General features: G+C 45.5%; 2 protein-coding genes across 2 annotated transcripts; both read left to right on the top strand.

The window, feature by feature from the left end:
- The first annotated feature begins 6,215 nt into the window (after window positions 1–6,215).
- On the top strand, window positions 6,216–46,930 carry LOC120916160 (sialoadhesin-like). The gene is made up of 8 exons (XM_040326981.1): window positions 6,216–6,285; window positions 7,281–7,412; window positions 7,696–8,055; window positions 11,708–11,998; window positions 19,365–19,607; window positions 41,815–41,923; window positions 43,563–43,596; window positions 46,847–46,930. Exons 1-8 carry the CDS (start codon window positions 6,216–6,218, stop codon window positions 46,928–46,930), a joined length of 1,323 nt encoding a protein of 440 aa, XP_040182915.1.
- Window positions 46,931–60,653: 13,723 nt separating this feature from the next.
- On the top strand, window positions 60,654–87,179 carry LOC120916159 (B-cell receptor CD22-like). The gene is made up of 12 exons (XM_040326980.1): window positions 60,654–60,855; window positions 62,609–62,699; window positions 62,783–63,130; window positions 69,993–70,283; window positions 71,256–71,516; window positions 71,604–71,846; window positions 73,765–74,055; window positions 77,525–77,767; window positions 79,976–80,063; window positions 83,120–83,153; window positions 85,511–85,561; window positions 86,862–87,179. The coding sequence occupies exons 2-12, from the start codon at window positions 62,657–62,659 to the stop codon at window positions 86,928–86,930; spliced, it is 1,962 nt and encodes a 653-aa protein (XP_040182914.1). The 5' UTR covers window positions 60,654–60,855; window positions 62,609–62,656; the 3' UTR covers window positions 86,931–87,179.
- The last annotated feature ends 14,656 nt before the right edge of the window (window positions 87,180–101,835 follow it).

Below are 101,835 nucleotides of genomic sequence, written 5' to 3'. Positions count from 1 at the left end.
CTGTGCAGCTGCGGGCAGCAGAGAGATTACATCATCTCTCACTGCCTGCCCTCTCTCTGGTGACCCTGATGTAAGGAGTGACTCTCTGGGTACCCTGATGTAAGTGGGCGAGCTCTCTGGGGAGTGGGGACCCTGATGTAAGGGGGGCTCTCTGGGGACCCTGATGTAAGTGGGAGACTCTCTGGGGACCCTGATGTAAGTAGGGGCTCTCTGGGGACCCTAATGTAAGGGGAGGCTCTCTAGGGACCCTGATGTAAGGGGAGGCTCTCTGGGGATCCAAATGTAAGTGGAGGAGGCGCTCTGGGGTCCCTGATGTAAGTGGAGGCTCTCTGGGGACCCTGATGCAAGTGGGAGACTCTCTGGTGATCCTGATGTAAGTAGGGGCTCTCTGGGGACCCTGATGTAAGGGGAGGCTCTCTAGGGACCCTGATGTAAGGGGAGGCTCTCTGGGGATCCGAATGTAAGTGGAGGAGGCGCTCTGGGGACCCTGATGTAAGTGGAGGCTCTCTGGGGACCCTGATGTAAGTGGAGGCTCTCTGGGGACCCTGATGCAAGTGGGAGGCTCTCTGGGGACCCTGATGTAAGGGGAGGCTCTCTGGGGACCCTGATGTAAGGGGAGGCTCTCTGGGGTCCCTGATGTAAGGGGAGGCTATCTGGGGACCCTGATGTAAGGGGAGGCTCTCTGGGGATCCAAATGTAAGTGGAGGAGGCTCTCTGGAGACCCTGATGATCGCCGCCATTAGCAGTAAAAAAAAATATTAATAAAAATGCCATAAAACTATCCCCGATTTTGTAAACGCTATAAATTTTGCGCAAACCAATCGTTAAACGCTTATTGCGATTTTTTTTTACCAAAAATAGGTAGAAGAATACGTATCGGCCTAAACTGAGGGGAAAAAAAAGTTATATCTTTTTTGGGGGATATTTTTTATAAAAAAATATAAAAAATATTGCATTTTTTTCAAAATTGTCGCTCTATTTTTGTTTATAGCGCAAAAAATAAAAACCGCAGAGGTGATCAAATACCACCAAAAGAAAGCTCTATTTGTGGGGAAAAAAAGGGCGTCACGTCGCTCCGACTTAGAAAAAGGTTCTTGCACGACTTCGGGGGCCGGCTCGGGGGGCGACCTGCATTGACTTCTATACAGAAGTCGTTTTGCAGAGTCGCCCCCGAAGTCGTGCCGCGGAAGTGTGAACCGGCTCTGAAGGTCACTCTTTTAAAAGAGGAACTACCCATTTCTCAAGAATCAGTTAATCTGTTTCTCCGAAAGATTCGTAGATATGAAGTTCTAGACTTCCTGAAAATGATGTTACATAGCAGGTGAGGTTGAAAAAAGATACAAGTCCATCAAGTCCAACCTATGTGTGTGATTATATGTCCATATTACGTTGTGTATCCCGGTATGTTGTGGTCGTTCAGGTGCTTATCTAATAGTTTTTTGAAACGATCGATGCCCCCCCGCTGAGACCACCGCCTGTAAAAGGAATTCCCTTCCACAGGCGGTGGTCTCAGTGGGGGGCATTGATCGTTAGAAGAAAAGAGATTTAACCTTAAACTACGTAGAGGGTCCTTTACTGTAAGATCGGCAAGGATGTGGAATTCCCACATCCTTGCCGCTCTTACAGTAAAGGACCCTCTGGCTTGGCGTACGTTATGTTCACGGCGTACGCGGTGATCCGACGTAGCTTAGGCAGTTGTGCCTGCGTGGTTGTGAGTGGGAACAAGGGGGGTGCTGTGTATACGTCAACGTCACGGTGCATGCGCAGTTCGTGATACGTACCTGTCTGGCGCTCGGCCCATCATTTGCATGGGGTCACGCCCACTTCCACCTACACCGGCGTGCGCCTTCGAAACCTACGCCAGCGTTGGGAGCACTGGTTTGCTGAATGCAATGCTTGCCTCTCCGCGCTACATTGGAGTAGCGTACGGTGTTTGCTCTACGGCGGCGTTATGTGCGCCTTGCTCTCTGTCAATCTGGGCCAATGTGCACATAAAGCATCCAAATCTAAAGTGCCACTCAATTTTTTATTTTTTTTTGGTTGAAACCAATGTGCCAACTCTTCCACGTTACACCTGTGCTCCTCCATTCCCCTCCAAAGTGCGCACTCACCGGAAACTAATTGAGCACTTTAACAACAACAACAAATGTTAACGCTGTTTGCTTTTTTGGTAACATTTAAGAACTGGTAGGGGCCATTGTACATTTTTTTTTTTGTGAAAAAGCTTTATTTACATCAATCATCTGCAAAGTAAAATAAGTAGATCAATCCCATGTACTCTTTGTTTGATTGGCTAAAGGTAAATAGGCTGTTCACTGTGCATAGGAAGTTGCACTTTGGAAGGGAATTTGCCCCTGAGCTTTGTGAATGTGGTGAAATTTTACTTTGCAGATAATCTATTTCATGTGCAGGGGACCTTAACCACTTCCCGCCCAATTAATAGTCAATTGACGTCTGGGAAGTGGTTGTGAAAATACTGACTGGACGTCTATTGACGTCCTGCAGGATTACATGCCAGCACGCGCCGATCGGTGATGCAGGGTGTCAGTCTCCGGCGGAGGCTCTTTACCACGTGATCAGACGTGTCCAATCACGGCTGATCACGATGTAAACAGGAAGAGCCGTTGATCGGCGGCTCTCCTGACAGGGGGGGTTCGCGCTGATTGTTTATCAGCGCAGCCCCCCCCTCAGATGCCAACACTGGACCACCAGGGAGTACCCCCTGGTGCTCAATAGAGCAAAAATAGAAAAAAACAAAAAACAATAAAAAAACATTGAACACAATCGATGCCAATCAGTGCCCACAAATGGGCACTGACTGGCAACATGGGCACTGACTGAAATGATGCCAAGCAATGCCATCAGTGCCACTCCTCAGTGTCCATCAGTGCCACCTCTTAGTGTCCATCTATGCCCAGTGCCCACCTATCAGTGCCCATCTGTGCCTCCCATAAGTACCCATCAGTGCCACCCATAAGTGCCGCCCATGAGTGCCCATCAGTGCCGCCAAAGAGTGCCCAGTGCCGCCTATGAGTGCCCATCAGTGCAGCATACCAGCGCCGCCTATCAGTGCCCATCGGCGCCCATCAGTGCCGCCTCATCGGTGCCCATCAGTGCCACCTCATCGGTGCCCATCAGTGCCACCTCATCGGTGCCCATATCGGTGCCCATAATTGAAGAAGAAAACTTACTTTTTTACAAAAAAATTAACAGAAAAAAATAATTGTTTTCAAAAATGTCGGTCTTTTTTTAGTTGTTGGGCAAAAAATAAAAATCGCAAAAAATAAAAATCGCAGAGGTGATCAAATACCACCAAAAGAAAGCTCTATTTGTGGGAACAAAATGATAAAAATGTCATTTGGGTACAGTGTAGCACGACCGCGCAATTGTCATTCAAAGTGCGACAGCGCTGAAAGCTGAAAATTGGCTTGGGCAGGAAGGTGCGTAAGTGCCCGGTATGGAAGTGGTTAGAAGAAAATCAATTTTTGCTTGCACATGATTGGACGATGGAAGTCAGCAGAGCTTCACCTCATTCGCTACGCTCCGGGGCAAATTCCCTTGCAAAGTGAACAGATTTGCCTTTAGTTAATCAACCCCTATGTGGGAAAACAAAACAGGGACTCAAATGGACTCATGTAATAATTGAATTCTCTAGTCTTGATAATAACATACATCCCTACCCACAGCTTTGGTCATGTTCAAGTTTATCTCATCTGACCACTGAGAGTGATGGGGAGAGATTACATCACCACAGGAAGCATGATGAACGCAGGACAGTGAACACTTTGGAAGGGACTTGTCATGAAGATATGTATTCCGCTTTCAGAAATCTTTCATTTTAAGCTGCAGGCAAAGGTAAGACACTGTTACATTTTTTTATTTTTTTATTTTAAGCAGTTGTACATTTGTATCCAAAAATCCATGTTATCATGGGACTGGACACCTCTGTGTTTCTAATTGGCAGTCCAGATGGGCCAGGACCCCTCTGTAACTATATAACAAATGTTTAGGGTCAGGGTGGTGCTGTGAACAAAGCCTGTCTGGATTCCAGCAAACCATTTCATTCAGTTCCACATAATGATGGTTGTACAAACTAGGACTTAACTCTTGGATGGTTCAGTGGATGCACAGTTGGCCACAAGCTAGGACTTACATTAATCATTGGGTGGTCCAGTGGATATTCAGTTGTCTATGAGCTAGGACTTAATCCTTGGGTGGTTCAGTGGATGCACAGTTGGCTATGAGCTAAGAATTAATCCTTGGGTGGTTCAGTGGATACACAGTTGAGCAAGATCCTTGGGTGGTTCAGTGGATACACAGTTGAGCTAGGACTTAATCCTTGGGTGGTTCAGTGGATGCACAGTTGGCTTTGAGCTAGGACTTAATCCTTGGGTGGTTCAGTGGATACACAGTTGGCTATGAGCTAGGACTTAATCATTGGGTGGTTCAGTGGATACACAGTTGAGCTAGAACTTAATCCTTGGGTGGTCCAGTGGATATTCAGTTGTCTATGAGCTAGGACTTAATCCTTGGGTGGTTCAGTGGATGCACAGTAGGCTATGAGCTAAGACTTAATCCTTGGGTGGTTTAGTGGATACACAGTTGAGCTAGGACTTAATCCTTGGGTTGTTCAGTGGATACACAGTTGGCTGCAAGCTAAGACTTAAAGTGGTTGTAAACCCTTACAGACCACTTTAACCTACAGGTAAGCCTAGATTAAGGCTTACCTGTAGGTGCAACAAATATTTTCTAAACCTACACGGTTTAGCAGATATGTGCAGAAAAGGCTGCACCGATGTCTATGGCACATGCATGCCGTAGACAACGGCGCAGGCGCACTGTGCGTGCCGTTAGTGAAGGTGATCATTCCATCACTGATAGCTCCTACGCACATGCGGCTCCGGCCAATCACAGTGCCGAAACCACGATACCCGGAAGTCACTCGGGTATCATGTCGGCGGCGTAGGAGAGGAACGAGAGTCGCTTCGGGGGCTTTGATTTCAGGTAAGTAATTCACAATGAGCTAGTATGCTATGCATACAAGCTCATTATGCTTTTGCCTTGCAGGTTTTTTTTTTAAATAAATGTTTTAGAGGGTTTACTTCCTCTTTAATCCTTGGGTGACTCAGTGGATACACAGTTGGCTACAAGGTAGGATTTAATCCTTGGGTGACTCAGTGGATACACAGTTGGCTATGAAATAGGACTTAATCCTTGGGTGGTTCAGTGGATACACAGTTGACTACAAGCTAAGACTTAATCCTTGGGTGTTTCAGTGGATACACAGTTGACTACAAGCTAAGACTTAATCCTTGGGTGGTTCAGTGGATACACAGTTGACTACAAGCTAAGACATAATCCTTGGGTGGTTCAGTGGATACACAGTTAACTACAAGCTAAGACTAAATCCTTGGGTGGTTCAGTGGATACACAGTTGACTACAAGCTAAGACTTAATCCCTGGGGGGCTCAGTGGATACACAGTTGACTACAAGCTACGACTTAATCCTTGGGTGGTTCAGTGGATACACAGTTGACTACAAGCTAAGACTTAATCATTGGGTGGTTCAGTGGATACACAGTTGACTACAAGCTAAGACTTAATCCTTGGGTGTTTCAGTGGATACAAAGTTGACTACAAGCTAACACTTAATCCTTGGGTGGTTCAGTGGATACACAGTTGACTACAAGCTACGACTTAATCCTTGGGTGGTTCAGTGGATACAAAGTTGACTACAAGCTACGACTTAATCCTTGGGTGGTTCAGTGGATACACAGTTGACTACAAGCTAAGACTAAATCCTTGGGTGGTTCAGTGGATACACAGTTGACTACAAGCTAAGACTTAATTCTTGGGTGGTTCAGTGGATACACAGTTGACTACAAGCTAAGACTTTATCCTTGGGTGGTTCAGTGGATACACAGTTGACTACAAGCTAAGACTTTATCATTGGGTGGTTCAGTGGATACACAGTTGACTACAAGCTAAGACTTAATCCTTGGGTCTACACTATTGGGGGTAGAGTTTGGCCAGAACTATAGAGAAAAATGGATTTAGGGGCTGCTTATTTCGAATGACAGCAACATGAGCGACGAGGGTGGCCAGGCAGTGGGGGGAAGTGGGGCTGTGTGTGTCTATGGAGCCGTGCTATATAGACACACACAGCGCGGCTTGACCCCGCCCTCAGCATTTGATTGCTGCTGCTGTTTGAGTCCATGTGTGAAGAGGAAGAGAAGGCGAGAGGAGATCCAGCCGGGCACCTCACTGGATCGCTTGAGGACCCAGGTCAGTAGGTAGGGAGGTGGGGGAGGCAGCAAGCTTTAAAATGCTTTGAACCTTAATGCAGGGAATGTGTTAAGGTTAAACATCTTTTGGCTTTAGAGCCACTTTAAACTTGCTTTGGACAAACCTAGATCTATAATCACATAAAAAGGTAATATAAAACAAGCAAAAACATCCCCAAAATTCAAAAAAGAGCAAACTCGATGGAGCACTATCTTTTTATATTGGGAACAATGGGCCAGATTCACAGAAGAGATACGACGGCGTTTCTCTGATACGCCGTCGTATCTCTCAGAGTATCTATGCGACTGATTCATAGAATCAGTTACGCATAGATAGCCCTAAGATCCGACACGTGCAATTGTCTTACACCGTTGGATCTTAGGATGCAGTACCGCGGCCGCCGCTGGGGGGAGTTCGCGATGTATTCCAGCGTCGGGTATGCAAATTAGTTTTTTTTACGGCGATCCACGGCGGTTTTTCGTGTTCGTTACGTCGTTGCTAGTCTAGTTTCCCGTTGCAAAGTTAGTTGTCGTTTTACCTGCCCTAACTTTACACAGCCCATGTTAAAGTATGGCCGTCGTTCCCGCGTCGAATTTAAAAAAAAAAATTCTTGCGTAAGACGTCCGGGAATACGAAAGTATGCTACGCACGTCGCCGTTCGAAAAAACGACGTCACTTCGCGCAAAGCACGGCGGGAATTTCAAAACGGAGCATGCGCAGTAATTTAAATGGCACACGCCCCTTTGAATTACGCGGGCTTACGCCGGAGGCGTAAGTTTTCACGCAAGTGCTTGGTGAATCAGGCACTTGCGATGAAAACTTGCGGCGGTGTAACGTATATACGATACGTTACGCCGCCGCGATTCTATGTGAATCTGGCCCAGGATCCCTCTGTGTTTCTAAAGCAGAGATCAAAAAGATTTAATATAGAGGGTATATATATATATATTTATTTACTTTTATTTTATTTTTTTCCATTTTCTATCTTTTTACAGATTTTTCTATTTTCATGATTGTGAATACAGCTCTCAACAAGCAGCACAGAGAATGTGGGTTTTCAAAGGGAGTGTCTTCATTGTCCTATTTCAAGGTAGGAGTTTATGTGACTAGGCAAGCCAATTCTACATGTAAAAATCATAATTTTTTTTTGCTCGCAAATTACACATTACATTATGTATGTTTTTTTTTTTTTTTTTCGCACGGTATTTGCGCAGCAATTTTTCAAACGCGTTTAAAAAAAAACAGGATTACGAGCAGCATTCTCCTGGATCGGATTATGCTCCTAATCCGAGGTTCCACTGTACGTTAGAACATTTCTTGCCCTTCAAATTAAGTGCTCATCACACCGACGTAATACTGTAGCTTCCTATAGCTGGTAATGGACATGTATGTATTGGTTCTATTTTCCAGGCTCTCTATCAATATTTTTTGGCAAGGATTGGAAATTTCCCAGCACAATTAATGCTTTGGTGGGCTCCTGCGTGGAGATCCCCTGCACATACCCCCCGCCTAAGGATATGGGAGCTGCCAGTGTTGCTTGGTATCGCCTTCACTTGGATTACATGCATGTTTTTGACAGCAGAGCAAACTCATTGGTGGAAAAGCAATATCAGAAGCGAACCTCATTGGTACCCGGGAAAAACAGCTGTACGCTAAGGATAGACCCGGTGAGGAAAGAAGATAGGACAAGTTACTATCCAGGACTAGCTGAGAGGCCACAGGATAATGCATTCTCACAAGGCCTTCAGATCGTTTGGTTGGGTGTTACAGGTAGACTTTATTTTTTTATTTAGAAAATGTATTTCTGAAAATATAAAAAATGGATTGCATGCCGAAGGGGTTAGCAGGGCTGGACCGGGGCAACAATTTGGCCATGGACTTCATCCAGACTGGCCCACTTTGACAGGTCTCTCCCCCGGCCACCCAAGCCCCCTCTCCCCCTTCACTAGCCACTAGCCGTTCTTCTTTATTAGAGTAGAACGGCTGGTACTGGTACTCTTACAGGCAGTACCAGTGGGGAAGCTAGACATTATTTCACCCGGGGCAAAGAATCAGTTTGGTGCCCCCCCCTTACGGGACAAGATTAGGCAGACGTGAGGAACTCCCAGGCCATAGCTGTTGAGTCAGCTGTCTGTCCCCTCCCCCATGCTCCTCTGTCGTCCCCCCTGCTCCTCTGGTCCTCCCCCTGCTTCTCTGTTCCCCCCAGGTGAGCGCTGCGGGGAGGGAGAGGAGGTGAGCGCTGTGGGAGGGGAGAGACAGAGGAGCGGAGGGAGCGGCAGTCCGCTGTCACTGAAGCCGGCCCACTGAGCCATCGGCCCACCGGGAAACTCCCTGTAGTCCCAATGGCCAGTCCATCCCTGGGGGTTAGCGTTAGTGTAAGGTCTTTGTGGCAAGTCCTCACTAGAAAGATTTACGTAAATGTTCTGTACTGGTAATAAGTTGTCACCAAAATCGGAAATCAGGGCCTGGTCTCTGTTACAAGGGCTAAAAGCGGAGTTCCACCCAAAAGTGGAACCTTTACTTATTTGCTTCTTCCCTTTTAGGGGGGAGCGGGTGACAGGGACCTGTTTTTTGACAGGTCCATGTCCCCACTTCCGTGGCACCGTCCCTTGAAAGGTCGCCCCCCCCTCCTCCTTCCTCTGCCAGGAACCACCTTTAAAGCCGAAAGACTTCACAGCCAGTTTTCCGTAGTGAAGATGGCGGCGGCAGCACCAAAAATCGGCTAAGGTGCCGACATCTCGGGCCAGGCCCGGACTGGCCAAAGGGCAAACCGGGCATATGCCGGTGGGCCGCGGCGGCCCACGGGCCGGTTGCGGCCCGCGAACGGCCCTCGGCGGGCCGCATGTCACATCTCCCCAGGGGTGTAACAAGGGGTTGCAGGCTGAGAGGGGACGCCCAGTTTACCTGATAGCAGAGATCCCCCACCCCCCGTCACCAACACAGCGCCCCCCTCCTCTCGTCCTCTCCTCATGTGTCTGCCCCGCCCACTCTCCCCGACAGACACTGTTCTGCTGCCTAAGGGATGTGGGCGGGAATATTCAAGATAAAGCCAAACAGAAAAGAAAGATGGAGTCTGATATCCATCTAGTCAGTCCCTCCTGCCTCTGAGTGAGTACTGTAAACTGATGTAAGGATGCCCTTCATTCCCTTCTTTCTCTCTCTCTCTCTCTTCACGTTTCTTTCTTTTTCACTCCCTATTATCTATCTATCTTTATCTATCTATCTTCCTTCCCTTCTTTCTTTCTATCTGTATCTATCTTCCTATCTATCTATCTATCTATCTATCTATCTATCTATCTATCTATCTATCTATCTATCTATCTATCTATCTATCCACCTTCCTTTCTTTCTATCTTTATCTTTCTTTGTATCTATCTTTCTCTTTCTTTCTTTCTTTCTTTCTTTCTTTCTTTCTTTCTTTCTTTCTTTCTTTCTTTCTTTCTTTCTTTCTGCTGATGAGGCGGCACTGATGGACACTGACTGGCTGCACTGGTGAGGCTGCACTGATGGGCACTGATAAGGCGGCATTTATGGGCACTGATGACAAGGCACTAAAATGCTGCACTTATGGGCAGTGATATGTGGCACTGATGAACACTGATATGCGGCACTAATGGGTGACACTGGTGGGCGGTGAGAGGTGGCACTGATAGGCATTGATAGGCGGCACTGGTGGGGACTGATAGGCAGAACTGATGGGCAGCACCGATGAGCGGCACTGATGGGCATCACTGATAGGTGGCAATGAAAGCCAGCACTGACTGGCATTTCTAATGGGCACTGATTTCTGGCACTCGTGGCACTCTTTTGTAATCAAGGCACTGATGATCAATGCCCTGATAACATCTCTTGCTATCCCCTGCAAGGAGATACCGCCGGAACTCCGATTTGGCGCTAACTTCTTCTTTTGTTTAAAGGATAAGTTTACCTTAGGGAACATGTTCCACCCGTTTCCCTATACTAGCTGTCACTTTTTAAAATCAGCGGTGCTCCCCCCACAGGGCTCTGTGTGTGAATGAACTACAAGCCCGGGAACCTTTGCGCCCGTTGGCTTATCATTCTCAATGAACTACCATGGCACTGTGGAGCGCTGTGGTAGTTTGTTCATTCTTCCTGTCAGATTGTATCTGATTACCCATAAGGGATGTAAGGGGACACACATACTTTGACAGATCTGCAGAGTCCCCTAAAGCCAGAAGCGGCTCTAGGCTTTGTGAGGCCTTAGGCAAAACTTTCCTCATTCACGCCCATAATGAGAAAAAGTATTACATTTTTAGTGTAAAGTCCTTGCATGAGGAGATTGGTGCCGCACATCCGCAGGCAGTGCCATCATTCTTCCAGATGGTGGGCTCTCCCCTTCCTTCGTCAGGCAAATTAGGCCGCCGTGAGGCCCCTGTAAGCGTGAGGCTTTAGGCTACCGCATTATTTGCCTTATTAAAGAGCCGCCTCTGCCCAATGCTAAAGGAACTGCAGAGATACATAAACGGGGTGGGAAAAAAATGTTCATGGGACTTGGCCATGTACATACCCCATCAGGGCCGATCCTAGGCAGGGTGCACGGGGTGCTCCGCACCCAGGCACCGCAGAGGTGGGGGCGCCGAAGCTCTAAAGTGCTCCCCTCCCTCCTCCTTGTCTGTGTCCAGAGGCAGAGCGTGTGTAGCGGGTGCTGCAGTTCCCCATCCCGCTTGCTCTCTCCGCTGGCAACTGACAAGAGCGCATACCTCCCGCTGTCCCCGGAATCCGGGTTGGGTACCACAGCGGAGCCTATTATTGGAACACGTTTCCACTAATTAATTCTGTCCGGTGTGCATGGAGCAGTCTACTGTCTGCCCCGCCCCCTCTGCGTGTGTCGGCTCTTCTCCCATAGGCGGTGTGTTGAGAGGCTTCTGGGTTGGCCGGAGCTGCTGCCAATCACTCCCAGAAATGTTCTCCGAGTGCCACCATCCAAGTAACCAAAGATGCCACGTATGCCCCGCCCCCTGTAATGTGCTTCTGCTCCCAGCACGCCCAAGCTACAGGGATCTATTGGACAAGTACTGATCTATGGGGACACCTGATGTGGGGGGCTCTGATGGGGACACCTGCTGTGGGGGGGGCTCTGATGGGGGGCAACTGCTGGGGGGGCTCTGATGGGGGACACTAATGAAGACTTCTTAGGGGAGAATCTCTGTATTTGAGTCGTAGCCATAGAAACATGTGTAAAGGGGAGGAGTTGGTAAGATGACCACGCCCATGTGGGGGCGTCTGTGACCCTAGGATCGGCCCTGTACCCCATCACCGTGTTCATGCCATGAAATGACCAGGAAATGTGGTTTGCTATGTAGTTGCACCCAAATATACAGCAACTAAGGGGTGTCAGATATAAGATATTTCTAACAAAATAAACTCTTTTTTTTATTTTTTTAAACCTCCAATTTTTCAGATTCTCCACAACTTCCAACAATTACAATTCCCGAAAATATGACTGTAGGAAGACCTGCCAATGTTGCATGCTCTGCAAATCACACGTGTGGCTCCAGCCCGCCTATCATAACATGGAATAAACCCGGCCAGATCCGCAGGAGGTCGGAGGATCTGTTAGGAGGATACTGGAGAGAAAACTCAGAACTGGTCTATAATCCTACCCTTGAAGACGATGGAACGGATATTCAATGTACGATTATCCATCATAATGGATTCACATTACAACGGGAGTCAAGGCTGGACATCAAGTGTACGTATTATCAGGGCCGTTTGAAGGAATTTGGGGGCCCCAAGCAAAATGGGGGCCCCCAAGCACCCCCCCCCCGCATGCAAAGCCTACGTTATCGCTACACTAAATTTTTTTTCTATTCTTACCTCCCCTTCTTCCCTGTAGGCTGCCGCTGTAGCGTGGCTGAGCTCCTCTTCCCCCTGCCTCTTCCCCAGTCCCCTATCAGATAGTGCACTTCCTGTCAGTCTGGCCGGGAACAGGAAACTGAATCTTCTGTACCAAGCGCGGTACCCGGCCGGTTTGACAGGACTCCAGGTGGAAGGAAGAGGAGCTCGGCTACATCCTGGGAAGGGGAAGTTGGGGGCCCCAGGCCAACTCGGGGCCCCAAGCAATTGTTTGTTTTGCCTGTCCTGTAGCGACGGGCCTGCGTATTATACAGGGACACACCATTTAGGCCTTGTACACACGACCGAGTTTCTCGTCAAAAACCAGCAAGAAACTTGCTGGGATTTTTTTTTTGCCGAGGAAACCGGTCGTGTGTACATTTTTCGACGAGGAAACTGTCGAGGATCCCGTTGAGCCAAAAAGAGAGCATGTCTTCTTTTTCCTCGACGGGAATGGAGAAACTTGCCTTGTCAAGATCCTCAACAGCCTAACAAGGAACTCGACGAGGAAAATGATGTGTTTCGCCCGTCGAGTTCCTCGGTCGTGTGTACGAGGCTTTACACATAGTAGAAGTGATCGTGTGGCTTTGGAGCCACAGGAGTCACTTCTACTGTAGAACCTAAAACCGGTTTCACAACATATGAACTAATAAAATCATTAGTAAGACCTCATCTGGAATATGCAGTTCAGTTTTGGGCTCCAGTTCTCAGAAAGGATATCAGGGAACTGGAGAAAGTGCAGAGAAGGGCAACCAAACTGATAAGAGGCACGGAGGAGCTCAGCTATGAGGAAAGATTAGAGGAACCCAGGGCCAGATCCTCAAAAGAGATACGCCGACTTAACTGCTGTTCAGTCTGTGTGTAACTTTGGAAACGATCCTCAAAAGGATTTTTCCAAAGTTAGGCAGAAGATCCAGCATGTGTAATTGAATTACACTGCCGAATCTTAGGATGCAGTACCGCATCCGCCGCTGGGGGCATTTCGAGTCGAAATGCCGTTTCTAGTATGCAAATTAGCACTTAAGGCGATCCACAAAGCTTTCCAGCTTCCTTTTTGCGCCGTAAGTGTTATTTTGCAAGTGTAAAATTAGGGCTGGTTCTACAAAGTGTAAACTAGTCACACCATGTAAAAGCCCATTCCAGCGACGGCATTTGGTATGCATTCCCGAGGCAGAACTCCACGGCAATTTGTAAAGACAAAACCGGCATGGGTTCCCCCCCAGGAGCATACCAGGCCCTTAGGTCTGGTATGGGTTGTAAGGAGACCCCCCCACGCCGAAAAATTGACGTAGGGGGTCCCCCTACAATCCATACCAGACCCGTATCCAAAGCACGCTACCCGGCCGGTCAGGATGGGAGTGGGGACGAGCGAGCGTCCCCCCCCTCCTGAGCCGTGCCAGGCCGCATGCCCTCAACATGGGGGGGTTGGGTGCTCTGGGGCAGGGGGCGCACTGCGGGCCCCCCCACCTCAGAGCACCCTGTCCCCATGTTGATGAGGACAGGACCTCTTCCCGACAACCCTTGCCATTGGTTGTCGGGGTCTGCGGGCGGGGGCTTATCGGAATCTGGGAGTCCCCTTTAATAAGGGGGCCCCCAGATACCGGCCCCCCACCATAAGTGAATGGATATGGGGTACATCGTACCCCTATCCATTCACCTGTAGGCAAAAAGTTAGTTAGTAAACACACAACACAAGGCTTTTTAAAATATTTTATTATTCTGCTCCGGATGCCCCCCCTGTCTTCGTTATTAGCTCAATTAGCAGGGGGGGCTTCTTCCGCTCTCCGGGGGTCTTCTCCGCTCTCCGGGGGGGGCTTCTCCGGACTCCGGGGGGCTTCTTCCATCTTCTCCCCTCTTCCGCTGTTGACTCGGCGAACCCCGGTTCTTCTGCAGCTCTCCGGTGCCGTCTTCTTCAGCGCTGGCTGCCTGCTATGTTTGTGTGTTAGCTCGATTTCAAACAGGCAGCCAGCGCGGTCTTCTGTGACGTCAGGGTCTTCTCTTCTGTTCTTCTCCCCTCTTCCGATGTTGCCTCGTCGCCTGTTGTCGCTGTAATGATGGAAGCGCGCCTTGCATCCCAATTATATAGGCATCACCGTCCCATCATGCTCCGGCAGGTACCCACGTGGTGGGTGCCTACCCACGTGCACCCACCACGTGGGTACCTACCGGAGCATGATGGGACGGTGATGCCTATATAAATGGGATGCAAGGCGCGCTTCCATCATTACAGCGACAACAGGCGACGAGTCAACATCGGAAGAGGGGAGAAGAACAGAAGAGGAGACCCTGACGTCACAGAAGACCGCGCCGGCTGCCTGTTTGAAATCGAGCTAACACACAAAGATAGCAGGCAGCCAGCGCTGAAGAAGAAGGCACCGGACAGCTGGAGAAGAACCGGGGTTCGCCGAGTCAACAGCGGAAGAGGGGAGAAGATGGAAGAAGCCCCCCCTGCTAATTGAGCTAATAACGAAGACAGGGGGGGCATCCGGAGCAGAATAATAAAATATTTTAAAAAGCCTTGTGTTGTGTGTTTACTAACTAACTTTTTGCCTACAGGTGAATGGATAGGGGTACGATGTACCCCATATCCATTCACTTAGGGTGGGGGGCCGGTATCTGGGGGCCCCCTTATTAAAGGGGACTCCCAGATTCCGATAAGCCCCCGCCCGCAGACCCCGACAACCAATGGCAAGGGTTGTCGGGAAGAGGTCCTGTCCTCATCAACATGGGGACAGGGTGCTCTGAGGTGGGGGGGCCCGCAGTGCGCCCCCCTGCCCCAGAGCACCCAACCCCCCCATGTTGAGGGCATGCGGCCTGGCACGGCTCAGGAGGGGGGGGGTGCTCGCTCGTCCCCACTCCCATCCTGACCGGCCGGGTAGCGTGCTTTGGATACGGGTCTGGTATGGATTGTAGGGGGACCCCCTACGTCAATTTTTCGGCGTGGGGGGGTCTCCTTACAACCCATACCAGACCTAAGGGCCTGGTATGCTCCTGGGGGGGGAACCCATGCCGGTTTTTTCTTTGAAAATTGGCATGGAGTTCTCCCTCAGGAATGCATGCCGCTGTCATTTTTTTTTTTTCCCGACGCAACTTTTTTAAGCCGTCGCGATCCTCAAAACTCGGCGTAACGTAACTTCGCGCATGCGCAGTACGGCCGGCGCGGGAGCGCGCCTCATTTAAATGGGACTCGCCCCATTTGAATAGGAACGCCTTGCGCCGGCGGAATTTTAGTTACACAGCCTGAAATTTCTAGATAAGTGCTTTGTGGATCGGGCACTTAGGTAGAAACTTTAAGGCAGTGTAACTTAAATGGGATTTTTTAAGTTACGCCAGGTTTTTGTGGATCTGGCCCCCAATTTGTATTATAGCAGAACTTCAGTTAACCACTTGCCACCCGCCAATGACATATTGACGTCGGCAAAGTGGTTGCAATATCCTGACTGGACGTCATATGACGTCCTCAGGATATTGAGCCGATGCGCGCCCCCAGGGGCTCGCATCGCGGTGATCGTTGTTGCAGGGTGTCAGTCTGACACCCCGCAACATCGATCTCGGTAAAGAGCCTCTCACGGAGACCCTTTACCACGTGATCAGCCGTGTCCAATCACGGCTGATCACGATGTAAACAGGAAAAGCCGGTAATCGGCTTTTCCTCACTCGCGTCTGTCAGACGCGAGTAGAGGAGAGCCGATCGGCTGCTCCGCTGACAGGGGGGGGGGGGTTTGTGCTGATCGATTATCAGCACAGCCCCCCCGAGGATGCCCACTGGACCACTAGGGATGTAAAACAAAGGTATGCCACCCTAGACCACCAGGGATGACACAAATAATGGATGCTAATCAGTGCCCGCAATGGATGCCAATCAGTGCCCACAATGGGCATCACTGATTGGCAGGCATTGTTTGGCACTGATTGGCATCCATTAGTACAACACATACATGCCGCCCATCAGTGCCTATCTATGCCCATCCATGCCACCTATCAATGCCCATCCATGCCGCCTATCTGTGCCGCCTAAGCGTGCCTATCCATGCCGCCTATCCATGCCCATCCGTGCCGCCTATCCGTGCCCATCCGTGCCACCTATCCGTGCCCATCTCTGCAGCCTATCCGTGCCCATCTGTGCCACCCATCAGTGCCGCATATTAGTGCCCATCAATGCCACCACATCAGTGCCACCTCATCGGTGCCCATCAGTGCCCGTCAGTGCAGTACCATCAGTGCCCATCAGTGAAGGAGAAAACTTACTTTTTTACACTGGGCCAGATTCAAGAAGCAATTGCGCCTGTGTAACCATAGGTTACACAGCGCAATTGCTTACTTGCTCCGGCGTAGCGAATGCTCCTGATTCAGGAACATCGCTACGCCGACTGCAGCCTAAAATCTGCGTGGCATAAGGCTCTTATGCCACGCAGATTTTAGGCTGCATTCTTGCGTTGGCCGCTAGGGGGCGCTCCCATTGTGATCTGTGTATAGTATGCAAATTGCATACTACCACCGATTCACAACGTTGCGCGAGCCCTGCGTACGCAAATTACGTAGTTTGCGTACGTCGGGTTTCGCGTAAGGTTACACATCCTAATAGCAGGCGCAGCCAATGCTATAGGATACCCACGTTCCCGCGTCGCGAGATTTAAAATCTACGTAGTTTGCGTAAGTGAATCGTGAATGGCGCTGGACGCCATTCACGTTCACTTTGAAGCAAATGACATCCTTGCAACGTCATTTGCCGCAATGCACGTCGGGAAAGTTTCCCGACGGAGCATGCGCTCTACGCTCGGCGCGGGAGCGCGCCTAATTTAAATGATTCCCGCCCCCGGCGGGATCATTTACATTGCGCGCGCTTACGCCGGGCAATTTTGCCGGCGCGCCCTCGCAATTTACGGAGCTACTGCTCCGTGAATCGAGGGCAGCGCAAAATATTTGCGGGGGCGCAGGGCAAAATCGTTGCCCTGTGCCTCCGCAAATAAAGCGCAAATGTACCTGAATCTGGGCCATTGTTTTATAACAGAAACAAAAAAAATTACTTTTTTTTTTCAAAATTTTCGGTCATTCAAAGTGCAACAGCACTGAAAGCTGAAAATTGGTCTGGGCGGGAAGGTGTATAAGTGCCCCCCGGTATGGAAGTGGTTAAAAACAGAAGTTCTGCTTTTTCTATTGCTCCCACCTCCTCTGCAAGTAATGGAAACCTTTCTTGAGGGGGAGAACGGGTACCTAGTTTTGACATGTACCCATTCCCACATCAGCTTGGATCACCCAGGCCATCTGAACGGAAGTTGCATCCCCCTTCCTGTCCAGAACCTCCTGGGACACTTTATAGGTCCCTGAAGGCTGCAGGACCATTCCATACCCACTCCCAACATTTTTAGATGGGAATGAGGGACACCTACTTGTGCAAACATATGTAGGCATAGGACACACCCCCATGACACACCCCTTTAACTACTTGAGCCCCGGGCCTTAGTCAAAAGACGGCCTCAAGGTGGCTCAATAAATCCGGGAGGACGTCTTTTGACGTCCTCGGGCCACTCGTGGGCGCGCACGCAACCGGCACGCCCCCGAGATGCCGATGCGCGTGCCTGGCGGTCGCGAGGTACCCGCGATCGGCAATGACAGAGCAGGGACGTGGAGCTCTGTGTATAAACACAGAGCTCCACGTCCTGTCAGGGAGAGGAGACGGATGCTGTGTCCCTTGTACATAGGGACACAGCATCGGTCACCTCCCCCAGTCACCCCCTCCCCCCACAGTTAGGCTGCATTCACACCTTGGCGTACTTAATCGCGATTTGCGGCGACAAAACACCGCGATTGTGAATGCAGCCTAACCCCCAGGTCCACATCTCCTATGCCGAACGCCGAAGCCGCCTGAAAAAAAGGGTCCGGGACTTGTTTTGAGCTTCAGGCGTACGGCGTTTCGGCGTTCGCCGTTGAGATGTGAACCATCTCCATAGAGGGCAATGTAAAATCACCCCTCCAGCGTATTAGGGGCTGCTGCGGCGACGCGCTTCAGGGGTATATACGCCTAGGTGTGAATGGAGCCTCAGAACACACCCAGGATACACATTGAACCCCTTTCTCGCCCCCTAGTGTTAACCCCTTCCCTGCCAGTCACATTTATACAGTAATTAGTGCATTTTTATAGCACTGATCGCAGTATAAATGTGAATGGTCCCAAAAATGTGTCAAAAGTGTCCGATATGTCAGCCGCAATATCGCAGTCCTGACAAAATTCGCAGTTCGCCGTATTACTAGTAAAAAATAATAAAAAAAATGTCAGAATTCTATCCCCTATTTTGTAGCCACTATAACTTTTGCGCAAACCAAAAGTTAACCCCTACAGCGCCCCCTAGTGGTTAACTCCTAAACTGCAATTGTCATTTTCACAGTAATCAGCGCATTTTATAGCACTTTTCGCTGTGAAAATGACAGTGGTCCCAAAAATGTGTCGAAATTGTCCGATGTGTCCGCCATAATGTCGCAGTCCCTAAAAAAAATCGCTGATCGCCGCCATTAGTAGTAAAAAACAAAAATTATTAATAAAAATGCAATAAAACTATCCCCGATTTTGTAAACGCTATAGATTTAGCGCAAACCGATCGATAAACGCTTATTGCGATTTTTTTTTTTTACCAAAAATAGGTAAAAGAATACGTATCGGCCTAAACTGACGGAAAAAAAAGTTTTTTAGATATTTTTGGGGTAATTTTTTATAGCAAAAAGTAAAAAATATTGCATTTTTTTCAAAATTGTCGCTCCATTTTTGTTTATAGCGCAAAAAATAAAAAACGCAGAGGTGATCAAATACCACCAAAAGAAAGCTCTATTTGTGGGAAAAAAAGGACGCCAATTTTGTTTGGGAGCCACGTCGCACCACCGCGCAATTGTCAGTTAAGGCGACGCAGTGCCGAATCGCAAAAAGGGGCAAGGTCCTTAACCTGCATAATGGTCCGGGGGTTAAGTGGTTAAAGCAACATACAGCCGCCTTCACCTATCCATGTGTTTGGGTGGCTGCGCGCAGCAACAGATCATCTGGCTACCAAAATGACACTTTATGGGCTTACGTGTGCAAAGTCTGAATCTGGTTGTTATTTTAATCACTTTGATGTCATCTGCATTTATCTTTTTATTTATGAATGTGTTGAATGTGAATGTGTTTATTTATGAACAAGTACATGCATTATTATTCCCTTCTGTCCATTCATGACTCTGCGTCTGTTCTGTAGATGCCGCTGCTGAAGTTGAAGTTATTAAATCTCACACAACAGAGGGCGCCATCGAGCTGAAATGCTTCTTCCTTAGCAGCAGACCTGCTGTGACTCATTACACTTGGATCAAAGATGGATTCCAATTAAAGGAAAAGAAACGCACCCTTCAGATTGGCAGTCATGGTGACAACTCTGGGGGTTATACTTGTATCGCACACAATGCAGTTGGGAGTTCTACCTCTGTGGAAGTTGTTATTACAGGTGAGTGAGCTTTCTGCTTCCTTAACCACTTTCAGCCCCGGACCATTTTGTTGCTAAAGGACCGGGCCCCTTTTTGCGATTCGGCACTGCGTCGCTTTAACTGACAATTGCGCGGTCGTGCGACGTGGCTCCCAAACAAAATCGGCGTCCTTTTTTCCTCCACAAATAGAGCTTTCTTTTGGTGGTATTTGATCACCTCTGCGGTTTTTATTTTTTTTGCGCTATAAACAAAAATAGAGCAACAATTTAGAAAAAAATTCTATATTTTTTACTTTTTGCTATAATAAATATCCCCCAAAATATATAAAAAAAAATAATTTTTTCCTCAGTTTAGACCGATACGTATTCTTCTACATATTTTTGGTAAAAAAAAATCGCAATAAGCGTTTATTGATTGGTTTGCGCAAAAGTTATAGGGCTAGATTCATCAAGCCCGCCGTAAGTTTGTGCGGGCGTAGCGTATCCTATTTACGCTACGCCTCCGCAACTTAGACAGGCAAGTGCAGTATTCACAAAGCACTTGCTCCGTAAGTTGCGGCGGCATAGCGTAAATCTGCCGGCGTAAGCACGCCGAATTCAAATTTTTAAGAGGTGGGCGTGTTTTATGTAAATAAAACATGACCCCACGTAAATTACGTCTTTAACGAACGGCGCATGCGCCGTTCGTGAAAGAATCCCAGTGCGCATGCTCAAAATTCCGCCGCAAATCGTCAATGCTTTCGACGTGGACGTAATTTACGCAATCCCTATTCGCTAAAGACTTACGCAAACGACGTAAAAAATTAAAATTTCGAAGCGGGAACGACGCCCATACTTAACATTGGCTGCGCCTCCTAATAGCAGGAGTAACCTTACGCCGAAAAAGCCTAACGTAAACAACGTAAAAAAATTGCGCCGGGCGTACGTTTGTGAATCAGCGTATCTAGGTCATTTGCATATTCTACGCCGAAAACAACGGAAGCGCCCCTAGCGGCCAGCGTAAAAATGTACACAATTACACGCCGCAGTATTCAAGTTACGTCGGCGGAGGAAGCCAATTTTTTCAACGTATATGCCTTTGAGAATCGGCGTAAAGATACAACGGCGCAGATTTGAAATTATGGCGGCGTATCTGGAGATACGCCGCTGTATCTTCTTGCTGAATCTAGCCCTTTGCCTCTACAAAATAGGGGATAGATTTATGGCATTTTTATTAATATATTTTTTTTTTACTAGTAATGGCGGCGATCATCGATTTTTATCGTGATTGTGACATTATGGCGGACACATCGGAACACTTTTGACACTATTTTGGGACCATTGTCATTTTTACTGCGATCAGTGCTATAAAAATGCACTAATTACTGTGAAAATTACAAAGGCAGGGGAGGGTTTAACCTGTAGGGGGCGTTGAAGGGGTTAAGTGTGCCCTAAGGCTGCATTCACACTCGTTTTTGGTTGTTTTTTCCTGCGTTTTGTCGCGCGTATTCATGCGTATTTGCGCGTTTGCATACAGCGTCGTCTGACGTTTTTGTACTTTTATTTTAGCCAATAGGAAAAATGATCATCTTTTCATCACTTGTTGCTATGTTGGTAGATTTTTTTATCTTCTGCCTGGGTGAAAAGTTCTATTGATTAAAGCGACAAAACGCCAGTAGAAACGCTCGTTGACGCGCTAGACGCTTGAATCGAGCGTTTCCATTACTTTCTATGGGAAATACAAACGCTCAAAAACGCCCAATTCGTTTGAGCTTCAGGCGTTCGGCGTCAGGCGTTTTGGAGTGGAGATGTGAACCATCTCCATAGGGAATAATGTATTTTTTTCCCCTCTAGCGTTTTGGAGCGTCGCACTTCAGGCGACAAAACGCTCAGGTGTGAATGGGGCCTAAGGGAGTGATTCTAACTGTTAGGGGGCGTGGCTTGGCATGTGACATCACTGATTGTCGTTCCCTATGACAGGGAACAGGCGATCAGTGACAGGCTCACTAGGAAGAACGGGGAAAGGTTTGTTTACACTTACCTCTCCCCGTTCTTCAGCTCTCGCGGGACACCAGCGGCGATCGGGGTCCGCGGGCCCCGAAGCTCAGGACCGCGTCGCGAGCGGGCTCTTAAAGGCGATGGGGGCGGGGGGCCTCTGTGCGGACTCTTGTGATCATGGAAAATCTTAGACTGTTTTCCTCGATCCATCAAGTTCATGGCCAACGCCCTTCGGACAAAAGTCCTGCGCTTTGTCCATGGAAAATCCGATCGTGTGTACCGGGGTTTAGATAGAATTCTGCTTAAAATATTTAGTTATTTTTTCTAAGATTTATTCTTTTTAAAAATGAATTTGGGACTCTACACATATATAGAAAAATAAAAAATAAATCTGCGCTATCAGGGTGACAAGCAGCTACATACAATCCAGTGAAACCAAGGAAAGAAATACAAACAAAATACAAAAAAATGCAGCGCTAAAAATGAATAGTGGGAAGACCGTGATGTCTATGTTCGACATTCACAGGTATCAATGTAAATAAGTGAATCCATAAAATTAAAAGTGGTGTCAATTGTTATAGTGAAAGCACTATGGACCTTATTAACAAGGCAATATCTATATATGCATGAGTCCACAAGAATATACGTGAAAATAAAAGTCCATATGCATAAACGTGGAAAAAATGTAGAAATTATTTTTGTTGAAATCATCAATGAGAGATCATAGTGACAAGACACCCACGGTGATTCTATTGGAATGTGAAGATAGTGATAACGCCCACCACCAAAGGGGAGGCTTACCGGATGCGGTGGACCCAAATGAGCTTATACCCAAAGGGTCAAATAGGCTTGTAGGCAGTACAGATAAGATGGTGCAGGAACACGCCAACGCAAACGGTCAACAAACAGCGATAAGATCTTCGCTTGGTATCAGGTGGAGGGGGTACCTCAGCTAGGAGATGGCTCATACAGTTGGAAGAGCTTGCCCAAATTATGTGGAGGAAAACGAAAGGCACATAGCGTGATACCGTAAAAACAGAAACGTTTATTATCGGTTAAAAACACTTACAGTTTAGTGGATAAAAAAGGACATCAATGTTTGTAAAGTGCATGGCAGCAGTAGAGTCCCGACATGTTTCGCTACAACTAGCATCGTCTGGGGTGAAACCCTACTGGTGCCGCCATGCTTAAATTTAAAATCTGACCTCCTTGGAAACACACCCCTAGGGGATCGTCCAATGGGAATGCACTTCCGGGTCGCCTCAGTAATAATAAATTGTTTAAATATATAATAAACAAAGCATATAGATTCTGTGTTCCAATGAATATTATTGTCATTTGAGGCTAATTTATTATTTAGAATGCACTAACCTGATCCGTTTGTGAAATAAGACAAACAGTCCATAGTGATCTGGTGTGGTGGAATCACATTGTATAATCACATATGACTCCAGGATGGAACTCGGGGCCAATGAGATCAATCAAGGTCACTGTGTGAGGGACGTGGATCAATAGTTGATTCGATCGCTGTTCCGGGTCCAGCCGGCATTTGGGTCACGTGACCGCGCTGAACGAAGGCGCATAAACAAACCGTCATGAGACGCGCCAGTTTGTTCATTCGCTCCGCGTTGCACAACCCGATGGAGTGACATGTGTGATGGGCGTGTTCTCACTGGTACATAGTGCGTACGTGCGTATATGCGTGCGTTGCGCTCCACGTTCGAATGGATCCAGTGCGCTGCGCTCCACTATGCGTTCCGGGATGCGGAAACGAACTCACTGTCCCGGCAGACGCAAATAATATATATTAAATAAAACAGGGGATAAACGTGGAAGTAACGTAAAATTAAACTATCACTAAAACGGTAAAGTGTGGTGGAATAAAAATTTATTTACGTACATAAAAATTGTAAAGGTAACTCATTGATTCCATAATAAGAGTCACATTAAGGGGACAGAATGTATATTGGCTATGAATGTCAATAAGCATCCACATTTATAAAGCATGACTAATGCCCCCTAGAAAGGTAATATAAGCATATAGGGGATATTTTATAAAGGGAGAATTTACCCAATCCATTGGGTCTATGTCCAATTACAAGTATGAGCGTGTGAAACTACAGAGACCAGGAAATGACATTCCCCAGAACGAACCCCTATGCAGGCTATAAATTGAACAATAATATCTATAACCATATTAAAATTAATACGATACATGTTATTATATGTATACATAAAAATCTAAAACAATAATAAAACAGGTGTGAATGAAAGAAAAGAAATAAATGTTGTTTCATAGAAACATACCATATAGAAATAATAATATGTCTCAAATGGAACTGATGTATTAAAAATGTATAGAACAATAAATGGTAGATAGGGACATCTGTGTGTTTCCTAGGATTTATTAATAAAAGAGTTGATGTCCCACTCTACATTAAGGCCCAATGGTGTGTGTGTACCCAATTCATATATCCAGAAGGTTTCGAGTTGAGACACCCCACGGGTTTTTGGGCTACCTCTCCATGGCGACACAAATTGATCTATAATAAGAAATTGTGTGCCAGTGGGGTTCTGGGCATGATGTTTTTTATAATGCCTGGGTACAGTATGATAAATGTCACCGGCTAAAATAAGAGCTATATGCTCAGCAACTCTTACAGAAAATTTCCGGATAGTGCGGCCAACATATTGCTGGCCGCACGGACAAGTGATGAGGTATACAACGTACTTAGTTGAACAGGTACAGAACTGTTTAATAGGATAAACTTTCCCGGTTGTTGTGGACCGAAACTCAAGGTTCTTAGTCCTGCCTGAGATGTTATACCTACATACCGTACACTTCTTACAAGGATGGTAACCAACTAACTGGAAAAAGAAAGAAGGGCGTATGGGGGGGTTGATGATATTCGGGGCTATTTTGCTTTGAAGTGATGGTGCACCCCTGAATATAACTTTGGCTCGTTCGGGTAGAACGGATCCCAAAACTCGGTCATTTCTCAATATATTCCAATGCTTGGAAACAATGGATTTGACTAGTTTATGTTGCATGGAGAAAGACGTGAGCAATGCCCATTTGAAACTCTCATCTTGTTCTCTTTTTGGTTTGACCTCTAATAAGGAACTTCTATCTACTTCAAGCGCCCTTACGCCCTTCTTTCTTTTTCCAGTTAGTTGGTTACCATCCTTGTAAGAAGTGTACGGTATGTAGGTATAACATCTCAGGCAGGACTAAGAACCTTGAGTTTCGGTCCACAACAACCGGGAAAGTTTATCCTATTAAACAGTTCTGTACCTGTTCAACTAAGTACGTTGTATACCTCATCACTTGTCCGTGTGGCCAGCAATATGTTGGCCGCACTATCCGGAAATTTTCTGTAAGAGTTGCTGAGCATATAGCTCTTATTTTAGCCGGTGACATTTATCATACTGTACCCAGGCATTATAAAAAACATCATGCCCAGAACCCCACTGGCACACAATTTCTTATTATAGATCAATTTGTGTCGCCATGGAGAGGTAGCCCAAAAACCCGTGGGGTGTCTCAACTCGAAACCTTCTGGATATATGAATTGGGTACACACACACCATTGGGCCTTAATGTAGAGTGGGACATCAACTCTTTTATTAATAAATCCTAGGAAACACACAGATGTCCCTATCTACCATTTATTGTTCTATACATTTTTAATACATCAGTTCCATTTGAGACATATTATTATTTCTATATGGTATGTTTCTATGAAACAACATTTATTTCTTTTCTTTCATTCACACCTGTTTTATTATTGTTTTAGATTTTTATGTATACATATAATAACATGTATCGTATTAATTTTAATATGGTTATAGATATTATTGTTCAATTTATAGCCTGCATAGGGGTTCGTTCTGGGGAATGTCATTTCCTGGTCTCTGTAGTTTCACACGCTCATACTTGTAATTGGACATAGACCCAATGGATTGGGTAAATTCTCCCTTTATAAAATATCCCCTATATGCTTATATTACCTTTCTAGGGGGCATTAGTCATGCTTTATAAATGTGGATGCTTATTGACATTCATAGCCAATATACATTCTGTCCCCTTAATGTGACTCTTATTATGGAATCAATGAGTTACCTTTACAATTTTTATGTACGTAAATAAATTTTTATTCCACCACACTTTACCGTTTTAGTGATAGTTTAATTTTACGTTACTTCCACGTTTATCCCCTGTTTTATTTAATATATATTATTTGCGTCTGCCGGGACAGTGAGTTCGTTTCCGCATCCCGGAACGCATAGTGGAGCGCAGCGCACTGGATCCATTCGAACGTGGAGCGCAACGCACGCATATACGCACGTACGCACTATGTACCAGTGAGAACACGCCCATCACACATGTCACTCCATCGGGTTGTGCAACGCGGAGCGAATGAACAAACTGGCGCGTCTCATGACGGTTTGTTTATGCGCCTTCGTTCAGCGCGGTCACGTGACCCAAATGCCGGCTGGACCCGGAACAGCGATCGAATCAACTATTGATCCACGTCCCTCACACAGTGACCTTGATTGATCTCATTGGCCCCGAGTTCCATCCTGGAGTCATATGTGATTATACAATGTGATTCCACCACACCAGATCACTATGGACTGTTTGTCTTATTTCACAAACGGATCAGGTTAGTGCATTCTAAATAATAAATTAGCCTCAAATGACAATAATATTCATTGGAACACAGAATCTATATGCTTTGTTTATTATATATTTAAACAATTTATTATTACTGAGGCGACCCGGAAGTGCATTCCCATTGGACGATCCCCTAGGGGTGTGTTTCCAAGGAGGTCAGATTTTAAATTTAAGCATGGCGGCACCAGTAGGGTTTCACCCCAGACGATGCTAGTTGTAGCGAAACATGTCGGGACTCTACTGCTGCCATGCACTTTACAAACATTGATGTCCTTTTTTATCCACTAAACTGTAAGTGTTTTTAACCGATAATAAACGTTTCTGTTTTTACGGTATCACGCTATGTGCCTTTCGTTTTCCTCCACATAATTTGGGCAAGCTCTTCCAACTGTATGAGCCATCTCCTAGCTGAGGTACCCCCTCCACCTGATACCAAGCGAAGATCTTATCGCTGTTTGTTGACCGTTTGCGTTGGCGTGTTCCTGCACCATCTTATCTGTACTGCCTACAAGCCTATTTGACCCTTTGGGTATAAGCTCATTTGGGTCCACCGCATCCGGTAAGCCTCCCCTTTGGTGGTGGGCGTTATCACTATCTTCACATTCCAATAGAATCACCGTGGGTGTCTTGTCACTATGATCTCTCATTGATGATTTCAACAAAAATAATTTCTACATTTTTTCCACGTTTATGCATATGGACTTTTATTTTCACGTATATTCTTGTGGACTCATGCATATATAGATATTGCCTTGTTAATAAGGTCCATAGTGCTTTCACTATAACAATTGACACCACTTTTAATTTTATGGATTCACTTATTTACATTGATACCTGTGAATGTCGAACATAGACATCACGGTCTTCCCACTATTCATTTTTAGCGCTGCATTTTTTTGTATTTTGTTTGTATTTCTTTCCTTGGTTTCACTGGATTGTATGTAGCTGCTTGTCACCCTGATAGCGCAGATTTATTTTTTATTTTTCTCTTGCTTGTTTTGTGATTTCATTTTTGCTGCTATCTATTTCTCTGAGTACACGTCTTCATATGGATATATTTGAATATAGAGCTTCCCGTACCGTGGACACTGATGGGGTGTTCACCGTTACAGGAAATGACTCAGAGATAGGAGGTTTGTTCACCAGACTTAAAAACGTCATGTCATCTGAGTTGCACCTCCAATGGGATCTTGTATTTTTGGACCAGTATATCACTGACCGAATGGTACCAAGGAGTCTCAGGTGGGAGGTCCAACCGCAACAGGGAGATCTAGAAATAGACTCCTGGTTCAAGTATTTTAATGATGCTGGTATAGCATTTTTAGGGGTCTTACTCTCCAAAAAGAAGACTAGACTGGTTGCTCTTGATAAAGAGATAAAAGAACTTAGAGAGAAACTGGCTTCACACAAGAAATCTCTAGAGTATATCTCCCTCTCAACCAGCCTTCAGTCTTTTTTGGAAAAAGAAGACAGAGACCAAAAACTAAAAAAACACAAAAAGTATGCCAGGGATGCTGGTGATTATAGAAATCATACAGTTTTCAACTGGCAAAAACTTTTCTCAACATCATTTAGCACAGATATGGACTCAACTCCAGTCTCAGCATCTTCCTCTAGTATTGTTCCCAATTCGAATGTAGGCCCTTCTACTGGTCAGAGTACAACAAGTACTTTAAGGGCTCCATCTATGCAGGTGTCCCGGGCGGTTGAACCACATTCTTCTCAACCCAGGGTTCAATACTCCTCCCCTCGTGTCTCTGGTCAGCCCCATCGAGGTAGGGGTAGATCCAGAGGCAACAGAGGAAATAGAGGACAATCTAGAGGTAATTCCCATCAATCTTATCCTCATTATAATTATGACGATAGACTGTATGGACCTTCCCCCGCAAGACATAGGGAGAGACAAGGTCCCTATAGAGACCCCTCCCCCTATTATGGGTTCCAACATATTCCTGTTCACAATAGGTTTTCTCCTTTGGGTGAGGTGCGTAATGACAGCTACTATAATCGTAACTGGGACCATCACGAACCGTCCAATCGTAGTTACACCCCAACCCATCGTGATACCTATGTTGAACGGGATTTTCACGAGGACCAAGTCACAAATGTAAGGGGTTCCGATCTAAGAGAGGTACCCGAGGGGGCAAGAGAGTTCAGAAGCGGAAAACGAAGACGAACATAAAAGGACAAGGGGTTTTTAATCTGAGTACTAAAGTTTTCACACAGGATGAACTATCCGTTTTGGATAAGGGCCTCAAATTTGCCCCTCCGAAACGTTTAGATAAATTTGGAACGTTTATCGACATCCAAAAATACATCCGTAAAATTAACATACAAAGATACCTAATTACTAACCCCATCAGAAATGAACCTAGAGCGGCTACCTCTGGCACAGTACATTCAGGGTTGAGGAACCCTTCATTGTTTAATCCATCTGTTCCAGCCGCAGCCGCAGTTAATATTTTCAAAGATCTTGTCTTGAAAGATCTAGCAGAGATACCAGATAGACGTAATTCTAATCATCCGATGTCCAGTGTCGGTTTTAAATCCTTATGTCAAAACAAGGACATCATTATCCGTCCCGCGGACAAAGGGGGTGGCATAGTCATCCTCGACAAATCCGACTATGAAACCGAGATGTTTCGATTATTGGACGAGCCCAACACTTATTCCAAATTGGCCGCCAATCCCACATCCCGGTTTAAAGCAGAGCTACAAACACTAGTTGATAGTGGTTTTGAAAGAGAGATTTTAAATTTGAAAGAAAAGAAATATTTAGTTCCCACGGTTCCTAGGATACCGACCATATATTATCTTCCTAAGGTCCACAAAGACCCTGTACACCCACCTGGTCGACCCATTTTAAGTGGGATCGACTCTGTTACTTCCAGGGTGGGTCGATACATTGATAATTATTTACAACCTTTGGTACAACGCACTCCCTCCTATCTTCGAGATACAAGGGCAACCATAAATAAATTGGATAGTGTTGAAATAAAGGGTAATTATATTATGGTGACAGCTGATGTAGCGTCACTTTATACGTGCATCCCTCACGATACAGGTTTTGAAGCCGTACATTATTATTTAAAGAAAGATCAGACATTAGCCCCATTCCAGACAGATTACATCATGGAATTGTTAAAATTTGCCACCAAACATAGTTATTTTTGGTTTAATGAACAATTTTATTTACAACAAAGAGGCGTGGCTATGGGGGCTAAATATGCCCCAAGCCTCGCTAATTTGTTCATGGCCAAATGGGAGGAGGATGTCGTCTATACCTATAATACCACTTCACTGGTGTTCTGGGCGAGGTACATTGACGACATCCTCCTCCTATGGGATGGCAGTTTGGAAACACTAGAAATTTTTATGAGTCATTTGAACAACAATGACAGGGGGATATCTCTTACCCATACTGCTAGTTCAGATACTATTCAATTTCTAGATCTGGAGATTAGCATTGTAAACAACCGGTTTCAGTTTAAAACATTTTTTAAAAAAACTGACCGTAACAGCTTCATTTCAACTGATAGCTGCCACCATCCGTCATGGTTGAACTCTATACCCCGAAGTCAGTTTCTCAGGTTGAGAAGGAACTGTACAGATTTAGATACTTTCTCTACACAGGCTAACATCCTCAAAAATAGGTTCATTGATAAAGGATATGATCCTGCCAACATAGAACTGGCTCTTAAATCCTCGCTTGAAGTAGATAGAAGTTCCTTATTAGAGGTCAAACCAAAAAGAGAACAAGATGAGAGTTTCAAATGGGCATTGCTCATGTCTTTCTCCATGCAACATAAACTAGTCAAATCCATTGTTTCCAAGCATTGGAATATATTGAGAAATGACCGAGTTTTGGGATCCGTTCTACCCGAACGAGCCAAAGTTATATTCAGGGGTGCACCATCACTTCAAAGCAAAATAGCCCCGAATATCATCAACCCCCCCATACGCCCTTCTTTCTTTTTCCAGTTAGTTGGTTACCATCCTTGTAAGAAGTGTACGGTATGTAGGTATAACATCTCAGGCAGGACTAAGAACCTTGAGTTTCGGTCCACAACAACCGGGAAAGTTTATCCTATTAAACAGTTCTGTACCTGTTCAACTAAGTACGTTGTATACCTCATCACTTGTCCGTGTGGCCAGCAATATGTTGGCCGCACTATCCGGAAATTTTCTGTAAGAGTTGCTGAGCATATAGCTCTTATTTTAGCCGGTGACATTTATCATACTGTACCCAGGCATTATAAAAAACATCATGCCCAGAACCCCACTGGCACACAATTTCTTATTATAGATCAATTTGTGTCGCCATGGAGAGGTAGCCCAAAAACCCGTGGGGTGTCTCAACTCGAAACCTTCTGGATATATGAATTGGGTACACACACACCATTGGGCCTTAATGTAGAGTGGGACATCAACTCTTTTATTAATAAATCCTAGGAAACACACAGATGTCCCTATCTACCATTTATTGTTCTATACATTTTTAATACATCAGTTCCATTTGAGACATATTATTATTTCTATATGGTATGTTTCTATGAAACAACATTTATTTCTTTTCTTTCATTCACACCTGTTTTATTATTGTTTTAGATTTTTATGTATACATATAATAACATGTATCGTATTAATTTTAATATGGTTATAGATATTATTGTTCAATTTATAGCCTGCATAGGGGTTCGTTCTGGGGAATGTCATTTCCTGGTCTCTGTAGTTTCACACGCTCATACTTGTAATTGGACATAGACCCAATGGATTGGGTAAATTCTCCCTTTATAAAATATCCCCTATATGCTTATATTACCTTTCTAGGGGGCATTAGTCATGCTTTATAAATGTGGATGCTTATTGACATTCATAGCCAATATACATTCTGTCCCCTTAATGTGACTCTTATTATGGAATCAATGAGTTACCTTTACAATTTTTATGTACGTAAATAAATTTTTATTCCACCACACTTTACCGTTTTAGTGATAGTTTAATTTTACGTTACTTCCACGTTTATCCCCTGTTTTATTTAATATATATTATTTGCGTCTGCCGGGACAGTGAGTTCGTTTCCGCATCCCGGAACGCATAGTGGAGCGCAGCGCACTGGATCCATTCGAACGTGGAGCGCAACGCACGCATATACGCACGTACGCACTATGTACCAGTGAGAACACGCCCATCACACATGTCACTCCATCGGGTTGTGCAACGCGGAGCGAATGAACAAACTGGCGCGTCTCATGACGGTTTGTTTATGCGCCTTCGTTCAGCGCGGTCACGTGACCCAAATGCCGGCTGGACCCGGAACAGCGATCGAATCAACTATTGATCCACGTCCCTCACACAGTGACCTTGATTGATCTCATTGGCCCCGAGTTCCATCCTGGAGTCATATGTGATTATACAATGTGATTCCACCACACCAGATCACTATGGACTGTTTGTCTTATTTCACAAACGGATCAGGTTAGTGCATTCTAAATAATAAATTAGCCTCAAATGACAATAATATTCATTGGAACACAGAATCTATATGCTTTGTTTATTATATATTTAAACAATTTATTATTACTGAGGCGACCCGGAAGTGCATTCCCATTGGACGATCCCCTAGGGGTGTGTTTCCAAGGAGGTCAGATTTTAAATTTAAGCATGGCGGCACCAGTAGGGTTTCACCCCAGACGATGCTAGTTGTAGCGAAACATGTCGGGACTCTACTGCTGCCATGCACTTTACAAACATTGATGTCCTTTTTTATCCACTAAACTGTAAGGCCTCGTACTCACGACCAAACATGTCTGCTGAAACTGGTCCGCGGACCAGTTTCAGCGGACATGTTCGTTCGTGTGTAGGCAGTAACGTACTGAATTCCAGCAAACAATCGTCGGCCAGACCGTTTTCCAACGAACAACTGTTTCCTGGTCTTGCTTTAAAACAGTCTGCTGGAATCGTGTCCGTCAGACATGTTCGGTCGTCTGTACACAAAAGCAGCGTACAAAAACCCCGCGCATGCTCAGTCCAAATGAGGAGACGGGAGCGCTCGTTCAGGTAAAACTCGCGTTTCTTTGGGATATGGCACATTCGTCATTAGAAACCTTTTATTCTAGCAAGAGAACAATGTCTTAAAAAGGCGCACTAAACCACATTTTAAAGCCTCGTTTTATTAATTCTTCTCTTGCTAGAATAACCCCGTTCTCTTGCTGATGCAATTTCAATAGAGTTGTCCCATACTGAAATGTCACATTTCTTGCTTGTGATGTAATCCTTTAATAATGTTTTCTATGCCAGACGTGTGTTTTGGTTGGTGGTCCTCCATAATTTAGAGTAGTCATTTTTGTAAAGGAATGTGCATTTTTTTAATTTTTTTTTTGGTTTCTAGTTATGTCACCATTTAAACTATTTTTTTTTAACATGTTTTTTTCATTTTTTTTTTTTTATTTTTTTTTTGGTGTTTCATTAGAGAATATTAAACCATGTTGGCACACCAAATGTCCCCCCCCCAAGGAGTGTGTCCTTTGTAAATTACCCATTGTATATTTATTAAAGGTTTGCTGCCTAATAATCCCCACAGTATATCAAACAATAGACATGTTTTCAAATGAAAGCAAAAAGCCTTTTATTCAGGCAAATGTCAGCACAAAAAATAAAAAGAACGGCAGCACTAGAATAGATAGCAAACTATATGCAAACTTGCATTTCCAACATGGTGAAGGATAAACTTCCAAGCCTCAGGAGCCAAACACTAAAATATGAAGCAGCAGCACACAAACAAAGGAACCCAAACTGTGGTAGTACAAACAAGATGTCCTTTATGTGGAAGGAAATGGAAGGCAGAAAATCAACGTTTCCTCCTCTTTCCAGCCTTCCCTCCAGGCAGCCTTCCAGCGGATCGAACACGGGGTCTTGCAGGTGGGGTTGATGTGGCAGCAGGAGGATGGTGTTCCGCAAGCCGGGCCGGGTCACATAGCCCAGTGTCTGGGGTCAGCAGGCCCCTCTGCATCCACCAAAGGACCTGGTTCATCAGGGCCTTTGCCAGTCTTCTCTGGTCCTCCTCCCCTTCATTTAAATCATGGGCCAATGAGGCACTGTAGGCCTCTGTGGGGTTGAGGGGGGCCCTCATGATGGCGCTTGCCTCCTGGATCATGCGGAGGCTTGCCTCCTCCACAGGCCTCAACTGCCTCCTTCGGCCTGATGGCCTCACCTGGGGGGGAGAAGACTGGCTGGTGGTGGTTCTCCTGGCCGGGTGGACCTGCTGCAGGCCACTGGGCCCAGCCTCCTCCTGGCTGCCACTGACCCCGGCCTCCTCCTGGCTGCCACTGACCCCGGCCTCCTCCTGGCTGCCACTGACCCCGGCCTCCTCCTGGCTGCCACTGACCCCGGCCTCCTCCTGGCTGACAGACACCTGAGGATCTGCCACCTCCTGGCTGATCTCTTCTTCCTGTGTGGAAAAAAAAGGAATTTTTTTACAATTTCGCTAAATAAAACCACACTCATTTTCATGTTTTTCGTTTAGTATTTTCTGTTCATTATTACTTGAATACACTCTACTTCTGACCCCTGCAGTTGTCATCCCTGACACCTATTTGTCTGTACACCTTTTTGTTTGCTTTTTCCCAGCTTGGTTTTTTTTTTACAATATCTAATCATTAATCCACCAAGAATTATTTACGCCATAAATATACAGGAAACTACTATACCTCCTCATCGAAGGGTGGCAGATCTGCATCTCTGTCAGCCAGGCCCTCTTCCTCCGACTCTGCAGGGCTGTGGTCATCTGGGGAATGTCCGCTGGAAGGTAGCATGGAGGAAAGGTTGGAAGAAAGACTGGACATCGTTTTCCTGCCTTCCATTTCGTCCCGCAAAAAAGCCATCTGTTTATAATACCACAGTTTGGGTTCCTTTGCTTGTCTTGCTGCTGCTCCCGATTTTTTGATTTTATTAGCTTTGTATGCTCTCCTGTATGTGCTTCTGAGGTTGGCAAGTTTATCCTTCACCATGTTGGCAGTGCATCCTGGCACCCAAGTTTGCATATAATTTGCTAGCTCTTCTAGTGCTGCCGCTCGTACCTCTTTATTGCAATATAAAGAGTGCTTTGAATTCCACAGGATGGGCGTGTCCTGGTATTTTTGAAGTAAGGCCTCTATAGATTCCTTGCTTTGTAGGAGGTCCATTGCAATTGTTTCAAAATTATATTTCTTTTTGAGTCTAGATTACAAAAACATAAACCACAGAAAAATAAATATTCCAAAGGATCAGCGTTGACCTTGATCTAATATGTGTCTTCAAATTTATTACCTATATCTAATTCCAAACACAGTCTCTCTTGTTTAAACAATGATTGGCAGCTCGGCCGCATTGCTTGTACCAAACATTGATTTGCTAGATGCAGAGCCATTGTTCACATTGCAGTAAATATTTTAAATATATAAAATTAAACAATGCTTACAAATGACAGTTTTCATCTAGGCACTCTTTCATGTGTAAATCTCATGCCCCTGACAATGGATGACATAAAAGACACTTCCTAATGACCTCTGTACAACCAACACTTGAACAATACTTTGCCTGATCTGAATACACCATTCAAAAACGTGTCAATGAGGTACAGCATTGTTCACATCTCTATTTTGTGAGGTGTCCAAAAGCATTTGGATACCAAAATAACATTGTGGTACCCCATAGACAGAATAGCTTAAAAAGGGTGCAACCAACAGCCCAAACACCCATCCCATGTGTCTACATTTTCAAGGCCTCTGCTGATCACATTTTTAATTTCCTTACCTTCCTGTCTCTCGCTCCTCGTTTCTCACGCTCGCCTAATTACCGCGTAAGATGCGTAATCACGGCGTAAACCTTTTAAACACTCCGCGTATTTATGAAACCCCGCCCTCGTCACCTTTGCGAGGCCCCTAATCAATGAGTTTAGGAAATATGGCGTTAACTGTGTATGTTCTGGATGCGCTCGAAGATTCTCCGCGTAACGGACGTAAACACGTTGTTTGCATTCTCTACACTCCGCGTATGTATTAAACGCCGCCCTCTTCTCCGCCCATGGCGTAACAATTCATCTTTTCCACGCCCATAATCACTGTGGGAAAGGAAAGATGGCGATGTCACACGAGCGGGCACGATGCTCTCATGCCACAAGTGAAGGGACAGAGGCAGGGACGTCCCGATCAAGGAAAAGAAGATATAAAGCCACTAATATGCGGTTCCAGGAAATGGTGGAGTTAGTTTACATCATGCGAAAGAAGGACTATGATGGTGAATTAGGGCCATACAAGACCCCTAACCGCCGAAAGGCACATATTATGGACAAGGTGGCGAGGAGAATGCAGAGGATGTTTGGGATCACCAGGTCCAAGGAACAGCTGAGGAAACGATGGTCAGACTTAAAATTGAGGGAGCCACATCAGATGAAGAAAATACTTAAAATTCTGCGTAAAAGTAAGTAAATATATTTTGGGGTTGGGGGGGGGGGGTGATTGTCTGCAATAATGTGTTGCCATGTATATTTCACCATCTGCCTCCTTGGCCTGCTTGTAATTTTAAAGACATTTTGTCATTTATTTTTTAGGACATAAATAACTACATATTTACAAATAGTGTTCTTAGTAAACAACGTAACATCACATAGTTTATCATAAAGGCTCGGTTATTCCAGGAACAACACACCTGGACATGGCTCACTGGCCAAAAACTTTGTTTGTAAACATTGTGTAAAAGCTAGTTCTAGAAAAAAAAAGTATGAGAATGGGAAAGGCAAACAGGATTCATTCTAAAAACAGTGGTACTAAAGCAGATGTTTTCACATCTGCAATGCAGAGCACCTGTGTCTCCCCAAATCAAAAATGGGTTTTGGTAGGGTCTCCCAGAAATACAGTTTAGGGGGGACATCCATGTGTGTCACTTTGCTAAAAAGGGGCAGGATCAGAGCTTGCCATATAGAAGTAATTGCAAAATGTAGGTTTGGTGAAAGATAAAAGTAACTAAATGAAAGCATCTTCTAAGCAATGTGTGCGATTTATGCTCTCCAATATCTGTGTGCTGATGAGTCTACATTTTTTTTGGTTTATTTCAGGGGAAAGAAGTCGCCAGCATTTGGAGGAGGCAGAGAGGGCCAGACAAGGCCAAAATCTGCCATCTCAACATGTGGAGGAGGAGGAGGATGTGGAAGGAGAAGAGGATGTGGAAGGAGAAGAGGATGTGGAAGGAGAAGAGGATGTGGAAGGAGAAGAGGATGTGGAAGGAGAAGAGGATGTGGAAGGAGAAGAGGAAGGAAGAAAGGAGGAAGGAAGAGAGGAGGAAGAAGTAATTTTGGACTTAGAAGTCATAGCAGATGAAGGGCAAGTGGCGGAAGAACAATTTGGCGAATTGAAAGAAGGTGGATTGATGGATGAAGGAGGAGTCCAAGATGATGGGGAAGTGGTGGAAGAAGGAGGAGTGATTGAAGATGATGGGGAGGTGGTGGAAGAAGGAGGAGTGATAGAAGATGTCGAAGAGGTGGAAAGGAGAAGCCCATCAGGTCAGTGTCACCCTAGCTTGATTCAAAAAAACATATGTAGATAGGCCTCATCGAAAAATAATGTTGTAAATGCCATTTTTTTTTTTTGTTTTAGGGGAGGAGGATGGTGTGCCAATATTTTCACGTGCAAGTGCTGCTATAATTATTCAGCAGGTAATGGAGTGCAGCACTGAAATGCACAATATGCGTGAAAGGATGTTTCTCATGGAACAGAATGTAACAAATGTCCTTTTGGAATGCAGCACGGAAATGGACAATATGCGGCAAAGAATGATGGTCATCGAATCTAATTTTAAGAACATTATTGACATGATGGGCCGTGTCAAAGACTGAAACACCCCCCGCCCATCCCCCGCCCCCACAAACATTTTTACAGTTTGAATAATGGATACGCCAAAATTTGAAGATACACACACAGTGTGCCAACATGTGCTATCTGCCATCACAGAATATCTAATGTCTGTGCTTTGTGGGTCCAACCCCCTCCTCCATCCTCAAGTAGTTGAGAGGAAGGGTTTGCTCCCACAAAACACAGACATTGATCACCCATGATGTCAGATAGCACATGTGGCCATTTGTCTGTTGAACCAATGACATTTGGCGAGTTTGCACTGAATGTGTGTATCTTCCAATTTTGGCGTGTTCCAGTGTGAAAGCACACCATGACTGACTGCTGTTGTGAGTTTTTAAGATTTTTGGAATTGGATTTTGTTACTTTTTGACCATGTTGAACATTTTGGGATACTATAAAGTTTAGACCATAAAGAATAAACAACGCCAAAAAATTTTAAAAATATATATATAGAATTATAAATCTCTCTAATCACTGAATTTAGTGAAGTAGAGATTTGACTCCAAATTATCACCTAAAAATTTACTTTTAGAAAAACACACCAAAAACAAAAAAAATGGTAAAAAAATTATTGTTTTTTGTGCATAAAAAATATGCCAAAAAAAAAAATTAAGGCGGTAAACACCCCACCAAAAATAATCTATATATATATATATATATATGTAAACAATAAATCTAACTATATTTGCTAAAAAAAAAAGTGAACTTGTTAATAAATGTATAATCTGCATAATATTTTTGGTTGAATTACCTGAAAAAAAAAAAAAGTATAAAAAAATTTTGTAGACTCCTAAGTACAAAAGCAGGGAGTAATGAAAAAACTATAAAATTATTTTTGGGGTCATGAACAAGCAAAAATTAAAAAAATTGACCTCAAAATTTACAAATGGAGTTGCTTCTTATTTCTAGACTCAATACCCTGTTTGTAGATGAGTGAATACTGTGCAAAATGTGGTTAGTTACTAAAAGTGGAGAAATCAATTATGCATTACAATTGAAGAAGTTAGTTAGAGAACCAGGAAGACAGAAAAAGAGAAAAAGCATTAATGACAAACAACTGTATAAAGTCCAATGGTCTAATTATTTATTATTTTTTAGAATATTCCTTTCTTTGGGGGCCGAATTAGAAAGAAATATGATCTGGCATAGCAATGGCCCCCCGACCCATGAAGTACTCAACATATTTGTCGCGTACCTCACGAGCTGATTGGGGGGCCAAGCCAGCGCGACCAGTGTCCAGCCCGGGAAGGGGATCTGAGGGTAGTCTTGCCTCAGAACCGATGTCGGGTAGGTACGTCTGGGAGTGCCTGCGTAAAAAGTTGTGCAAAATGCAGCAGGCAAATACAACGGTGTCCAATTTATATTCCGCCAGATGTATCGATGTCCTGAACAGGCGGAACCGGTTGGTGAGTATCCCAAAGGCATTCTCGACTACCCTCCGAGCCCTGGCCAACCGAAAATTAAACACACTCCTCTCTGAGGTGAGGGTCCTCTGGGGAAAAGGCCGCATGAGGTGAGGACCAAGCCCGAAAGCCTCGTCCGCTAGGAACACAAACGGAAGTCCTTCCACATTATCTTCATCTGGTGGCAATGCCAGACCACCAGCTTGGAGACGATCATAGAAATCAGTCCGTGCGAACACTCCCCCATCAGACATCCGGCCGTTCTTCCCCACGTCCACATATAGAAACTCATACTGTGCCGACACCACCGCCATCAACACAATACTATGATAACCCTTGTAATTATAATAGTAGGACCCCGAGCGGGGTGGGGGCACAATGCGGACGTGTTTCCCATCTATTGCTCCACCGCAGTTTGGAAAATCACACCGCTGGGCAAATTGGGAAGCCACAGACTGCCATTCCTGTGGTGTGGAGGGTAGCTGTGGGGACAAACAAAATTAGAGATTTAGTACTTTGTAACAAATACATCCTACAAGCATCCTTGTGACAGTTCACAGTATTAAAATTGCATTAGAAAAATGTGCATGGAGAATTTGGGAAATGAAATATATAGGGCCACTTCATTAAGAGACTCCACAGCCCTCTGATGGGGACAATAAAAGTTTGAAGGGGGGGGGGGGACACAAAAACCAAAAAGTCCTGTTTGAAAAAATGGCAAGGTGGGTTTGTCCCTAGGATAGCATGCTGGACAGGTTAATATTGGGTAAGGGACAAATATGCAGGTAGGCCAAGAATAAAACATGTAAAGCTGATATCAACATGCATAGGGAGAAAAGGTAACGTTAGTTAAACACACAGCATATCTGGGAAAATAAAAATAAAGTTAGTTGGCCACATTATTAGAGCCAGGAAACTTACCTTAATATACTCCTCATGCATAACTTTGATGATGGCAGCACACGTGTCCGGTATGATGACCCCAAGCGCCTGCGGAGAGATGCCTGTCGAGAACTTGAGGTCCTGCAGGCTCCTCCCAGTCGCCAGGTACCGCAACGTGGCAATAAGCCTCTGCTCGGCCGTGATGGCTTGGCGCATCACAGTGTCCTGCCTCGTGATATAGGGGGACAGAAGATCCAGCAGACGGTTGAATACGGGGTCCGTCATGCGGAGAAAATTCCTAAAGTCATTAGGATTATTCTCCTGGAGTTCCCTAAGCAGAGGCATATGTGAGAACTGGTCACGCTGGCGCAACCAATTCTTGGTCCAGAAACGCCTCCGCCCCCTGTTTCTGGCCAAAGTACTGGACAAATGAACATATCCAGCAGCCATCCCATAAACAGCACCAACTCGCGAAAATTGACGCTGCTGCTCCATCATGGCTTCAAACCGGCCGGCTGGTCAGTCAAGAACACACTGAAACAGAAAGCACTCGCAAATCCAGCACTACCTGCGACAAACGCGCGACAAACAGATACGAGCGCACAGGATGCAACTGCTAAAGCAGAAACAACCTGCTTGCCTATAGCCGAATGACAACTACGTTACCGCAAGCACACGCACTGAACCCGTGAATACACGCTGTCAAAGCCTGGAGACCGAGAAGCGCGAATCAGCTCTAACCAAACCTTCACTAACACGAGCAAACCCGTAACTAGCAAAAGAGGAACAGAGGGCGGCGCCATTAACTTTGGTCTTCCCCTTTATAGTGACGTCGTACGTAGTTTACGTGCACGCGTTCCGGTACGACGGGAATTTGGTCCGCTGGTGTGTACACGCCAGCGGAACAAAACAAAAATCAGCCTTGTACGCCGGAAACTGTCGGGCAGACAGTTTCCAGCGCACAGATCCGGTCGTGAGTACAAGGCCTAAGTGTTTTTAACCGATAATAAACGTTTCTGTTTTTACGGTATCACGCTATGTGCCTTTCGTTTTCCTCCACATAATTTGGGCAAGCTCTTCCAACTGTATGAGCCATCTCCTAGCTGAGGTACCCCCTCCACCTGATACCAAGCGAAGATCTTATCGCTGTTTGTTGACCGTTTGCGTTGGCGTGTTCCTGCACCATCTTATCTGTACTGCCTACAAGCCTATTTGACCCTTTGGGTATAAGCTCATTTGGGTCCACCGCATCCGGTAAGCCTCCCCTTTGGTGGTGGGCGTTATCACTATCTTCACATTCCAATAGAATCACCGTGGGTGTCTTGTCACTATGATCTCTCATTGATGATTTCAACAAAAATAATTTCTACATTTTTTCCACGTTTATGCATATGGACTTTTATTTTCACGTATATTCTTGTGGACTCATGCATATATAGATATTGCCTTGTTAATAAGGTCCATAGTGCTTTCACTATAACAATTGACACCACTTTTAATTTTATGGATTCACTTATTTACATTGATACCTGTGAATGTCGAACATAGACATCACGGTCTTCCCACTATTCATTTTTAGCGCTGCATTTTTTTGTATTTTCTCTACACATATATAGCCAGATTCATAGAGAGTTACGCCGGCGTATCAGTAGATATGCCGTCGTAACTCTGAATCTACGCCGACGTTAATTTAAGCGTATTCTGGAAACCAGATACGCTTAAATTAGGCTAAGATACGAGCGGCGTAAGTCTCCTACGCCGTCGTATCTTGAAGTGTAATTTTTAGGCTGACCGCTAGGTGGCGCTTCCATTGAGTTCGGCGTAGAATATGTAAATGACTAGATATGCCGATTCATGAACGTACGTGCGCCCGTCGCAGTAAAGATACGCCGTTTCCGTAAGAGGTACGCTGCGTAAAGATAAAGCTGCCCCCTAGAAGGCGTAGTCAATGTTAAGTATGGCCGTCGTTCCCGCGTCAAAATTTGAAAATTTTACGTTGTTTGCGTAAGTCGTCCGTGAATGGGGCTGGATGTAATTTACGTTCACGTCGAAACCAATACGTCCTTGCGGCGTACTTTGGAGCAATGCACACTGGGGTATGTACACGGACGGCGCATGCACCGTTCGTAAAAAACGTCAATCACGTCGGGTCACCCCCCATTAACATAAAACACGCCCCCTCATCCTCATTTGAATTAGGCGCGCTTACGCCGGCCCCATTTACGATACGCCGCCGTAAGTTAGGAGGCAAGTGCTTTGTGAATACAGTACTTGCCTCTCTGACTTAAGGCGGCGTAGCGTAAATACGATACGCTACGCCGCCTTAAAGATGCGCGCCCCTACCTGAATCTAGCTAATAGATCAGAATGTAATCTTTCCTCGTTTCTATTTGTCTGCAGGTTATGAATTGAAAGAAGGAATCCTGAAGATGATTTATGTGATTTTCGTGGCTGTATTTGGATTTTTCTGCCTGGCTTTTCTTGCAATGACGATACATTTTTATAGAAGGTAGAGTATTTAACCCCTTCCATACCGGGGGGCACTTACGCACCTTCCTGCCCAGGCCAATTTTCGGCTTTCAGCGCTGTCGCACTTTGAATGACAATTGCGCGGTCGTTCTACACTGTACCCAAACACTTTTTTTATAATTTTGTTCTTCCATTAGAGTTCCTCCATTAGAGTTCCTCCATTAGAGTTCTTCCATTAGAGTTCTTCCATTAGAGTTCTTCCATTAGAGTTCTTCCATTAGAGTTCTTCTATTAGAGTTCTTCCATTGGAGTTCTTCCATTGGAGTTCTTCCATTAGAGTTCTTCCATTGGAGTTCTTCCATTGGAGTTCTTCCATTGGAGTTCTTCCATTGGAGTTCTTCCATTAGAGTTCTTCCATAAGAGTTCTTCCATTAGAGTTCTTCCATTAGAGTTCTTCCATTAGAGTTCTTCCATTGGAGTTCTTCTATCAGAGTTCTTCTATCAGAGTTCTTCCATTAGAGTTCTTCCATTGGAGTTCTTCCATTGGAGTTCTTCCATTAGAGTTCTTCCATTAGAGTTCTTCCATTAGAGTTCTTCTATTAGAGTTCTTCCATTGGAGTTCTTCCATTGGAGTTCTTCCATTAGAGTTCTTCCATTGGAGTTCTTCCATTGGAGTTCTTCCATTGGAGTTCTTCCATTGGAGTTCTTCCATTAGAGTTCTTCCATAAGAGTTCTTCCATTAGAGTTCTTCCATTAGAGTTCTTCCATTAGAGTTCTTCCATTGGAGTTCTTCTATCAGAGTTCTTCTATCAGAGTTCTTCCATTAGAGTTCTTCCATTGGAGTTCTTCCATAGGAGTTCTTCCATTGGAGTTCTTCCATTAGAGTTCTTCCATTAGAGTTCTTCCATAAGAGTTCTTCCATTAGAGTTCTTCCATAAGAGTTCTTCCATAAGAGTTCTTCCATTAGAGTTCTTCCATTGGAGTTCTTCCATTGGAGTTCTTCTATCAGAGTTCTTCTATCAGAGTTCTTCCATTAGAGTTCTTCCATTAGAGTTCTTCCATAAGAGTTCTTCCATTGGAGTTCTTCCATTAGAGTTCTTCCATTGGAGTTCTTCCATTAGAGTTCCTCCATTAGAGTTCTTCCATAAGAGTTCTTCCATTAGAATTCTTCCATTAGAGTTCTTCCATTAGAGTTCTTCCATTAGAGTTCTTCCATTAGAGTTCTTCCATTGGAGTTCTTCCATTGGAGTTCTTCCATTAGAGTTCTTCCATTAGAGTTCTTCCATTAGAGTTCTTCCTTTAGAGTTCTTCCATTAGAGTTCTTCCATTGGGGTTCTTCCATTGGGGTTCTTCCATTAGAGTTCTTCCATTAGAGTTCTTCCATTAGAGTTCTTCCAAGCCCTGAAGCTCAGCATCATATGTAGGTGTCAGGGGGGGCCCATCCATTAAGGGAGCCAGGGTGTCCCCCATCCATTTGTCCGGCCCCTTGCAGGACGCTGGATGCATGGATTCTAATGGGGGGGGGTGTTTTTTTGAAGCACCTGATTAGAGCCTGAGGCTCTAATAGGCTTCAAAATAAGGTGGGCTCAGGGCGCAGAGAATGCGAACCGAGCCCACCATGGTGTGTTTGATTTCTGTGCCATGTAATGCTCATTCTATTTTATTTTACATTTTTGCAGACTAAAACTACGTCGGACATCACCAAGACATCAGGTATATTATTTTATAACCAGGAGAGATAGTGACTCTTATTGAGTGATTTCTTTTTTCTACCATTAAAGAATATGTTACCCCAACATTTCATATTCCTGATATAAGCCTGCCGTCCCATGTACTGCCATTGTGCCCATCAAATTGTCACCACTGTGCCCATCAATTGTCACCATTGTGCCATGCCATCAAACGCACCCACTGTGCCATCAATTGTTGCATCTGTGCCCATCCATTGTCGCCACTGTGCCATGCCATCAATTGTCGCCACTGTGCCATGCCATTGTCGCTACTGTGAAAAAAATGCCCATGAAACGAAGCCACTGTGCCCATCAAATTGTCGCCACTGTGCCATAAAATTGTCGACACTGTGCCATGCCATCAAACGCAGCCACTGTGCCCATCAATTGTCGCCACTGTGCCATGCCATCAAACGCAGCCACTGTGCCATCAATTGTATCTGTGCCCATCAATTGTCGCCACTGTGCCATGCCATCAATTTTCGCCACTGTGCCATGCCATTGTCGCCACTGTGAAAAAAAATGGAAAAAATGTGCAACGAAATAAAAACAAATACAATTGCATAAAAGTGTCCTTAATCCAATGAGGGAGTTCACAATAAAAAGATGGCGTCCTTTTCTATAAACACACAATTACAGGAACTCCTGTGTGTGGATTGGTTCCCCGGGCAGATGAGATAAAGGTGTCGGCATCTTCCTCAATGGATTTCCACAAATCAATGTAAAAAATGGCTGCTTACCAGATCCGTAGGATCCCGATCACAGAGATCAAGCGTATGCCGTATGTCTTTTCTTTAATTCCACTCACTGGATAAAGCTGACATCATGAAAGCTTCAAACATTTACAAAGTGTAGTCTGTGCCTCCTTTCCCTGTTGATGCCCATTAGGCAGAAACGCAACGTTTTGGTTGGTGAATGGGTCAGGTTTTGGTGGTGATTGGGTCATGTTTTGGTGGTGAATGGGTCATGTTTTCATGGTGATTGGGTCATGTTTTGGTGGTGATTGGGTCATGTTTTGGTGGTGATTGGGTCATGTTTTGGTGGTGATTGGGTCATGTTTTGATGGTGATTGGGTCATGTTTTGATGGTGATTGGGTCATGTTTTGATGGTGATTGGGTCATGTTTTGATGGTGATTGGGTCATGTTTTGATGGTGAATGGGTCATGTTTTGATGGTGATTGGGTCATGTTTTGATGGTGATTGGGTCATGTTTTGATGGTGAACGGGTCATGTTTTGATGGTGAATGGGTCATGTTTTGATGGTGAATGGGTCATGTTTTGATGGTGAATGGGTCATGTTTTGATGGTGATTGGGTCATGTTTTGATGGTGAATGGGTCATGTTTTGATGGTGGATGGGTCATGTTTTGATGGTGATTGGGTCATGTTTTGATGGTGAATGGGTCATGTTTTGATGGTGAATAGGTCATGTTTTGATGGTGATTGGGTCATGTTTTGATGGTGAATATGTCATGTTTTGGTGGTGATTGGGTCATGTTTTGATGGTGATTGAGTCATGTTTTGATGGTGATTGGGTCATGTTTTGATGGTGAATGGGTCATGTTTTGGTTGTGAACGGGTCATGTTTTGGTTGTGAACGGGTCATGTTTTGATGGTGATTGGGTCATGTTTTGATGGTGAATGAGTCATGTTTTGATGGTGATTGGGTCATGTTTTGATGGTGATTGGGTCATGTTTTGATGGTGATTGAGTCATGTTTTGATGGTGAGTGGGTCATGTTTTGATGGTGAATGGGTCATGTTTTGATGGTGATTGGGTCATGTTTTGATGGTGAATGGGTCATGTTTTGATGGTGATTGAGTCATGTTTTGATGGTGATTGGGTCATGTTTTGATGGTGATTGGGTCATGTTTTGGTGGTGATTGGGTCATGTTTTGATGGTGAATGGGTCATGTTTTGGTGGTGACCGGGTCATGTTTTGATGGTGATTGTGTCATGTTTTGATGGTGAATGGGTCATGTATTGGTTGTGAACGGGTCATGTTTTGGTTGTGAACGGGTCATGTTTTGATGGTGATTGGGTCATGTTTTGGTGGTGATTGGGTCATGTTTTGATTGTGATTGGGTCATGTTTTGGTGGTGATTGGGTCATGTTTTGGTGGTGAATGGTTTACATTTTGGTGGTGAATGGGTCAGGTTTTGATGGTGAATAGGTCATGTTTTGGTGGTGAATGGGTCATGTTTTGGTGGTGAATGGTTCATGTTTTGGTGGTGAATGGGTCAAGTTTTAATGGTGAATATGTCATGTTTTGGTGGTGATTGGGTCATGTTTTGGTGGTGAATAGTTTACATTTTGGTTGGTGAATAGATCATGTTTTGGTGGTGAATCGGTCATGTTTTGGTGGTGATTGGGTCATGTTTTGATGGTGAATGGGTCATGTTTTGGTGGTGACCGGGTCATGTTTTGATGGTGATTGTGTCATGTTTTGATGGTGAATGGGTCATGTATTGGTTGTGAACGGGTCATGTTTTGGTTGTGAACGGGTCATGTTTTGATGGTGATTGGGTCATGTTTTGGTGGTGATTGGGTCATGTTTTGATTGTGATTGGGTCATGTTTTGGTGGTGATTGGGTCATGTTTTGGTGGTGAATGGTTTACATTTTGGTGGTGAATGGGTCAGGTTTTGATGGTGAATAGGTCATGTTTTGGTGGTGAATGGGTCATGTTTTGGTGGTGAATGGTTCATGTTTTGGTGGTGAATGGGTCAAGTTTTAATGGTGAATATGTCATGTTTTGGTGGTGATTGGGTCATGTTTTGGTGGTGAATAGTTTACATTTTGGTTGGTGAATAGATCATGTTTTGGTGGTGAATCGGTCATGTTTTGGTGGTGATTGGGTCATGTTTTGATGGTGATTGGGTCATGTTTTGGTCGTGAATGGTTTACATTTTGGTGGTGAATGGGTCAGGTTTTGATGGTGATTGAGTCATGTTTTGGTGGTGAATGGGTTCAGTTTTTGGTGGTGATTGGGTCATGTTTTGGTGCTGAATGGTTTACATTTTGGTGGTGAATGGATCCAGTTTTGATGGTGAATGGTTCAGGTTTTGGTGGTGAATGGGTTCAGTTTTTGGTGGTGATTGGGTCATGTTTTGGTGCTGAATGGGTCATAATTTTTTTTTTTTTTTTTTTAGAGAATATTTTTGTTTTCCGCTGCCCTTGCTGTTCAGAGTGTTGGGATGGATTTCTAAATTTCTTTCTCTCTTCTTTTTCTAGAATTCCCAGCTCCCAAATACCACATATGAGGTTCTTATGAAAACAGAGGCTTCATGTGAATACGACACTGTACAGGTAACATAATGATCATACATGGATGCTATTTTTGTTTTTTAAACATTTTCAATGGTTTTTTAACCACCATTTTTTTATTGTAAAATCCGTCATTGGATTAAGGTTGTGCATTTTTTTCTGTTTTTTTCACTTGTCTCAAGCCGAATATTTAGGCTTTTGTATTTACTGTATTTGCTGGTGTATAAGACGACCTTAGTGTATAAGACGAACTGGCCAAAAAGCAGGGGTCGTCTTATACGCCGGGTCAGCTGTTCGGATGCCCGCTGGATGTGCGGTAATTCTCTATGTAGCTTTGGCTACATACAGTATATACCGCTTAGCCAATCCCGGTGAGCGATGTATTCAAATGATTACAGAGCCTGCTCGGATTGGTGTAACAACCTCTGCCAATCCGAGTGCCTACATACAGTAGCCTGCTTGGATTGGCTTTGAGAGTCAGAGAGGCGCGGGCTGATGATGTCACAGCCTCTGCCAATCCAAGCAGGCTTTGTATTAGTTAATAGAATACATCGCTCGCCGTGATTGGCTCCATCTCCAGCAAGAATGAAGATGAATATGGCTCCAGAAGAAAGAAATATGAAGCCTTGGAAGGGGGGTCGTCTTATACGGTGAGTACAGGCAAAAAATTCTTAAAAAAATGCAAAATCGCCTTATACGCCGGCAAATACGGTAATTGCAGCACCTTCATTTATTATTTAATTTATCACATTTTGCACTTGTGCACTTTGTAGCAGAGGGGGTAGCGCGGATTGTCCACACTACATTGTCGCCACTGTGCCCATCAATTGTCGACACTGTGCCATGCCAAAACACAGCCACTGTGCCCATCAATTGTCGACACTGTGCCATGCCAAAACACAGCCACTGTGCCCATCAATTGTCGCCACTGTGCCTATCAATTGTTGTCACTGTGCCATTGTCGCCACTGTGCCCATCAATTGTCGCCACTGTGCCATGCCAAACGCAGCCACTGTGCCCATCAATAGTCACCACTGTGCCTATCAATTGTTGTCACTGTGCCATTGTCGCCACTGTGCCCATCAATTGTCGCCACTGTGCCATGCCAAACGCAGCCACTGTGCCATGCCTTTGTTGCCACTGTGCCATGCCATTGTCACCACCGTGCCCATCAATTGTCGCCACTGTGCCATGCCAAACGCAGCCACTGTACCATGCCATTGTCGCCACTGTGCCATGCCAAATGCAGCCACTGTGCCAATCAATTGTCGCCACTGTGCCCATCAATTGTTGTCACTGTGCCATTGTCACCACTGTGCCCATCAATTGTCGCCACTGTGCCATGCCAAACGCAGCCACTGTGCCATGCCATTGTCGCCACTGTGCCCATCAATTGTCGCCACTGTGCCCATTAATTTTCGCCACTGTGCCATGCCAATTGCAGCCACTGTGCCATGCCATTGATGCCAGTTTGCCCCTAAAATGCCGCCATATTAACACCCCCCCCCCCCCCCGCCTGGCACTTACTTTTCTCATTCAGCCGTCCTCGGATCGATCCCTCGAAGTAGTCCCACCCTCAATGTTGCTTCAGCCAATCAGGTTACCGGTAAATGGGTGAACCTGATTGGCTGAGACGCCTGCCAGTTTTAACCAGGGAACGCGGAAATAATCCTTAATAAAATAAAATCTAAAAACTGACAACACTAGGCAGGAAAGTACAGTGTGGTCAGTTCTCCAGCTGTGCTGGGAACTCAGCCTGCTCCCCTCCAATGACCAGACTTTTCCTAACACAACCCTTCCCCACTTCACAGCCATTGGCTGGCTGCTTTTTGGTGTGCTGCTGTTTCTCCGCCTCCAGCTCTTATGCAGCGGAAAACAGAGGACATGTGATCACTCATAAAAAAGGGGGAAAGGTATTTGTGATGTTCTTTTTTATACCTATACACAAGCATGTTGCCTTTCATTTCTATTTGAGACGGAATTACTTGTTTTCCAAGGTGAGGGTTTGCAGGATCCTTTAAATGATATTTACTAAGGGATATGGATGCTGCCAGTGCTGATCTCCTCCCTCTTCTGTAAATTCCAGCCATGTCTTTGTCATGCTGATCCAGTGGCTTCAATACTCTTTGAGTTGCTAGAACAAATATACATATCAGGAGCCAAAAGCCAATCAGGAGTGTGACATCGCTGGATCGAGAGGGGGCTCAGGTAAGTATTAGAGAGACTTGAAGAAGGTAAAAAAAAACTTGTGCCTTTACCACACAACTGCCGGATCAATGAGCGTTTGATGTGCTTCCCCTTTTGCTTGAATTAGTCATGTTTTGATGGTGATTGGGTCATGTTTTGATGGTGAATGGGTCATGTTTTGGGCGTGATTGGGTCATGTTTTGATGGGGATTGGGTCATGTTTTGATGGTGATTGGGTCATGTTTTGATGGTGATTGGGTCATCTTTTGATGGTGAATGGGTCATATTTTGATGGTGAATGGGTCATGTTTTCATGGTGATTGGGTCATGTTTTGGCGGTGAATGGGTCATGTTTTGGTGGTGAATGGTTTACATTTTGGTGGTGAATGGGTCAGGTTTTGGTAGTGAATGGTTTACGTTTTGGTGGTGAATGAATCCAGTTTTGGTGGTGATTGGGTCATGTTTTGGGCGTGATTGGGTCATGTTTTGATGGGGATTGGGTCATGTTTTGATGGTGAATGGGTCATGTTTTGGGCGTGATTGGGTCATGTTTTGATGGTGATTGGGTCATGTTTTGATGGTGATTGGGTCATCTTTTGATGGTGAATGGGTCATATTTTGATGGTGAATGGGTCATGTTTTCATGGTGATTGGGTCATGTTTTGGCGGTGAATGGGTCATGTTTTGGTGGTGAATGGTTTACATTTTGGTGGTGAATGGGTCAGGTTTTGGTAGTGAATGGTTTACGTTTTGGTGGTGAATGAATCCAGTTTTGGTGGTGATTGGGTCATGTTTTGGGCGTGATTGGGTCATGTTTTGATGGGGATTGGGTCATGTTTTGATGGTGATTGGGTCATGTTTTGGTGGTGAATGGGTCATGTTTTGGTGGTGATTGGGTCATGTTTTGGTGGTGATTGGGTCATGTTTTGGTGGTGAATGGTTTACATTTTGGTGGTGAATAAGTCAGGTTTTGGTGGTGAATGGGTCATCATTTTTTTTTAGAGAATATTTTTGTTTTCCGCTGCCCTTGCTGTTCAGAGTGTTGGGATGGATTTCTAAATTTCTTTCTCTCTTCTTTTCCCAGAATTCCCAGCTCCCAAATACCACATATGAGGTTCTTATGAAAACAGAAGCTTCGAATGAATATGACACTCTACAGGTAACATAAAAACGGGCACCTTTTCCCCCGTTCGTAAATGCCCGTGGTTGGGGCAATGTGTCAGTAAAAATAGCTGAAACCGGTTCGGCTTGGAACTGCGCATGAAGATTGGAGGCAGGGGGTGATTGGAGGCAGTGGGGTGATGGTGGCTGCGGTGGCACCGCAGAGGGGGGTGGAGGCAGGGGGCAATGGAGGCAGGGGATGTTAGTGGCAGGGGGTGATTGGAGGCAGAGGGTGTTAGTGCCACCGCAGAGGGTGGGGGTGGAGACAGGGGTTGGTTGTTGGTGGCACCGCAGGGGACGATGGAGGCAAGGGGTGATTGGAGGCAGGGGGCCTGGGGGAGATTAGAGGCAGAGGGAGATTGGAAAGCAGGGGGAGATTGGAAGGCAGGGGGAGATTGGAGGCAGGGGGAGATTGGAGGCAGAGGGAGATTGGAGGCAGAGGGAGATTGGAGGCAGAGGGAGATTGGAGGCAGAGGGAGATTGGAGGCAGAGGGCCTGGGGGAGATTAGAGGCAGAGGGAGATTGGAAGGCAGGGGGAGATTGGAAGGCAGGGGGAGATTGGAGGCAGAGGGCCTGGGGGAGATTAGAGGCAGAGGGAGATTGGAAGGCAGGGGGAGATTGGAGGCAGAGGGAGATTGGAGTCAGAGGGAGATTGTGGCACCGCAGAGGGGGGTGAAGGCAGGGGGTGTTGGTGGCAGAGGGGGATGGAGGCAGGGGGTGTTGGTGGCAGAGGGGGGTGAAGGCAGGGGGTGTTGGTGGCAGAGGGGGATGGAGGCAGGGGGTGATGTGACTAAATAATTTGCGCTTATTATATCGAAAATAACAAAAATATGTTTTTTTACCTTAAATCACATTGCTATTTGCCTATCGTACTTGTTTGTAGCCTAAATACTGAAATCTGCACCTAAAAATGTAATTTAGTAACTTTTGTGACATACCAGTAAAAACGTGGCTGCGCCAGTAAATTTCGGGTGTCGTGCCAGTAAATTTCAATCTGGTATTGTAGGTTGGCAACACTGGCAAGCGGTTAATTGCAAAATATATGTATAGTTTATATAAGAAAATGATAATAATTGCTCTGCGCCGCTAAAGTGTTCTAGTGCCTCTGTGTGTCTGTGTAAATCCAGGAAGTGAACAGGCAGCAGCTTCAGCTGCCCACAGTTAAAATGGCTGCAGCCAGACTCAGTGGAGGGAGATTTCTGCAGCATATTTGGCAAGTACAGAATCGCAGTATATATAAAATTAATATGCAAAGTGGTTGGAGGGAAGCTTCAGAACGGCAAAGATGTTTTTTTATTACAAATTATAGAAGCAGACTGCGGTTCCTCTTTAACTGGCTTTGATGTCTCCCTTTATTTTCCAGCCTGCATTTCTCTCACGACCTGCAGCTAAAGGATATACAACTTAATATGTCACTTTAAACAAATCAGAATGAAACTTATACCAGCGCATTTGTTCCAGATGATATAAGCCAAAGACGCACCGCAACGCATGCAACAAATGAGTGCTTTTTCCTGTGTGGCAGAACTGGCATCAATAAAAATCTACGGACGCGTCATACACTTTCATTTTATACCATCAGCATTGTAATAACGATACAAACAATAGTTATATTGGACAATTCAATATAAACCTCATTTAAAAAAATCTCCTTTCATGTTGTGAGTTCTACTGTCACTTTCTGTGTTCCCAGCATGCTTTGCAGCTTCTCCTCTCCTGTTTCCATTTCTAAGGACTATGTATCCCATGGTACCTTGCTGCCTGCAAGCAGAGCTTCCTGTTCTGACTCCGCCTCCTGAAACGCCTCCTCTCTGCAGTTCTGTAGCGCAGCAGGAAGGCTCTATGAAATGTGTGACACAGGAGTGCCTACCCAGGGCCGATCCTAGGCAGGGTGCACAGGGTGCTTTGCACCCAGGCGCCTGCAGAGGTGGGGGCTCCGAAGTGCCAGAGTTCTCCCCTCCCTCCTTATCTCCTTGTTCGTGTCCGTCCAGAACTAGTGTTCTGAGCATAGGTGTGTGTCCGTCCAGAACTGATGTGTGAGCATAGGGCAGCCCGTCCAGCCTGGCAGTGCTCGGGGGAGGGGCTGCTCCTCTTCCTGAAACGAGGGTTCTAGTTTTCAGTGGCTGCTGAGTGCTGATGTGCAGGAATGAATTCCTCACACTGGGAGTCTTGGATCCCGCACTGTCTCCACTATCTCCAGTTGGAATGCCTCCCCCTCCCATCTCTATCTCGGGCTGCACAGAGAGAGAACCGAGGTGAGTCACAGTGTTTAGTGTGCTGGCATCCCCAGCATCCCTTTACATGTGCTCTGGGCTGCCCCTGCTCTAGATGTTTTATGGCATGATAGATTGCAAAGGATACACAGCCCCTGCCCATCTCCTGTACTATGTCTGCAGTTTCTGACCATCTCCTGTACTATGTCTGCAGTCTCTGACCATCTCCTGTACTATGTCTGCAGTCTCTGACCATCTCCTGTACTGTGTCTGCAGTCTCTGACCATCTCCTGTACTATGTCTGCAGTCTCTGACCATCTCCTGTACTGTGTCTGCAGTCTCTGACTGTCTCCTGTACCATGTCTGCAGTCTCAGACCATCTCCTGTACTATGTTTGCAGTCTATGACCATCTCCTGTACTGTGTCTGCAGTCTCTGACTGTCTCCTGTACCATGTCTGCAGTCTCAGACCATCTCCTGTACCATGTCTGCAGTCTCAGACCATCTCCTGTACTGTGTCTGGAGTCTCTGACCATCTCCTGTACCATGTCTGCAGTCTCTGACTGTCTCCTGTACCATGTCTGCAGTCTCTGACCATCTCCTTTACTATGTCTGCAGTCTCTGACCATCTGCTGTACTGTGTCTGCAGTCTCTGACCATCTCCTGTACTATGTCTGCAGTCTCTGACCATCTCCTGTACTGTGTCTGCAGTCTCTGACCATCTCCTGTACTATGTCTGCAGTCTCTGACTGTCTCCTGTACCAAGTCTGCGGTCTCTGACCGTCTTCTGTATCATGTCTGCAGTCTCTGACCATCTCCTGTACCATGTCTGCAGTCTCTGACCATCTCCTGTACCATGTCTGCAGTCTCTGACCGTCTTCTGTACTATGTCTGCAGTCTCTGACCATCTCCTGTATCATGTCTGTAGTATATCTGGGGGCTCTTTCTAACAGACTCTCTAACAGAAGCCCTCTCTGTGTCCATCAGAGAGCCCCACCCTCCAGGTCCCAATAAAGTCCTCTGCTTCTCTTCCTGTATTTTGTTTATTGTTAAGAGATCATGTAAGGATCCCAGGATAATGAAGACTTCATGGGGGAGCATCTCTGTGGTTGAGTCCTTGCCATAGAAACATTTGTAAAGGGGAGGAGATAGTAAAACGACCACGCCCATGTGGGGGCGCCAGAAACATTTCTGCACCCAGGCGCCTGTGACCCTAGGATCGGGCCCTGTGCCTACCCACAGGGCATAAGTGACTACGTGTCACAGAATTCAAAGAATTAAACGTGTGGGGAACCCCGCAAAGTACGTTTACAGACTTTGAAGTGCCACTAAACCCAGAAATATGAAAATAGTTCATCCGCCCCATCCACAGTGCCCACAGCTTATAAATTCTTTTTTTTTTTACATTAACGGCTTCTCGACCGGCTCACGCAGATATACTACTGCAGAATGGCTCCCCTGGAGAAAACCCTGTATGGGTACGTCCTTATCTTTTTTTTGGCAGGGAACGCGATGCACGTGGCCGGCGGGCGATCCCGTGCAAGAGCGCCAGCACTCAGATTTGAGTGTGTGAACACACAAAACCCTGTATAAAAATTGTGTACTTAAGCGCTGATGCGAACCAAAAATATTAAAAGATAAATAAATGATTGAAGCTGCAACTATTTCAAAAGTGTACTGATATCACCATATAGTGCTGAACTAACCACTTCAATTCTGGTGTATAGACATATGACGTCCACAAGGTGGCTCTGCCGTCCTGGGTGGACATCATATGACGTCCTCGGGCCTCCCGGCCGCAAGGGGGCACACGTGTCCCCGCTGGTGCCAATGCGCATGCCTGGCGGCCACGATGTCCGCCAGCTACCCGCGAACGGCAGTTACAGAGCCAGGGACATAGATCTCTGTGTGTAAACACACAGAGATCCACGTCCTGTCAGGGAGAGGAGACCAATGGTGTGTCCCTTGTACATAGGGACACCGATCGGTCACCTCCCCCAGTCAGTCCCCTCCCCCCACAGTAAGAATCACTCTCTAGGGAACACTTTTAACCCCTTGATCACGCCCTAGTGTTAACGCCTTCTCTGCCAGTCACTTTTACACAGTAATCAGTGCATATTTATAGCACTGTTCGCTGTATAAATGTGAATGGTCCCAAAATGGTGTCAAAAGTGTCTGAACTGTCCGCGGCAATATCGCAGTCCTGACAAAAATCGCAGATCGCCGCCATTACTAGTAAAAAAAATAAATAAATTAAAATGTCATAAATCTATACCCTATTTTATAGGCGCTATAACTTTTGCGCAAACCAATCAATATACACTTATTGTGTTTTTTTTTTTACCAAAAATATGTAAAATAATACGTATCGGCCTAAACTGAGAAAAAAAAAGATTATTTTTATTTTAAATTGGCGATATTTATTATAGCAACAAGTAAAAAAAATTGTGTTTTTATTTTTTTCAAAATCGTCGTTCTTTTTTTTGTTTATAGCGCAAAAAATAAAAACCGCAGAGGTGATCAAATACCACCAAAAGAAAGCTCTATTTGTGGGAAAAAAACTTCGGACAATTTTGACACATTTTTGGGACCATTGTCATTTTCACAGCAAAAAATGCATTGTTTACTGTGAAAATGACAATTGCAGTTTGGGAGTTAACCACAAGGGGGCGCTGAAGGCGCTAAGTGTCATCTCATCTGTGTTTCTAACTGTAGGGGGGTGTGGCTGTAGGTGTGACGTCATTGATTGTGGTTCCCTATATTAGGGAACACGATCGATGACGGCGCCACAGTGAAGAACGGGGAAGGTGTGTTTACACACAGCTCTCCCCGTTCTTCAGCTCCGGGGACCGATCGCGGGACTCCAGCGGCGATCCGGTCCCGCGGCCGCGGTCACAGAGCTTCGGACCGTGACCCACGGCTGGGCAATTAAAGAGGACGTACCTGTACGTGCATGTGCCCAGCCGTGCCATTCTGCCTACGTATATGTGCAGGAGGCGGTCCTTTTTCTGAACGCCTGAAAATCGCGTTCAAATTGCTGTGTTTTTTACCCCAAAAAAACACTAAACGCCGATAAACTCTAATGAAGTCTCAACAATTTTGTTTGGGAGCCACGTCGCACGACCGCACAATTGTCAGTTAAAGCGAAGCAGTGCCGAATCTCAAAAAGTGGCCTGGTCTTTGGCCAGCCAAATGGTCCGGGGCTGAAGTGGTTAATTGAACAAGCTGAAATTAGAAGCTGATTGGCTACCATGCACAGCTGCACCAGTGTCCTCCAGTTTTGGTAAATCTCCCTCATTGAATAATAAAAAATATATTCTAGCCCAACGCCCAAGAAGAGATGTGGGGACCTCAGCAAATTCTTTTTTTAGACTCTTTTTCTCTTAATTTTGGCCTGGTGATTGTGCCAGTAACATACTTCCTGTCCTGGGGTAACAACACTTTTTCACAGCACTGTATTTATAGAATAGCGCAGTTGTTACTCTAGCACAGGAAATGGGTTACAGTAGACTAGATTATGGACTGCACTAGATTACCGGTAATTGCTGCACAACAACTGCAGTCAGGTTATTACTTGTAGAGAGTTTAGTACCAGTCCGAATCTGGGTCTCTGAAGTCACTGTTTTCTTTGAGTCCATCCAAGTTTTATCCTGTGTGGAGCCCTGATGAAGGTGGAGTGATGTTGTCCCTAAAACGCGTTGGTTGTTTTACTTTTTTCTATTTTTTGTTAAAAATTAAAAATAATTTCAGACTTTACTATCTGGTTTTGGTCTTGCCCTCCTTTCCCAGCACATCTTTAATTATTTTGTTCTGGAGGCAATACACTACATGGTGGGATTAAACAAAATGTTTTCAATAGTAAATAGGAAAAAAATGCACCAAAATATTTGCATTTGAATTTTTAATGTATCAAAGGGAACATGTGTTCACTTTGAACCTATTCCCTTCCTTCCATTTTCCTTTTCCTTTCCCTTTCCTTTTATTTCCTTTTACTTTTCCCTCTCCTTTCAATTACTTTTCATTTCCCCCTTTCCTTTTTTCCTTTCCTCTTCCCTCTCCTTCCATTTCCCTCTCCTTTTCCACTTCCCTTCTCTTTCCTTTCCCCTTCTCTTCTTATTCCTTGTTCCTTTCTTCTTCTATCTCCTTCCTTTTCCCCTTTCCTTCTCTTTCCTTGTTCCTTTCTTCTTCCATCTCTTTCCTTTTTCCTTTCCTTTTCCCCTTCCCTTCTCCTTCCTTTTCTTTTTCCTTTCCCCTTCCCTCTCCTGACATTTTCCCTTTCCTTTTTTACCTCTCTCCTCTTCTCTTTCCTTTCTTTTCCCTCTACTTCCATTTCCCTTTCCTTTTCCCCTTCCCTTCCCTTCCCTTTCCCCCCCCTCTCCTTCAATTTCCCTCTCCTTTTCCACTTCCATTCTCTTTCCTTTCCCCTTCTCTTCTTATTCCTTGTTCCTTTCTTCTTCTATCTCCTTCTTTTTCCCCTTCCCTTCTCTTTCCTTGTTCCTTTCTTCTTCCATCTCTTTCCTTTTTCCTTTCCCTTCTCTTTCCTTTTCTTTTTCCTTTCCCCTTCCCTCTCCTGCCATTTTCCCTTTCCTTTTTTACCTCTCTTCTCTTTCTTTTCTTTTCCCCCTACTTCCATTTCCCTTTCCTTTTCCCCTTCCCTTCTTTCCTTTGCTTTTTTCCTTTCCCCTCCCTTCTCCTTCAATTTCCCTCTCCTTTTCCACTTCCCTTCTCTTTCCTTTCCCCTTCTCTTCTCTTTCCTCGTTCCTTTCTTCTTCCATTTCCTTTATTTTCCCTTTCCTTTTCCTCTTCCCTTCTCTTTCCTTGTTCCTTTCTTCTTCCATCTCCTTTTTTCCTCTTCCCTTCTCTTTTTTTTCTTTTTCCTTTCCCCTTCCCTCTCCTGCCATTTTTCCTTTCCTTTTTCACCTCTCTTCTCTTTCCTTCCCCCTTCCCTCTCCTTTTCCACTTCCCTTCTCTTTCCTTGTTCCTTTCTTCTTCCATCTCCTTCCTTTTGCCTTTCCTTTCCCTCTTCCCTTCTATTTCCTTGTTCCTTTCTTCTTCTTCCATGTCCTTTTTTCCTCTTCCCTTCCCTTCCCTTCTCTTTTTTTTTTCTTTTTCATTTCCCCTTCCCTCTCCTTTTCCACCTCTCTTCTCTTTCCTTTCTTTTCCCTCTACTTCCATTCCCTTTTCTTTTCTGCTTCCCGTCTCTTTCCTTTTTCCTTTCCCCTCCCCTCTCCTTCCATTTCCCTCTCCCTTTCCACTTACCTTCTCTTTCCCTTTCCAGTTCCCTTCTCTTTCCTTTCCCCTTCTCTTCTCTTTCTTTGTTCCTTTCTTCTTCCATCTCCTTTCTTTTCCCTTTCCTTTTCCTCTTCCCTTCTCTTTCCTTGTTCCTTTCTTCTTCCATCTCCTTTTTTCCTCTTCCCTTCTCTTTTTTTTTTCTTTTTCCTTTCCCCTTCCCTCTCCTGCCATTTTTCCTTTCCTTTTTCACCTCTCTTCTCTTTCCTTCCCCCTTCCCTCTCCTTTTCCACTTCCCTTCTCTTTCCTTGTTCCTTTCTTCTTCAATCTCCTTCCTTTTGCCTTTCCTTTCCCTCTTCCCTTCTATTTCCTTGTTCCTTTCTTCTTCTTCCATGTCCTTTTTTCCTCTTCCCTTCCCTTCTCTTTTTTTTTCTTTTTCCTTTCCCCTTCCCTCTCCTTTTCCACCTCTCTTCTCTTTCCTTTCTTTTCCCTCTACTTCCATTCCCTTTTCTTTTCTGCTTCCCGTCTCTTTCCTTTTTCCTTTCCCCTCCCCTCTCCTTCCATTTCCCTCTCCCTTTCCACGTACCTTCTCTTTCCCTTTCCAGTTCCCTTCTCTTTCCTTTCCCCTTCTCTTCTCTTTCTTTGTTCCTTTCTTCTTCCATCTCCTTTCTTTTCCCTTTCCTTTTCCTCTTCCCTTCTCTTTCCTTGTTCCTTTCTTCTTCCATCTCCTTTTTTCCTCTTCCCTTCTCTTTTTTTTTCTTTTTCCTTTCCCCTTCCCTCTCCTGCCATTTTTCCTTTCCTTTTTCACCTCTCTTCTCTTTCCTTCCCCCTTCCCTCTCCTTTTCCACTTCCCTTCTCTTTCCTTGTTCCTTTCTTCTTCCATCTTCTTCCTTTTGCCTTTCCTTTCCCTCTTCCCTTCTATTTCCTTGTTCCTTTCTTCTTCTTCCATGTCCTTTTTTCCTCTTCCCTTCCCTTCTCTTTTTTTTTTCTTTTTCCTTTCCCCTTCCCTCTCCTTTTCCACCTCTCTTCTCTTTCCTTTCTTTTCCCTCTACTTCCATTCCCTTTTCTTTTCTGCTTCCAGTCTCTTTCCTTTTTCCTTTCCCCTCCCCTCTCCTTCCATTTCCCTCTCCCTTTCCACTTACCTTCTCTTTCCCTTTCCAGTTCCCTTCTCTTTCCTTTCCCCTTCTCTTCTCTTTCTTTGTTCCTTTCTTCTTCCATCTCCTTTCTTTTCCCTTACCTTTTTCTCTTCCCTTCTCTTTCCTTTTTTTTTCATTTCCCCTTCCCCCTCCTGCCATTTTCCCTTTCCTTTTCCACCTCTCTTCTCTTTCCTTTCTTTTCCCTCTACTTCCATTCCCTTTTCTTTTCCCCTTCCCTTTTTATTTTCCACTTCCCTTCTCTTTCCTTTACCCTTTTCTCTCCTTCCATTTTTCCTTTCCTTTTCCACTTTCCTTCTACAGACTGGGAAGGGGGGGCTTGTGAGATTTGTACAGACTGAGGGGGCTTGTGCAGACTGCAAGGAGGGGGAGGGGGTTGTGCAGACTGGAGGGGGACTTGTTCAGATCAGGGGGAGGTGACTTGTGCAGACTGGTGGGGGGGGGGGGGTTGTCTTATACAGGCTGGAGCGGGACTTGTGCAGACTGGAGGGGGACTTGTGCAGACTGGGGGGGGGATTTTACAGACTGGAAAGGGGACTTGTGCAGACTGGGGGGACTTGTGGGACTTGTATATATGGGGGGGGGGCATTTGTGCAGATCAGGGGGGGGGGGATTGTGCAGACTGGGGAGGGGAATCGTGCAGACTGGGGGGCTTGTGCAAATTGGGGGGACTTGTACAGATGAGGGGGGCTTGTGCAGACTGAGGGGGGTCTTGTACACTGTGGGAGACTTGTGCTGACTGTGGGGTTGGAGTTGTGCAGACTGTGGGGGACACTGAGGGAGTGGGATTGTACAGACTGGGGGGGGGGGGGGCAGACTGAGGGGGTCTTGTATGCTCTGGGTAACTTATGCAGGTTTTGGTGTATTTACTCTGGGGGAGGGGGGTTATGGGGGGCTTGTGCAGATTGGGGGGGGGGTGTGCAGACTGGGGAGGACTTATGCAAATTGGGGGGACTTGTACAGACTGGGTGGGCAGGGGGGGATGTGGGGCTTGTATATACTGGGGAGCATTTGTGCAGATTGGGGGGGGGCATTGTGCAGATTGGGGGTGGACTTGTACAGACGGGGGGGCCTTGTGCAGACTGGTGATGGGATTTGTGCAGACTGGAGGGGCTTGTGCAAATTGGGGAGACTTTTGGGACTTTTACAGATGGGGGGTGGGGCTTGTGCAGATTATGTGTGTGTGTGTGTGTGTGTGTGTGGGGGGGGGGGGGGTTAACATGTGCAGACTGAGGGGGGTCTTGTACACTGGCAGTAGGGTGACCACACATTTCCAAACTACCATTCAGGGACACCCTCCCTTCCCAAAAATCAGCTTGTGCTGTAACGAATCACAGCACAGTGATTGGACACAAGAGGCGGGATTTATGATTTCTCCAATCACAAGCGGGGGGCGGGGACTGTGCTCCTCCAGGCATTCCTGGCCAGGACAAGTACTGTCAGTGAGTAAAGCGGTGATGTGACGGCCTTTTTTGGGGGCATCAGATTGGCCTGGGGGGTGGCTGTGTCACATTCATTCCGGGACACTGTATTGTCCTGGAATAATTGTGCCCGGGACAGACCTGCAAAATGCGGGCAATCCGGGGAACACGTGGTCACCCTATGTGGCAGACTGTGGGGGATTGTGCAGACTGAGGGGGACACAATAGGAGGGGGATTGTGCAGACTGGTAGGGTTCGTGGGAGTATCTTGGCATGTGGTGGAAGTGGCGGATGGTGGTTGGTTGGTTGGGGGGGGGGGGGGGGTAGCAGGTCAACTTTTGCATCGGGGCCCACAAGCTTCAAGCTACGCCCATGGTACAGTGCAACTACCACCGTGTCTTCTATTTGTCCTCTGTCTTGTGATTCTAAGTACATGTTTATGTACAATCAGCATTTACTGGTGTGCACAAGAAAAAAACAAAAAATATATATACAGATAGAATAACTTTAACTTCTGCAAATAGTGCCAGTCTGACCATTTGACTCATGCAACTTCTGTTGGTAGTTCTCCTTTCTGAATCTGACACCTCGGAGAGCTGAAGAGCCAAGCAAGTAAGTAATTTATATAGAATGGTAAACCGGAGAAATATTTTAGATATTACTATATATTGTCTGATATTCCACATTGTTTTATCCTATTTTCAATGCACTCGATTTTTATGATGTTTAGTAGAAGCTGCTGGTAATTTGCATTTTTCCAATCAATCACAGCTACACATAGGCGTGCGCACAGGGTGTGCCAGGCGTGCCTGGGCACACCCTAATCACCCCACGCAGTGCTGATTCCCCCTGATTCCTGGTGCCCTGTCTCCTCCTTGCAGTGCTGCCAGCTTCTCTCCTCACCTGTCCCACCATCTGCTGCGGGGGATGCTTCTGGATGGAGAGCAGGGGGGAAGGGGTCGGTAAGTATTTACCGTATTTATCGGCATATACCGCGCACTTTTTTCCCCTTAAAATCAGGGGGAAATTGTGGGTGCGCGATATACGCTGATCCCCGATGTCTCCGACATTGTCCGAGCCGAGTGTACTGCGCACTCGGCTAGGCTAGGCCACGCTCGGCTCCGCCCGCAGCCACGCGAGAGGAGCCGAGTGCGCAGGAAATCCGGCTCTGCACAGTGCGCCAAATTCAAACACACAACGGAACGCAACCCCGGGCAAGGTGCAGATGGACACCCACAACACTCGACAACCCCCGCGCAACACCGCAGATGGACGCCGGACAAGGCCGCCGATGGACGCCGGGCAAGACAGCAGACGGACACCGACAAGGCTGGACGGACCCCGCACAAGGCCGCAGGTGGACGCCGGACAAGGCCAACGATGGAAGCCGGGCAAGACAGCAGACGGACACCGACAAGGCTGGACGGACCCCGCGCAAGGCCGCAGACGGACGCCGGACAAGGCCGCTGATGGAAGCCGGGCAAGACAGCAGACGGACACCGACAAGGCTGGACGGACCCCGCGCAAGGCTGCAGATGGACGCCGGACAAGGCCACCGATGGAAGCCGGGCAAGACAGCAGACGGACACCGACAAGGCTGGACGGACCCCGCGCAAGGCCGCAGACGGACGCCGGACAAGGCCGCCGATGGACGCCGGGCAAGACAGCAGACGGACACCGACAAGGCTGGACGGACCCCGCACAAGGCCGCAGATGGACGCCGGACAAGGCAGCCGATGGACGCCAGGCAAGACATCCAAAATGTACGTTTTTTCCCTAAACTTCCCTTCTGCTTGGGGTGCGCGCTATACGCCTGCGCGTGGTATATGCCAATACGGTAATTTACCCCTTCCTTTTCTGGATGAACACAGTGAGTGACCTGTACCGATTGCTCCTGTGTTCATTCCTAACTGAAGCATAGTAAACTATATTTATTTGTGAGACATCAGTGGTCTGTTTAGACCCTTGATATTTCACCAAAGCCTCCCAATGGGGCTTCTAAAAAAAAAAAAAGTAATTTAAAAAAAATATAAAAAAAAATAAAAAAATTATTACAAAAATAAAAATTGTAAAAAATAATATAATACATTTAAAAAAAAAAAAATAATTACAAAAATAAAATTGTAAAAAATTATAAAAATGAAAAAACTTCTGACACCTTGTCAGTTAAAGCGACGCAGTTCCGAATCGCAAAAAGGGGGCAAGGTCCTTAACCTGCATATTAGTCCGGGTCTTAAGTGGTTAAAAGCTCTGATTAAAATGTTAAAAAATAAATAAAAAAATCTGGAACAGGAACCTAAGTAAATGAATTAACATAATTGTTGTAAATAGTTTTTTTTTGTATAAAAGTGTACCAAATATACAGTTTTCACAGTTGCATCCATGGTTGAACGTTGTCGCTGACCATCACAAAATGAGCATCACGAAGAAGATTCTGCTCCTTACCCTTTTTCAAGGTAAAGTAGATTCATTGTTTTCGGGAAGACTTGATATCGATAAACAAAGACCGTTAACCTATATTTTCATGTCTTTGGGTCAGGACTTGTGTGTCAGAGGTGGGAGTTCCCGTCCAGAATTGATGGTTTGGTTGGATCCTGCGTGGAGATTCCCTGTACATTCCACCCCGAGAATCCCGGGACATCCAGTACTGTTTGGTATTTATATCGAAGGAGAGGATATCCTCAGATTTTTAACAGTCAAGAAAATTCTTCCGTATCAATGGATTACAGAGGCAGAACCTCGCTAGTACCTGGGAATAATAGCTGTTCACTGATGATAGACCCTGTGAGAAGAGAGGATGACAAGTACTATTACCCAGGGATAGCAGAAGATGTGTACATGAATGCCTATTCCCGAAGTAGTACGTATCTACAGCTCCATGTCACAGGTAAACATTTCTTTATGGTTGTAGTGGGTAGGCTTGGGGTTTATGGAAAGGACGTACAAACTAGACATGTGCATTCAGTTTCGTCCGAATTTCGGGGACTTTTGCGTTCGTTTTAACAAACGATAACGAACGTGCAGAATCCGAAATCCGAAAGATCCGACATAAAAAAAAATTATTTTGGTTTCATTACGACAACAATTGGATATAGATAGAAGATTCAACATGGCGATGACAATAGCGATTTGTGTCGATTGAATCTGCGGTCGAATGTGCCTAACCTAACTCTATTAGTCCAAGATTATTCTACATAGAGAGGAAAGATTTGACATTATAGAGACATGAAGATTCGACATAGAGAGAAAAGATTTGACATAGAGAGAAAAGATTCGACATAGAGAGAAAGGATTCGACATAGAGAGGAAAGATTCGACATAGAGAGAAAAGATTTGACATAGAGAGGAAAGATTTGACATAGAGAGAAAAGATTCGACATAAAGAGAAAAGATTCGACATAGAGAGGAAAGATTTGACATTATAGACATGAAGATTCGACATAGAGAGAAAAGATTTGACATAGAGAGAAAAGATTCGACATAGAGAGAAAAGATTCGACATAGAGAGAAAAGATTCGACATAGAGAGAAAGGATTCGACATAGAGAGGAAAGATTTGACATAGAGAGAAAAGATTCGACATAAAGAGGAAAGATTCGACATAGAGAGAAAAGATTCAACATAGAGAGAAAAGATTCGACATAAAGAGGAAAGATTCGACATAAAGAGGAAAGATTTGACATAGAGAGGAAAGATTCGACATAGAGAGGAAACATTTCTTTATGGTTGTAGTGGGTAGGCTTGGGGGTTATGGAAAGGACGTACAAACTAGACATGTGCATTCATTTTCGTCCAAATTTCGGGGACTTTTGCGTTCCTTTTTAACAAACGATAACGAACGCGCAGAATCCGAAATCCGAAAGATCCGACATAAAAAAAAATATTTTGGTTTCATTGCGGCAACATTTGGATATGGATAGAAGATTCGACATGACGATGACAATAGCAATTTGTGTCGATTGAATCTGCGGTCGAATGTGCCTAACCTAACTCTATTAGTCCGAGATTATTCTACATAGGGAGAAAAGATTTGACATTATAGAGACATGAAGATTCGACATAGAGAGAAAAGATTTGACATAGAGAGAAAGGATTCAACATAGAGAGGAAAGATTCGACATAGAGAGGAAAGATTCGACATAGAGAGGAAAGATTCGACATAGAGAGGAAAGATTCAACATAGAGAGGAAAGATTCAACATAGAGAGGAAAGATTCGACATAGAGAGGAAAGATTCGACATAGAGAGGAAAGATTCGACATAGAGAGGAAAGATTCAACATAGAGAGGAAAGATTCAACATAGAGAGGAAAGATTCGACATAGAGAGGAAAGATTCGACATAGAGAGGAAACATTTCTTTATGGTTGTAGTGGGTAGGCTTGGGGTTATGGAAAGGACGTACAAACTAGACATGTGCATTCATTTTCATCCGAATTTCTGGGATTTTCGCGTTCGTTTTAACAAACGATAACGAACGCGCAGAATCCGAAATCTGAAAGATCCGACATAAAAAAATAATTATTTTGGTTTCATTGCGACAACAATTGGATATAGATAGAAGATTCGACATGACGATGACAATAGCGATTTGTGTCGATTGAATCTGCGGTCGAATGTGCCTAACCTAACTCTATTAGTCAAAGATTATTCTACATAGAGAGGAAAGATTCGACATTATAGAGACATGAAGATTCGACATAGAGAGAAAAGATTTGACATAGAGAGAAAGGATTCAACATAGAGAGGAAAGATTCGACATAGAGAGGAAAGATTCGACATAGAGAGGAAAGATTCAACATAGAGAGGAAAGATTCAACATAGAGAGGAAAGATTCAACATAGAGAGGAAAGATTCAACATAGAGAGGAAAGATTCGACATAGAGAGGAAAGATTCGACATAGAGAGGAAAGATTTGACATAGAGAGGAAAGATTCAACATAGAGAGGAAAGATTCAACATAGAGAGGAAAGATTCGACATAGAGAGGAAAGATTCGACATAGAGAGGAAAGATTCAACATAGAGAGGAAAGATTCAACATAGAGAGGAAAGATTCAACATAGAGAGGAAAGATTCGACATAGAGAGGAAAGATTCGACATAGAGAGGAAAGATTCGACATAGAGAGGAAAGATTTGACATAGAGAGGAAAGATTCAACATAGAGAGGAAAGATTCAACATAGAGAGGAAAGATTTGACATAAAGAGGAAAGATTAGACATAGAGAGGAAACATTTCTTTATGGTTGTAGTGGGTAGGCTTGGGGGTTATGGAAAGGACGTACAAACTAGACATGTGCATTCATTTTCGTCCGAATTTCGGGGACTTTTGCGTTCCTTTTTAACAAACGATAACGAACGCGCAGAATCCGAAATCCGAAAGATCCGACATAAAAAAAATGTATTTTGGTTTCATTGCGACAACAATTGGATATAGATAGAAGATTCGACATGACGATGACAATAGCGATTTGTGTCGATTGAATCTGCGGTCGAATGTGCCTAACCTCAACTCTATTAGTCCAAGATTATTCTACATAGAGAGGAAAGATTCGACATTATAGAGACATGAAGATTCGACATAGAGAGAAAAGATTTGACATAGAGAGAAAGGATTCAACATAGAGAGGAAAGATTCGACATAGAGAGGAAAGATTCGACATAGAGAGGAAAGATTCGACATAGAGAGGAAAGATTCAACATAGAGAGGAAAGATTCAACATAGAGAGGAAAGATTCGACATAGAGAGGAAAGATTCGACATAGAGAGGAAAGATTCAACATAGAGAGGAAAGATTCAACATAGAGAGGAAAGATTCGACATAGATAGGAAAGATTCGACATAGAGAGGAAACATTTCTTTATGGTTGTAGTGGGTAGGCTTGGGGTTATGGAAAGGACGTACAAACTAGACATGTGCATTCATTTTCATCCGAATTTCTGGGATTTTCGCGTTCGTTTTAACAAACGATAACGAACGTGCAGAATCCGAAATCCGAAAGATCCGACATAAAAAAAAATTATTTTGGTTTCATTACGACAACAATTGGATATGGATAGAAGATTCGACATGACAATGACAGTAGCGATTTGTGTCGATTGAATCTGCGGTCGAATGTGCCTAACCTACCGGTAACTCTATTAGTCCAAGATTATTCTACATAGAGAGGAAAGATTTGACATTATAGAGACATGAAGATTCGACATAGAGAGAAAAGATTCGACATAGAGAGAAAAGATTCGACATAGAGAGAAAAGATTCGACATAGAGAGAAAGGATTCGACATAGAGAGGAAAGATTTGACAAAGAGAGAAAAGATTCGACATAAAGAGAAAAGATTCGACATAGAGAGGAAAGATTTGACATTATAGACATGAAGATTCGACATAGAGAGAAAAGATTTGACAGTGAGAAAAGATTCGACATAGAGAGAAAAGATTCGACCTAGAGAGAAAGGATTTGACATAGAGAGAAAAGATTCGACATAAAGAGGAAAGATTCGACATAGAGAGAAAAGATTCGACATAGAGAGGAAAGATTTGACATTATAGACATGAAGATTCGACATAGAGAGAAAAGATTTGACAGTGAGAAAAGATTCGACATAGAGAGAAAAGATTCGACCTAGAGAGAAAAGATTCGACATAGAGAGAAAGGATTTGACATAGAGAGAAAAGATTCGACATAAAGAGGAAAGATTCGACATAGAGAGAAAAGATTCGACATAGAGAGAAAAGATTCGACATAAAGAGGAAAGATTCGACATAAAGAGGAAAGATTCGACATAGAGAGGAAAGATTCGACATAAAGAGGAAAGATTCGACATAAAGAGGAAAGATTCGACATAGAGAGGAAAGATTCGACATAGAGAGGAAACATTTCTTTATGGTTGTAGTGGGTAGGCTTGGGGTTATAGAAAGGACGTACAAACTAGACATGTGCATTAATTTTCGTCCAAATTTCGGGGACTTTTGCGTTTCTTTTTAACAAACGATAACGAACGCGCAGAATCCGCAATCCGAAAGAACCGACATAAAAAAAAAAATATTTTGGTTTCATTACGACAACAATTGGATATGGATAGAAGATTCGACATGGCGATGACAGTAGCGATTTGTGTCGATTGAATCTGCGGTCGAATGTGCCTAACCTCAACTCTATTAGGCCAAGATTATTCTACATAGAGAGGAAAGATTTGACATTATAGAGACATGAAGATTCGACATAGAGAGAAAAGATTCGACATAGAGAGAAAAAGATTCGACATAGAGAGAAAAGATTTGACATTATAGAGACATGAAGATTCGACATAGAGAGAAAAGATTCGACATAGAGAGAAAAGATTCGACATAGAGAGACATAAAGATTCGACATAGAGAGAAAAGATTCGACATAGAGAGAAAAGATTTGACATAAAGAGGAAAGATTCGACATAGAGAGAAAAGATTCGACATAGAGAGAAAAGATTTGACATAAAGAGGAAAGATTCGACATAGAGAGAAAAGATTCGACATAGAGAGAAAAGATTTGACATAAAGAGGAAAGATTCGACATAGAGAGAAAAGATTCGACATAGAGAGGAAAGATTTGACATAGAGAGGAAACATTTCTTTATGGTTGTAGTGGGTAGGCTTGGGGTTATGGAAAGGATGTACAAACTAGACATGTGCATTCATTTTCGTCCGAATTTCGGGGGCTTTTGCGTTCCTTTTTAACAAACGATAACGAACGCGCAGAATCCGAATTCCGAAAAGATCCGACATAAAAAAAAATATTTTGGTTTCATTGCGACAACAATTGGATATAGATAGAAGATTCGACATGACGATGACAATAGCGATTTGTGTCGATTGAATCTGCGGTCGAATGTGCCTAACCTAACTCTATTAAGCCTTGTACACACGACCGAGGAACTCGACGGGCGAAACACATCGTTTTCCTCGTCGAGTTCCTTGTTAGGCTGTCGAGAAACTCAACAAGCCAATTTTCTCCATTCCCGTCAAGAAAATAGAGAACTTGCTCTCTTTTTGGCTCGTCGAGTTTCTCGACAGTTTCCTCGACGAAAATGTACACACGACCGGTTTCCTCGGCAAAAAATTATCTCCCAGCAAGGTTCTTGCTGTTTTTTGCCGAGAAACTCGGTCGTGTGTATGAGGCCTGAGTCCAAGATTATTCTACATAGAGAGAAAAGATTCGACATTATAGAGAGAAAAGATTCATTATAGGGAGAAAAGATTCATTATAGAGAGAACAGATTCTACATACCGTGTTTCCTCGAAAATAAGACCTACCCGGATAATAAGACTAAGCATGATTCTTGGGGAGGGTTGCAATATAAGCCCTACCTCGAAAATAAGCCCTAGTAAAATTAGTTTAACATTTTTTTTTAATCCACCTTGCAGAATGATTACACCGTATTTGCAGACTCGCCGGAGGCCTTCTCCTCTCCTCCTGGCTGACGCCCGAGGCCCCCCCTCCCCAGCGCACAGCCGACACTGCTGGATATAAAATCAGTGATCTTTATTGTATCACGACAAGGAGCGGGCTGACGCCAGCGGGACAGCGGCTCCCCCTCTCCTCTCCCCTTCCTCCTCAGCACACACGGAGCGGGCAGACGCAAGCGGGACACTGGGGGGGGGGGGGTTATTATTGCAGAGTCTAGCATTGATGCGGGGGGGGGTTATTATTGCAGATTCTAGCATTGATGCAGAGGGTTATTATTGCAGATTCTAGCATTGATGCGGGGAGGGGTTATTATTGCAGATTCTAGCATTGATGCGGGGGGGGGGGTTATTATTGCAGATTCTAGCATTAATGCTGGGGGTTATTATTGCAGATAGTAGCATTGATGCTGGGGGTTATTATTGCAGATTCTAGCATTGATGCGGGGGGGGGGGGGGGTTATTATTGCAGATTCTAGCATTAATGCTGGGGGTTATTATTGCAGATAGTAGCATTGATGCAGGGGGTTATTATTGCAGATTCTAGCATTGATGCCGGGGGTTATTATTGCAGATTCTAGCATTGATGCGGGGGGGGGGGTTATTATTGCAGATTCTAGCATTGATGCTGGGGGTTATTATTGCAGATTCTAGCATTGATGCGGGGAGGGGTTATTATTGCAGATTCTAGCATTGATGCGGGGGGGGGGGTTATTATTGCAGATTCTAGCATTGATGCTGCGGGTTATTAGTGCAGATTCTAGCATTGATGCGGGGGGGGTTATTATTGCAGATTCTAGCATTGATGCTGGGGGTTATTATTGCAGATTCTAGCATTGATGCGGGGGGGGTTATTATTGCAGATTCTAGCATTGATGCGGGGGGGGGTTATTATTGCAGATAGTAGCATTGATGCTGGGGGTTATTATTGCAGATTCTAGCATTGATGCTGGGGGTTATTATTGCAGATTCTAGCATTGATGCTGGGGGTTATTATTGCAGATTCTAGCATTGATGTTGGGGGTTATTATTGCAGATAGTAGCATTGATGCGGGGGGGGGTTATTATTGCAGATAGTAGCATTGATGCTGGGGGTTATTATTGCAGATTCTAGCATTGATGCCGGTGGGGTTATTATTGCAGATTCTAGCATTGATGCCGGGGGTTATTATTGCAGAGTCTATCATTGATGCAGGGGGTTATTATTTCAGATAGTAACCTGTTTCTCCGAAAATAAGCCCTACCCCGATAATAAGACCTAGCGTGAGTTTCTGTAGCATTGATGCTGGGGGTTATTATTTGACATTTTTCAGACAATCCAACCATGCCGAAAATGACTGGAAATAAAGAAATGGTTGAAGGACGTCCTGAGAATGTTTCATGCTCTGTACAGCACACATGTGGCTCCAATCCACCTTCTCTGAGGTTCAACAAAGCCGGCCAATCCAAGAGACGATGTGAAGATCTATCTGGAGGAAAATGGAGAGAAATATTAACAATCACATATATTCCTTCATATGAAGATGACAATACGGGAATTCAGTGCACAGCAACTTATCATAACGGGAGAACGACACAAATGGCGGCACCACTGAGCATCAGATGTATGTATTACAGGCAAATACAATTTTGCTTTAACCACTTAGGCCCCGGAGGATTTGGCTGCCCAATGACTGGGCCATTTTTTTGCGATTCGGCACTGCGTCGCTTTAACTGACAATTGTGCGGTCGTGCGACGTGGCTCCCAAACAAAATTGACGTCCTTTTTTCCCCACAAATAGAGCTTTATTTTGGAGGTATTTGATCACCTCTGCGATTTTTATATTTTTTGCGCTATAAACAAAAATAGAGCGACAATTTTGAAAAAAAAGCAAAATTTTGTGCTTTTTGCTATAATAAATATCCCCAAAAAATATATAATTATTTTTTTTCCTCAGTTTAGGCCGATACGTATTCTTCTACATACACTTTTTTTTTTTTTTTTTTAATTGCAATAAGCGTTTATCGATTGGTTTGCGCAAAATTTATAGCGTTTACAACATAGGGGATAGTTTTATTGCATTTTTATTATAATTTTTTTTTTACTAGTAATGTATATTAGTAGTAAAAAAAAAAAAATTATAAAAATGCAATAAAACTATCCCTTATTTTGTAAACGCTATAAATTTTGCGCAAACCAATCGATAAACGCTTATTGCGATTTTTTTTATACCAAAAATAGGTAGAAGAATACGTATCGGCCTAAACTGAGGAAAAAAAAATGTTTTTTTTTTATATATGTTTTTGGGGGATATTTATTATAGTAAAAAATATTGAATTTTTTTCAAAATTGTCGCTCTATTTTTGTTTATAGCGCAAAAAATAAAAAACGCAGAGGTGATCAAATACCACCAACAGAAAGCTCTATTTGTGGGAAAAAAAGGACGCCAATTTTGTTTGGGAGCCACGTCGCACGACCGCGCAATTGTCAGTTAAAGCGACGCAGTGCCGAATCGCAAAAACTGCCCAGGTCCTCAACCGGCATAATGGTCCGGCGCTTAAGTGGTTAAGCAAAAAAATATTCTTCTCTTCACCAGATGCACCAAAAGAAGTGACGGTCAGCTACCCGGAAAATGAAACGTTTATGGAGGGCAGTGATGTGACTTTAACATGCTCAAGCAATTCTAACCCTCCCGCACATACGTATGAATGGCGCCTTGGGGATAGCAAAACTAAATTACGACTTGAAGAGCGAATCAGAGTACAGAATGTCAGCAAAGACACGGAACCCTATTCTTGTGCTGCAATAAATGATATTGGGAGAGGAGAATCGCCACCGACGCAGATACCTGTACAATGTATGTATGTCAGAACTCAGCGGTGATAGAGACAAACCATTGGTCACAATTTTATGTAAGTTCAATAACATTTGATGTGTTTTGTAGATCCTGCTACTGGAGTGCAAGTCACTGTGTTTCCAACAGAGGGAGCCACTGAGCTAAATTGCAGCTTTCTGAGTAGTCACCCCAATGTGACTCATTACACCTGGATCAAGGATGGAAATAGCCTAATAAATAAAACCAAACAGATCCTGGTATTAGACAGCGATGGTGAAAATTCTGGCTCATACTCCTGCATTGCTCACAACACAGCTGGAAGCTCCACCTCCGCGGAGCTGGATTTTAAAGGTCAGCAATTATATACATTTTGCTTTTATACATCCCTAGAAAAATCCATTTAGTTTTTCCAGGAACTTTTTTTGTCACTACCTGCAATATTTTTTCCTGTTGTACCTAAGGCCCCATACACACGGGAGGATTTATCCGCGGATACGGTCCAGCGGACCGTTTCCGCGGATAAATCCTCTCGAGGATTTCAGCAGATTTTAATGCGATGGAGTGTACTCACCATCGCATTGAAATGCGCGCCGAAATCCTCTGGCGATGACGTGTCGCGCCGTTGCCGCGATTATGACGCGGCGACTTGCGCGACGCTGTCATATAAGGAATTCCACGCATGCGTCGAATCATTACGACACATGCGGGGGATCGCTTCGGACGGATGGATCCGGTGAGTCTATACAGACCAGCGGATCCATCCGTTGGGATGGATTCCAGCGGATAGATTTGTTCTGCATGTCAGCAAATATTCGATCTGCTGGAATCCATCCCAGGGGAGATATATCCGCGGAAACAGATCCGCTGGCGTGTACACACCATAGGATCTATCCGCTGAAACCCATTTGCTGGGATTTATCTGCGGATGGATTCTATGGTGTGTACTGGGCCTAAGGGCCACTAGCAATTCTGTAATTTCTGTATTTAACCACTTAAGGACCGGGTCACGCACTTTTTCGTTGGCAGAGTGGCACGGACAGGAAAACCCTCGTAAATATACGTCACTTTAACCACTTAAGGACCGCCTCCTGCAGATATACGTCGGCAGAATGGCACGGCTGGGCACAAGCAACGTACAGGTACGTCCTCTTTAAGTGCCCAGCCATGGGTCACGGGCGCGCGCCCGCGACCCGGTTTGAAGCTTCGTGATCGCAGCCGCGGGACCCGATCGCCGCTGGAGTCCCACGATCGGTCCCCGGAGCTGAAGATTGGGGAGAGCTGTGTGTAAACACAGCTTCCCTGTTCTTCACTGTGGCGCCGTCATTGATCGTGTGTTCCCTGATATAGGGAAACACGATCAATGACATCAGAGCCCCGTCCCCTACAGTTTGAAACACAGATGAGGTCACACTTAACCCCGTCAGCGCCCCCTAATGGTTATCTCCCAAACTGCAATTGTCATTTTCACAATAAACAATGCATTTTTTGCTGTGAAAATGACAATGGTCCCAAAAATGTGTCAAAATTGTCCGAAGTGTCCGCCATAATGTCGCAGTCATGAAAAAAATCGCTGATCGCCGCCATTAGTAGTAAAAAAAAAAAAAATGCAATAAAACTATCCCCTATTTTGTAAACGTTAAAAAAAATTGCGCAAACCGACCGATAAACGCTTATTTCGATTTTTCTTTACCAAAAATAGGTATAAGAATACGTATCGGCCTAAACTGAGGAAAAACTATTTTTTTTATATATTTTTGGGGGAAATTTATTACAGCAAAAAGTAAAAAATATTGCATTTTTTTTTAAATTGTCGCTCTATTTTTGTTTATAGCGCAAAAAAAAACTGCAGAGGTGATCAAATACCACCAAAAGAAAGCTCTATTTGTGAGAAAAAAAAGACGCCAATTTTGTTTGGGAGCCACGTCGCACGGCCGCGCAATTGTCAGTTAAAGCGACGCAGTGCCGAATTGTAAAAACCCCTTGGGTCATTTAGCAGCATATTGGTCCGGTCCTTAAGTGGTTAAAACGTGGAAAAAATAAATGTTCCTGGACTGCCGCACTCTGATTTATTGAAACAAAATGAACAAAGGATAAAATCCAAAGCTGTATAACATCAAAAAATTCATGCAACACCGCAATCAATGGTAGAAAGTGGACATAGGGGACAAAAAAGCTAACATGTGTCACATCATGGATAGATGCTTAGTCAGGATTTTAACACTCTTTAACAATAACCTCACTTTAGGAACTGAACCTTGACTTTTTTCAGATGCTCCACGATTATCAAAACTTACTGAAGATGGAGAAATGCTCGAAGGACGTCCTGAGAATGTTTCATGCTCCGTAGTGCACACACGGGTCTCCAATCCACCTTCTCTAGAGTGGAACAAACCCGGCCAAACCGAGAAACGATCGGAAAAGCTATCTGGAGGAAAATGGAGAGAAATACTAACGATTACATATGTTCCTTCACACGAGGATGACGAAACACAAATGGAGTGCACAGCAACTTATCATAATGGAGAAAAATCGCACAAGGCAACAACGCTCAACATCCAATGTATGTATTTCACACAACTAAATATAACTTTAAGCAGAAATTTCACAATAAATGAACTCCACATTTTAGGGTCTGCCAGGAAAGGGTGAGCATAGTCAACCTCTCTTGATGAGAGCTTCTGACAGCCCCTAGGCAGGGCCGTCTTAATAGCATCATGGGCCCCTGGGCAAAGTAATGCTCTGGGGCCCCTACAATGATGACAGTTCAGGTAAACAGACAACAAGTAGGTAGGAGGCAGACGGCCTCAGGGCCGGCCTTTGCGCTGTGCGGGTTGTGCGCCCGCACAGGGCGCCATGACAACAGGGGCGCCGTGCGGCCGTCACAGCTTGCAGTCAGTTTACCCTAAATGATGTGTTGAATTGGGCAGGGGCGGCCGCCGCCCGGGTCACTGCCAGCCAGCACGACTCTGCCTATATAGTAAAATGCTGGGCCTTGTAGTCCACCAATGCCTCCTATAGTAAAATGCACCAATGCTGTAGTGTCAGTGTGTATTGTGTAGTGGTCTGTGTGTATTGTGTAGTGGTCTGTAGGTAGTTTATTGTGTAGCGGCCAGTGTGTATTGTGTAGTGGTCTGTGAGTAGTTTATTGTGTAGCAGTCAGTGTGTATTGTGTAGTGGTCAGTGTGTATTGTGTAGTGATCAGTGTGTATTGTGTAGTGGTCAGTGTGTATTGTGTAGTGGTCAGTGTGTATTGTGTAGTGGTCAGTGTGTATTGTGTAGCGGTCAGTGGGTAGTTTATTGTGTAGTGGTCTGTGAGTAGTTTATTGTGTAGCGGTCAGTGTGTATTGTGTAGTGGTCAGTGTGTATTGTGTAGCGGTCAGTGTGTATTGTGTAGTGGTCTGTAGGTAGTTTATTGTGTAGCGGCCAGTGTGTATTGTGTAGTGGTTTGTGAGTAGTTTATTGTGTAGCAGTCAGTGTGTATTGTGTAGTGGTCAGTGTGTATTGTGTAGTGGTCAGTGTGTATTGTGTAGCGGTCAGTGGGTAGTTTATTGTGTAGTGGTCTGTGGGTAGTTGATTGTGTAGCGGTCAGTGTGTATTGTGTAGTGATCAGTGTGTATTGTGTAGTGGTCAGTGTGTATTGTGTAGTGGTCAGTGTGTATTGTGTAGTGGTCAGTGTGTATTGTGTAGCGGTCAGTGGGTAGTTTATTGTGTAGTGGTCTGTGAGTAGTTTATTGTGTAGCGGTCAGTGTGTATTGTGTAGTGGTCAGTGTGTATTGTGTAGCGGTCAGTGGGTATTGTGTAGTGGTCAGTGTGTATTGTGTAGTGGTCAGTGTGTATTGTGTAGCGGTCAGTGTGTATTGTGTAGCGGTCAGTGGGTAGTTTATTGTGTAGTGGTCTGTGGGTAGTTGATTGCGTAGCGGTCAGTGTGTATTGTGTAGTGATCAGTGTGTATTGTGTAGTGGTCAGTGTGTATTGTGTAGTGGTCAGTGTGTATTGTGTAGTGGTCAGTGTGTATTGTGTAGCGGTCAGTGGGTAGTTTATTGTGTAGTGGTCTGTGAGTAGTTTATTGTGTAGCGGTCAGTGTGTATTGTGTAGTGGTCAGTGTGTATTGTGTAGCGGTCAGTGTGTATTGTGTAGTGGTCAGTGTGTATTGTGTAGCGGTCAGTGGGTATTGTGTAGTGGTCAGTGGGTATTGTGTAGCGGTCAGTGGGTATTGTGTAGTGGTCAGTGGGTATTGTGTAGCGGTCAGTGTGTATTGTGTAGTGGTCAGTGTGTATTGTGTAGCGGTCAGTGGGTATTGTGTAGTGGTCAGTGGGTATTGTGTAGCGGTCAGTGGGTATTGTGTAGTGGTCAGTGGGTAGTTTATTGTGTAGTGGTCTGTGGGTAGTTGATTGCGTAGCGGTCAGTGTGTAGCGGTCTGGGGGGGCGAAACAGGATTAGCTCGCACAGGGCGCCTGAACACCTAAGGCCGGCCCTGGACGGCCTCCCCTGTGTATCTATCACTCTCAGTGCCACCATGGGGCCCCCAAATTTTGGGGCAGCGTGGGCTCAAGGACCAGCTTCTTTGAGGAAAGTGAAGGGGCCCTTCATGCAGCTGGGGCCCCTGGGCAGCGCCCAGGTGTGCCCTCTCATTAAGACAGCCCTGCCCCTAGGTGTATTAACCCCCACCGCACTTGAGGATTGTAAGTTATGTCCCCTGTGGTGAGTTTTCTGTTTTTTAACCACTTTGTACCCGGGCCCTAGCCGAAAGACGGCTGCAGCGCGGGCTTAAATGGCATACATGGACGTCCTCCCATTCTCGTGCCGCCTGCGCAGGCCGAGGGGAACACTTTGTGATCGCCAAGTCCTTATCAGCCAATGACCGCTGATCACGGAGGTAAACGGAAGCTGGTTTACAGCTTTTTTTTTTCTTCACGCTGGCAGCATGAAGAAAAGAAGAAAGTCGTTAACAGGCAGGGGCGGACTGACCATTGAGTCACTCGGGCACTGCCCGAGGGCCCCATGCCACTAAGGGGGCCCCATCAGGGTTGCCAGGCTCAATAAAACCAGGGACAGTATGTAAAAATCTATGTTTTTTTTTACACCTGTCCCTGATATGTCCGAAACCCACATGCTTTTGATGTGAAAATCCTGAGATTTTAGCTGCCCCGCCTCTGCACTGCCTCCTGGCGTGGTGGCCATCTGTAAGCCCAGGGGCCCCATAATCTTCTATTGCCCGGGGGCCCCATGAGTTGTCAGTCCACCCCTGTTAACAGGTTTCTGTTAGAGGGACATCGGTCCCCTTAGTGATCACCAGTGCCACTAATCAGTGCCCACCAGTGCCATCTATCAGTGCCCATCAGTTTTGCTAATCAGTGCCACCTATCAGTGCCACCTATCAGTGCCGCAAATCAGTGACCATCAGTTCCCTTACCAGTGCTGCCTATCAGTGCCCCCTATCAATGCCACCTCTCTGTGCCACTTATCAGTGCCCACCAGTGCCATTTATCAGTGCCCATCAGTTCTGCTAATCAGTGCCACCTATCAGTGCTGCTAATCAGTGACCATCAGTTCCCTTATCAGTGCTGCCTATCAATGCCACCTCTCTGTGCCACTTATCAGTGCCCACCAGTGCCATTTATCATTGCCCATCAGTTCTGCTAATCAGTGCCACCTATCAGTGCTGCTAATCAGTGACCATCAGTTCCCTTATCAATGCTGCCTATCAATGCCACCTCTCTGTGCCACTTATCAGTGCCCATCAGGGCCACCCATCAGTGCAGCCTCATATGTGCCTAGCAATATAGCAATATATTAAACAAATAGCAATATTAAATTTGAGTCTCAAGATCAGAAAATCAAAGTATTGATTATCACCAAAGACACGGAACCCTATTCTTGTGCTGCAATAAATAGTATTGGGAGAGAAGAAGCATTACCAATGAAGATTCCTGTGCAATGTATATACTATATATCATACTCAGCAATAATAGAGACAAACCATTGTATTATTATATATTATTTTACAGCACATTTGATGTGTTTTGTAGATCCTGCTACTGGAGTGCAAGTCATTGTGCTTCCAACAGAGGGAGCCACTGAGCTAAATTGCAGTTTTGTGAGTAGTCACCCCAATGTGACTCATTACACCTGGATCAAGCATGGAAATAGCCTAATAAATAAAACTGAACAGATCCTGGTATTAGACAGCGATGGTGAAAATTCTGGCTCATACTCCTGCATTGCTCACAACACAGCTGGAAGCTCCACCTCCGCGGAGCTGGGTTTTAAAGGTCAGCAATTATTTAAAATGTTCTTGTTTATACTGTATGTCTTAGATTCTACAATGTAGACGCTATGGGCCAGATTCTCAAAGGCGCTACGACGGCGCAACACCATTAGCGCCGTCGTAACTCCTCATCTGGCCCCGGGTATCTATGCGACTGATTCTTAGAATCAGTTGCGCATAGATACCCATTAGATCTGACATGCGTAAGGCTGTTACGCTGTCAGATCTTAAAAGTAATTTTTTTTCCCGCCGCTAGTTGTCGCATCGTCGTTTTCCCCGTCGTCTATGCAAATGAGGTAAGTATGCGAGATTCCCGAACCTACGCGCGTCCGACGCTGAGAATTTACGTTGTTTCCGTAGCGTACGCGAAGGCGTAAGGTTGCCCCTGCTATTAGCAGGGGCAACCAATGTTAACTATGGCCGTCGTTCCCGCGTCGAATTTTCAAAAAAATACGTCGTTTGCGTAAGACGTCCGTGAATGGCGCTGGACGCCATTTACGTAAACGTCTAAGCAAATGAGGCGCAATGCACGTCGGGTAATTTACCCGACGGAGCATGCGCAGTACGCTCGGCGCGGGAGCGCGCCTAATTTAAATGGTGCCCGCCCCATTTGAATTGGGCGGGCTTGCGCCGAGCGAATTAACGATACACCGCCGCAAGTTTACAGGTAAGTGTTCTGAGAATCAGGATGTAAACCTGTAAACCTGCGGCGGTGTAGCGTACAGCACATACATTACGCTGCCCAGGAGCAACGTTAATGTATGAGAATCTGGCCCTATAACTTTTGCGCAAACCAATAATCAATAAACGCTGATTGCGTTTTTTTTTTTAAACCAAAAATAAGTAGAAGAATACATATTGGCCTAAAATGATGAAAACATTTGTCATTTTATATCTTTTGGGGGATATTTATTATAGCAAATAGTAACAAATATTGCTTTTTTTTTTTTGCAAAATTGTCGCTCTATTTTTGTTTATAGTCCAAACAATAAAAAACACAGAGGTGATCAAATACCACCAAAAGAAAGCTCTATTTGTGGGGAATTGTTTGGGAGCCACGTCGCATGACCACACAACTGTCAGTTAAAGCGACGCAGTGCCGAATCGCAAAAAGTGGCCATTTGGCAGCCAAATGGTCCGGACTTGAAGTGGTTAACCTGTGTTTTGTGTCTTTACAATTTTCTATTTTTGTAATAAAATGTGTTTGTTAAACGCTAGCTGCATAGTTATTTTTCCCCTTTAAAAAAAAATAATAATTTGAACTTCCATGGAAGCCCTAGATATTTATTCAGTAGTAGCGTCCTGATGTTTTCTACTAAGGGCTCCAGATTTATTATCATTTTTGGTTAATTTTGCAAGGTGTGGGGCTTGGAGGTCCGTTCACAACTTTGGTTGCTGTAGGCCTATCAACTTTTCATCCAATCCAGCCAAGGCGGCAACAACTGGGTGACAATCATCACCAGGGCTGGACTGGGACAAAAATTTGGCCCTGGACTTCATCCAGACTGGCCCACTTTAAAAGGTCTCTCCCATGGCGGCCGGACAACTCCTGCACCCCCCCCCCCCTCGGCCACCCAAGCCCCCTCTCCCCCTTCACTAGCCATTCTACTTTATTAGAGTAGAGCGGCTGGTACTGGTACTCTTATAGGCAGTACCAGTGGGGAAGCTAGACATTATTTCACCCGGGGCAAAGAATCAGTTCGGTGCCCCCCCCTTATGGCACAAGATTAGGCAGAAGTGAGAAACTCCCAGGCCATAGCTGCTGAGTCAGCTGTCTGTCCCCTTCCCCCATGCTCCTCTGTCGTCCCCCCTGCTCCTCTGGTCCTCCCCCATGCTCCTCTGCCCCCCCCCCTGCTCCTCTGGTCCTCCCCATGCTCCTCTGGTCCTCCCCTGCTTCTTTGTTCCCCCCAGGTGAGCGCTGCGGGGAGGGAGAGGAGGTGAGCGCTGCGGGAAAGCAGAGACAGAGGAGCGGAGGGGGCGGCGGTCCGCTGTCACTGAAGCCGGCCCACTGAGCCATCGACCCACCGGGAAACTCCCTGTAGTCCCAATGTTCAGTCCATCCCTGATCATCACCAATTTATGAGTAACTCTCAAGATGGCTACTCTGGCTCCTTTGGCCTTTTTTGTCTTCTTTTCTGTGTAACATTGCTCAAAATTTGTACATAACAATTTATTGCACCTACTAAAGGTTTCATAACTTCTTTCTTTATAGATAGCAAAGCCAATTTAATTCTAATTCTGATTCCTGGGATTTTGGCCGGAGTCATCCTTTTGATCCTGATCGTCTACATGGTTACAAGGTAAGGCAGACAAGTCTCCTAAGCAAACTCCTGACAGGTTTCGGTCCAAGCTGGTTTTAGTCTTAAAGGGGTTGTAAAGGTCCACTTTTTCCCCCCTAAATAGATTCCTTTACCTTAGTGCAGTCCTCCTTCACTTACCTCATCCTTCCATTTTGCTTTTAAATGTCCTTATTTCTTCTGAGAAATCCTCACTTCCTGTTCTTCTGTCTGTAACTCCACACAGTAATGCGAGGCTTTCTCCCTGGTGTGGAGTGTCGTGCTCGCCCCCTCCCTTGGACTACAGGAGAGTCAGGAGGCCCACTAACACACAGCTCCTTTCTCTATCTGCAACGTAGAGAGAGTCCTGACTCTCCCATAGTCCAAGGGAGGGGGCGAGCACGACACTCCACACCAGGGAGAAAGCCTCGCATTACTGTGTGGAGTTACAGACAGAAGAAGTGAGGATGAAAAGGATTGATCTCTAGCACAACTCTAGAGCATAAAAACCCATTCTGCCTCTGATCCAAATTATGAAAACATGCAGAGAGCGAGAAACAGACTGCTTGCTTCCGTGTCCCAACCTCAAGAGGAGGAACCTTTATTGCCAGCATAGATTTATAGACAAAATGACATCATTCACATGAGCACAACTGATTGGCTTAGTCCATATACGGGTCTTTTCCTGTGAGTCTATTCTTGGCACGGAGTCCTCGTGGCACACTCAGACGCACAGGGTCCTCCACTCAAACTCACAGGGGCTTTATTCGATGGAGGGGGTCTTGGAGTGAAGAGTACAAGGGGGGGGGGTTTGGAGTAAGAAGCAACAGCTGTCTTTGTTTATCCCTTTCTGGGCCGAGATTTAACTCTATAATCTGTTACTTCATTTAACCTCCCTGGCGGTATGATTATTTCAGAAAAAACATGCTGAAAGCGGTACAATTATTTTGCAAGGAAATTTGGCGTTTTATATTGTAGGCCTGCAATTTTTAAAAATAACTCACTTAAATCTGACCAAACAAGATTCTAATAGGCATCCCGGGTATGACATTTTTTTAAAAACAAAATTATAAATTATAATATAATAAATAATTATAAATAATTATAACAAATAATAATATAATTATAATAAAAATTATTCAATAATGTAATCAAATCAAAATCACTGAAATTTGCTCAGTTGCAGAATTGTCGCTGTCATTATTTTTTTTTTTATGACGAATTTCCCCACAAATCGCTATTTCACAATTCTGCAAGTGATTATAATTTATTATCGCTGTTTTCTAGCTGCTCTAAAACTATTTTTGACATAAAGGGACACTTTTGGTTGCTATGGACAATCTGCAGTTTGCAGGCAGAAAGAAAAGTTTTTATTATATAAAAGTACATGTAGGACACTGGGCAGACCACTAGGGACAAGGGGGGGGGTGTATTTTTTACATACAGTACTGTAATCTATAAGATTACAGTATACTGTATGTAAAGTGTTTGTTTACCTTTTTGAATTTGGCGCCGTTCTCCGCTCCCGTGCGTTGTAACGTCGCAGGGAATGGAGATCGGCGGCACACAGAGGCACTGTGTATCGAGCGAGGTCCTGCTCGCTCACACAGCGCGGTGGCATCGCTGGATCCAGGGACAAGGTAAGTAAACCAAGCCTGTGGATTCAGCGAGGCGAGTCTGACTCGGGGTTACCGATCGCAGCACAGAAATGTAACCCCGAGTCAGACTCGGGAATACCGCCAGGGGGGTTAAGAATAATAACACTTGTAGTATATACTCATACATACATATGTATATATATATAGATCAAGAAATAAAAGAAACAAAACAATAAAAGGAAAGAAAAGCAACATTTGAGTAGTTCAGGAGAAAAGTAACATAACACAAAATATTCATTTTAGTAACCTCCATCAGAAGGATTTCTTAGAAGAAATAAGGACATTTAAAAGCAAAATGGAAGGATGAGGTAAGTGAAGGAGGACTGCACTAAGGTAAAGGAAGATATTAAGGGAAAAAAAAAATTGTACCTTTACAACCCCTTTAGGATCAATGACCAATGTACCTCATGATTAAAAAAAAGTCTGGAATTACAACAGCCTGTGTTATCCCTAGTAGCCAATCAAATTCCGACTTTCTGGTGGAAGCCCGACAAATCATGATACAACGCATTATTCTATCTTCAGAAATTTTAGGAAACTGCTTTTTTGAAACCCTTTCATGAAGGTTAAACAAACCTTAAAGTAGTTGTAAATTCACAATGTTTTTTAATTACCTTCATGCCCCAAGGTAAAAAAATAACTTCTGTGTGCAGCAGCCCCCCCCCCCCCCCAGCCCCCCCTAATACCGGAGCCCCCTCTCGATCCAATGATGTCCAGGAGAGCCTAATCTCTCTGGGAACTCTGGGGGATTGGCTTTTTTCAGCAACGAGAGACATTGGCTCCCACTGCCGTCAATCACAGCCATTGAGCCAATCAGGAGGTGGAGGGTGCGAGACATGGCTCTGTGTGTAAACCCTAACTCTAACCCTAACCCAGAGCTGTGGGTCGTTTCCTTTCCCTCTCTCTTCCCTTTCCCTTCCCCTTTCCCTTTCTTTTACCTTCCCCTTCCCCTTTCCCTTTCTTTTCCCTTTCCTTTTCCTTCCCCTTTCCCTTTCTCTTCCCTTTCCTTTCCCCTTTCTCTTCCCTTTCCCTTCCACTTTCCCTTTCTTTTCCCTTTCCTTTCCCTTCCCCTTCCCCTTTCCCTTTCTTTTCCCTTTCCCTTCCCCTTTCCCTTTCTCTTCCCTTTCCTTTCCCTTCCCCTTTCCCTTTCTCTTCCCTTTCCTTTCCCCTTTCTCTTCCCTTTCCCTTTCCTTTCCCTTTCTTTTCCCTTTCCTTTCCCTTCCCCTTTCCCTTTCTCTTCCCTTTCCGTTTCTTTTCCCTTTCCTTTCCCTCCCCCTTTCCCTTTCTTTTCCCTTTCCTTTCCCTTCCCCTTCCCTTTCCTTTCCCTTCCCCTTTCCCTTTCTCTTCCCTTCCCTTTCCCTTCCCACCTCCTTCTCTAAACAGTACCATCAAAATTACTAATACTATTTTATTTTTTATTAGAAATAAAGCACGTCAAACATCAATAAGGCACGAGGTACGTTGTTTAAATGAAATGTATAGTGATTTTGCATCGTTTATTTTGTTACTATGCTTGAGGCCAAAAACATTTAGTAATTACAGTGGAACCTCGGATTACAAGCATAATGCGTTCCAGGAGAATGCTCGTAATCCAAAGCGCTCGCATATCAAAGCGAGTTTCCCCATAGAAGTCAATGGAAACGAAAAATAATTTGTTCCGCTTTGACTTTTATGGCATGCAATACCGCATGTGGCCAGAGGTGGGGAGGGCACCGGAGAGCTTCGGAAACACTCGGGAACAGCTCAGCTGAACTTGGAAACACTCGCAAAGGAACGGAGTATTTCTGAGTATTTCCAAACGGCTCTGATCGGTTCCGTTCGGCTCCAAATGTGGTACTGTTCACCTCAGAGGCTTGAAAAAATGCTCGTATTGCGAAACGCTCGTTAACCGCGTTACTCGCTGTAACGGACCTATGAACTATTCTGCCTACAAAGAACTGCATGACTTGTTACAATTGGATTTACCACATTATATTCTGAGCTCAAAGGGTTAATTGTAGAAGGAGCTCTTTCACTGCTAAATGCTAATTGACGCTCTGCTGTGTATTACCAGTTAACAGCCTCCTGCCAGATGTATGCTAACGTGATCATCTGTGAGCGTGTATTGTTCTAAAGGTTAATTGAATTCTATTGAGAAAGGAATGTGCCTGGCCAGGTCATGTTAAGTGGATCTCGGTGCCGGAACGTCTAGAGACTGATTGATTCAAGGAGATGTCATTATTTCAAAGTATCTGTGTGAAGGGGGGGCGGAGATTGTCATTGTTCCTGTAACAGTTTGGAAGCACATATAAGCTAGGTGAAATGTCCCATTAAACAGTCTTGTTTGACCCTTCAAACGCAGCCTCATCTCGTTCTTGAAGGGGGACTCTCTCTCTCTCTGGATCTTGGGGATGGAATGATACCGGTTTTACTTGCATATCGCACTTTGCCAGGGAAAATGACTTCTCCAACGGCTGACACCCTCTCACTAGCCCGGGTAGCCGTTACACTCGCAATACTAGAGTGCGTGTGATTGTCATTCTCTTGCCATGCCGATTCTGTACAGTCAACCCGACTTCATATCACTGGATTTTTCCAGTATCCCTTTTATGCTGCAGTAGTAGACTTCTGTATTTTTCCTCATTTCTGTTTATTAACCACTTGTCCACGGCAGGACGTCATATGACGTCCTCCAATTTGTGCGGTGATATCTGAATGATGGGTGCCGCCTTCAGCCGCCGATTCTCTGCACGATAAGAACAATCAAAGCGGCGGTATCGCCACTTGACCGTTCTTATAGGCAGCGGGAGGGGATGTCCCCCCCTCCCGCCGCCATCCGGTGCTTCTCCGGGCTCTCCCGTGCCATCGGGACCCGGAGAGTGAATCGGTCGGCGCTGCCTGGAAAGCATAGAGATGACTGGTGACCAGATGGCCCGGATGTTATGACGTCACGCCCGGTACCCGGAAGTAAACAAAGCCGCAATCGTGGCTGTCAGCATGTGATCGGTGATTTTTTTTCACCGATTTCATGCTTTCCAGCCTGGAGGAGAGATGTGGGGTCTTATTGACCCCGCATCTCTCCATAAAGAGGACCTGTCACACTGATTCCTATTACAAGGGATGTTTACATTCCTTGTAATAGGAATAAAAGTGATCAACATTTTTTATTTTTTTTAAAGGGTAAAAATAAAAAAAATAAGTAAAATAAAAATAAAATGAAAAAAAATTTTTTTTCAAAACGCCCCTGTCCCCGTTATCTCGCGTGCAGAAGCGAACACGCATGCAAGTCCCGCCCACATATGTAAAAGCTGTTCAAACCCCACATGTGAGGCATCGTCGCGTGCGTTAGAGCATGTGCAACAATTCTAGCACTAGACCTCCTCTGTAACTCGAAAATAGTAACCTGTAAAAAATGTTAAAGCGTCACCTATGGAGATTTTTAAGTACCGAAGTTTGGGGCCATTCCATGAGCGTGCGCAATTTTTGAAGCGTGACATGTTAGGTATAAATTTAATCGGCGTAACATCATCTTTCACATTATACAAAAAAATTGGGCTAACTTTACTGTTTTGTCATTCTAATTCATGAAACCGTTTTTTTCCCCCCAAAAAAGGCATTTGAAAAATGATTGCGCAAATACCGTGGGAGAAAAAAAGTTGCAATGACCGACATTTTATTCCCTAGGGTGTCTGCTAAAAAAATATATATAATTTTTGGGGGGTTCTGATTAATTTTCTAGCAAAAAAATTGTGATTTTTACATGAAGGAGAGAAGTGCCAAAATAGACCCGGTGGACTAGTGGTTAAACCCATTTTTCTTTCTTTTTCTTCTCAGCCCAAGAATTCACAACTAGACGACACATATATGAATCTTATGAAAACAGAGGTTTGTAACACTCCAATGGTAATAAATTACCTGATGCATTTTAATCCACAAAAAGCAAAGGCAGGTATTTAATGCAGAACTGAAGCAAATTATTACAAAGATAAAAATGAATAGCCTATAAAAGAGGCAAAGCTAGCTTTTGCTGCAATACTCAGCTTCAGTCTACAGATTTCCCAGCAGTATTTTTCTTCTGCCACTAGATGTCCTCAGTCTGATATCCCAGATCATTCGACCCTCTTCCCATGAGCCCAGATCATCCTGGACCTGCTCCAACCTATGTCCCCTGGGCCAGTTAACCACCTAAAGACCGCCTCCTGCACATTTACGGCATGTACCTGTACGTTGCCTTTAAGAGCCCAGCCCTGGGTCGCACGCGCGACAACATGCGTCCAACCCCTAGCGTTTAAAAGTATACAATACACGTCAAGATTCCAATTCACTTCAGAATGCAAGTGATTGTCAGTACGGGACCCCAGGCGTCACTCCAATCAGGGAACAGGAGTTTGGGGGTTCTCTACATCATATCACTTCAACAAAAAGAAATATATTAGGCCACTAAAGGAATAGGTATGAAATACCTTCAGCCCTTAGCATAGAAAGTTTAGGCGAACATATTCAGTTATTCAGGGCATGGGCCCATAAACAAGTAAGAACTTATGTCAAGCACGTAGTAAATAGGATTTGTGATAGCAACTAATAATTGCGTAAGAGAGGCAAATATAGCTCAGGTAATTTGAGTATGTATGTCCCTTTAAGATACTGCACAGCGGTCAGTTGAAGACACAGTAAGTAATCCCAAGCAGTGCGGTAGTATAACGTAAAAGTAGATTCAAATACAGTACTTAGAAAAGGTGTATATGGTCCGGGTATTTCTAGAGTAACAATGTTACAAAACAATGGTACTTATCCGTTTGTAGAGGATCTGTCTTCTCCAGTAAGCAGGTATGGCAGCAGCCTAGGGATTCTGCAATACAGGGTCTGCTGGTGGGGGATATCTTAGGGGGTCCCCAGTGCTGTCTGCACACTGTTCAGTTTAGCGGAGCAGGGTAGGTGCATGGAGAAACCGCCGTAATTCACAGGGCACTTCCGCGTTCCAAGCTGGAATGCACGTGGCGCCGGACGATGACGTCATCGCGCTGGCGCCGTATGTGTTTCAGCATGGAACGCATTACAGCGCCGAGAGCGCCTGTTACATATTGCTAGTGCTAGGGAGTCATAAAGTGTTATTTCTTGGTTGCCCTTCTAGAGAAGACTTTCGCTTTAACCAGCAGAATCAATGTATCTAATTTCGTTCTCACAGACTCATCCTGAAGCTGGAGGAAGAGATTCAACTTCAGAAAATCTTTATGAAGACCTTCAGAGAAAATAATTAACTCCTTTATGAGTTACAAGTAAACTGTTCTTTATTCATTGGAAAGGAAACATTTTTACTATGAGAAATTTTCTTTCTTTCATTTTTTTTTTTTTACAATAGATATACTGTATTTTATTTGTTTTATAAATGTATTCTAAACACCAATGATGAACATTAAGTTTTTAGTACCCCCCCCACTCTATTTTAACATAGGGGCAGATCCACGTACAGCGGCGCATTATTCCGCCGGGCGTAGCGTATGTAAGATACATTACGCCGCTGTAACTTACTTGTTTTTTTTTCGAATCCTCAAAGAATTTGCGCTGTAAGTTACGGCGGCGTAGTGTATCTTTGGCGGCGTAATGGCGCGCATTCAAATCTCTGTGATGGGGGCGTGTTTTATGTAAATATATCGTGACCCGACGTAAACAACGTTTTTTTTTTAACGGCGCATGCGCCGTCCGTGGGGGTATCCAAGTGCGCATGCTTGAAATTAACCCGGAACAAGCCAATGCTCACGACGGTGACGTCATTCTACGCAAATCCCTATTCGTGAACGACTTACGCAAACAACGTAAAAAATTCAAATTTAGACGACGGCCATACTTAACATTGAGTACGCCACCATATAGCAGCTTTAACTATACGCCGGAAAAAGCCGAACGCAAACGACGTAAAAAAATGCGCCGGCCGGACTTACGTTCGTGGATCGCCGTAACTAGCTAATTTGCATACTCAATGCGGAATTCGACGGAAACGTCACCTAGCGGCCGGCGGAAAAAATGTACCTAAGATCCGATGGCGTACTAAGATGTACGCCTGCCGGATCGATCTCAAATGCCGTCGTATCTTGTTTTGTAGATACAAAACAAAGATACGATGCGGGAACTTTAAAATTACGAGGTGTATCAATAGATACGCCGGCGTAATTCTTTTGTGGATCTGCCCCTAAGTTTTTAGTACCCCCCCACTCTATTTTAACATAGTCTGTATTGCTGAAGGAATAGAAAAAGACTTAAAAATGTGCCAATGGGTTTTCCCATTGGCAGAGGTAGTGTGTGTCAGCGTTTTTTTTGTCCCCAATATGGCTGCTCTTTCCGATCTCCGGATGTTGTGATCGGGGAGGATCAGAAATGATGCAACAGCGCGGTGATGCGTCATTGTGGCGCATGACGTCACCACGGTGTTCCAGCATGCGGCGACGTGATGACACGTCAACCTGACGCTGGACGTCGCCGCGATGCACATGGCACCATTCCTCTTCCCCGCCACAGTGGTGGAGAATGAAATCCTGCATAAGAGCCGCTGATCCATCCATGGCATTGGTATACATCCATCTATGGACTCGTTTGATAATAGCTGAATGAACCATTGAGTAAGGACCCTTCCTTTGTGGGAGCAATTTTTCCCAGAAAGGTATTCATTATAATCAGGCATTGCCTAAGTTCCATCTATTTTTTATTTTTTGTAACAGCCCATGGTTCTTTTCTTGTGTTTTTTGATTGCCAAAATCTTTGGATTATATACAGCAGTTCCGTATGGGATGAAGGGTCATTTGATGCGGAGATTAGCCTTTTAGGCCCCATGCACACGAGACGCTGCTAAACTCGAGTTCAGAGGCATTTGGGCATTTTTTTCAACTGCCCCTGAACACATTTAATGTTATCCTATGTGTCCATGCACACAATCACGTTTTTTGGCGTTTCAAAGCAGTTGGGTTTAGACCCCATTCACATCTAGGTGTTTTTACGCCTGTAGCGCTACGCCTCTGCCACCAGAGGGCTGGAAATACATGTCCCTCTATGGAGATGGTTCACATCTCCACGCCGAACGCCGGACGCCTGTCGCCTGCGGCGTGAAAAAAGGTCCCGGACCTTTTTTTCAGGCGTCTTCGAGCGTTCGGCTAGGAGATGGCAATCATCTCCATAGAGGGGGTCATCTTGGGGCACATCTAGGCGGACAATACCCGCGTTTTGTCGCCGCAAATCGCGGTACAAAACGCCGCTATTTTTACCGCGATTTGCGGTGACAAAACGCCGCGATTACGTCCGTCTAGATGTGAATGCAGCCTTAGGGCCGTTTTTCCAAACCCAAAATTTTGGGTTCAGAAGCATTCAGCTTTCGCGTTTTAGACGCAAATCGCGGCAAATCGCGGTACCGGCGTTTTGCCGCGATTTCGTCTATAGGCGTTTTTAAAGGTGACCTATTTTTTTACATTAGAAATCTCAAAAATGATGGCAAATGATGAAAAACCATAAAAAAACATAAAAAATGTAATTGCTTGTATTGCATTGTGGACAATCCACAACTTGTGGCAGGTGACGTGGCCAGTGGACAATCCACAACTTGTGGCAGGTGACATGGCCAGGTGACGTGGCAAGTGGACAACCCACAACTTGTGGTAGGTGACGTGGCCAGGTGATGTGGCAGGTGACGTGGTCAGGTCACGTGGCCAGTGGACAATCCACAACTTGTGGCAGGTGACGTGGCCAGGTGATGTGGCCAGGTGACATGGCAAGTGGACAATCCACAACTTGCGGCAGGTGACGTGGCCAGGTGACGTGGCCAGTGGACAATCGACAACTTGTGGCAGGTGGGGTGGCCAGGTGACATGGCAGATGACGTGGCAAGTGGACAATACACAACTTGAGGCAGGCGACGTGGCAAGTGGACAATCCACAACTTGTTGTAGGTGACGTGGCCAGGTGATGTGGCAGGTGACGTGGCCAGGTGACGTGGCCAGTGGACAATCCACAACTTGTGGCAGGTGACGTGGCCAATTGACGTGGCAGGTGGCGTGGCTAGGTGACGTAGCCAGTGGACAATCCACAACTTGTGGCAGGTGATGTGGCCAGGTGATTTGGCAAGTGCATAATCCACTTGTGGCAGGTGACGTGGCAAGTGGACAATCCACAACTTGTGGCAGGTGTCGTGGTCAGGTGACGTGGCAAGTGGACAATCCACAACTTGTGGCAGGTGACGTGGCCAGTTGATGTGGCAGGTGACGTGGCCAGTGGACAATCCACAACTTGTGGCAGGTGACGTGGCCAGGTGACGTGGCAGATGACGTGGCAAGTGGACAATCCACAACTTGTGGCAGGTGACGTGGCCAGTTGATGTGGCAGGTGACGTGGCCAGTGGACAATCCACAACTTGTGGCAGGTGACGTGGCCAGGTGACGTGGCAGATGACGTGGCAAGTGGACAATTCACAACTTGGCAGGTGACGTGGCCAGTTGATGTGGCAGGTGATGTGGCCAGTGGACAATCCACAACTTGTGGCAGGTGACGTGGCCAGGTGACGTGGCCAGGTGACGTGGCCAGGTGACGTGGCAAGTGGACAATCCACAACTTGTGGCAGGTGACGTGGCCAGGTGACATGGCAGGTGACGTGGCCAGTGGACAATCCACAACTTGTGGCAGGTGACGTGGCCAGTTGACGTGGCAGGTGACGTGGCCAGTGGACAATCCACAACTTGTGGCCAGGTGATGTGGCAGGTGACGTGGCTAGGTGACATGGCAAGTGGACAATCCTCAACTTGCGGCAGGTGATGTGGCCAGGTGACGTGGCCAGTGGACAATCCACAACTTGTGGCAGGTGGGGTGGCCAGGTGACATGGCAGATGACGTGGCAAGTGGACAATACACAACTTGAGGCAGGTGACGTGGCCAGGTGATGTGGCAGATGACGTGGCAAGTGGACAATTCACAACTTGGCAGGTGACGTGGCCAGTTGATGTGGCGGGTGACGTGGCCAGTGGACAATCCACAACTTGTGGCAGGTGACGTGGCCAGGTGACGTGGCAGGTGATGTGGCCAGGTGACATGGCAGGTGACGTGGCCAGGTGACGTGGCCAGTGGACAATCCACAACTTGTGGCAGGTGACGTGGCCAGGTGACGTGGCAGGTGACGTGGCCAGGTGACATGGCAGGTGACGTGGCCAGGTGACGTGGCCAGTGGACAATCCACAACTTGTGGCAGGTGACGTGGCCAGTTGACGTGGCAGGTGACGTGGCCAGTGGACAATCCACAACTTGTGGCAGGTGACGTGGCCAGGTGACGTGGCCAGGTGACGTGGCAGGTGACATAGCCAGGTGACGTGGCCAGTGGACAATCCACAGCTTGTGGCAGGTGGCGTGGCCAGGTGACGTGGCAAGTGGACAATTCACAACTTGGCAGGTGATGTGGCCAGGTGACGTGGCAGGTGACGTGGCCAGGTGACATGGCAAGTGGACAATCCACAACTTGTGGCAGGTGACGTGGCCAGGTGACATGGCAGGTGACGTGGCAGGTGGCGTGGCCAGTGGACAATCCACAACTTGTGGCAGGTGACGTGGCCAGGTGACGTGGCAGGTGACGTGGCCAGGTGACATGGCAGGTGACGTGGCCAGGTGACGTGGCCAGTAGACAATCCACAACTTGTGGCAGGTGACGTGGCCAGTTGACGTGGCAGGTGACGTGGCCAGTGGACAATCCACAACTTGTGGCAGGTGACGTGGCCAGGTGACGTGGCCAGGTGACGTGGCAGGTGACATAGCCAGGTGATGTGGCCAGTGGACAATCCACAGCTTGTGGCAGGTGGCGTGGCCAGGTGACGTGGCAAGTGGACAATTCACAACTTGGCAGGTGACGTGGCCAGGTGACGTGGCCAGTGGACAATCGACAACTTGTGGCAGGTGGGGTGGCCAGGTGACATGGCAGATGACGTGGCAAGTGGACAATACACAACTTGAGGCAGGCGACGTGGCAAGTGGACAATCCACAACTTGTTGTAGGTGACGTGGCCAGGTGATGTGGCAGGTGACGTGGCCAGGTGACGTGGCCAGTGGACAATCCACAACTTGTGGCAGGTGACGTGGCCAATTGACGTGGCAGGTGGCGTGGCTAGGTGACGTAGCCAGTGGACAATCCACAACTTGTGGCAGGTGATGTGGCCAGGTGATTTGGCAAGTGCATAATCCACTTGTGGCAGGTGACGTGGCAAGTGGACAATCCACAACTTGTGGCAGGTGACGTGGCCAGTTGACGTGGCTAGGTGACATGGCAAGTGGACAATCCTCAACTTGCGGCAGGTGATGTGGCCAGGTGACGTGGCCAGTGGACAATCCACAACTTGTGGCAGGTGGGGTGGCCAGGTGACATGGCAGATGACGTGGCAAGTGGACAATACACAACTTGAGGCAGGTGACGTGGCCAGGTGATGTGGCAGATGACGTGGCAAGTGGACAATTCACAACTTGGCAGGTGACGTGGCCAGTTGATGTGGCGGGTGACGTGGCCAGTGGACAATCCACAACTTGTGGCAGGTGACGTGGCCAGGTGACGTGGCAGGTGATGTGGCCAGGTGACATGGCAGGTGACGTGGCCAGGTGACGTGGCCAGTGGACAATCCACAACTTGTGGCAGGTGACGTGGCCAGGTGACGTGGCAGGTGACGTGGCCAGGTGACATGGCAGGTGACGTGGCCAGGTGACGTGGCCAGTGGACAATCCACAACTTGTGGCAGGTGACGTGGCCAGTTGACGTGGCAGGTGACGTGGCCAGTGGACAATCCACAACTTGTGGCAGGTGACGTGGCCAGGTGACGTGGCCAGGTGACGTGGCAGGTGACATAGCCAGGTGACGTGGCCAGTGGACAATCCACAGCTTGTGGCAGGTGGCGTGGCCAGGTGACGTGGCAAGTGGACAATTCACAACTTGGCAGGTGATGTGGCCAGGTGACGTGGCAGGTGACGTGGCCAGGTGACATGGCAAGTGGACAATCCACAACTTGTGGCAGGTGACGTGGCCAGGTGACATGGCAGGTGACGTGGCAGGTGGCGTGGCCAGTGGACAATCCACAACTTGTGGCAGGTGACGTGGCCAGGTGACGTGGCAGGTGACGTGGCCAGGTGACATGGCAGGTGACGTGGCCAGGTGACGTGGCCAGTAGACAATCCACAACTTGTGGCAGGTGACGTGGCCAGTTGACGTGGCAGGTGACGTGGCCAGTGGACAATCCACAACTTGTGGCAGGTGACGTGGCCAGGTGACGTGGCCAGGTGACGTGGCAGGTGACATAGCCAGGTGATGTGGCCAGTGGACAATCCACAGCTTGTGGCAGGTGGCGTGGCCAGGTGACGTGGCAAGTGGACAATTCACAACTTGGCAGGTGACGTGGCCAGTTGATGTGGCAGGTGATGTGGCCAGTGGCCAATCCACAACTTGTGGCAGGTGACGTGGCCAGGTGACGTGGCAGGTGATGTGGCCAGGTGACGTGGCAGGTGACGTGGCCAGGTGACATGGCAAGTGGACAATCCACAACTTGTGGCAGGTGACGTGGCCAGGTGACATGGCAGGTGACGTGGCAGGTGGCGTGGCCAGTGGACAATCCACAACTTATGGCAGGTGATGTGGCAGGTGACATAGCCAGGTGACGTGGCCAGTGGACAATCCACAATTTGTGGCAGGTGGCGTGGCCAGGTGACGTGGCAAGTGGACAATTCACAACTTGGCAGGTGACGTGGCCAGTTGATGTGGCAGGTGACGTGGCCAGTGGACAATCCACAACTTGTGGCAGGTGACGTGGCCAGTTGACGTGGCAGGTGGCGTGGCCAGTGGACAATCCACAACTTGTGGCAGGTGACGTGGCCAGGTGACGTGGCAGGTGACATAGCCAGATTACGTGGCCAGTGGACAATCCACAACTTGTGGCAGGTGGCGTGGCCAGGTGATGTGGCAAGTGGACAATTCACAACTTGGCAGGTGACGTGGCCAGTTGATGTGGCAGGTGACGTGGCCAGTGGACAATCCACAACTTGTGGCAGGTGATGTGGCCAGTTGACGTGGCAGGTGGCGTGGCCAGTGGACAATCCACAACTTGTGGCAGGTGACGTGGCCAGGTGACGTGGCCAGGTGACGTGGCCAGGTGACGTGGCAGGTGACATAGCCAGGTGACGTGGCCAGTGGACAATCCACAACTTGTGGCAGGTGGCGTGGCCAGGTGATGTGGCAAGTGGACAATTCACAACTTGGCAGGTGACGTGGCCAGTTGATGTGGCAGGTGACGTGGCCAGTGGACAATCCACAACTTGTGGCAGGTGACGTGGCCAGGTGACGTGGCAGGTGATGTGGCCAGGTGACGTGGCAGGTGACGTGGCCAGGTGACGTGGCAAGTGACACGCTAAATACACGTACACTGCTGCTCTCTCAGCTGCTCTAGTCTCACAAAATAGCTGAAATGGTTAAATAATATTGTTTTTTGAGCTTAGGGAGGGTCTTATGATGTTCCTAACCAAATGCTTATAAACGCAAACGCGGTAAAACGCGTTAAAACGCCGCGAAATTCGCGGCAAAAACAGGCGTTTTAAACGCCGGTTTTTGCGTTTGAAAACTTGTGTTTAGATGAGTTTGCATTTGCTTCTCGTGTGCATGAGGCCTTACAGTGACATAGGGAATGCCTTTGCTTTATTTAAACTTTAATGTATACTCAGGCCCAGATTCTCAAAACAAGTTACGCTGGCGTATCTCCAGAGTCCGAGCCGTCGTATCTATGTGCCTGACTCTTAGAATCAGTTACGCATAGATTTGTATTAGATCCGACTGGCGTAAGTCTCTTACGCCGTCGTATCTTAACTGCATATTTACTCTGGCCGCTAGGGACGTGTACGCTGATTTACGCCTAGAAATATGTAAATCAGCTAGCTACGCGAATTCACGAACGTACGCCCGGCCGACGCAGTACAGATACGCCGTTTACGTTAGGCTTTTCCCGGCGTAAAGTTACCCCTGCTGTATGAGGCGTACATGAGGCGTACCAATGTTAAGTATGGACGTCGTTCCCGCGTCGAAATTTGAAAATTTTACGTCGTTTGCGTAAGTCGTCCGTGAATAGGGCTGGACGTAATTTACATCCACGTCGAAACCAATAGGTCTGTGCGGCGTACTTAGCCGTAATGCACACTGGGATATGTACACGGACGGCGCATGCACCGTTCTTAAAAAACGTCAATCACGTCAGGTCACTCTTCATATACATAAAACACGCCCCCCCCCATCCGCATTTGAATTAGGCGCACTTGCGCCGGCCCCATTTACGCTACGCCGCCGTAACTTTGCAGGCAAGTACTTTGTGAATACAGTACTTGCCTTGCAATCTTACGGCGGCGTAGTGTAAATGCCATCCTGAATCCAGCTAAAAATGTAAGTTGTTGATGGAATATATCTACAGTTAAAAAAAAAATTGGGTGATGTATATGATGCTGATATTAATGCTTAAACATTTGTGCTTTCATTCTTCTAGAAGTGGTACCATGTCCCTGAGGAAGATTCTATTAAATTAGCAAATGAAACGCGTTGGCTATTCCTGCACTTGTAACCATCGGTTCATCTACTGGTGGTCATCCCAAATTGGGAGAATTACCACTTTTTGTATGCAATGTCTTGTATGTAATGTTTTTATAAGTACACAAATACAATGGAATTTCTATATGAACTTTTTCTATAATGTTTATAATTCTTTAATAAAATTTCTTATATAAAAGAAGATTTTTTTCTAATTTTCATTGCCTTAAAAATACCAAACTAAGGGCCAGATTCACATATAAATGCGGCGGCGTAACGTATCGTCTATACGTTACACCGCCGCAAATTTTCATCGCAAGTGCCTGATTCACCAAGCACTTGCGTGAAAACTTACGACAGTGGCGCCCGGCGCAAGCCCGCCTAATTCAAATGGGGCGTGTACCATTTAAATTAGGCGCGCTCCCGCGCCGGACGTACTGCGCATGCTCCGTTTTGAAATTCCCGCCGCGCTTTGCGCGAAGTGACGTCATTTTTTTGAACGGCGACGTGCGTAACGCACTTTCGTATTCCCGGACGTCTTACGCAAAAAAAAAAAATGTGAAATTTGACCCGGGAACGACGGCCATACTTTAACATGGCTCGTCTAAAGTTAAGCCATGTTAAAGCAGCCTTAACTTTGCGACGGGAAAATATTACTAGCGACGACGTAACGAACGCGAAAACCGTCGTGGATCGCCGTAAAACCCCATTTGCATACCCGACGCTGGAAAACGACGCAAACTCCACCCAGCGGCGGCCGAAGTATTGCATCCTAAGATCCGAAGGCGTAAGTCAATTACACCTGTCGGATCTTAGGGCTATCTATGCGGAACTGATTCTATGAATCAGCCGCATAGATACGACAAGAGATACGACGGCGTATCAGGAGATACGCCGTCGTATCTCTTCTGTGAATCTGGCCCTAAGAGTTTTTTTCATATTTTTTCTGCTTCACAATTGTACTCTTTAAATTTTCTGCCATTGTACAGATGCCCTACTATTCTAAATAGTTTTAACCATGATGCCATGCTTCCAAGGGAAATGTGCTCCATATCTGGTGGGTTTGCCCCCCTGTACGGAAGTTCTGGAAACATATTTTTGTATTATATAGTAAACATTTGCACACTCCTATCCTCTCAACACCTGTGGTGGCCCTCTTATCCATGATTCCTGGACCCCTTAAAGAGACACTTCTGGGGTCCCTCCACGGCGCTCCTGGCTCCTCCTCGTATTGAGTGACCCATTGGAGAAGCGCTCTACTTCGGGGGACGGGCGTGGTCCCATGTGCTGCATCGATAGACACAGACATCAGTACTTGGCACCACCCACCAGCACCCTTGTCATTGGATTTGATTGACAGCAGTGGGAGCCAATGGCTGCGCTGCTATCAATCTATCCAATCAAAAGCTGAGACACCGACTAGAGAGGGTGTGCGCGTCTCCGGCATGGGAATGAATGGGCTCAGGTGAGTAAAACTGGGGGGCTGCTGCACTACAATAAGTTTTTCACCTAGAATTCATTGAGGTGAAAAACCGGGAGGGTTTACAACCCATTTAAGTCAACGATGAAGATGAGATTGAGATGAGATTGACGTAGACGCATACTGGAAGTGAAGTGAGAAGGCGATTTTTTACTATTGTTTGATGTAAGAGTCCAACTATCTTTAATAAATACCCTTGTCTTTTAATATTTACTACACTATGGGAGGTATCTTTTTCCCCTCTAGACCTACCCTAGACCACCAGGGATGAGGAGGACACAAAAAATGGATGCCAATCAGTCCTGCAATGGATGTCAATCAGTGCCCACAATGGGCATCACTGATTGGCAGGCATTGTTTGGCACTGATTGGCGTCCATTAGTACAACACATACAATAGTGCCCATCTATGCCCATTCGTGCCACCTATCAGTGCCTATCCATGCCACCTATCAGTGCCCATACGTGCCACCTATCCATGCCCATCCATGTCGCCTATCCGTGCCCAGCCGTGCCACCTATCTGTGCCACCTATCCGTGCCCATCGGTGCCGCCTATCCAAGCCCATCCATGCCGCCTATCCGTGCCGCCTATCAGTGCCCATCCGTTCCGCCCATCAGTGCCGCATATTAGTGCCCATCAATGCCACCACATCAGTGCCACCTCATCGGTGCTCATCAGTGCCGCCTTATCAGTGTCCGTCAGTGCAGTACCATCAGTGCCCATCAGTGAAGGAGAAAACATACTTATTTACAGTGTTTTAGAACAGAAACAAAAAAACATTTTCAAAATTTTCGGAAATTTTTTAATTTTTTTTGCAGAAAATAAATATCCCAGAGGAGATCAAATACCACTAAAAGAAAGCTCTATTTGTGGGTACAAAATGAAAAAAATTTAGTTTGGGTACAGTGTAGCACGACCGCGCAATTGTCATTCAAAGTGCAACAGCGCTGAAAGCTGAAAATTGGTCTGGGCGGGAAGGTGTACAAGTGCCCGGTATGGAAGTGGTTAATAGATAGACCTGTACATCGTATTTTGAATTGATGTACAGTATTTGCTTGTTACAATGGAATCTCTTTGCTTAATGTAAATTTAAGCCCTGTTTTTTTTTTTTCATATCTGAAAACCTTAAAAAGTAAGATTAAAACACAAAATTTACCATTTTACTACCAAAAGTGTTGTGCTGCACTAAACCTTTTAACCAACCTCTGTATTAATATACCGTACTTGTTATTTTGAAAAGCTGATATAAAGGAAAGAATAGAGGTCAAAAAGGTACTTGCGTGGTTTAGCAAACCCTTTCCTTCCCCTTTCCCCGTTCTGCCTGCTCTGTTTGGATGCTACTATAAAAAGTGTGTGTGTATATATATATATATATATATATAGATATATATATAAAAATATATTTACCAATAAATAGAAAAAGTTATATATCTCAAGCTTTAAAATTCTAAATTAATTATAAATAAGATGAAACTGACCTCAAACTATCTTGATTTACCACATGAGCGTTGGTTGCTCTTTTTAGGAAATACCGGAAAGAATTCACTTCTGCAAATTGTACATTGTATATATGAATCTTGTGTAATTTCCATCTTTAATTTAGACTTCAGAAATCCAACATCCACAAGCGCTGATGAGCCGAGCAAGTAGGTAACTAATATACAATGGTAGAATGACCAGCATAAAAGAATAGTGTTACTTTATTTGTCTGATTTGGCATGTTGTCTTTCTCTTGCATTTTTAATTCACTTGCTTCTTTATGTTATTGTTTAATATTGTTTAATATAAGCTGCTGATTATTTGCATTTCCAGATCAATCAAAGACCAGAAATATATAAAAAAGTTTGTTTTACTGTATATTTTATTACTGTGTGTGAGTAGTGATACATTCAATGATAGAACTTGTAGGTGGAAAGAAGAAGTCGGTCAATGGTTTATGCGGCAGAGGCTCCCTTGGCAGTATGGAGTATTGGTCATGGAAGGGTCGAAGTCAACAGAAGTAATGACAACTTCTCAACTGTCCCTGATTCGAGGGACTGTCCCTGATTTGGAGCAATTCCCCTCTGTCCCTCTTTCCTCCTCATTTGTCCCTTATTGTGGTCTGATCTATATAGATGTACCGTATTTTCCGGCGTATAAGATGACTGGGCATATAAGACGACCCCCTAATTTTCCAGCTAAAATCTTGGTTTTGGGATATACTCACCTTATAAGACGACCGCCTTGCTTCACTGTGCCATTACATGCCTCCCTGTACTGTGCCATTACATGCCTCCCTGTACTGTGCCATTACATGCCTCCCTGTACTGTGCCATTACATGCCTCACTGTACTGTACCATTACATGCCTCACTGTACTGTACCATTACATGCCTCACTGTACTGTACCATTACATGCCTCACTGTACTGTGCCATTACATGCCTCCCTGTACTGTGCCATTACATGCCTCCCTGTACTGTGCCATTACATGCCTCACTGTACTGTGCCATTACATGCCTCACTGTACTGTACCATTACATGCCTCACTGTACTGTACCATTACATGCCTCACTGTACTTTGCCATTACATGCCTCACTGTTCCCCTGCCATTACATGCCTCACTGTTCCCCTGCATTACACGCCTCACTGTTCCCCTGCATTACACGCCTCACTGTTCCCCTGCCATTACACGCCTCACTGTTCCCCTGCCATTACACGCCTCACTGTTCCCCTGCCATTACACGCCTCACTGTTCCCCTGCCATTACACGGCTCACTGTTCCCCTGCCATTACACGCCTCACTGTTCCCCTGCCATTACACGCCTCACTGTTCCCCTGCCATTACACGCCTCACTGTTCCCCTGCCATTACACGCCTCACTGTTCCCATGCCATTACACGGCTCACTGTTCCCCTGCCATTACACGCCTCACTGTTCCCCTGCCATTACACGCCTCACTGTTCCCCTGCCATTACACGCCTCACTGTTCCCATGCCATTACACGGCTCACTGTTCCCCTGCCATTACACGCCTCACTGTTCCCCTGCCATTACACGGCTCACTGTTCCCCTGCCATTACACGGCTCACTGTTCCCCTGCCATTACACGCCTCACTGTTCCCCTGCCATTACACGCCTCACTGTTCCCCTGCCATTACACGCCTCACTGTTCCCCTGCCATTACATGCCTCACTGTACTGTACCATTACATGCCTCACTGTACTTTGCCATTACATGCCTCACTGTACTTTGCCATTACATGCCTCACTGTTCCCCTGCCATTACATGCCTCACTGTTCCCCTGCATTACACGCCTCACTGTTCCCCTGCATTACACGCCTCACTGTTCCCCTGCCATTACACGCCTCACTGTTCCCCTGCCATTACACGCCTCACTGTTCCCCTGCCATTACACGCCTCACTGTTCCCCTGCCATTACACGCCTCACTGTTCCCATGCCATTACACGGCTCACTGTTCCCCTGCCATTACACGCCTCACTGTTCCTCTGCCATTACATGCCTCACTGTTCCCCTGCCATTACACGCCTCACTGTTCCCCTGACATTACACGCCTCACTGTTCCCCTGCCATTACATGCCTCACTTTTCCCGTGCCATTACATCCCTCACCTGGACGTTCCCTTACCTTTTCCTCACATGCAGTCTCAGATTACGGGTGTCAATTGTTTAAAATCCGCGCTTCCTCCTCGTGCTGTTCCGAGATAGGCGGAACACTCAGTTTCCCAGCAGTGCCTTGTGTTCAGTGTTCCGCTTATCACGGATGTCCTCTTGTCCGAGGCCGAAGATGAGAAGACAGCCATGATAGGCGGAACACTGGACAGAGGCGCTGCTGGGAAACAGTGTTCCCGCCTACCATAGAATAGCACCAGGAGGAGGGGCGGCTTTTGAACAATGGACGCCCGCCGCGCATACAGGTACCGGCGTATAAGACTTTTGAGGGAAAATTTGAAGTACAAAAGGTTGTCTTATACGCCGGAAAATATGGTCTATAAAATGCACTTTTTATGAATCAAAAAGTGTTTTCCAGCCCTAAATTGCTGCACTTGTAAATTCCAAAAGCCAATATAAAGGAATAGTAGTGGTAAAAAAAAGCACTAATGGGTTTAACCAATCCTTGTTTTTTTTGTACAATTCTCCTTTAAGGGGGCGTGGTAATGGGTGTGTCCTATGCCTGCATACTTTTGCTGATAGGTCTCCCTCATTCCCATCTCAAAAAGTTGGGAGGTATGATAATGAGCAAACAATTATTGGTGACACCAATGTTTGCTCTTTAGTACCGATGACTTTGACCCTTCCATGACCAATGCTCTACACTGCCAATGGTACCTCTACCAAATAAACATTGACAGAATTTTTTCTCTCCACTTTTGGGTTTCTCCACCATCCTAATATCCCCCCTGAGGACCTAGGGCTGGGTTCCTAACCGCCTCCTTCCTGCATGGAGATGGGGCGTTCTCCAGATACCCAACTGGAAGGTTGCATTTTCCATACATTTTGGCTACTCACAACCTCACCAAATGTAAGTGTTTTTAATGGTTGTTAAATCATCCAACAATGCCACCTACTTACTACACCATAAGGGTTCTCCTGCCTCTCCTCCTATGTTCATTTATTTGGGTGGACATCGCAGAGTTTGTTCCCATCACAGTTCCTACATTGGAACACCTTTCTGGGAGGGCAGGAGACATGATATTTCCCTGTTGTAGCTAAAGCAGATCTCAGGGTAAAAATACATATGACATGGGTTCCTCTGCTCGCTGCTAGGGGTTATCTACTTATTTTGCATTTAGGATAATTATAAAGGTGACATATAAATAAGTACTTACCCTATTCTTTGCTCCCTCAGGCTTTTCCTTCCACTAGCAGTCCTTTATTGCACAGGAGGGCTTGCCCTACTCAGGAGTGTCGGGTATATAAATTAATTAATGATTTAAAGGGGTGGTTCACCCTAAAAACTACTTTTTTTTATTACACTGGCCCCCCACATTACAATACGATTAAGGCTATTATTTTTTTTTTGATGCTGTACATACCTTTGTACAGCATATTCACCCGTGGCTTCCGGCTTGCGAGTCCCGCGGGAGTGGGCGTTCCTAACATGTCTGTGATTGACGT

This window comes from Rana temporaria, chromosome 10 (genome assembly GCF_905171775.1).
Source record: "Rana temporaria chromosome 10, aRanTem1.1, whole genome shotgun sequence".
NCBI lineage: Eukaryota > Metazoa > Chordata > Amphibia > Anura > Ranidae > Rana > Rana temporaria.
Note: the sequence above shows the minus strand (reverse complement) of the source record. Positions and strands in the feature narration are given on the sequence as shown.

Coding starts and splice junctions, on each gene's coding strand:
- LOC120916160 (XM_040326981.1), top strand. CDS start 6,216: ATGTGTGAAGAGGAAGAGAAGGCGAGAGGAGATCCAGCCGGGCACCTC. Junction 11,999..19,364: donor GTCAAGGCTGGACATCAAGT/GTACGTATTATC, acceptor TCTGTTCTGTAG/ATGCCGCTGCTGAAGTTGAA. Junction 43,597..46,846: donor GGACATCACCAAGACATCAG/GTATATTATTTT, acceptor TTCTTTTTCTAG/AATTCCCAGCTCCCAAATAC.
- LOC120916159 (XM_040326980.1), top strand. CDS start 62,657: ATGAGCATCACGAAGAAGATTCTGCTCCTTACCCTTTTTCAAG. Junction 71,517..71,603: donor GACGCAGATACCTGTACAAT/GTATGTATGTCA, acceptor TGTGTTTTGTAG/ATCCTGCTACTGGAGTGCAA. Junction 83,154..85,510: donor AAACATCAATAAGGCACGAG/GTACGTTGTTTA, acceptor TTTTCTTCTCAG/CCCAAGAATTCACAACTAGA.